This window comes from Mizuhopecten yessoensis, unplaced genomic scaffold, assembly GCF_002113885.1.
Source record: "Mizuhopecten yessoensis strain PY_sf001 unplaced genomic scaffold, ASM211388v2 scaffold7669, whole genome shotgun sequence".
NCBI classification, from domain to species: Eukaryota; Metazoa; Mollusca; class Bivalvia; order Pectinida; family Pectinidae; genus Mizuhopecten; species Mizuhopecten yessoensis.
Window position 1 is genome coordinate 890,166 of NW_018407163.1, and position 143,270 is coordinate 1,033,435.

General features: G+C 35.9%; 1 protein-coding gene across 1 annotated transcript; it reads right to left on the bottom strand.

Annotated features, from left to right (window-relative positions):
- Positions 1-79,325: 79,325 nt before the first annotated feature.
- On the bottom strand, positions 79,326-99,439 carry LOC110454120 (T-box protein VegT-like). Its single transcript, XM_021503493.1, has 8 exons — positions 99,431-99,439; positions 96,350-96,771; positions 93,848-94,109; positions 85,385-85,578; positions 83,471-83,536; positions 80,853-80,902; positions 80,128-80,223; positions 79,326-79,812 (listed from the first exon to the last, which is right to left on the bottom strand). Exons 1-8 carry the CDS (start codon positions 99,437-99,439, stop codon positions 79,637-79,639), a joined length of 1,275 nt encoding a protein of 424 aa, XP_021359168.1. The 3' UTR covers positions 79,326-79,636.
- Positions 99,440-143,270: the final 43,831 nt, after the last annotated feature.

Genomic DNA, 143,270 nt, shown 5'->3' on the forward strand with positions numbered 1-143,270 from the left:
GACTCTGAGAGATACCATGTCACGAATATGGACAGGAAGCCATCGTGCATAATATGTGTGATCTAATGCAAAAAAACCCGGAATAATCTTCATAAGGACGTCTTTAAACAGCTTAAAGTTTCCTGTTCGTAATGATTCTACAAATGTAAGAATGTTCAACTCAAACTCCAGTGTTTTTACCCAGTATTGGAATGTTGGACTTTCAGCACTTCGTTTTGCTCTCCAATTCTCAAAGGTTAACTGTTCTTCGCCACACCTTTCTGTGTACTCAGTAAATGCCTTTTGCATCAGGAAGTGGAGACTGCTTGCTGTTACCTGGTGGGCATGGCGCGTTCTGGATATGTGTGTTGCCTTTAAGAAAGAGTCTGCAGTACCAGGGGATGCTATTCCAGCTTCTGTCAATGCCTCGGTCCATCCACTCTCCTCCAGCCAATCTCCAATAGTCTTCAAAGCTGCAAGCTCAATATGAAGCCCTCCAAACATGACCACACATTTGTCCTCTCCGTGTGTAAGAGGATAAATCCATTGCATTTTCTTTGCCAGTGTAAACAGAGGCAGATCAAAAGCAATGACAGGAGTTTGTCCGGGGTAAAGAAAGTCTACATTTTTCTGTACAATACTCATGGCATGCTTAATCATAGCAGGTGATTTGGATGACTCATCGAATAGGGGCAATAATGCAGATATATCGCTGTTTGACGGCTATATGGCGACTGTTGGCATGCATCTGCACGGAATGCAGCCCATGATATGTACATGTCCTGTTCACTATCACTGTCATCCGCATCCAAAATAACATCCTTCACATGGTTCAGCCAACTAAAAATATATAACGAAAGAAACGCCTGTAAACCACATATGAAAATTCATATTCATGACTCAGTTTTTCTCCTTAACAGCAAACAATGTTTAATAATACAATTCAAGATGTTTCATCATTAAAATTTCAAGAGAGTCATTGGTTTTGTAAATGAATACTTTTTATATTCGTATTTCTAATAATTTAAATTATGAATGACAAACTTTTTAAAAACATGTCAATATGAAATTGTAGATGTGAAAATACAAAAAGGTAAACTGTACATTTGTATAAACCTACCTGTACTGTCCTTGCATGGCACCAGGCATTGTGTCTCCAGTAGGGGTAACCAAACCCTGAGTTCCCGGTATCTTAGGCTCTGTCTCCCGAAGTACTATTGGTGGAACACTGGTGTAGACGTCTGGAAGGGGTCGTATAGTTTTTCTGACCTGTGTCTCTGAAATCACTACCACTTCTCGTTTTTGCCAAACAAAATGTGGCGAAGGGTGTTAAAACAGAGAGATGCCGGTTCCGTGTAAAGAACCACGAGCTGTAGTTGAACTCGGATTGTGGTCGATGTTGTCAACCGCTCCAGTAGTAAAAAGCTCTTTCCGAAGCTTGGGTGGACACACAAGTTCTTCTGCTTCAAATCTGGCACACACAGCATTTCCGATATCTGTTGATAATTCAAGAACTCTTTCATAGGATACTGACATGCCCATCCTGAATAGCCTGTCAATTAATCCCCTCTTAAGCGTTTCAGCGTGTAGCTTAAGACCGATGTACACTGGTAATGGGGGTTCTCTTTCTTTGGAGTGGAAGACGGCGACGAACTGAAAGTTTATAGAACAAAAGCTGGGCAATGGTCAGGGAAGCTTAAGTAACCATGTTACTCGTCTGGTATTTAATATTGGGGCCTCCAAGTATCATTGAAACTAATGTCAAGAGGGACTGAGGTACTGCTTTTTCCTGACATTGCTCTTCAAACTCCCCTTTAAAAGTATATTTCTCATGTTCCATTATATCTCTTCGAACGATGTTCGCAGCTTTTGATAGATGTATGGCCTCTTCATCATAATCATTCCCACATGCTATCTTAAGTGCATCTCCAATATCTTCTTTGAATACCAACAACACCTCGCGACCGTGCTTGTGGGCTTGCAAACAAGGAAATTGTTCCAGGATCCTCTTCTTCAGATCAGTAGTATGAAGACGGCTGGTTATATTACACCCAAGTTGGTCGAAACGTGAAGCATACATAGAAGCAAGGTCGGATAACTTGAAAACCGGGGCACTGTCAGGGCTGTTGCCTCTGACTTCCTCTATGAAAGAAACAAGTTCTGCCAGGGCGATGCCTTGGAGTCTTTTTTCTCTTCTGTCGGTGCTTGTACTGGTGTTCGCTTTATCAACTTTCCTGTAGAAAGCAGTCCGGCAGTGTAAATGATACATGGCATATTGCGCTATCATATCTCCTGAACTGAGTTTTCCAAGTGTCCATGTATCTTGTATTAAAAGTGTTGCGTGTCGCATTCTATGTAGCTTGGTACTATTGAATTGGTCTCTGCACTTCTTACGATATTTTGCATTATGTATATTAAAATTTCTTTCTATTCCATGTCCCTCTGCCAGTTTCAGAAAATTCACATTTTCTGGCAAACCATCTAGTTTGTTAAATTCCTGTAACTGTTCAGCTAATGACTTATATCCAGAACCTGTTTTGATGTCCTTTCGCTTGGTTTCAGTTGAACATTGAAGCGGATCAACTTTTGTTTGCTGACACAAACAACATTTATCCCAGTCGATATAATTCTCTCTCGACAGTAAAACTGATTTGGGTGCCTTTCCTGGCTTGTTAGAATTGATGACCACAAATTACTTACTCATCATTTTGTAATTTTCGCTCCATAAATGGCCCAAAAGAACAAACCAAAAAGCTATGTTCATTCCTAAAAGTAAGAAAAAACAAAATTGCAAAAATATCTAATGCCGGAACAATTTCTTTGGTTAAGAATTTACTATAACACCGGTCAAAAGAAAAAAAGTTGCAAACCAGGGAAATTCAAACAGTTAATATTTTTATAATGTTGAATGTAAGTGTATGCCAATACAACTTATTATGTATGCATATCACAATTGATAACACAAGAATTGTACTAATGTTGATTAAAATTCACAGGTTTGACTATCAACGACCTTGATCATATAGTTTCAAACAGACTTTTTTCTGTTTTGCTCATTATGTGAATATATTTGAATGATATATCTTTATATTTGAATATTTGATTGCAGGATTGATATAATGAGACATTTTATCACCATTCCTCACTTTAGTTGACTTCCAATGATGAAGATTAGTAGGTGCAACCATCCATTGTTTTCATTATTGTGTCGCATGAAAGAAAACACCCGTAATTTTATTCCTACACAAAAAATTGTGTTTTTCATACAAAAATCATTGTTACCTGAATTTTTTGTTCTTCTTTTGGTTTATCTTCTGCTTCTTGCTGAAAAACATTTTTAATTCATGGTTTTGGAAAGAATACATAAATATATGAAATATATAAATATATATTATATAAATATGGTGGTGATAATAAAGAAAAAAAGCTGTCATTTAAATAAAATGGCATCAATAATGTACAAAATCGTGGGAAGATATTTAAATTAATGCCTGATGTTGTAGATTTCACTTTTGAACCTATATCATTTACAATAACGATGTAATACCACATGTATTACTAAAATATCAAAAATGGCGGCCATCTTGGATTTGGCGGCCATCTTGGAAAAAATCTGCTTGGCCCCATATCCAAAATTGATCAGTACACCACTTCCTTCATTCATGCTAAGTTTCATGCTTCTACTAAAGATCCCCCATTATTCACCAATCTGTCGGACTAAAAGCAGTTACCTTTACTTTTTAGACTGATTGGAAAAGCAAAATGGCTGACTGGTGGCTATTTTTTTTATATTAACAGTTAATACTTGTCATCGCTATTTCAGAGAAATTACTGGAGGAACCTTAGAGTGGCCATTCCAAATTTGATATGTAGTCTACGTTTCCCCTGGCATCTTTTCGTGCTTTTTATAACCTAATGTGCACGGTACCTTCTTTTTTTCAATAATGATAAACACAATCATTTAATAGAACTGTAGAGGAGGCCTTCAACCCAAAGTAGATGAAATTCTTCGATCTTTCAGCATTCTGTCTTTAGGAAACGATCATTAAAACCGAAACTAATGTAAACTTCAAGAAATACTCATTTTTTAATGTTTTTGGCCCCGATGGCAAAAAGGCAACTGGTGGGCTGCTATATTGGTCGATAGATAATTATTCTCCTCACAGAGCTATACAGCTAAACGCTAATAACAGGCCGGTGCTGTAAGTGTAACTCTCCACAGAACACAAACCATATGTTCTATATATCTCCCACCAAGTTGAAACTTTTCGAATACCGATCTTGACGGTCTTCTTTTACAGCTCCCTTCTCCTTTCATTCTATTTTGTGACTTCAATGATCACAACACCCTTTTGGGTTCACCGGATCCTAATGAAAGAGGGAGAAAAAACAAAACTTTGATCATTCAAAAAGATCTCTGCTTTTTTAATGATAAATCTCCAAAATTTTTACACCCAGCTTCTGGAGCGTTTAAATATGTAGACTTGACATTATGTCACCCAGCATTGTTACTTGATTATAATTAGACAGAACCTTCAAGCCAAAAGTGAGGTGTTGCCAAACAAAGCGCTATGCAATAAAAGGTAGTTATGTCAGCTCAAGCCCCAATACATTGGTGTTTTATTGACTTTGTGTTACCGCTGCAGTCTTGCCATGATATCACCAATTAAAAAATTATATACAAAATACATATTCCAGCCATTTACCGATAATAATAATTAATACATTTTACAGCTGCCGTTTTAAACAGTGTTAATCGACTGAAAGAAGTTCGATTAATACCTACGCGGCACGTTCGAAACTAAAAAATTCGAAATGCCTTCATCGTTAATCAATAAAATACGGTGATATTTTAATTGATCAATAAATTGGCAATTTGAAATGATAGATATCAGATTTGCTAATGACCTATCATACTTAAAGACTAGTCATACATAGCCTCGCATACTGATCAGATTCCAATTCTCAACTAAGCAAAACCAAATATTGGTAACTTCAAGGCACCTGTGCTTTAATAGCTATATATTTTTTATAAACGAATATACCAGGTAGTCTTTTTTAAAACTTTATTATTGAAGTTTCAGATATATCCCGGAATCACCGGTAGGTTGCACATTTCTATTGTACCAATCCCAAAGGGGAAGTAAACTAGATGACTGTACACAGGAAATCAAGAGACAGCATTGTAAGTAAATTTTGATATGTAGAAAGTGCACACTCGCATTTCTCCTTCAAATTGAACTACCAGGGCTATTCTTCTATCTGCCTTTTCCATATCATGAAGGTTTGTAACTGTGAACGTTTTACATTATTGTTTTCTGTCACGCAATAGTCCATAATATAATATGCTTTTTATTTGTAAATTTTATTTTTGAAAAAAATAAAAAAATATTCTGACCTTCTTTAAAAAGAAAATGTTCCAGACCCTTAGTACAGAGCCCATATTTTATTCCTGAAAGAGAACCAGCCACAGGGAATCGTTTAATACAGAATAGTTAAATGGTTTCCTGCTTTAATGTAAACGTTATTTCATTTATTTTTGGATTTACAGTATAATATAAAGCAAGAAATAATATTTGAAATAGGATTTCGATATAAGAATTACAACTTATAAAAAATATTGGAGAAAATCTTTGGACAAGAAATCAAATACTGAAATGAACAAAAGGCAATAAATTTTGCAAAAATCGTCCAATCAAAATTCTTTAAAGGGAGACACAACTTAATATCATGATTATAATGTATACCAAGTTTCAAAGATATCGGTCGAAAAATGTAGGAAGAGAATTCCGGACAAAATTGAAATACTGAAATGAACAAAGGGCAATTACTTTTGGAAAATTGTCGAATCAAAATCTTTTAAGGGAGACACAACTTAAGCAATACCGACAAGAGAAGTATGGCAGTTTATATGATATAATTTATTTGTCAAACGGATGACATCTGTTTGCTGCTGTAGAATGTCTGAATCATACTGTGTTTCTCTCCTTTAATTGTTGAGTAATTTGCCTATATTAAAATCGCTGCCTGTGATATTCATTTTGTATTTGATTATAATTTTATATCCCGAGACCAATAATTTGTTACATTTATTTCAAATGGTCATGCATTCTCGATGATTTAGGTGAAACAGAATGTTGAATACAGAATCAAGCGATTAGAAACTTGACATGACACACAGCCATTTAGGATCGTGCATCGTTTCCTCATTAGTGTAGTGGATGGAAAGATACATTCACCTGGTTAAGCCATCTTTTCTGAACAAATATGAAAAATTATTGAAAGAAACCAACAACAAACAAACAATCCTTAAGCAAGGAACACATTAACACGAAACATATAAGGAATGGAACTTGTAACACGATAATTTCTCTTCTGAGCATCCCTCCCGGGCCATAAACTGTCCGTTTCAAAGCAAATCTCTATGCCCTTTTTAATTATGTTGGAAGCACTAAATCTTATTCGTGAAATTTTACCAAATTCCTTGAAGATGCTAGTCATTCAAAATGTAGAAAGAATTTTAGTAACAAGTTCAATTCATATTTGCAATTTGAATGTATTGACTTGTACATTAGCTATTAAACCGATCCATAGTGAAGTTAACGTACTAATTTATAAGCCATAAAGGCTGACGTCGTCATAAAAATAGTTCACTGGACTTAAAACATGTTAATCTTTTTTGCAGCTCAATCGAATTCTACAAAATGACATTATCTTAAGTTTATTTATATACCAAGGTCATGAGACGGGGCTTAATTTCTCTTTTACTAGCAGGGCCGCGGTCAATGCGTCTGACATTCTGATACCACTAGCTCCCAATCACTGAGTTGCGGGTTGAGACCTGCAAGGGGAAGTCGCCAGGTACTTGCCGTAGGTCGGTGGTTTTTCTCCGGGAATTGATGTTTTCCCCAACCTCAAGCCTGGGACGTTCAACACAAAGAAACCACAGAAACCAATATTTTACTAGCTATGGAGAGGCATACCGGCCTCAAAACAAGATGATTGCCGCTACAGGAATGCACAAAAATACAAAAAATATCTGTGGAACATATTTTCTCGGTGTATAAATGTACAAAAAATCCATAAAAGTGGATGTGTCGCCTGCGCATGCAACACTTGTGAGATTATGAAGATAGAATCTAAGGAAGCACAGTATGAAGTCTGAAATCTAAAGAAACTTGACTTATCGCACGGAAACAGTTTTTATATTAATAGTAACTGCGACATTGACCTTTGACCTTTGGATATGAAAAGCAAACCTTAATAAACACTATTTGTAAGAAAGCAATGTATGAAGTTTGAGCTCGATCGACTTAAAGAAACTCATGTTATCACACGGAAAGAGATTTTTTGATAGTAACGGCGACCTTTACCTTAGAACCTGAAAATCAATCCCAGGCAAGCACTATTGGTAAGAATGCACTGTATGAAATCTGAGCTCCATCGACTTTAATTATAAGAAACCCAAGTTATCGCACGGAAACTTTTTTTCTATTTATAGTAACGCTCTTGACCTTTGACATGAAAAGCAATCCCAAGCAAGCACTTCTAGTAAGATAGCACTGTATGAATTTTGTTTTCAATCAACCAAATGGAACTGAAGTTATCGCACGGAATCCTTGTTCAGGACGACACAACCGACGACGACGCCAACATATTAATACCTATATCACAAAAACCGAATGCCTTGTGATCGTATATGAACTATATAAAAAGTGTCGATTTATCACACTTTATGTCGCTATAAAGAAGCTACACGTAACAAACATTATTACACGTTAGTTTTCAATGTTTACAACACGTTAAGCACATTTATAACGGCAAATGACGTTATAAAACGACGCACCTTCTAAAGTTCATGTATCGATCTAGGTTACCTAACCTTTCATTATATAAGTTATGGATGCCAAAATCAATTTTGATTTGAGGTTGGTATCCTTCTCAACAGCAAGTAAAGGGAAATTAAGCTCCGCATGAATTAGATACTTAAATGAACTTCAAATAATGTCATTTCATTCCATTCATTTTGGTTATTGAAGAGATTGACATGTTTCAGTCAAGTCCAGTGAACTATTAGTATAAGATAAAAGACCTAATGCCTTATTATATTGATTACATTTACCTCGCTATGTACCATTTTAAAAACTGATGTACAAGATCATTAAATTCAAATATCATTAGTAAGTTCCGAATTTTAATAAGAGTGTTTGAATATAACTTATTAATAGTTAAAAGTTTCTATATCGTGACTGAACCATCTTTTAGAAAGCTTTTTGTCAGTGCCTTAAGTCTACGGAATAATTAGAATGACGAATGCTTTAAGTACTTTAGGAAACATTTTGTTTTTGCCTTTTTGGTGTCAAAATTAATTAAACTGGATGCTGCCATCTTGAAGGTTTACCAGCAGGCAAGGTAGTCTAGTGTTAGGACGCCGGGCTTGTGACCGAAGGGAGGCACGATAGTCTAGTGGTAGGACGCCGGGCTTGTGACCGAAGGGAAGCACGATAGTCTAGTGGTAGGACGCCGGGCTTGTGACCGAAGGGTTGCGGGTTCGAGTCACGGCACGGCACTGTGTTGCATCTTTGATCAGCATATGTTACTCCGCTTGTTCCAGTCTACTCAGCTGTAAACGAGTTCGTGGATGGACAGTGCTAGAGTTGTTGAATGCTAGCTGCTAGCGCCGAAATGGCAGCTCCGGCTGTATGCTCCCAAGCGAGTTGGGAAAGATATTGGCTGGTTGCAAAGGCTCTATAACCACGAATATTAATTTATGAACCGCTTTGAGACGACCTTCGAACTAGTTTGTGATAAAGCGGTATATACGAACCCCGAATTATTATTATTATTATTATAAAAATATAAAAAATAAGAATATATATCAGATCAACACAGTGTGTCCCATCTCCTTCCCTTTTTACCATCTCACTTTACCATTCTACTTTACCATTCCACTTTACCATTCTACTCTCCTCTTTCCTACCCTCTAACATTTCTTCTATTCTATAATCTCAATTTTGTTTTCTCTCCTCGTATCTTCTCTATAACATATTTTTCCTCTCTCTTCTCATCCTCTTACATCCTTTCTCTGTCATTTGTTACCGCCCTATTTCTACTCCCCTTTATTCCAATTTCACGTCTTCACCGCACCGTTTACATTTATTCAAATTAATTTTATGTTTAGCTGTATCAATGTCAACAGCTCCATACCACTAGAAATGTTTGGTATATTTATCTAATTGTTATGCGAAAGTCATTCTTTAAATCCTTTCTCACAAAGTAGGAGGTTGCCGACAAACGAAGCGTGGTTATTAGCAATAGGAAATAAATAAGACATGCCATTTAACATTTTTTTTAAAACTCTAAATCAAGAAAACAAGCCCTTATTATGTCTAGACTTTTTTAACGTTGTACGATGTTACAGTGCGGTATTTTCTTAACCGACTTTGTCAAGCCATTTAAAAAATAGATTTTGAATTGTTTTAATTGGCGCTTTGGTGAGACTATTGCTATTGGCGCTTTAGTGAGACTATTGTGTTGTGATTATCCTGTTTTCCTATCGCCATTTTTCTATTTATGTCAATATTATGTAGAAATATAAGTGTGATAAAAAGTACTGATTTTTGTTTGATTGTTTAACATCCTCGCAACCGCCAGGGTCGTTTGAGGATGGGTGCCTAGGGAGACACCGCCACAAACAGAAACTAAATAGAAAAGAATGAAAGAATACATTTAAGTTAGCAAACGAAAAAGATGCCAAGTGTGGCAATTGGGGCAGCAGATCAATTTTAGTCTCTGTCATACACCCTCCCAAACACACGGGAGATAACCAATGTTCTGCAGGGGCCTCACATAAGTCGCCTTTTACGATACACATGCAGTATGTCTATTCTTGATTTCTTCCCTTAAATAGAAGACAAGAAAGAAACCATCCTCGACTCTGCAGGGTGGCCTCACATACGTCGCCTCTTACGATGATGCAGTGGGACACAGAAGGCCCATTCTTTCTCTGAACCTGGTCGGGTTGAAAAGGACTGAAGGTCTTTAATTGTTCCACTGAAACTCTCAACCGTGTATAGAGAGCAGTACTGGGCATTACGAATTTTGCAGCAACGTATCCGGCATAACTATAACGTGGATATTTTGGTATATTAATGCGCGAGACTTACAACAACGTCTGAAGATTGCCCTTTAAGTTTCTAACCCAATTTGACTGATCGAAAACTGCTTTATAATCTCTAGTTTTGACTAGCCATTACCAAAACGGATGATTTAAACAGGTCTTCGATCTAATTATTTTAACCACTGCAGTATGCACATAGTTTTTCACAGTGATGAATACACATATATCTTAAACAGCACACATATACTCAAAAACGCGACAGATTCCGTAATATGAAAACTTTTAGAAATAAACATGTAGGAGTGCCGATTGTGAAATCTTTTGTTTTCTACCATAACTAAAGTAATCGATTTGGGTCACAAATGTAATGCTTTTGCATCAATTTATAACACTGTGCAAACTATCTGTGTTCTATTTCATTTGCTAAAATAGCGAGATGGCCGACGTGACCGCCCTACCCTCAAAACATCCCGACTTAACTTGATATACCGTACAAAGATAAAGGAATGTACTTATGCTTACATAACATATCAGCAGAACAATACACGTATAACATATGTCAGGGATGAAAACTAGCATAATGGAAAGAAAGCAGCAGAAACTGAGGAGACAGAATGACAAACTGAAAATATCACGCATCGCACCCCCCCACCCCCCTAAAAAAAGACTAAAAAAACTAATTAAAAAAGAAAAATATCAAAACAAAGGAAAATGAAAATAAAAATGTTGTTGATATGAAGAGCATGTTTTGAATTAGAATGTTTAACTTCCGGTTTTTAATACTTTGTTGCAGTGATAACATGTAAGACCTAGATAAGATATTTTTGTCATAATGTTAGCACCGAAAATATCTCTATGAATTTATTTCAAATGGCTTAAGCCGTGAGTTTTTCGTATCAGTCTTAAATTATTTCACATAATCGCTGGAGCATCAGCTATTATACGACAGTGTTACGGAATGGTACGGCGGTAATCGACCATTACCAGAATATGTTGACAGTTTTAATGACACCAAAGAAGACGATGTTATAAATTGTTGTTTATGATCTGGTATCATGTTTACAATAATAAACTAATGATGTCCTTATCTCAAATGACGTATAATCAAAAACCACTTGCTAGGTTGTCCTTCACTTGACATTTGACATTTTCTGGTACAATATTTGTGTTTATAACGTGTACGTCAACGCGCCCACGGCACCAGTACCTTCGTGATTTTCAAGTTCAACATCAATTGTTGTTACCACGTACACAGCACTTCCCTGGTCTAATGGTAATGCACTTTAGTCCATTCCCAGTGTACTAGGTATCTTTGTACAATCTGGTTCATTGTGAACACATTATGCTAGTTAAGTCGGGTTCTTTGCTAGAATAGTAAAACTTGCAATAGTGGACTCTGGCTAAATGCTAGTGTATTCTTGTTCATATTTAATGAACTTTGGTTCTTATATCTAGTGCGTTCTGTCAGGTAATAGTGAAGGTGGGTTCATTGCTAAAGTATATATATGTAATCGAACTGGCACACTGTTGTAAAGATTGATAAAATAATTGTTACACCATGACGTGGGTACAACATGGCGTGTATGGCTTCTTAAAGTAAATTCTATGCATCAGGCGGCTAGGCAAAAAAATCCAAAAAGGACAAAAACTCGAATTTGGTATGAAAAAACAGATGCCAACATGTATAAACTCGAGCAGATATGAGTTTGTCGCAGCCTTCTCAAATATGAAGCGGAATATCGTATTAATATGTGGACTTATGACTTACGTTATGAGAGATCGAAAGCAAAAAAAAAAAAAGATATCGGGACATTTCATGCATACAGAGAGGAGAAAATATGAGATGTAGGTACCAAATTAACCGGTCACAGTATTTAAAACAAAGTTTTAATTTTGTAAAAACAAATGTTTTGTTAAACAATCATGTATGAGTCAAAGAAACAATGAATCCAAAAACGATTTCAGCGACTCTACCGCATTGTGAACAGCAGTGTTCAGATCTTATCATTATCATGTAAGCTTGATTCGTTTTGGGAAATCGCATTTCGACAATAATCACCAATTATAGAATAGAATATAGAGGTTAAAGGATACCTGACCTACAGACACGCCCAGAAAGAAATGTCGACTGATCGAAATCATCCAAAACATTATGTTGAATTAGTCTGGCACTATCTTTGTTGGACATTATCATATCTTTCATGTGTTACATTGACATTGTACAAAAACTGGTGCTAGTGTTGTGGGAAACGGCTATAACGTCATTCCACGCATTCCCCCTTGTTAACCAGTTGTCCTCCTAATTTTGAAATTCATCAAAATAATATAAGACTCTTTCATGCCCAGGGGTGTAGGATAGGGACTTTGCCGAGGGTTTTGCCAAATTTGAAAATCCCGAGGGTGGAATATCCCTATACTACACCCTTGGGCATAAAAGAGTATTTTCTCTCTCATTTCAACCACCAGAATAACCACAGAAACCATGAAAATGCGTTTGGACTTGCCACCATTTTGAAAATATCAATTTTTCCCCTGAGCTTTTCAGACGAAAACGAATCAGCCAGCCAGATTTAGCATATCCCATATTTGCGAACGATGTTTGCACAGAAAAATGTTTTCAATTCATCACGTCGCCTTTTCCACCTTGCAACATCGGAGGGGTCCAAATTAGTGACGTCTTTGGTGAGCCATTGTGACGTCACGTCATGTGAAATGGGGTGTAAGATTAATGGAATCTTCCCCTACTCTGAGGGGTGATGTATTTCGGTTGTATAACCAGAGGCTTTGCCGAGGGCTAGACAACCAAAATAATCACCCCTACATCTCAAGGTAGGGGATCATTATTTTTCTCCCATTCTATTATTTCAGTCACAATTCCACCGATAGTAGTGTAAACAAAAACACATGTTGGGTATAAATATCGTCGTTCACTTTTGATAACGTCACAATTACCGGTGACGCGTTTTAATGACGTCACAATTGAACACGTGCTAATCGGCACGAGGCTGTCTCCCCCTAGGGGGTGACAAACTGATATTACCCGGTTAAAACGGGGGACACTCCTGTGAAGTAAGAAATTTCCTACACCCATCTCTTACCCTGGGCAACTCTATCTTACACACAATAGTTTCGTTTCAAACATTTTGACACGTATCATCACCGATGAGAAACATCTGTATGATAAAGTGTTATTCATTTTTAAAATACTGTGTTTATTACATAATGTTAATGGTGCAAGCACATGTCTGTGTGTTACGTTCATATGGTATATACAATCCTCGCGTGATCTTTCCATTGTTATTATCCTTCTGTTTTTGTGTCACAACTTTCCCGATTTCATTTCCGAAAACAGCATGTTCAGAAACAAAGTTATTGTCGAGCTTACCTCTCATTGTTACATTTCCTCGTCCATATTTGCTGCTGTAGATGACTTTATCTTAAATTTCCGTTTTTTGTTCAGTTATCGGTCTTTACAGAGCAGTGTGACAAGTTGTTCAGTTTTTCACCAATGATGTACCTGTATCAGTTGAACCCAGTGAAAATATAAATAGCCTTACTTCTCCAACCGTAATTCCGTCAACAATTTGAAATCAAGTGTTCCGCTAAAGCCAGCGTTTTAACTGCACATGTCATTATACATGTATACCCTATCCAATCCTAGAAATTTGAAAGTCATCGACGATCTCACAAGTGTTGAAACACATTAGTCTCTAACGTCCCGTAGTTTGTATTCAGGAAGATAACCCATTTGTTCCCTTCAAGGCGGGATACATTGTTGACACATACTCACCCTCAATATTTGATGTATTTCAATAAAAAGTCAACAACCTGTTTATCATTTGCATGTTTTATTATGAAGTTCACAAGTAGTACAATTCACATCATACTGTTGTCATGACACATACAATCATATTTACAATTGTTGTTGATGTCGCAATTTTCTCCCACCTCTACGTATACGTGTCCAATGCCTCAAGGGTGCAATCTTGTATGACATCATTATCAGTGAATGACATTATATTATGAGGTAATAATCGAAAGCGCACCAAAAGTAGTTAAAATCAGGTCGGCAAATGACACCCCCGAAAAATAAAAAAATATCACAAAAAGACAATATGGCAAAAACAGTAGAACTATTACCTCCATTAATCGGCTGTTTTTTGAAAGATAATGGCATTTCTCATTGATATTAAAAAATGTAAATATCAAATATTTGAATATTAAAAAAATATTTTGCATAACTTTTGAAATATTTCGTTAAATCTTCTAAAAATGATGGGAACTTGAATATTTGTTTTCAATAAAAAATGAAACATAGACTGATTTACTGAGATAAAAGTGTAAAATGAAGCAGTGACACTTTCATAATTTAAACAATAGTTTTTAGCTCAATTATTTTTGTACATTTTCTGTTATGACATTAACCCCTTTCAACAAAATTACGTATGAGAAAACCCTCAAATATAATACAGAATTTGTTTAACTTCTCAAAGACGTACATTCGTGAATAGGAGTTATACCGTTACATATGGTACTTTTTTCTGCTATTTCAAAATCAGACCTAAGTTTGTGAATATGTTTATTTTTTAATTTTACGATATTGTTGCATTTCCATTTTCTATGTAGTGCTTTACCAAATGTCAAATGGCTTAGAAATGGGAGAAAAATTTCCATCGTTAAGTTGGCATTAGTAATACAATTTTGAGACTCTCGGGTAGAATATCCATACCCCGTAAATACACTTAACAGACTCTGTAAGGAGTGCATAACTGATCGAACAACAATTGAATTCTTCTCAGGGACACTGTTCTATTGTAATGAATACCGGAATGTACATACGAAAGCATTCAAATACATCAATACGAGAAAAGGACGGAATTCGTTTGTTTTTGGATAGCTGTGCATTACAACACATGAAACTTTTAAGAAGAAAATTGAAGAAAAATGTACAACGCTTTGCTTGCATTTTCTGTCAAATTTACCTATCACTGGGAAAATGGTACATTTTGAATGCAATTTAAATAACTTTTATTCAATTGATTATATCAGATGAATGATATATAAGTGAATTTAAGCCGAAAATCGTTCACTAGTTAATAACCGAGAAAAAGAAAAATGTCTTGACTAAAACGCAATATTTTTCAATTAAAAATAAAATAAACGCATATACAATATGTAGAATAAAATAAAGCTGAGAATTTACATTCTATATATTTTAACAATTTTTACTATTCTTTTGATTGTTCTACATTGATAAACTTAAATCAATTTACAAATTTTACAGACATTTGATTAGGTCCGGGCAAAATAGCTCTACTATAGTAAAGATGGTCCCAAATATTTTCAATGATTAAAATAATATTAAACGCAGGAAAGCTCTTTTTATTGTGCAGCATTTGCTGCAGTTACCGATTTGATTTCAAGCCCGACGACTATAACATAAAAGAGACACAACAGACAGTTTTAAAACGAACTCAACCAGAATATAAAGAACAATTAGACTTGTCCAAATACTTATGAATGAAACACACAACTATCTTTGGTCAATATATCAGAAGACGCATTCCCGTTTAAACCATATATTGGTTTGCGTGCGTTGACTGGATTGCAGGCCCCGTGAGACGTCTATAGTACGGCAGCGACTGATAGTATAGTCCGGACGAGGTTACCAGACACAGCATAGGCAAGCATCCATTACCTCCTGTTGTTCCCTCCATAAACTTTCTACGCATTATGTCTGTAAATCATACAACACAATTAGCAGATTAAAAAATGTTACCAGATGTATGGAATCCATATCATCTTTAAAGTTTTATAAACACTTTTTCTTTCAGATATACAAAAATCTTGAAATTGTTCTTAAGAATTCTATATTCTATTTAAAGCAAGGAACAGTATTTACATTTTCATGAAAAACCATTTTGATGACAGTGTGCAAATACGTCTCATATTTGTGTTAATGAACAAATGTATGAAATGGTTTACATAAATTAACCAATCTTCTTATTCATCAGTAAAAGCAGGCCAAAACTATATAACATTAATATATTACCTCCCGCAGAAGAAAGTGAATGATTCATCGAGCCATCCATGATACTGTTGCCAGAAGAAGAGGTGGAATCATAAGACACGTGGGGCGTCTCCCTGGCTACAAAAGTTAGTAAACATATTTAATGACAATATGTATGACTTATGATGAAAATGCATGCGACAAGTAAGAAATATACGTGTAAATACAGATGTTAACTTAAAGATACAGCAGTTATAGATAATATATATTGATACAATTAAAGTATGTGCATTGAGCGATTTAACTTCCTACAAAACAAATGACGCCAATAAAAAAATCATCTGCAATTATTGAAGGCAAAAATGAGAACAGATTTTCTATGTTATCGTGTTGCGTTCTGCTGATTGCGTGTCAAACATAGCAATGTTGAAACATGCGTTGATTTACGTTCTTGTTATTTACAAAGAATATTTGCGCTTTCTTTATTATCGTAAGCTATATATTTTAATAGGTTTCTTACACATGACATCCGTTAATTTTGTTTGAGATAGGAATATTGAGGGTATAATGTGTAAGGTAGCTTATATTCCTAACTTTAACAAAAGTAGCGGTTACATTGTGAAACGTTGAATAAAGCCTTCGAATCATGGAATTAATCTGCCATATTGCATATATTTATTAGAGACATATTGAGATGTAAAAAATTCAATTCTGATTTACACGATTGTAAAAATTACAGATTGATGACAATTACAAAAGACTGGATATATACATTTCCGGAGGAGTTTCTTCTTCTTTACTTGTATGTCGACATCTTCGTCTCTGTAAAGGAAAAATAACTGTTAGGGGCATTTGATGAAAGTTTTAGTGATTTTGTATCATTTGTGTATCCGTAAACTATATCGTATGAAAAAGACCTTTGGGTTGATAACGAACTACATCGAAACGAGACGTCTTCAGTATGGTGACAAACATGACCCTAAGTTATATTGAATTACACTGAGGTGTTTTTACACGCTGAATATCAAAGGTGATATAGAGAAGGTGTTGAGCTTCCACTATTCTTGTATTTTTTCGTACTACCTGGCTGATCATGTGTAGGGCCTGCTAAGTTAAGTTAAAATGTTTGACATCGCATCAAAATATTTGATTATGATGAAAACTATTTTGTTCAATTGGATACAACGAGCATGTTTATTGGATTTTTTTTCATGTAAAATAGAAAAAATACAACAAAATGAAAATATATATCTATGAACTGAATACTTTGATGGTGTATTTTGAACAGGACAGTTATCAACGTTTACCATGTTGGAAATATAATGCCACTGTTAATCGGTAGACAGGCATTTCTTGGACATTAAAGCATGCACATGCATGAATAATTTCAATAAGTCATACATGTACAATGCTCATCTAAATGTCACTCCGTGTCGCAAATGTTAACAGGCTAGCCATGTGTGTGTATATTCAATCGTTTCCACACACATCCTTGTTAATTTAACATGACAGTAATTTAGCTGCAGGCCATATAAAGTACAAAATTTTAGGATGTGCATGGCTTGTTGTTAAATTGAAATCAAAGCGTCATCTAAAAAATGTTTGCATGTCAAAACAAAGCTATTATCAATTAAAATGTATTTTAGTCATCACAAACATGTCTTCTTTCATCAGCCAATACGCATGTCACACCTATTTGACCTTTGATAAAGAGGGAAGCGTCCCAAAGACCTGCGAACCCTTAATAGGTGATGCAGTTATTATCAATTTTCCAAAACAAATCTAACGACCAAATAAGATCACTTAACATTTTATACTTATTTGTCTGGAGGTGAAGATCAAAGTGACCTAATTTCAACGATATTCTTTGGCTGATGCTGGATGTTTCATAATCTTTTGAGAACAGTTAAAACAAATATGACACGTGAACGAACTCAGAAGAAATTCAATTATTTGACCGTATCTGGTACGGTTGAAAAGTTATGACTCCCGGATTAAAATATATTATGATATTATTAATACAAACATGATTTATTCGTTATTGACTGAGGGTCAATTCAGTCTAATAACAAGGGTTGTACTGTAAATGGTTCGTGGCATGTCATGCATTGAGCTAAGTTTTCGGGCTTTATAAATAAGATTGAATACTGATCCGGAGCCGGGCATGGACAACAACGTCTCAACGGCATTATCTATCATAGTTGGTTGCTTACCAGGGTTTAACGTCATATTAACAGCTGAGGTCATTTAAGGACGTGCCTCCATGTCTTATTATGAATGAGTGCATGTGTGTATGTGTTCTGGAGACAGGGTTTGTTAGTGTAATTGCCTCCTTGCGAATATGATGCCGACTTTATAGTGCTATATCATTGAAATACCATGTCGTAGGTACCCATCACTGCATTCCGCTCGGTCACATCAAACTGACAATGGGTGAACCAGTTGTTGCCATTTCCCTAAACGCTGAACACTAAGCAGGGAATAGCAACTACAAATTTAAAGGACTTTGGTTTGTCCTGGCCTCGGGACAGAATCCATTACCTTCCCAACCTGGGCGAACGTTCAACATTAAAGCCAAAATGAGTTATTGCCAAGCAGGGCGTTAGGAAACAACAGTTAGTTAGAAGTAGAACTTAATATGAAATATAAATATTGCAATCAATGGGTGCTTCATATTAGCGGTACACATTTCCTTTCATTCGAAAGGGATAAATATTATTAGATATTAAGGTCACGCTGTCTCATGGGTGATGAAGAAACAAAACTTTAGTAATATTTTCAGGTTGCAGATAGGGATAGAACGGCATTATTTAAATTTTCATGCCAGTATTAACGCAAATCGGTTACATCCATGGCAGGCTTCATGTTAAATATGGATGTAACCGACTTGCGTTCATAACGGCATGAACATTTAAAAAAACGCTGTTCAACATATATGTATTAATTCATTACTGCGTTTTGTATATGCACCTTTAAACGATATTGGCGGGACAGCCCTATTCAAATGAAATTGGCTCCAATAATTAACCGTATTCATTTAAGCGTTTGACACAGGGGCGTTCTCCATGTTAACCTGAGCGAAGCGACAAGACTCATTAAACAAGTTTAATCTATGACGTCATAAGTAAACCACGTGCTACATCACGAGATTTTTGCTTTTATACTCAAATGAAATGCATTTCTGCTCGAAATCTTCATAAAGTGGGTTGCAGCGCAAATGTAAATATATATGTATATTATGATGGAATATATGTCTCGAAATTCGAAAATAATAAAATATTTAACCATATCTTCTACCATCATATACTCTGAGGTGTAGATTATGCCTTTACTAACACCTTATTGGAAGCATGCCGCTTTCCTATAGTGAGAGTCGGGCCCGAACGACAAAACCTGGCTTGCCTGTATAAAAAACATTGAAGACCTTTAATTATGCATTAAAAGACAAGTATATGTACTGTAAGTCTGTGTTTTACCAATGATTGACACAACTGTGATGTTGGTTGCCAATTTGTGTTTGTTACAATATTAAAAAGACTTGGAGAATACGTGGTTTCTTCCATTCTGATGCCAAAGACGAATTCAATATTGCTTTGACTATGATTTGGAGTGTAAATATATAAATCATTCTTCCGATTCATATATTAAATAGAGACTAATTAAGTTTTAAATCATACACAATGGCACCCATTATACATACAGTTGAGTCTTTATGTAAAACAGAAGCAATATGTAAGTACAGTTGTGATTGCACAATGCACCAAAAACAGCGTGCGCACATCGTACATACATCGTGTGCACACCGTCCGCACTCAACTGTGAAATTTAACAATCGTTCTTCCCGTTATGTGCTTCTCTCCTCACAACTGCGATTTGATATAATTGGTTGATAAAAAACCGGCTCATAGGCAATAATGTACACTGTATATATTAATTTCTCATCACAAAAATTAAGATTATGATCATCTTTACAATGCGTTTCACGCAGTATTACAATGACCGTAAGACTGTCAAGAATGGTTTGGCCCTAAGGTAACACCACAGGTTAAAAAACATTTAGATGAATGAGTTTTTTCCATGGCCTGTGCCCAACAGAGATCTGATATGTGATACCGTATGACCATTATGAAAACACCGCTAGACGTTTAGCATTTTTTCAGTTGCATTCGGCTGTGTCTAAAGTTCCCCTTCACCTGGATTTTCTCACCTCGAAGAGTTACGTAAGTGACCCGGTTAAGGGACACTGCGATCAAGATACTTGTACAAAGTAGCTGTGTTTACCTGTATATGGGATTGTGTCAAAATTTCTGAAAATCAAAACGACACGGAAAACACTATTTCTAAATTCATGAAAATTCAAATAGAAAGAAAAGCTAATAGATGTGGCTAGAATATAGCCACATACTTAAAGATACAGTTTGAACACGACACCGTTTATATTGTTGAGCCATTCCTCAATTTTACACCAAATACGATTGTTACCGCACAACGTTCGTCCATCGTGCACACAATCAATAATCGTTCAGATTTTAATTGTTCGCACATGATGCACATATCGTGCGCACACCGCGTAACATTGTGCGATCTTACAGCTGTATTGAAAACTAATACAAAATTGAACAAAATTCAATGTAATACAGAATGAATCAATGTAATACAAACGTAAAACATCAATACTTTAGGTAATATAGAACATAACATACCCAATACAACACTTGTACAGAGGTAAGATGAAACAGAGGTATAACTGATATTACACAAAATACAGACGTTACATAAATATATATTGATAATGATAATAATAACGGAAAATCGAATACGAAAGTAAAACTGAACAGCAGTACTACAGTAGTACAACAAAAGTCGTACGTAAGTACTGAATACAAAAATAATATTAAATTAAGATAGAAGTCATGTAGACGTCATACTGAATACAAAAGATATACAGACGTATATAAAATGGTTTGTTACAAACGAAACAATAATTCAAAAGAGAAACTACAATAAAATAATACTGATGTAGCAATAACACAGGGGAGTACAAAAGTTATAACAAATACGAAAGTAATACTGGAGTATTACAAAACTGTAAATTGTAAAATATTATACTGAAAACTATAATCAAGTAAAACAGGTCATGCTACGTAAGAAATAGTTAGTATTGCACAAGTAATGCAACAGCAAAACATAAGTAATAAAGGAGAATTGACGAACGATGCAGCAGTAATAGACAGTTTTTGTTTAAGTATTACGAAAGTAACGACCTTGTTTGTAGATCATTGATATAGGCATTACCTGTGTGAAAGCACAGTTGTAATATCTGTACAAGATGATACATTGAAAAAAACACCTTATTGAATACTTATTATACAGATCTGTGTATAAAACAGTTATACTGCCGCTGGTGAATGATACTTACTCTTTACCTTTTACAATTTAACTAGTTTTGTACATACGATATTTTCTTGTTCTTGAACGCTCTCGCAAAAGGGTTATGGGAGATTTTCAGCCTGGTGATGTTTTCGTTGAGGTATGCGGTAAGTGCAATAAAATCGGTGCCAGGGAGGGTAAAGCTGTACAAGTGGTCCTCCCTGCTATGATGTACTACGTCGATCTGTATCATATACTTATGCATAGACTCCAGACAAATCTATAAGAAGAAATAAAATAAAACCCAGTTAAGCATATGACAAAAACACTTACACAACAAGTCTATAAAAAGTAGAGATTTGGCACATTAGTCGTATCCTGTTACCAACATAAACATATTGTAACGGTAAAGCAGTCATTTTTAATAACCTTTACTAACCTACGTATAGCTGTATTAACCCTTACCTCTACTTATTATAGTGAATAGTTATTTACACTTATAATATTATGATCATAAGATTATAGCATAGCATTGCTTTTCTATTTCATAGTAAACGATTACGTTTAAATACACTTATATTAAGATAGAAATACAATTTTACTGTAACATATAGTAATTATCACGTATGCTTTAAAATGTATCGTAATATCACAGTAAAACTTAATTAAGTCCACACTTGACCTTATTAAATCTAAGCATTACATATACTTACCTCTTTATCGTTAAATTACATAACTTTTTACGTGTATTTATCAGGACTGGTAACACGGACTTTGATAGATCGTTTTAATTCGTTTTCAGATATTCCTACGATATGTTGTCTTTAAATTTCAAGAAATTTGTTGATAACGTCAGTAGCATTTATCCTCCTGAATTTTAAATAAAGGTTCAAGAAACGTTTTAATAGGCTGCTTACCTCAATCTTTATTTATAACATACCATCAGGGACGGCTTACAACTAAGCTGTAAGATAAGCGTGGCAAATTCGATATTCCGACCGTGCTTCCCCAATCTACTGTGTTCCCATGTCGCAGTTGATTTAGTATTCAACGACATTGTTCCGAATATCACAATTTTTAAAGTCCTCGCAATAACCATGGTCATATGAGGAGGGTTGCCGAGGGAGATACCACTTGAAACAGACAGTAGAAAGAATAGAAGGAAAACAATACAGATAGCAAACGGAAAAGGTAAGTGTTGCAGTGGGTCAGCAGATCGAGGTTGGTATCTCCCATGGTCCTCTTCGGAGAAGACAAAGAAGAAAACCCTCGATTCTGCAGGGGCCCCATTTAGACTCCTCTTACGCTCTCAATCCCGATTCTGCTCGGATTGACAGTGAGTGGAAGGGAATCAACGTATATGGCACTGCGGGGCATGAAACGTGTATGATGGCGCATACGCGACAATAATGTTTACGAAGCATCCGAATCCAACAATTTAGATCTTCTCTTTTCCTTGCTAGTATTTTCTTGTATCTTGATGTAAATTTTGATTGTGTCATTATGTTACTAATTTTTCGTATTTTCTAGAAATATCAATATAAAATATCTATCCGAATATTCAGTATTTAATTTCACTATATGTTTTGCTGCGATATTCTCCAATTTTTTCAAGATGTTGCAAAATTAAAAGGATATACTAATGTCCTTAACATGGTAGTTTTCATTCCCTGTGAATAGCTGGTTAAGGAGCAAGTCTCCTTCAACATTTTGTCGCTAGCTCCTTGACCATAATAACTTGATCATGTAAGTGTTGACGATATCTCTTTTAACATCCTGTTAAGTAAACAATATTCAAAACACAACACAATACTGCTTAAACGTTTTGTTTTACATTAACATGTGAGAAAAATTACGTAGGAACTGTCAATAAATCGTCTCTGAAGACACCAGCTCGAAAACCTTATATGTTGTTTTTCTGGATACAGTGGGTGAAACAATCGCTTCATCGCCGTATTAGAATCGCTTATATGTAGATGTTTAATGACGTTCGTTTCTGCTCAGAAGTGACAAATTCCGACATTGATCTGCAACTTCGAACACTTGCGCGAAAAGTCGACAATACAATCCGGTAGCCCCGATCAGAAATAGCGATAGAGATATTTCCGTGGAAGATGATATTTTGACAAATAAAGTACTAGAAAGAAAAAGATCATCGTGCAATGAATAATGGCAGAGTGCAATACAAAAACATTCCAACAAAACTAAAAAACGTAATAAAGATTCATTGATTACAAAGCAGGGAACAATCAAATGATTTTGGAATCCTGTATTGACATATCCGAACCACAAGAATCATACACATCCTGGTAAGTAGGAATATACAATGAAAGGCAATGTACAACACACGCTACAAACACTGATATGCACAAACCTGCAATTTACAACATGTTGGTGAGTGTTCCCCGCAAAGATTCGACAAACTGGTTTACTGTTCATTGGTCTGCTGACTCACCCGCGTCCTGCTACATGCAAGTGTGCGAGTCTTACATGTTCAGTAAGTTTTAGTGGATGAATTGTCTGTCTGTGTGTTTTAAACTTCTGCAACTTCCGAACTTCTTTATACTTTTTTCTGATACGCTCACTAAATTATATATATTTTCAGGAATAGATAGTTTTACCGTATACTTACAGTAACAGAGTTATCTCGAGTGATTCTACAGCAATTTCACGTTCCATTTTCAAGCTTATTAGTTCCTTTCCGGTTCCCGGTTCCCGGTGTGCTATAGGTAGGTTTGCACTCTGTACTTCCGTCCGTCCATTACGTTTGTCCGTCACATTGAGTAACCAGATTTGATATGACTAACTCTCTCTCATACTAGTTTGGGTGTCGGCCGTCAAATGCTTTTTCGTCTTCCCATATTACTTCTGCAGTTGATGGATTCAATCCATAACCAAAGTTTGCGTCTAGCAATCGGAGGTTTTCGAACAACACCAATGAAGAGCCTTTACAGTAAGCGAATGAATCATCCCTTATTGACCAAAGAAATAAACTGTCATTAAAGTTTAAAGCCCGACTTAAATCCAATCCAAAAAATCCCGCTTTCAACCCAGTATTGAACCCAGAAAACCATATTTCTTTCGCGCGCGCAGAAAAATAACCGTCTTGTCGACATTTGGCATCTGAATTTTCAAATTTATCGTAGGTTCTAAACATAAATTAGAATAACTTAACTGAATAAAACACACGGGAGTGTTCACCAAAGGAAATAAAAACACCTGCTGTTGATTTTGCATTGCAAGAGCGGGGGAAAATCAAGTGCAATGTCGAAAGAAAACAAATCCTCCTTTTGGAAATGCATTTCCACGCTCAAAAACAGCTTTGCACTGATGGTTCTAATCACGGCAAAACAGTTGCAGCAGTTGCGAACGTTTGTACTGAAATCCCTCTGAAGTCGGCGACTCCATTTTCTCTACAGAAGAATGTGCCACCAGTTTGGCCCTTGACCTTATCGATGAACACTGCATTATAATTCAATCGTTTGTTCACACTCTTTGCATATCCTGTTTCTCAAAGCAATGCACAAAAAACTTCTCCGTAGATTCTGAGACCCGTTGGATTTAAAGATGCAGACAGAACAGTTAAAAAAGGTATATCGCCCGAATCAATCCAGTATAAAGTTGCTATATATATAACTTAAACCCCGATTGACGATTCGAAATGAAAAGCAGAAAACAATGGTTCGTCGAGAACAGAGACAACGTTTAGACGTGTAATCAGAACTGGTATGCCTGATCAGAAAGACAGCAGAGAGGAAGCTGTCCTTTGTCGGGTGCCTACTTCTCCTACTTATCTCACTCATTCGTATTCTGAATCACCATCACGCAACACATCTTACTCTCCATTAACTAAAAACAATTTCAAAAGAATGTTTAGATTTTAGATACAGTCGGGATGAAGTTTTTATGTTTGGAGCCTTAAAGGCAATGTTATTCTTTGTCCAAGACATCGTCTATTCTAAAGATATTCATACATTTGACCCCAATACCTCATTAAGGAGGGAACTATATATCAGAGCATTATAATTTTTACTTTAACTTTGATATTGTATCCCCATGCCATTTAGTCTACACATATCCCGCTTCCGATTTGTAAAACATTTAGAATATCTGTTTTTACTCGGTTTCTTTTTCTTTCTTGCTATTGTTCCGGTTATTAGTTTGAGGCCGACACATACTTCTGACTTACAAATTAAGCCCGACACATATCTACATGTTATCAGTTTTAATAGACCCTTACCTACAAAAACTAATTTATACCTGACGACCAATTACCAGTTTCTCTTAAGGGCCTGTTGCATATCTACCATTACTTATTTGAAGTTAACATATCCATGTCAATTAACATATACAGGTTCGGGTAAATTATATCGTCATGTCTTAAGATGTGGATATTGTTTGGCCAACTACAGAATCGGGAATTTTCTGTTGCATCTACAACTAAGAAGACACCGAAGAGACCAACACTGATCTGCTGCCCCCATTGTAAGGTTTACACTCTATTGATCTTTACAATCAATATGATATATTGTGCAGCCAATTGTTCGTTATTGATGTATTTCTTTAATCCTTTACACATTTTAAGCTATTAAGATTTGGTTTGATATGTGTTTATTTTCATGAATGTCTCTTTTTGCAGTATTGTTGGCCCTAAATGAGTCACATTGTCGATGGGCCGTTAAACAATACGAAACAAACAAAACAAACATCTTTCAGCGTTATCTCCCTTGGTACCCGTCCTCATATGACCTAAGCTGTTGCGTGGACGTAAACACCCCAAACAAACAAACAAAACAAAATATGCCAGTCGCTCATTTAACCCTTTAGCGGTTACTTAATTCAAGGAAGTCCTACCAGTAGTTATTATAAAAGATTTTTCTCTTATTTACATGAAACAAAACTACCAGTTATGAACTTACCTGTTGCCAATTGAAAGTTTACACAAACCTATCAGTTGCTTACAGCTTCTACTTATCCGAGACTTCACTTACTTACCCGTATTAATCTGTATTAGTTACCTATTTGAGTCGGTCACATACTTAGTATTTACTTATGTTAACATCCCTGCATGCGGGGGATCGGGAAAAGAATACACCAACCGTTAACAACTGCACTGTATCGGAGGAATCGAATAATGCTGCAACCCCCTGCATAATTGGGGATTTGTTTTGGTGTCCTCTATTTGGGGACACAAAAGCGACCAAAATAAATATGCTGCGCCTATTGCAATATTTTGGATCCTTGTCTTTCTTTCTACTTCTAACTACCTTTTATTTCCTAGCGCCTTGCTTGGCAACACCTCACTTTTGGCTTGAAATTCGAGCGTTCGCCTAGGTGAGGAAGGCAATGGATTCTGTCCCCAGGCCGGGACATACCAAAGTCCTTATAAATGGTAGTTGCTATTCCCTGCTTAACGTTCAGCATAGAGCTATTACAAGGAGACAAGTAAACAATCATACCTGTTTCCAGCACACATACACACTTGCACGCTTACACAACACACATGGAAGCATGTCATGAGCTGTTAATAGGTCAGTTAACGAAATAATACCAAAATCAAATTTAACTTAAAACATATATAAGGGTTTATAGTTCTAATCTGGTAATACTTACCAGTTACGTACGTCAACTTACTTCAATTGAACACTTTTCCGCAACTTATTTTTACTGAGTAAAGCGATTTTAGTTACCCCTACCTCCAATTTTTCAATGAAAAAATAATAATCATGTTTTCACTGATTTTGCAAATTTAACGCTGAATATAAAAAGTTCTGCTGTTGATCTTTTCTTAATATTTAATGAATCAAAAGAAAATAGGTTTCTCTTTCTAAAACAGTCATAAAAATGAGATTGTCCGTGTTCTTCTTTTTTTACCCTACATATTTTATTTTATTTTCATTTTTTTCATTTTTTGGAGTCAAAAATTGAAAGTGGTTCAGTTACAATAAATATGTGAAAGAATACTAATCTTGTATAATATCCCACTTTGTAACATATTATTTTCATCATATTGAACACAATAAAGTTGTACAGCAAAATTGAACCTGTTACAATTAAAATTTGCGACACACTTGTGTTAAAAATGGTGAAATGTTTGCCTTTCGTGAAGCGCAAAAAATGCACGTTTCAAAATGGCCGCCAAATTGGTCATTTTTGAAAATTCTTTCAAAAAAAAGTTCTACAAACAGCAGACATCTAATTTTGTGACACATTTTTTGCAGCATGTTTGATATTTTAACCTGCCGCATAACCATCGGCTACATATTAAAGCCTGACTTGACTCTACCGCTATCTATTTTTATACGCCCGTCGTCCGACGGGTCGTATATTGGTATGGACTGCGTTGTGTGTCAGTCCGATCGTCCATTATCTATTCCTTATCATCGTTCTGCTGGCTTCATTTATTAACATATCTTGATAAAACCTTGATAGAACGAAGTTGTATGTCAGAAGTTTACGTGCATTTTTAGTGGAGTTATGGCCCTTTTAATTCCAAATAAGGGCATTGTGTAGTAAATGCAAGAACTGGTTTTATTTTAATCAATTTCTTTAAAAAGTTTACGGTGATGCTCGAAGCATTTATGTTTAACATATATCACGTTTTTTTTTCTGTCGAGTTTTAAATTTCCGTGTTTTGCCATATCACACTGAACATAGCAACGCTGTTCATCGTTTTAGCCGTTAACTTCTGCTTGTTTACGCGATAAACAAATGTCCTTCAATCGTGGTATGTAAATGCTATTCGGCAGAGTTATGCCCCCTTTTCATTGCCAAATAAGGGCATTCCGTCGAAAATTCAAGAACGTTTTGAGTATTTATTTAATTCCTTTCAAACTTAGTATGATAATACAAAAACCAAACATGTTTAACATATATAACAGGTTTTGTTGTCGCGTACGAACTACTCATACCAAGACCTCTGTTTACCTCAAAATCAAGGTTCTAGTTTAAGTAATAACAACATTGACCACGAAAGTGTAATTCTGAAACACAAAATAGCTTGCGCCATAAACAGTAAACGAATGGCAAGGTCACAGTCACCGACAAAACAGTGGCAGTAATCACATTTATATCATATGTCGCTACCAGTTTCCAATATATCAATACCCTTCCGAGGGTATGACGGTCGTATCATGATCCGCTCGTGGTGCTCTTATTAATTTACTTCACACCTTCCGGTCACCAATTTTGACACGGCACATACCTGCTAATAACTTCTAACCTTACACTCAATTTATCGTTAGTCATTTCAACCTAACACAAAATTTTGGTAACTTATTTAAACCTGCCTTTAACTTATCGGCTAGACTAATGCACATCTTCAGGTTATTTCAACCTCAAAAATCAACCTGCTGTCAGCCTGTCCGTCTTTTAGTTCCAGAAAAGAAGTCGCTTAAACCAATATAGCCAAATAACCCTTTTTTTAACCCCGCCCCTTAGCCCCTTAGGGAGTCAGCCCCTCCATTTGTAGAATTTTGAATCTCAACCTCCCATGAATGCTTTCAACCAAATCTGATTGATATCCCGTGCATAATTCTAGAGATAAAGTTGTTATAGCAATAAAGCCAATTGCCCCCTTTTGGCTCTGCACCTCAGCCCCACCATTTGTACGATTTTGAATCCCCACCACCTAGGGATGCCTCCAGTCAAATGTAGTTGAATTCCAATCAGAGATAAAGAAGTTTCCGGTTTTACAGATTCTGGTGTTGGTGTAGGCTTGTGCAAATAGGTTACCTACTAATCTATATAATGGTAGGCATTTTACATTGTTATTTTGAGATGTGTCACACCGCAAATATATTTGATCAGCCATTCCATGTAAACACCTGCACTGGAAGAGTTGAAAGTGTCACCTTTCAAACTGAACACGATTCGGGTATCGTCGATGAAGAAAAAGACGTTTCCCTTCTTAAACACCTTGTTCAAACTTTACCCAGTGGCTAGTGAAATTTCAAATAGTTGCCAAAATGAAACAAGGGTTGGTTGGTTGTACGAGGTTCAACGTCAAAACAAATACATAGCAGTGAAATGATACCAGGTGATCTTGATTTTGTTGTATTCTATTTATAGCGACTAGCATGCTAATTATTACCAAGCAGTAACGAACAGTTCACAATATTATTGTTGTAATGTAAGCATTAAAACTGGAAAGTTTACGCTTCAACAGAATGAAAAAAAAAAATCGTTTATTGTTTCATTTTGTCAACAATGTTCTACTTGTTGAATATTATTTTTTCCAAGACTAATGCTACATAAAATGAATCGTACGAAACTATTTGCAGTGTAACAAATTCCTTTCGTAGGTTTCAAGCCGGTTTTAATGGGCTTAAGAACCTATTTATGTTAAAAAAAAAACAGTTTCCTTGCTTTCGGCTCAAGAATAAATTTATCACATAAACGTATATATTAGCTAATACAATCAGCCTGTAGTCTTTATATTACTAATATTCTTCATTGGGGTATAAAGTGATGCCACTCTTTAAATACCATAAAGAACATTTCAACGAGAAGGGGAAAATCCTAAAGCTAAGGTAAGGGATGCAATCGCCAAGAAAAAAATATTTTGCTTTTATATGATTTATTACCTTGTTCGGCCCTAAATGATTGGAGAGCTTCGCATGACCGAAAGAAAGGATGTCCTTCGTCCAGTAAGATCCTGTTGCCGGTGAGATAGGATGCTTATAGGGCGTGATCGGGTGATTAATCTCCGATTTTCCACCTGACGACCAAACGTTGTCCTTGTACTTGTAACGCTTGTCATCTACTGGAATCACGGTCATCCCGATGCTGTACATACTGCTCGCGTTAAGGCCTTCCACGGTCACCTCCACGCGTGGATACATGAGCCTGGAAAATATACATAATAGAATTTCATCAAGGGTCTATCTCAAATTTTAGTAACCTGTGACTCAAAACACCCTCCGACCAAGTAACCGGTCAGATTGTTGTACAAGCAATGAATAACAACACAAATGTTGTTCATTTATACCAAATTTGATATTCCAAACCTACATGTCTTTACATAAGTATGATCTGTACTCAAACAGACAAATAATCCCTCACCGAAAGTTACAAAATTCGGTAAATAAGGTCTACAGACTTGGCTGTACATTTTTGCTAAAACGTCAAGAGAAGAGAGGAGTTCTACCACAAAAACAGGGAGCTTGCATTAAGATAAGTCTTTTCACGCAAGTACAACGCAAGTTCTGACTCCTCTTTGTGTTTTTTTCCGATGAACATTTGATAAGAAAATTCAATGAGCGTTGTGCTTTCAACCTCTTTAGCTTTTGGTTGCTCAAATATAAAAGAATGCTAGCTCATTTTTTATAAACATGCAATTGTTACTGAGAAGCACAGATCTCACAAACAACGAAACGAAACGTCTTCAAGCAGTAAATGTTGTTATTGTTGCTATAGCGTTTAGCTAAACAAAACAATTCCTGACGCAAACTTAAAGAAGAAAACAAAAAAAACAACAAAAAAACACATCCTCGTACATAGTACCGCATAGCAACCAGAGTGCTGACTTCCATAACAAAGCAACAGTCATTGGGTGAGTCTAGTGACGTGTTGAACGCCCAACAACTCGTCAGTATTCATTAACGTAACTGGCGATAAAATTGACGACCTTATCAGCGCTAAAATCTGATCGGGAGGCGCTGCCCATGCGTGAGCCACGCAGAAGGGAGAAGGGGACATGAGGTAAGAGCCTTCATCCGAAGATTCGATAATCCGTACCTGAGAAATAGGATCTTATTCGAATTTAGATCACTAATGACCATATACACAACACACATTATATCACAGAAACCAGTCAATTATTGCATTTCAACTTAACAATACCGCTTAGATAGATTCGTTAAGAAATGAACATACCTCCCAGATCTGTTGATGATCATTTCCGTTCCTTCCTGACTGAAGCTCCGCCACAGCTCCTTGTTGTGAAGCTTCACATTAATGTTTGTTTTTGAGGCGTCGCTGGACATGTTCGGATCGAAGGATATCCTGCTGCTTGCAGAACCCGGGATCTTGGCGGCGTCGCTGGACATATTTGGATCAAAGGAGATCCTGCTGCTTGTAGAACTCTGGTTCGTCTGAAGATAAGGACTGTACTCGGTTGATATCATCCTATCTGCCGGCATGTGCTGTAGCCAACGCTGAACCATTTTCTCGTTATCTTCTATCTAATATCTCGGGGCTGTATTAACACTCAACGATTGTTCGTCCCGTTTAAAGTCATGGAAAGCCTTTTTCGAAACATCCCTCACTTGACTGGTTCGTAAACAAAGGTCGAGTGGCTGAAAAGAGTAGCAATATAATTTATTAAAATCAAATGACGTTATACTCTGTCAATATAATAATGTGTTATTGTAAGGGAAAATGAAACAGAGAGAGAGTATAATGCTTCGATGAGGAAGGAGTAGTTGAAGACTCTTTACTGATGAGCAGTGATTCACCCCCAGCACTTCCAATCCTGAAAGGTTACCAAGCAAGAGGTGGACACAACATCAAGCTACAACAGTATCCAACCAAAAACATTCTAAATGTTTTCCGAGGAAGGAGAAAGGAGGAATAAAGATATAGAAATGCGAAAACAACGGCAACGAACTACCGTTTTGAGGTATATTGGCCTGTCCTTGCATAAGGATCGAATCAACTGTCTTTCTCACATTGGCGAAATATTCAATATTAAAGCCAAAAGTGAGGTATCGCCAAGCAAGGCATTACGAAACAAAAAGGGAAGTTACATTCAAGCAGTAGATCGGACAACTGTTATCGATCCTCTATCTGCAGGGATGCCTGACCTGGGAAAGATACCACTAACCCATCCAAGTATTGTCCCACTGCTTAAATAGCTGCCAGTGCGAAACACTGGAAAAGGTATTTAATTTGTAACTTGAATAATATTTGGATTCTAACAATAAAATAACTCCACTTCATGGTTGCTTTAATAAACCAAGCACATCTGTTAACTTGGTCAGACTAGAAACATTTATAAATAAGGCATTTGCAAAGAACGAACATCATGGTGCAGTCCTTTTCGATCTTGAAAGGTTTATGATACCACATGGAAACATGGTATGCTGAAAGATCTCCACGTATCTGGTCTGCAAGGAAATCTACCAACATTCATATCAAATTTCATCTCCAACAGACAATTGAGAGTTAACATTGGAACAACCTATACATACATAACCTAACAGGACATTAGGTACCTCAAAACAGCCTTTTTTAGTTTAAAATTTGACAACATTGTCAAACATATTGTAACATGCGTTCAGAGGTACATGTCAGGAACAAGAGGTCTAATGGTCCTGTATGTCAAACATGTCAGCAACAAGAGGTCTAATGTTCCTGTTTGTGTGATGAGTTCCCAATATTGAACATGTCAAACATGTCAGCAACAAGAGGTCTAATGGTCCTTTGTAGACGACTTCCTAATCTATATCCAAAAGAGTTTAGATTTTCAAAATCTAAAAACATTCTATATGCACTTTTGTCAAATTTGAAAATATCACGACGAAACGCATTTGACACTCGACGGTATAGAATGACACTCGATGGTATAAAATTACACTTGCTGGTATAGAAACGGTTGAGGAAACAAAATGTTTTTCCTATATTTTGACAATAAACTTACTTGCCTTCCTCACGTTCAATATCAAAATTTATCAAAAAAGCAGGTACAATTCGTACGCCCCACCTGCAGGGACTAATGCGAGTCATATTAAATTGCAAGTTGAAATAATTGGGCCGAGAGACATAAAATTCCAATAAACGTAAAGAGTTAATACACTTACCTCATCCATGTCGCGTTTTAGAGACTAATGGTAGACCTCCTCAAAGATAGCTTCTTACAGATTTATATACGTAGACGTGAAGCTACTTTTCCAATATGCGTTGTTACTGACGAAGACACTCTTAGATATCAATATAGGTGATAGTTTTGACACTACTGGAAACATGACGCACGGGGTTCAGCAAGGTGATAATTAAAAGGATAACACTTTGCTGGTAAAATGTTATTTACACATGCCTCGCCTCTAAGTTTTCTCTCACCTCTACTACTGGTAATTCACCTTTTAAGCCAGCCATCTGATTGGTTTGGCTATTTATTTCTCTCTCATCTGTAGTCTGTCCTTTAACAGCTCTTGCTGTCGCTTTTTCTCAGAAAGTGATGGAAGGATCTTTCTTAATTGTTAGCTCAACTAGACCGAATGACCATGTCGAGCTTATGGCATACCGTAGCGTCTGTCGTACGTCCGTCAACTGTTCCTTTGAAATGTTACTTGTCCTGAACAGCTTGATGGACTAAATTTGGCCTGGAGCATCCTTCGACAGGGGGAACTAAATTTTGTATAAACGGAGGGTGAGGCCCCTCTGGGTGCTGAGGGGCGGGGCCAAATAGGGAAATTTGAAGTTTAAGTCTTCAAAATCCTTCTATCTATGTATTGTCGGAGGGATTTTAACAAACATTTGTCAGGGGCAAACTTGGGTAAAGGGGATTCACCTTTGAATAACAGGAGGGTGTCGCCCCTCTTGGTGCAGAAGGGCGGGGTCCAATAGGAGAAATCGAAGTTGATTCTTAAATATCCTTCTTCTGTATTATTGAAGGCATTTATCAAAATTTGACCTGGATCATCCTTGGGCAAAGGGGACTAAATTTTATATTAGCGGAGGGTGTGGCCCCTATTGGTACAGAGGGGCGGGGCCTGGGGGCAGAAAGAAGGGTCCTAATGAGGGACAAGTTTTGCTCAGTGACAGAGCCTATATTTAAAAACAATGTAATAAGAATAATTGTTTATGGTTGGTTTATGATACAGGCCCTCTGGGCCTCTTGTTATATGTAAGTTTCCCGTTTTCTCTAGGCGTGCATGTTTGCTTTTGAGACTGATCGGAAAAAATGAAATGGCCGACAGGCATACTTGTTGGTTTAGACAAGTAATATCTGGTATCGCTTTATCTTAAAAAGGACTCAAATTTTCCTTTTTTCCTTTATATAAATAAACCCCAAAAGCTATCCAGAATTGTGTTATTTGCGGCATCTTGTCACACATAGGAACGGCTATTGTAACTACGTCGAGTATGTCCTGCAATGACACAGTCTGCTGCATGGAGCATCAGACGAGTGTCAGCTTCCTCTTGTGTGCACGGGCAAAGCGCCGACAAATGTACTCAGATGATGACAGCGCAACTTCGTCGCGCGTTGAGATGACAACTTTGTCGCCGCACTTTATTTTTACCAACTGTTGTGCGAGGTATCGAAATAGCTCAGTTTTGTTGTCATCAATTCGGAGAAATGCGTCTCAGTTTCTTGGCAGTTTTGTTGAAGCTTCAACACGTCGCCTCACCCCTTTGCCTCTTTTGTTCCTTGTGCTTGATTTCAAACTGTCGCATATATACTTGTCCCATACAATGTCAATTCTCGTTACGTTTTCCAGTTGCCCTTTTATGTACTTCACAAAAACTTCTGAATATTCTTGGAACGTTGTCGCTTCACCTGGTTTTAGAATGTTCACAATAGCCGCTCCATCGAACAACTTGGCATCAACATTGGGTGTACTATCCTGTGTGTTACAATGGGTTTCCAGACATGTTAGCAAAGGTAATTTTGTGGCCGACCTCATGGTACCAAAATGTGACAGAGCAGGTGGATAAGCCTGGTTTTCATGGCGAAAGAATTCGTCGAGGTCACACCCACGTACCTGACAGGGCACATAGAGTTGTGAGAATAGGGAGCAGTTTTTCCTCAGAGAATAATGTGTAATTTTTCCTTATTTACTTCCCGTTCCGGTGGGCATCTTAATAATGGCAGCTTGTTTCTCTTCAGAGTTGCAAAGACAGATTCAGTTTTTTGGATCAACCTATTTGCTACAAACTCCTCAAACTGTTCCAGCCCAATCCGGTCAATGTTACGTACTGTTGTTGCTTCTTGTACATCTGCAATGTTTCTGCTATTCAAGATGACAAAGTCCGAACTTTCCTCAATAAATGGGTTTCCCATTCTGCTCATTACATCAACGAGTGCTGTTACTTGGTTCTGAAATGTGGACTGCGTGTGTCTTGTCTGTTCGTGATGCTGGGTATGGGAATCCGGATTTCGCTACTGCTGCATCAATTCCTGTGACGTCTCAAAGTCTTCAATGACTCTGATTATCTCGGGTCCTGATACCATCCAACGCAGCAATTCTGATGTGTTTTCTGTGAGACCTACAGCACCACCATCACTTTTTACGCATTTATTGTTCTGTTCGTGAGCCTGAGCTATCGGTATTGCCGAAAAAGCTCTGGGGAATTTCCGTACAACAAATTTGCCATTCTGGAATTCTGTTTCAACTGCTGGGTGTTTGACTCTGAGAGATACCATGTCACGAATATGGACAGGAAGCCATCGTGCATAATATGTGTGATCTAATGAAAAAAAACCCGGAATAATCTTCATAAGGACGTCTTTAAACAGCTTAAAGTTTCCTGTTCGTAATGATTCTACAAATGTAAGAATGTTCAACTCAAACTCCAGTGTTTTTACCCAGTATTGGAATGTTGGACTTTCAGCACTTCGTTTTGCTCTCCAATTCTCAAAGGTTAACTGTTCTTCGCCACACCTTTCTGTGTACTCAGTAAATGCCTTTTGCATCAGGAAGTGGAGACTGCTTGCTGTTACCTGGTGGGCATGGCGCGTTCTGGATATGTGTGTTGCCTTTAAGAAAGAGTCTGCAGTACCAGGGGATGCTATTCCAGCTTCTGTCAATGCCTCGGTCCATCCACTCTCCTCCAGCCAATCTCCAATAGTCTTCAAAGCTGCAAGCTCAATATGAAGCCCTCCAAACATGACCACACATTTGTCCTCTCCGTGTGTAAGAGGATAAATCCATTGCATTTTCTTTGCCAGTGTAAACAGAGGCTGGTCAAAAGCAATGACTGGAGTTTGTCCGGGGTAAAGAAAGTCTACATTTTTCTGTACAATACTCATGGCATGCTTAATCATAGCAGGTGATTTGGACGACTCATCGAATAGGGGCAATAGTGCAGATATATCGCTGTTATGACGGCTATATGGCGACTGTTGGCATGTATCTGCACGGAATGCAGCCCATGATATGTACATGTCCTGTTCACTATCACTGTCATCCGCATCCAAAATAACATCCTTCACATGGTTCAGCCAACTAAAAATATATAACGAAAGAAACGCCTGTAAACCACCTATGAAAATTCATATTCATGACTCAGTTTTTCTCCTTAACAGCAAACAATGTTTATTAATACAATTCACGATGTTTCATCATTAAGATTTCAAGAGAGTCATTGGTTTTGTAAATGTATACTTTTTATATTCGTATTTCAAATAATTTAAATTATGAATGACAAACTTTTTAAAAACATGTCAATATGAAATTGTAAATGTGAAAATACAAAAAGGTAAACTGTACATTTGTATAAACCTACCTAAACTGTCCTTGCATGGCACCAGGCATTGTGTCTCCAGTAGGGGTAACCAAACCCTGAGTTCCCGGTATATTAGGCTCTGTCTCCCGAAGTACTATTGGTGGAACACTGGTGTAGACGTCTGGAAGGGGTCGTATAGTTTTTCTGACCTGTGTCTCTGAAATCACTACCACTTCTCGTTTTTGCCAATCAAAATGTGGTGAAGGGTGTTGAAACAGAGAGATGCCGGTTCCGTGTAAAGAACCATGGGCTGTAGTTGAACTCGGATTGTGGTCGATGTTGTCAACCGCTCCAGTAGTACAAAGCTCTTTCCGAAGCTTGGGTGGACACACAAGTTCTTCTGCTTCAAATCTGGCACACACAGCATTTCCGATGTCTGTTGATAATTCAAGAACTCTTTCATAGGATACTGACATGCCCATCCTGAATAGCCTGTCAATTAATCCCCTCTTAAGCGTCTCTGCGTGTAGCTTAAGACCAATGTACACTGGAAATGGGGGTTCTCTTTCTTTGGAGTGGAAGACGGCGACGAACTGAAAGGTTATAGAACAAAAGCTGGGCAATGGTCAGGGAAGCTTAAGTAACCATGTTACTCGTCTGGTCTTTAATATTGGGGCCTCCAGGTATCATTGAAACTAATGTCAAGAGGGACTGAGGTACTGCTTTTTCCTGACATTGCTCTTCAAACTCCCCTTTAAAAAGAATATTTCTCATGTTCCATTATATCTCTTCGAACGATGTTCGCAGCTTTTGATAGATGTATGGCCTCTTCATCATAATCATTCCCACATGCTATCTTAAGTGCATCTCCAATATCTTATTTGAATACCAACAACACCTCGCGACCGTGCTTGTGGGCTTGCAAACAAGGAAATTGTTCCAGGATCCTCTTCTTCAGATCAGTAGTATGAAGACGGCTGGTTATATTACACCCAAGTTGGTCGAAACGTGAAGCATACATAGAAGCAAGGTCTGATAACTTGAAAACCGGGGCACTGTCACAGCTGTTGCCTCTGACTTCCTCTATGAAAGAAACAAGTTCTGCCAGGGCAATGCCTTGGAGTCTTTTTTTCTCTTCTGTCGGTGCTTGTACTGGTGTTCGCTTTATCAACTTTCCTGTACAAAGCAGTCAGGCAGTGTAAATGATACATGGCATCTTGCGCTATCATATCTCCTGAACTGAGTTTTCCAAGTGTCCATGTATCTTGTATTAAAAGTGCGTGTCGAATGCGCTGGTCAAGATGAAACGTTTCCACTTTATGTAAAGTTCCAGTTGATTCATCACAGAAGAAACATATCTTACTATTAGTTTATCAGTTGACTTTGGCGATTCAGAGTTACTTAGTCTGGTCACTTTCTGTGGGATATTTTCCAGTTTAATGTCATTACTGTGTCTTCTCTTCTGCATTCTATGTAGCTTGGTACTATTGAATTGGTCTCTGCATTTCCTACGATATTTTGCATTATGTATATTAAAATTTCTTTCTATTCCATGTCCCTCTGCCAGTTTCAGAAAATTCACATTTTCTGGCAAACCATCTAGTTTGTTAAATTCCTGTAACTGTTCAGCTAATGACTTATATCCAGAACCTGTTTTAATGTCCTTTCGCTTGGTTTCAGTTGGACATTGAAGCGGATCAGCTTTTGTTTGCTGACACAAACAACATTTATCCCAGTCGATATAATTCTCTCTCGACAGTAAAACTGATTTGGGTGCCTTTCCTGGCTTGTTAGAATTGATGACCACAAACTTCTTACTCATTATTTTGTAATTTTCGCTCCATAAATGGCCCAAAAGAACAAACCAAAAAGCTATGTTCATTCCTAAAAGAAAAACAAACAAAATTGCAAAAATATCTAATGCCGGAACAATTTCTTTGGTTAAGAATTTACTATAACACCGGTCAAAAGAAAAAAAGTTGCAAACCAGGGAAATTCAAACATTTTGTTGTATTTGATATTTTTATAATGTTGAATGTAAGTGTATGCCAATACAACTTATTATATATGCATATCACAATTGATAACACAAGAATTGTACTAATGTTGATTAAAAATCACAGGTTTGACTCTCAACGACCTTGATCATATACCGAGGAATAGTTTCAAACAGACATTTTTTTTGCTGTTTTGCTCATTATGTGAATATATTTGAATGATATATCTTTATATTTGAATATTTAATTGCAGGATTGATATAATGAGACATTTTATCACCATTACTCACTTTAAGTTGACTTCCAATGATGAAGATTAGTAGGTGCAACCATCCATTGTTTTCATTATTGTGTAGCATGAAAGAAAACACCCGTAATTTTATTCCTACACCAAAAATTGTGTTTTTCATACAAAAATCATTCTTACCTGAATTTTTTGTTCTTCTTTTTGTTTTTCTTCTGCTTCTTGCTAAATAACATTTTTAATTCATGGTTTTGGAAAGAACACATAAATATATGACTATAATTAAATATATATTATATAAATATGGTGGTGATAATAAAGAAAAAAAGCTGTCATTTAAATAAAATGGCATCAATAATGTACAAAATCGTGGGAAGATATTTAAATTAATGCCTGATGTTGTAGATTTCATTTTTGAACCTATATCATTAACAATAACGATGTAATACCACATGTATTACTAAAATATCAAAAATGGCGGCCATCTTGGATTTGGCGGCCATCTTGGAAAAAAATCTGCTTGGCCCCATATCCAAAATTGATCAGTACACCACTTCCTTCATTCATGCTAAGTTTCATGCTTCTCCTAAAGATCCCCCATTATTCACCAATCTGTCGGACTAACTGGAGGAACCTTAGAGTGGCCATTCCAAATTTGATATGTAGTCTACGTTTCCTCTGGCATCTTTTCGTGCTTTTTATAACCTAATGTGCACGGTACCTTCTTTTTTTCAATAATGATGAACACAATCATTCAGTGGAACTGTAGAGGCCTTCAACCCAAAGTAGATGAAGTTCTTCGGCTATCTCAATCTTTCAGTATTCTGTCTTCAGGAAACGATCATTAAAATCGAAACTAATGTAAACTTCAAGAAATACTCATTTTTTAATGTTTTTGGCCCCGATGGCGATACGGCAACTGGCGGGCTGCTATATTGGTCGATAGATAATTATTCTCCTCACAGAGCTTTACAGCTAAACGCTAATTACAGGCCGGTGCTGTAAGTGTAACTCTCCACAGAACACAAACCATATGTTCTATATATCTCCCACCAAGTTGCAACTTTTCGAATACCGATCTTGACGATCTTCTTTTACAGCTCCCTTCTCCTTTCATTCTATTTTGTGACTTCAATGATCACAACAACCTTTTGGGTTTCCCGGATCCTAATGAAAGAGGGAGAAAAATCAAAACTTTGATAATTCAAAAAGATCTCTGCTTTTTTAATGATAAATCTCCAACATATTTACACCCAGCTTCTGGAGCGTTTAAACATTTAGACTTGACATTATGTCACCCAGCATTGTAACTTGATTATAACTAGACAGAACCTTCAAGCCAAAAGTGAGGTGTTACCAAGCAAAGTGCTATGCAATAAAAGGTAGTTATGTCAGCTCTAGCCCTGATACATTGGTGTTTTATTGACCTTGTGTTAGCGCTGCAGTCTTGCCCTAATATCACCAATCAAAAAATTATATGCAAAATACATATTCCAGCCATTTTACTATAATAATAGTTATTACATTTTACAGCTGCCGTTTTAAACAGTGTTAATCGACTGAAAGAAGTTCGATTAATACCTACGCGGCACGTTCGAAACTAAAAAAATCGATATGCCTCCATCGTTTATCAATAAAATACGGTGATATTTTAATTGATCAATAAACTGGCAATTTGAAATGATAGATATCAGATTTGCTAATGACTTATCATAATTAAAAACTAGTCATACATAGCCTCGCATACTGATCAGATTCCAACTCTCAACTAAGCAAAACCAAATATTGGTAACTTCAAGGCATCTGTGCTTTAATAGCTATATATTTGTTATAAACGAATATACCAGGTAGTCTTTTTTTAAACTTTATTATTGAAGTTTCAGATATATCCCGGAATCACCGGTAGGTTACACATTTCTATTGTACCAATCCCAAAGGGGAAGTAAACTAGATGACTGTACACAGGAAATCAAGAGACAGCATTGTAAGTACATTTTGATATGTAGAAAGTGCACACTCGCATTTTAGTCAATTTGATCCTTTTTGGTCCGCCCCTCAGGCCCCTGGTGGCTGAGGACCATATAATTCACAATTCTGGTTGACCTTTGGCCATGGAAGGTTTCTGCAAAATTTCATTGAAATTGTTTCATGGCTTTTGGAGAAGAAGTTGAAAATGTAAAATGTTTACGTACGGACGACGGACAAAAGGCGATTAGAATAGGTCACTTGAGACTTTTTCTCTTTTTCTGGGTTTGATGAAGTGATGCACATGTCTAAAAACGTAAGAGTTAAGGTCCACCGATAGATCTGAACTGCCACACAAAAGAAGCTCTAAAGGTGGGGTCAATATCTGGCCCCCACTTTGATGATACACAAAAATGATCAATAACTGCATAAATGAGTATTCATAACCGTAGTGGACCTCCTTGCATAACACCAGGTTGAGTGACGGGGATTACCTAACAAAATTTATAATCAAATTAATTCTGAAACTAACTGTTCCTGATTTAAGCTTCCTATACCCATACCTTTTTGGATTTATCTTGTTTTTAAATTCCAAGCGGGGGCCGACGCTAATGTTAAATATCCATAGGCGTTGACCTTACCTTTAAATCTATACATAAGGCATTCAAATTTTAAAACAAAATATGCCTTTCATCAACTTCCAAATCGGTGCCCCTTCCTTTTGGATGGTTTGTCACATGTTACAATATCAGACGATCATTAATAAAATCTGATCGCTTTACCTGGATTGAAGGATAAACATTCCCGTTGGCCCTATATGAGGGATGTAAATTTCGTTGTTTTGAATTAGTTGCTATTCACCTATTGGAGGATATATTGACAAACAGTATATACCATTAAAAAGTGTGGTGTATTGCTCTTTCAGATGATATAAAATGTATCTGTATTTAACGTAGTTTTATAAGGAGATGACATCGGTTAATATTTCATGAAACTAAGCTTGTTAACTGAAAAACGGGCAACTTTTTGTTTACAAATAACTAGCAGTAAATTGTAGACAATGTAATTGGTACATATATTGTTCAAGGTCAGGAGGTTGAACTCACGGTCACTAGATACAAATGAAACATGAAACATGGCATAATCTGAATTTGGAAATTTCCATAAAAACGAGACACTTTTTGTATAAACATATATATTAGAACATTATAGGAAGTAATGCAAGGAATATTTCCGCAAAGTGTCAATGTCACAGCGTCAACGGTCAAGGTCGTGGACACTTGGGGAGACTGAAATTGCAGAGTTCCTAAAAAACAGTACACTTTTTATATAAACATACATCGACACTTTGGAAAATTAAAAATGCAATAGTTGCAGGAAGTAATACGAAAAGTGTTTTGGCAAGGTTTCTAGGTAATAGGAGTTAAAGTTAAAAATGTGACTGACACTCAGAAGACCAAAAATACTTCTAATTTGCAAAATTGCAGAAAATAATATTTCGGCAAAGTTGTAAGGTCACGTGGTTAAAGTTCAGAGTCACAGACACATCAGGCGACTGAACATGCTCATTTTCTCAAAAAAAAACAAACTTTTTGTTTACATACATACATTAGATAGTAGTAGGTAATTGTGCCAAGATTATTTTAACGAAATTTCAATTTTCTCAGAAACCTAGGACCCATTTATTTTAGTTGAGGAAACAGGCGAAGACAGCTGGGAATTTAAAAGCTCCAAAAATTAAACTGGTTCTGAAACTTAATGTGATATATAAAATTTGTTGATAGGTAATATTATTCACATCAATGTTATTGTTTAGAAGACTAAATAGCTTGAGAAGAGATTTGGCACTAGGGAGGGCCGAGTTTCTGACCGATGACCAATTTATTTCAGAACATAGTAGAAGCTGTAAAGTCCATGGAGCAGGAACTACTGTCTTCTTGTCGCGATTCAGGTATGGTACACATAATAACTCCGACAGTACTTAGCAGCTGGATTACGTAAGAGGTGGTGGGTACCGGAATTGACCACTCATTTATTCAAAATGGGCAGAGGTAGGTAGTGTTAGCCCTATATGTTTGTAGGCCCACCATACCTTGGGAACACTTTGCGTTTAGCTCCATTTATTATCAAATTTAAGTCACATGGTTATCAAACTTCATTTGTATTCACCTTAACAGTACTACATTCAAGTAGATCACCATGCCCTACATTACGGTGACATTTGTTAGTTCACGGTTTACATCCGCCGCTCAGCAACCATAAGTTGCATATTCGTCAAACTATATATGGCCATACACCTTTACTAGTAGGATACTTTATTATTGTGACCAAAATAGGTTGCTGTTAATTTTAACGTCAATTTAACAATGTCAATTTTAGACGGCCATGAACGAAGGGTTGAGGTGAAAAGAGTTTATACATACACCATCTAAATTCCAATACACTAAGTTGGATGTAAAGCCATGCAATACTGGCCAGTGGTCGTTTTTACAAAATTTCGTAAGTTCAGTTTCAGCCCTAACCGCCTTGGCAATAGACCGCCGATAACGATTGGTCACAATTAAGAGTAAAACTACACTTACTGTGTACGATGTTTAGATAAAGGCCTGGCATGGATGTCTTAGGCTTTATGGTCGCTAGCCATTGCACTACACCCGTGAGTTTTGACAGTTCAAAATTAGTATTTATACAGAAATAAGGTGCTTTAATTATGCCTAAGCTTCATGCATATACACTCCAGTCCACAAGTTTTCAGTGATGCGATTTCATCATATTTAGTCAAAGTACTGATGAATATGACCTACAGTAAGGTTTCATAATAAAATTGCAAATTAATCACTGCTGTAAGTTTTGATAGCACAAATCGTGACATGGGACTTTGTTAAAATTCCGAATTCTTCGTTAATTTCCCAATAGTTCAAAATTAGCACTGGGATTTTATAGAACGAGCAGAGGCATGGAAATGGTATCAATATCACCAGTATGATATTTAATGAAGATATAGTAAAGTTCCATTTTGGTTTCACGATGCTGATATGCAAGGACGCATCTGATTGGTTGTCAATTTTAACGCGTTGGCATTTAAAGCGTTAGCATCTAACGCGATAAAATATTTGTTAATGCAATAAACATGTATTTAACGCGTTAAGGTAGAAAAGGACACTAGAGGCAACACAAATCTAGTCAATGATTTTTTTTAAATTTCGCATATATTGTTCTTTGGGGTGTACCTAAGAAAATATCAAAATTTGAGAAGAAGTTTCCAGGCTATTTTTAAAAATATTCTTTGAAAGAGTTACCCTCCCCCCTTTGAAGTCCGAAAAACGTAATTTTTTTGCCCTTTTTAAGTCATTAAGGTACCCGCCAAAAAATGCATATATTGTAAACTATGAAATCTTTTTTATATTGGTATATAAAATAACTTATATCCATGCTACAAATCATAAAAAAAAATGTTTCCAGGGAAAACAAAAGTTATGGGGGTTAGAACGACACCCTGTCATACACCCTTTTATGCAGATTTCATGAAAAATGTCCTTCCTTAGGTTTAAAGGAGGTTGCATCTGTTTGGAATAATCTTTTCATCGGTTAATAATCCTTGATCAATATAGTCTCATCTTTCACAATAATCAGACAAGACTTGGAAAGGATATAAATCTTATTTCAATCAACAATAATTATTAAAAACAATATTTATTTGACCTTGGTTTTTGACCTCATGTTAAAAGGATTGTCCAATCAATGTATATGTTATTACAGTGTATTGAGTGTTTCGTCATGTGATACCTGTCCGTCTCTTCTTAAATTGTTGTTTAACGCGTTTAACAGGATTTAACGCGTTAAATGATGTTTTAACGCGTTAAATAGAAATGCGTTAGTTTATCTCGTTTTTGACACGAACGGACTTTCGTAATAAACATCTTCTTCTTCTTCCTTCAATGGAGAATACTCTGTCTAGAGTGTTAAGTTCTCCAGCGCGACTTGCGCCCACCGCAGCTAAAACTTCCGTATGTACAGTTTAAAAGAGGTAAAAACAGTGGGGTCTACATAGCGTATCGGTGACCGGCTGCCTCGAACTGTGAGGGCGTGCCTGAGGCTGTCCAGGGTGGGAGACGATCGTATGTCGGGTGGGGTTGCATTCCATGTGATGATGGTACGTGGTACAAACGAGTATCGGTATGTGTCGAGCTCTGTTGGTACTTCCTGATGTTACGGTATAAATGTCCTGATGTATTGGTACCTCAACCAGATTGTTGAATTTTTTTTAGAAAATGAGCGTCCTGTTTCTGGCTCTTCGTTGTTCTAGTGGCTCCCAAGCTAGTCTACGCAGCATGTTTGTGACACATCCTGGTTCCCTGTTGAAGTAGTCCCCTGTGGCGAATCTGGCAGCTTGTCGCTGGACTCCCTCCAGTTGGTCCTTCTGTTGTTGAAGATGGGGATCCCAGACAGTGGAGGCATACTCAAGCACGGGCCTAACGAGAGTAGTATAAGCCTGGGCCTTGACTTCTCTTGTGCATCCCCTAAGGTTTCGCTGAAGGAATCCAACTGATCTTGCAGCCTTGGCAGAGGTTTGGTTTATGTGCTCACGCCAGGATAGATCCGAGCTGATATAGACTCCAAGGTATTTGCTTCTCGGGATAGTCTCTAGGGTTTGGTGAAACTCCAACTGCCAGTCTCGCTCCCACTTTTGCAAGGCATTAATGTCTTCCTGTAGGATGGCAGTATCCTCACTCTTGTTGATGATGCGATATATGGCGCAGTCGTCAGCAAGGAGTCTGACTGGAGACTGTACGACATCTGGTAGGTCATTTATAAAGGCCAAAAACAAGAGCGGGCCTAACACCGATCCTTGGGGGACTCCTGAATCTACTGATGCCTCTGAAGATGTTGACCCTTCAACTAACAATTTCTCTAGAAATCCAAGAGGTTGACGTCGATTTGTGTGCCCTCGGAAAGGCCCTTCGCAAGCTCGTGCACGGTGTAGATAAGCTGGTCCTCGCATGAGCGCCTACTCCAGAATCTGTGTTGGGCTTCTGTCAAGATGGAATGATGGTCTTATAAGTGTAGTAGAGGTGGTTATGTTGTGAATGATAGACAACTCCTCTGGGTTTTGTTCACTGTCAGTTTAATTCACTCATTGTAAAACCAAAAGAACCCTGCAACAAGTACAAAGTATAAGCTACAGTCATATATATAAAATAGACATACATAATCATATTCAATAGTACAAATGCAAGGGAAATAACTCTTACACGATTACATAACTTTTAACCTTACAAATCTAGTATCAACGATAAGACAATACACATTACAATTACAACTTTTACGAAATACAATCAAACTGAAGATTTGACTCAACACAAAGTTACTGGACAATCTACTAAATTTACAGTTAGCAGTTTAGCGACATACACCTTCTCACATTAATACTATATATATACTTTTACATAAAAAACACTATAGCATACCTGAGTGTGGCACAAGGCCTTGGCTACAATCTATTTGTACAATTACGACGCCAACATACTCACGTGTACAAAAACAACACAGGTAAACGGCACAGTGATCGTACACAGCACATGTATATGCGAACAGCACGATACATGTATACGCAGCGCAACAATTAATTTAATTTATAAACATTTTATCACAGCCTTTATTAAAACATCAATATTTTCACATTGTTACATCTGTTAAAGGGAAACTTAATCAAGTTGGCCACATTAATAGGGTAACTATAAGGAACCTTCAATAACGAATCAAATTATGTAAAAATAATTGATTGATAATTGATAGGGCCTATTGACCGCGCGTTCGGTACTACGTGTTCGTCCCTCTCTATTAAATAATGGGATTAGTTTCATCAAATTAACAACATGTTGTCAATCAGGTTGTCAATGTCGGCAGGTACACCTCAAGCAACCCAAGCGTGGCGCTAATTGGCAAAACTAATTATCCCAAACACGCGTATAGGTCGAAGCCACCATATGCGTATCTTGCATTTGTGTACACATAAATCCGTTATCGTGACGTCATTGCTATTGGCTACGACGAAAGCTGTGTTTACAGAGATTTTTACGAAACGGGATAGAGAAATGTAACTTGTAACAGGGACGTATAGTGAATATACTGTCCCTGCTTGTAACATTCATTTATATTTTGATTATATTTTTTTATATGTCCCGAAACGACTTGAGTTAGTCCCGAAACGACTTAATTTTGTCCCGAAACGACTTCGGGACCCCCGAACCGACTTGTTACCGAAACGACTAGCATTCGACATATGCATGCTGTTATAAGGGCATTGATGGAGCCCTTGTACAGCTAAGAAGCAGAACTGAGTCAAATCCGATCGTTATTTTCCATAAGAAGACTCACTTGATATGTTTATATAGTATTTTAAAAAAATAGACAAAAAAATATACACATCGACGTGATGTCCCTTTAATACTCATAGACTAAACTTGTTGTTGTGCAACCTAAAAATTAAAAGTGAAACCAGGATGAGTTGTTTCCCTTGAGCGCTGATAGAAACAAACACTCGTTCTGTTGCCCCAACACACCTGTGATACAACGTGTTTAACCAAAGTGTCACCAACAGAGGGCTGTTATATGTAAGTGCGTGAGCGATCTCAATCACATTTTAGCTCAGCAAGACAATATTTGTTATCCTTTAATGTAACTTTGACGGTTTGTGTCTTCGCGGTTACATACCGGAAATTCATGTTTTCTAAAGTAACCAAACAGACCACAGGTCCTTTCGAGTCGGAGTAAATTACAACAGATAGCACCAGAACAGGAAGCTTTGACAGAGCACATGCGGATGCTTTACTTTCTGTTTCTAAATATAATTTGTTTTAGTCGGCGCGCTTCATGATATTGTCAATTCCACTGAAGTTTCAGTTGTAGGTCCGTCCATCAAGCTTGTTGCTATCTTTATAATTTTACTAGAAAACCTTTGCTCTGCGAGTCGTAACGGTGTCTATATTGGTCAAAAGAATGTCAGAACAGTTGCCGTGGGTGCATTTTTTTTTACGCTGGTTATGTTGCTAATCCCTACCATGGCTACGTCTCTGATGCCGACGACTGCAATGATATCGTGCGTGAATTCTGCTACCAGACGTCCACGACATATCCACTCACCAGATGTACAAAGAACTTTTGACATTCTAGTCTCTGTAAGTCCTTGAATTATTAAAAATCAGCGGGTATTATCAAGGATCCCCCCGGAGTCGTCTTGGTTTAACAAAATGACCATCTGTGGTCAAATAATCGGAATTTTATCTACAAGATATTAGATCTTTTGCTACTGAAATATCAGGAATAGTGATTTCGGCTATTTAAAAGACAAAAAATATATCATTTCAAATACAAAACTGAAGGGTCGATAAGCAGTAATTAAAGATTCTACTCATATACAGGCACTATACCCGCTGATCTTTAATAATTCAAGGACTTACCAAGACTAAAATGTCCAAAGTTCTTCTGGTAGCAGAATTCAGGCACGATATCATTACAGTCGTACAGAGACGCGTAGCCATGGTAGGGATCAGCAACATAACCAGCGTCAAAATATTGCACCCTGTAACGGCAACTGTCCGGTCATTCTTTTGACTAATACAAAACAAAACATGTAGTACAGTTAATTAAGCTTCCCCTTCGAATGAAGGGAGACATATTATATTAGTACTGGTTCTTCTTCTGGTTCTTCTTCTTCTGGTTCTTCTAATCGCATCTTCTCCGGCCCATACATTTTAAACCATTGAAGATATCTTGATGAAACTTTAGGTATGCTTGATTCACCCACAGAAGGTGTGCAGTGCACTGGAATTAGGTCACTGTGACCTTAACCTCAAGGTCAAAGGTCTAATAAGTGCAACATTTTCAGTAAATTCTTGTCTACCCCATACATTTTAAACCGTTAAAGATATCTTGATCCAACTTGAATTATACCTGGATCGCCCACAGAAGGTGTGCAGTGCACTGGAATTAGGTCTCGTGCTTCACTATATACAGAGTTATGGTCCTTTCTTTATTTTTGATACTGAAGTTTGTCCAGAGAATATGTTCCATACATGTATTATTTCACCTACGTTGACCAAACTTTTTATGTATCTTGGAAAGGTGGAATCTCTCACTAAAATCAGGTTTTGTACCCTACTTTATATAGAGTTATGGCCCTTTGTTTATTTTTAATAATGAAGTTTGTCCACGGCATAACTTCCATGTTATTTCACCTACATTGACCACACTTGCTATAGTTATGTATCTTGGGAAGGAGGAGTGTCACATTCTAAATTCCGGTCTCGTGCCCCACTATATAAAGAGATATGGCCCTTTGTTAATTTTTTATACCAAAGTTTGTCTTTTGGTTAATAAGGGGAGACATATGTTTTTGTTTACAAAAACAAGATTCTAGTTAACTATTTATTTATACTCTACTTATTGGCAAATATTGATTTCAAATAATACATTTTCAAATAATGTCACATATTTTTTTCCAAAGAAAGTTGTTAAAGTTCCAAAATATTATGATCAACTCCAAATACTGAAAATAATGCCTGGCAAATCTGTAAACAATAAATATGCTTTGTGTTTTTAATTAACTTTCATTGTAAACAAACATTAGGTTGGTGTAACCAGTGAGTAGTAAAAACCAGCTAGAGACCTCAGAAGCCTGAGGATCCTAAGAAGTGATGGGGTGTTGTTACAGCAAAAAAGAATATGGTATGTATATAATATAAAGGATTTAATTTACTATGTACACATCCTTTTATCTCAAATTGACCACATAGATAAACTGAAACAAGCGATGTAAAATATCAGCAGTAATTAATACTATGTTTAAATGGTATATTTGTGCAACTATAAAAAAAAAATAACACCAATTTATAGAAATGGGCAGTGGGCAAGGGAATTAGGGCAGGGGCAAATGGGCAGTGGGCAAGGGAATTAGGGCAGGGGGGAATGGGCAGTTGGGCGGGGCATATAATTAAACATCCCTTAAAGATGATTTTAACAATCTGTGTATCAAGACCAATCTGCGTCCATTTTACTAAATTACCATACCGCAACGCCCGTCGTCCGTCCGTCAACTTTTCCTTTAAAAGGCTACTAGTCTAGTCCTTGGGCCTAGGAGACTCAATTTTGGGTGTGGCCCCCTACGGGGCATAGGGGGCGGGGCCAAATAGGGGAAATAGAGGTAAAACTTTTAAAATCTTTCTTCTACTGTAGGGATAAAGGGATTATATACTAATTTAGTCTGGAGCATCCTTGGGCCAAGGGGAATCAATTTTGTNCTGCCTTAGGGATTTAGGGATTTTATTCCAATTTAGTCTGGAGCATCCTTGGGCATAAGGGACTCAATTTTGTATATTGTATAAACAGTGAGTGTGGCCCCCCTGGGGGCAGAGGGGTCGGGCCCCATAGGGGAAACAAAGCATATTCTTCAAAATCCTTCTTTTGTAGGAATGACAGGATTTTGTCCAAATTTGGTATGAAGCACCCTTTGGTAAAGCACAGAACCAATTTTGTATAAACGGTGGGTCTGACCCGCTTTGGGTAAGAGTGCCGGGGCCCAATAACGGATATAGAGGAATAGCTTTAATATCCTTCTTCTGCCCATGGGATGAGGGTATTTTGACCAATTTGAACAGTAGCATCCTATTTGGCAGAGGGGCGGGGCCAAATAGGAAAAATAGCTTTAAAATCCTTCTTCTTCTGACAGGATTCTGTCCATATTTGGTCTAAAGCATCCTTGGGTGAAGGGGACTCAATTTTGTATCAACGGTGGGTCTGACCACCTGGGGGCAGAGGGGCGGGAATGACAGGATTTTGTTCAGTTGCATATGAATAAAACCCCTGCAGGCTAACCATGTAATACATGTACACTACCAGCAACATCTAGCTATTTAACTTCAATTTTGCTAACATTTCCAGGTGAGCGATACATGCCCTCTGGGCCTCTTGTTTTGTCTATTTATATTATTTCTCCCCAAAGATATTAATGAATAAATGCCATAAAATTACCAAAGAAAAACATTAGACAATCATTTCAGATAGTACTGTGATGAAACCTGCTGTAAATGCCTATCCAAGGAATCCTCAATACAACAACATGCCACAAACTAATGGTAAGTCACCTCAGCAGGAGAGATCAGGTGTTAACAGCCCTTGTGTCCATTTCTTGTTCCTTAAACTTGTCCTAGGATACATGTATTGTCATACAATTGTAAATTTTGTATGTGAGCACCTCTTGGAATGTTGGATTGTCCTATTTTATAGTCCTGTCTTGTTCCCTTATGTTCCCCTGTTTGGTTGCTGTCCAGTCCTATCTCCTGTACTTTGTCATGTAGCTATAATTGTAAATTCTGTATGATGACAGAGTGTTGTGTACTGATATCAGGTCTTGTGTGCCATTATAATGTAACAGTCTGATTCTAGGGGTCTCTTTGTACAGATCACTCCAATGCTAACTTTGTTTCCATTCTGATTTATTCTGTATATATTAAACCCTAAAACAATAAATAGCATCGATAAGTTAAATATTCCGCATTTAAATACCAACAGTAGCTTATACATTACAATGGAATCGTCCATATAAATAACGCAACAGGTTAACGCACCTGTCACATGCTACTAACTTTACACTTCACTATATAAATACTACCAAAAAGTTATACTGAATAACTCAGGCGTTATCACTACTCCAATTAAATAGCCGAGCTTAATGCTTATCATACAACCAATGCGGTTCAGAGTATTTGACAAGTATCATAGTTAAAATTATACAGTTACATTAATAATAGTTTAACAACAATAGGTTTTGAAGTGATTCCGTTTTGTACAAATAGTTGTATTGTTGTTAAACTATTACGTGAGTACGTGACCAAGTAGCTAGTCTTGTGCATACAATGCTACAAATAATAAAATAATGACAATTACTAAAGATGTACCAGTATCGGACGTTAACAGGAATGTAATAGACATGATGCAAACCACTAATCAAGTTAACCAAAATCATTGGGGGTAAAAATAATGAATAGCAAAAAATGGCGGGAAAGTCAAATTTCAAATAACCATATTAATTGAAATGAACAATTTCAATTAATTTATAAAGTATATAATTTACATCAGAACTATATCAAAATGTTATCACATGTGAAATAAATAATTTAGGATTCACTAAGATCTTAATACAGTACTCACAATTAAGAATTCCTAGCTCACTAATAAGCACTAAGTCTGCACAATTACACAACACGTCCAATACGGCCATAAACTTGTACGGGAGTGACAATGCCCCCAAAAGCGCGAGTGCGCACCGACCCATGGCTAATCTTATACGAAAATAGATTCATCCATGAACCTTGACAAACAGGTTTGCACAGGTGTCATTTGATATAAAGCAAAGTGTACATGTATATAGATACACTGTATAGTAAAAGCACAGCACTTAATTAATACTCTGGTCTTAATAAAGAATCAAGTTTAAAAATAACCAGCTTTACAAGTAAAAGATATTACTGTCATTAAATAATGACACTGCAACAATAACACAAAATGTAATGAGTTATGTCCATCTTTCTTTTTTTGGACACAAAAGTGTATTAAATTATATGGCTGATTCTGTTTGTTCCAATTCCTGTACAAGTTGTAGTTGTCCCCCGTTTGGTTTATTTTCTCTATGCATGCAGGTCTATGAATTTATCGCCCTTTCTTGTATTTTATTGTACAGATCGTATGCCAATCTGATTTATCTTCTGTTAAGATTTATAAAATTATATCTCTTGGTTTTAACCTATTGTAAAGCTTATAAGGTTATGTTCATTTATAGCTCATGAGGTTATATTCATTTATAGCTTATCAGGTTATGTCTCTTTGTTTCAACTTATTGTATAGCTTATGAGGTTATGCTCATTTATAGCTTATGAGGTTATGTGTTCATCTATAACTTATGAGATTATGTTCATTAATAGCTTATGAGGTTATGCTCATGTATGGCTTATAAGGTTATGTTCATTTATGGCTTTTGATGCTATGCTCATTTATGGCTTATGAGGTTACCTGGTATGTTCATTTATAGCTTATGAGGTTATGTTCATTTATGGCTTATGAGGTTATGTTCATCTATAGCTTATGAGGCTATGTTCATCTATAGCTTATGAGGCTATGTTCATCTATAGCTGATGAGATTATGTTCATTTATAGCTTATGAGATTATGTTCATTTATGGCTTATGAGGTTATGTTCATCTATATGAGGTTATCACCAGCTATAGTGTATGAAGCTATGTCCCTTTTTTCAGGTCCAGCACCCCTTGTAAATGTGCCTGGAAGTGGCCCACCGCTGAATTCGGGGGAGATGTTTGTTGCAGGTATACTATGATTTATTACACTTTTGCCAGTAAAATATCGGATTCTATCAACTTGATAAAACTTATATCTTTCACACTGACAAAAACTGATATCTTTCATACTGACAAAAACTGATATCTTTCACACTGACAAATAACAAAAGTGATATTTTCTCACTGTGAAAATATCACTTTTTGGTATTGACCGATCATAACAGTATCTTCTCATCGCTGCATTCAAAGGCAACAATTTTTAGCTCGCCAAGTGGCTTATGCTATGGCGCAGCGTCCGGAAACTTTTTCCTTTTAAATGCTACTTGTCCTTAATGGCTCTGAGGATTTCGACCAAATTTGGTCTGGTACATCATTGGCAAAAGGGTTCTCAGTTTTGTATAAACGGAGGGTATGGTCCCCCTGGGGGCAGAGGGACGGGACCAAATAGGGTGAAAATAGGTAAATCTTCAAAAATCTTCTTAATCTTCTCAACCAATAGAAGGATTTTGATTAAATTTGCTCTAGAGCATCTCTGGACAAAGGAGCCTCAAGTTTGTATAAACGGAGGGTGTGGCCCCTCTGGGGGCGGGGGCCAATAGGGGAAATAGAGGTTTTTTTTCCCCTACAATACAAGTGAAGGGATTTAAACCAAATGTAGTCTATAGCATGCTTAGGGACAAAAGAATCAATTTTGTATAAACTGAGGTGTGTGGGACCCCTTCTTCGGGGCAGATTGGTGGGGCCTAATAGGGGAAATAGAGAAAAAAATAGAGATCCTTCTCCTTCTGTAATGTTGAAGGGATTTTAACCAAACTTGTTCTAAAGAATCTTCGGCCCCCCCCCCCAGGAGCAAAGGACTATAGGGGAAATAGAGAAAAAAAAATCCCTTCTGTACAAATGAAGGGATTTAAACCAAATGTGGTCTGAAGCATGCTTAGGGGAAAATAACTCAATTTATTTAATTGGTATAAAAAGGTGCATGTGAGGCCCAATAGGGGAATTACAGGAAAATTGGGACATAACATGGAAACTCTTTTTTCTCGGTGTCTTTCCCACCAAAACAGATTTATATGTAGTTCTTCTTGCAACTTTGTTTATTGTACTCCTTTGATAAACCGATATGGTACTCAGCAGGTTTTAAGTTGAAAAATAAATTACCAGGTGAGCTATTAAGGCCCCTGGGCCTCTTGTTTGTGTTTAGATTCAAATGAAGCGACAGTAGAATAAATGGTTGTTATGGTACAGGTTTGGTACACACGTAAGTATTAACATAAATATACAATTAATAATATTTTTATAAGCAATCATACCAGAAAATAGCAGAAAATGTCAGAATTGCATTGAGTATCCCATTCAAAATGGCACGCAGCATTGTTGTCAAGCGTGACGTAATTAGAATATGGCGCTAATTATTATGCTTCTGATTCCCACCCTTTTTAACGCATTACATTTTTCATGTTTGATGTTTTAAAAATAGAAAATTTAATGGAGTCTTCAGTAATAACAAATATATTTCACTCGTGTGGCTGATATTTTGATAGGACACATTTGTTATTACTGAAGACACCATTGAATATCCTCTATAAATCTTTACTATCTACTGGCATATGTATATGCCAAATACAATTTTGATATCCTCTTTAGAGCTTCAGTCTTTTCTCATTCAACATGCAATGATCTAGAACTAGATTTATTCCACTGTGGCCACCATACACCTATCCAACCCCATACAATATCTTTCTCCCACCTATACATATGTCGAATTAAGATACATGAGTTCAATAATCAATACACAGCACTCACAAATGCATGTGGGATACATGTATGCATGAATTAATTCTCCTCCTCTGGGGGGGGGGGGGGCTGTATTTTGATATACATGTACATTTATCATGCTGAATCATATTGAACTTACCAGGTAATATAGGTAATGAGCAGGTGAGCTTTTCAGGCCTCCTATTTAACATTGTAGGTGTCGTGGTTGGTGGAGGAGGAATGGGCATGTTACCTGGACCAGAGATGTACAACCCTATGAGTGGTGACTTCCAGGCACTGTAGTAATAGGACGCTTAATTAAGGTGTCCCTGTTCTACAAGTCAGTGAAACTTGACCATTGTACAGGCTCCCAAGTATGTGTGAAACTTGACCAGTGTACAGGGACCTAAGTATGTGTGAAACTTGACCAGTATACAGGGACCCAAGTATGTGTGAAACTTGACCAGTGTACAGGGACCCAAGTATGTGTGAAACTTGACCAGTGTACAGGGACCGAAGTATGTGTGAAATTTGACCAGTGTACAGTGGTCCCAAGTATTTGTGAAACTTGACCAGTGTACAGGGTCCCAAGTATGTGTGAAACTAGACCAGTGAACAGGGACCCAAATATGTGTGAAACTTGACCAGTGTACAGTGTCCCAAGTATGTGTGAAACTTGACCAGTGTACAGGAACCCAAATATGTGTGATACTTGACCAGTGTACAGGGACCCAAGTATGTGTGAAACTTAACCAGCGTACAGGGACCTTAGTATGTGTGAAACTTAACCAGTGTACAGCAACCCAAGTATGTGTGAAACTTGACCTGTGTACAGTGTCCCAAGTATGTGTGAAACTTTACCAGTTTACAGGGACCCAAGTATGTGTGAAACTAGACCAGTGAACAGGGACCCAAGTATGTGTGAAACTTGACCAGTGTACAGGGACCCAAGTAAATGTGGAACTTTACCAGTGAACAGGGACCCAAGTATGTCTGGAACTTGACCAGTGTACAGTGTCCTAAGTATTTGTGAAACTTGACCAGTGTACAGTGTCCAAAGTTTGTGTGAAACTTGACCAGTGAACAGGGACCTTAATATGTGTGGAACTTGACCAGTGTACAGGGACCCAAGTATGTTTTAAACTTGACCAGTGTACAGGGACCCAAGTATGTTTGAAACTTGACCAGTGTACAGGGACCCAATAATGTGTGAAACTTGACCAGTGTACAGGGACCCAAGTATGAGCATCAAAAGGCTGGCATGTTGCCAGCTAACACTTCTGTGTTTCACAGAAGATATTTTGACATTTTTCAACAGTGTTTTTTTAGCCTAAGAAAATCTATGCAGAGGTTGTCACATGTTATTGTTCTGGCCTTTTTATTTAGCTGTACAGAAGTATATACTGTTTTAATTGACTTTTTATCTGCACATGCCAGTATTTATAACTGATATATTTATATACATAAGGCTTTATTATGTCTATGAAGATATAAATATTGATAGTTCAATATCATGTTTACTGTTCTTCCATATGTCACTGCTGGATCAGATCCATAGCTTATTTTGTTACGGTTGTTAACACATTCACTTGATATTACTAGGATGTTGACCTTTGTCTCGGTTCCAAAATTATGTCAAGTTGTCAACTATTTTGAATTTGTGTCCACCTGTGTCTGCTCTAACAAAATCATTTCCCAACAGATTTTGATCAAAGTTATATAAAAAGTCACAATAACAGGAAGGATGGGTGTGATTCTACCGGTAGGTTATTAGTCTCCTGAGTCGACTGCATAAACAACTGTATTTTAAACTTCTCAGAGACCATTTGTCAGATTATAAAGACACTTTAAAGGTAATCATTGGCCTGTGATGGGGATCAGAAAAACCTTACTAAAAAAGGGGCTAACCCGCATGAGGCTAAGGAGTGGAAGCTATAATAAGTAGTGCTTCAACTTCAAATAACATCTCCTCTGAATTCTGCCTAAGGTTTTTGATTCATAGTTTATCAAATTATCCTTAGATGATGGAGATCAGAATCTGTTCTCAAGAGGGAGCTTTACAATGTGACATCTCTGAAGGAAACGCTGAGCCCCAGAGTGGAATCAATTCTGCTACTTGTCACTTAGTACGCTCTTGTTATGATAACGTATTTGATTTTGATACAAAATATATGTCATTTAAAGTATGCATTCAGTATGTTAACAGTTTAAACATAATATTCAAGGGCTTAAACCAAAGCTCTCAATCAATTTTAACAATGAATTTTAGTTAAATTTGAATGTTTGATCAATTCTATCGGTGAACAAATGATACAAAACTAAGAATTGTTATTTGCACACAAAAATATGTTCCTGCTGAGAAGTATTGGTATTTTGAACTAGTGAACAGTGCAATCAGTTGATCACACTGATAGTATAATCTGATCTCCGGCTTTTGACAGTTTCCATTTGTAGTTATTTTGTTTGCAGTATGTATAGCTCCCACAATGAAGTGGGTGGCTATACTGGAATCAGGTTGTCCTGAACAACACCCTATAGAGTTGTTTTTTGCAAAATTAATTAATTTTAATGATGTAGTCAACACACTCAGAAGTTGTGCACCTGTGATGACTATTTTCATCATGCCATTTTCATGGGAGTTATGCCCCTTGGTCAAAAGGGGGCAATTTGGCTATATTGAATTGCTATAAACGACTTCTTCTGTAGATCTATGCCATGGATATCGATCATATTTGGTCAGAAACATTCATTGGAGGCAGGGAATCAAAATTGTACAAATGGTGGGCTAAAGGCCAAAAAAAGTTTATTACTTGGAAAAGGTTGAGATCTCCACCGTATAACCATATATACAATTGCTGAGTATAAAGAGAAGAATCCGGATGGCTCTAGGATCTGGTCCCACCCTTGGAGACATAGTCCTGGGTCATAACTTAAAAACGATTGAGATCCCCTACCCAGAACTATATATACAAATGCTGGGCATAAAGAGACGAATGCAGTCATGATATTAGAATAGACCCTGGGATCTGACGGAACCCTTAGGGACCTAGTTTCTTAGTCACAGCTTGGAAACAGTTGAGATCCCCACCCTAAAACCATATATACTATTGCTGAGTATAAAGAGATGAATGCACATATGCTTCCAGGATGGCCTTTGGGTCTGCCCCACCATTGGAGACTTAACCCCTGGGTAATAATTTTGAAATGGTTAAGATCCCCAACCCAAAACTATATATACAATTGTTGGGCATAAAGAGACGAATGCAGTCATGATATTAGAATTGACCCCAGGATCTACCCACCCTTGCAGACTTAGCCCCTGGGTCATAACTTTGAAACGGTTGAGATCCCTACCACAAAACTATAAATACAAATGCTGGGCAAAAAGAAACAAATGCAGTCATGAGATGAGAATTGATCCTGGGGTCTGGCCACAACCCTAGACACCTATTTTCTGAGTCACAGCTTGGAAACAGTTTAGATCCCCAACCCATAACCATACATAAAATTGCTTGGCATGAAAAATCTAATACAGATATGCTACAAGGATTGGCCTTGGGGTCTGGCATATTACCTTGAATCTCATTTGGAGAATATTTTGCCATGATTGCTTAGATATTCAGGTGAGCGATACAGGACCTCTGAGCCTCTTGTTAATTTAAGTATACAAACGGAGGCATTGTTACATGTTCCTATCTAGAGCAGTGTGGTTCCATATTTCATAGAAATCAAAAGGTTAGGATCAATGTAAAGGATCATTTTTTCGTCAGTGACCGAAATCATATTTTAATATAGTATCGGTGAATCTCTTCTGTTTTTACTTTATTTATATTTTGTAGGTAGAGGTATTAAATTAACAAGTGCATTTACCTGGAAGGTGACCATGTACCATCTTCAAATTAATGAGTTGTAATACAGAGTAGATAAGTTTGTATCGGACAAATAATTGTGATATTTTTGTTGAGTTTAACAAACTTTTATATCGGCAATGATATTTAATAATTGTTGCTAAATATGTTTTGTTTAATTTAATTGTAGCCTTCCCATAACAACACTTGATGTTTATGGTTTTTGTTTTTGTTTACGTAACCAGATAAGTGCCTGATTTATAAGTCTCAGTAGATGATGTCTCACTTTATGTTTTCGGTATACTAGATCATATAGGTGCAATTAACTGTTTGTGTCTAACGTTCGTCCTTATATTTGTATTACTCTAGGTAATTACTGTCATTTAGAATAAACAAAAGCATGCCGTATACCAGCTAATGAGGTTAACACCGTAATAATAAATAATCTGATAACATACAATGACAAATTGCCATCAACATCTACAGCTGTGGTGCAGGCATGTTTTAAAAATGCATTTTAGTTCCCCGACATGAAAAGGTATGGGGTCACATGTCCGCCACGCGAGGTTTCTCCGGGTACCCCGGTTTCCTCCAACATTATTATGACCCCCCAAGCGCTAACGCTTGTTCTATTATTGTTGTAAAATAAATAAAGATTCTTTATATATTGTAGTTATCATTTAATTACCCTTTAGTTTAGAGCCAGTCGGACACTTTTTATCTTGCCGTTGATTTAGGTCGATTTGAATTCAAATAAATACTATTTTGATAAAAGATGATTTTACTCGTTCGTTTTGCACATGTTATACGATTTTAGGTCAAGACATATTGAAAAAAAATCGAACTGATCATACGTTCAGGCATGAAGTAAGTACCATTAAGGCATGAAGCCAGTTTTATCTGCCGTACACTTTGACCTGACCTGATTTACATAATCGTCTGGTTTTACCCTTTTTCGTTTGTTATTACAAACATATAGTTTTTAGAAATGATCTGTATCGACATGGTTTATCATGTAATCTTATCCATGGATTTATATATCCATTGTTTTATATATTTATATATCCATTGTATATATATCCATTGTTTTATATATCCATTGCTTTATAATATTATGTTTAACGTTTTATATGTATGTACGTTTTATCAAATTTATGATATATATATATATATAAACATTAATTGAATTTAAAAATGTCAATTCCGCACATTTGAAGATACCCTTACGAAATTAATATTTCTCAATTTAGTGATACGACTACTGAAAAAAACCGATATAATTGGCAAAAACAAATAAAAGTTGTTAATATTTATACAAGATGCGGAATATCTTAACTGACACTCGGTTTTTATTTAACCCTGCACTTTAACGATAAAGATCATCATTTAAATTTGAGTATTCTGAAGTGAAAAAAAATCAGGTTTATCTAAGGGATAACCTTTGTCAGATAAACAAGGTAATTGTTGAATTGTATTTATTAAATATTTGTTAATTATAATGTATTTATCCAAATTAAAGAGCTTTAATTATATCGAAACTAATGTTGACTTTGGATGTTTCATCTGTTTTATATATCAACCCTGGTCTTTTTATTTCTCTCTTTTTCAAAAATAAGATAACATCCATGTTCTGCTACATTTCCAAATAGGAAATAGTGACACTGTTCTATTTGTTTTTTATTCCAAAAGTAAGTAGGACCCATGTTTATTGTTTCGTGTTTCAACAATACATAACGACCCTTTTGTAACTTTCTATTTTCCAATAAAGGATAGCGACCCTTTGTATTCAATCATCAGATGGCGAGGTGTTCATATCGCCCTTTAATTTTTGTCCGTCGGCTGGCGTATCTCATTCATGCATGCGTATCTCATTCATGCAGTCAGTTTGTCTGTAAACAGTTTTACCACGATTTCTCAAAACCTTATTAAGCGAAACTTGGTGTGCATAATTCCCTTTGTCCATAGTTGTCAATTTGAGATGGATCGGTACGTTAAGCACACTGGCCGCCAGGCAGCCACTTTGGATATTGCATTTGAAGTTTGTTACCGCTATTTTTCGGTAACTTCTGAAGAGATCATGACAACACTTGATATGCCACGGTGGTATGATCAACTTTGTACATGATTGCGAATTTCATTCAAAAACGAAAGCCTGGATGATGAAACTTGGTAGGCAAATTACCCTTGATTCTTAATATTGTGTATGTTGAAATGAAATGGCTCGAGGGCAGGAGAAAATGGTCGTCAGGCAACCATCTGGGATTTTACATGTGACGTTATTGCTATTTCTCGGGTACTACTAAAGGTATACTAGCACGATTGCACAAACGTCTTCGAGTACAGTGTATTTGATCTACGGATCCTTTTCACAGTTTACACGATTTCTTTTCTAGGTAACTCCCATTCCCTACCCCTACCCCNCCCAAAAATATATATTGTATTTACCATATGTATTTAGGAGAGGACTTTTATTAAGTTGTGATAACTTGTTGTCCAATCCATTTGTATATTTGTACAATAAAATATGTTTAAACTTATAACAGGATAAAAAGCAACATATAACAGAATTGATTTAATTTGTTAAAGGTTTAAAATCTTCTCAATGCCCACATAATATCTTAACGGCGCACGACTCAATGTATAAGCTCGGTATACAAACGTTTCCTACATTTATCGGGATTCGAATGTTTATTTCACAAAAGCACTTGATTCATTAGACAACATTTGGTCCACATCTGTGCTTATTTTGTCCTCTTTTATGTCATCAATATGTCATGATTCTTCCTCTTTTGTGGAAAATAGTGTCTACTTTCGCTTTTAAACTCTCTTTCTTTAACACATTGCGGAAGAAACGAGCTCGGACTGAAGCGAAACCTATACATTACATTAGGTAAAAACTTCTGTATTCTTTTGATTGTCAAGCAGCAGAAGTCGTTCGCCGAATTTTACAACTGTAAATCTATCGGAAGCTTGGATGACATCACTGTCATCGCTCGATATCGGACCAACACAATCTTTTTGCATCCGCTTTTCACTTGGGTCGGCATGGCACAGTGGTTAGAACGTTAAGCCCTAGTACACAGGATGTGCGAACGCGGGTTAGTTGCGCGTCGATTTTTTCCCCTGATAGAATAATTCATAATATCATCGCAATATTAGATATATAGACAAATGAATCAATATGAAAGGTTGTATTTTGAGACTAAATAAACTTATTCAAAACATAAAAAAATAAAATACGAAATAATCTTTTTATACGAAATAATCTTTATTGATTTAAAAATATGCAGATACTGCTGATTCTGTATTGTATTTTGTCCTTAATTTCTCCACCTTTTTCCACTATTTTTCCACATTTGTCCGCTATTTGTCTACATTTTCCCACTATTTGTCCACTATTTGTCCGATATTTGTCCACATTTGTCAATTATTTGTCAACATTTGACCTTTTTGTCCACTATTTGACAATATGTGTCCACCTTTGTCCACTATTTGTCCACTTTTGTCCACTATTTGTGCACATTTGTCTACTATCTGAAATCAGAAGCAAAAGGCTGAAACAGGGGAGATAATTACGTAGGTAACGCGAAATTGATGACGTCACACAAAAAATCACAAACTACGACCCCTTCCACATCATTTCATAAATGTTTGTGTATTGTGTGTGACGTCAGTAATTTCGCGTTACCTACGAAACAATCTCCCCTGTTTCAGCCTTTTGCTTCTGATTTCAGGTATTCTCTCCAGGGCTTAATTCCCACCAATGCTTCGTCGACCTTACAAAAACGCCATTAATAGTAACATGGAAGCCGAATAAGAAAGGCTGTGGAAAGACCGATCAGAGTTTGACCAATCAGATTTGAGCAGCTAAATGCAACGACCAAACAGATTTCGATCAATCAGATTTGAGCAGCTATATGCATCGACCAATCAGATTTGAGTAACGATATACAACACGCGATGTGTACATCAACAAATTTCATAAGTTATTCCCTTAGTTTGATTTGACTGATTGTTAGCATTGATTTAAAAAAAAACAAAGACAAAATCGTTTTAGTTGGAAAATAATAAACCCTTTTTGTTACTAGTAATCTATAAACGCGTTACATGCACTACACTGAGCAACGACACATCCTATATCAGCTAAAGATGTAGAGCTCGCTCAGTGTTACGTGGAAATCTGCGAAAATTATAACGGAAATCGGTTTTCCAATTTAGACAAACAAAATAACAATACAAAAGCATATACTGTTAATATAATCTGTTTTTATTTCTTCCTATTTGGACAAATATGGACAAATATGGACAAATAGTGTACAAATAGCGGACAAATATGGGCAAATAGTGTACAAATAGATGAGAAATAGTGAACAAATATGGATAAATAGTGGACAAATATGGACAAAGGTAGACAAATAGTGGACAAATATGGACAAAATAAGAACAAAATACAATACAGAATCAGCAGTATCTGCATATTTGTACATCAAAAAAGATTATTTCGTATTTGTTTTTATATTTTGAATAAGTTTAGTCTCAAAATACAACCTTTCATATTGATTAATTTTTCTATCTATCTATCTATTAATAAAACCTCCTCATCCTCATCTTACATGTATCATCAACTGAGGATAAAATTGTGAGAATGGTTGAGTTCTCCTACAATGTACTTTTATTTTAATTATGGTTAAACACAATGCTTTATTATTCATTATTCAGTTCCACAGTTTTGACCACAAGTTGCCGGAATGTATTTTTTTTATATAAATTGTGATTTAATTACCATTGTCAAAAAATGTAACTATGCATTCGATACCTACTTTTATAAAACATATTAATGAGGAAAAGTATATATAACTTGCATGACTTTTATGAAACCTAATGGAGATAAGATAACAAGACCATGGCTACACAATGGATTTGAACCCTGGCCCTCAAATTGTTATACTTTTGCTCTGACAGACTGAGCTACCTGGTTAACGAAGGTGTCACAGACAAACTGTGTTACAGGTACATCACAAGTAAAAATAAGGAGAGGTTACTGTATATATTTGTCACGGACAAACTGTGCTACAGGTACATCACAAGTAAAAAAAAAGGGAGGGTACTGTTTATATTTTTTACAGACAAACTGTGTTACAGGTACATCACAAGTAAAAATAAGGGGAGGTTACTGTTTATATTTGTCACAGACAAACTGTGTTACAGGTACATCACAAGTAAAAATAAGGGGAGGCTACTGTATATATTTGTCACGGACAAACTGTGTTACAGGTACATCACAAGTAAAAATAAGGGGAGGTTACTGTATATATTTGTCACGGTCAAACTGTGTTACAGGTACATTACACGTAAAAATAAGGGGAGGTTACTGTATATATGGTAAAACCACAGTGCAATGGGACATGGATCCTTTATTCAAAAGCAATAAGTTTCCTCAGAGACATTTTTTAATCTATACGTATTGTTATGTATTATAGTAGTATCTTTGATATCTATATTTAACTGTAATATGCTATGTACTAAAACTTATAAAGTAAATCATTTTATCAAACTGTATAATTGTAATGTATTGTAATTAAATGTTATGGCAATGTATTTCATTGTAATTTGCGGTACTGTTATACTATAATGATGGATTTCATTGTATTGGATGTTCAATAATAATGTATATCATTGTAATATCTAGCATTGCTGTACTATTATAATGAAGAATAATTAATTTGCATAAAGATTACATTATAACTTAAATAAAGTTTACACCATAGCGTAAATGTAAATTACATCATAACGTGTATATAGATTACATAATAACGTGCATGTAGATTACATTATAACGTGTATATAGATTTCATTATAAAGTGTATATATATTACATAATAACGTGTATATAGATTACATTATAACGTAAATTTAGATAACATTATAACATGTATATATATAACATTATAACGTGAATGTAGATTACATTATAACGTGTATGTATATTACATTATAACGTTAATGTAGATTACATAATATTGTGAATGCAGATTGCATGATAACATGTAAATATATTACATTATAAGGTGAATGTAGATATCATTATAACTTGAATGTAGATTGCATTATAACGTGTATATAGATTACCTAATAACGTGAATGTAGATTATATTATAACGTGTATATAGATTACATACTGACGTGAATGTAGATTACATAATAACGTGTATATATATAACATAATAACGTGAATGTAAATTACATTATAGCGTGTATATAGATGACATACTAACGTGAATGTATATTACATTTTAACGTACATATAGATTACATGCTAACTTGAATGTAGATTACATTATAACGTGTATATAGATTACATTATAACGTGTATATGGATTACATACTAATGTGAATGTAGATAACATTATAACATGTATATATATAACATTATAACGTGTATAACGTGTATATAGCTTACATACTAACGTGAATGTGAATGTAGATTACATTATGCGTGCATGTAGATTACATTATGCGTGCATGTAGATTACATTATACCGTGTATGTATATTACATTATAAGGTGAATGTAGACAACATTATAACGTCAATGTTTATTACATTATAACGTTAATGTAGATTACATTTACATACTAACGTGAATGTGAATGTAGATGACATTATAACGTGAATATAGATAATATATTACATTATAACGTTAATGTAGATTACATAATAACGAGTATATATATAACATAATAACGTGAATGCAGTTTACATTATCTATATACACGTTATACTGAAATCTATATACACGTTATACACGTTATAATGTAATCTACATGCTAACTTGAATGTAGATTACATTATAACGTGTATATAGATTACATACTAATGTGAATGTAGATAACATTATAACGTGTATATAGATTACATACTAACGTGAATGTAGATAACATTATAACGTGTATATAGATTACATAATAACNTACATTATAACGTGTATATAGATAACATAATAACGTGAATGTAGATAACATTATAACGTGAATGTAGATTACATTATAACGTGTATTAATATTACATTATAACGTGTATATAGATTTCAGTATAACGTGTATATAAATTAAATAATAACGTAAATGTAGATAACATTATAACGTGTATTTAGATTACATTATAACGTGTATATAGATTACATAATAACGTGTATGTAGATGACATTATAACGTGAATGTAGACAACATTATAACGTCAATGTTTATTACATTATAACGTGTATAAATATTACATTTTAACGTGTATATGGATTACATTAGAACATGTATATGGATTACATTATAACGTGAATATAGATTACATTATAAGGAGTTTATAGATTACTTAATGACGTGCATGTAGATTACATTATAACGTTTATATAGATTAAATAATAACGTGAATGTAGATTACATTATAACGTGTATATAGATTACCTTATAACGTGAATGTAGATTAAATTATAACGTGTAGAAATATAACATTTTAACGTGAATATAGATTACATTATAACGTGTATATAGATTACATACTGACGTGAATGTAGATTACTTAACGACGTGAATGTAGATTACATTATAACGTGTATATAGATTAAATAATAACGTGAATGTAGATTACATTATAACGTGTATATATATTACATGATAACGTAAATGTAGATTACATTATATCGTGTATATAGATAACATACTAGCATGAATATAGATTATATAATAACAAGTATATAGATTACTTAATAACGTGAAGGAAGATTACATCATAACGTGTATATAGAGAACATACTAACGTGTATGTAGATTACATTATAACGTGTATATAGATTACATAATAACGTGAATGTAGATGACATTATAACGTTATATTGGTTACATACTAACCTGTATATATATTACACTAAAACGTGAATATAGATTGCATTGTAACGTGTAAGTAGATTACATACTAACGTGTATATAGATGACATACTAACGTGAATGTAGATTACATAATAACGTGAATGTGGATTTCATTGTAATGTGTAGATAGATTACATAATAACGTGAATGTAGATAACAATATTACGTGTATAAAGATTACATTATAACGTGCATATAGATTACATTATAACGTGTATATAGATTACATACTAACGTGCATGTAGATTACATTATGACGTATATATAGATTACATACTAACGTGAATGTAGAATTCTTCATAACGTGTATATAGATTACATAATAATGTGAATGTAGATGACATTATGCGTGCATGTAGATTACATTATAACGTATATATAGATTACATACTAACGTGCATGTAGATAACATTATAACGTATATATAAATTACATACTAACGTGAATGTAGAATTCTTTATAACGTGTATATAGATTACATACTAACGTGAATGTAGAATTCTTTATAACGTGTTAATAGATTACATAATAATGTGAATGTAGATTACATTATAACGTGTATATAGATTACATATAAACGTGAACATTACATTATAACGTGAATATAGATAACATTATAACGTGTATATAGATTACATTATAACGTGCATGTAGATTACATTATGACGTATATATAGATTACATACTAACGTGAATGAAGATTTCTTTATTACGTGTATATAGATTACATAATCACGTGAATGTAGATTACATTATGCGTGCATGTAGATTACATGATAACGTGAATATAGATAACATAATAACGTGAATGAAGATTACATTATAACATGATTGTTGATTACATTATAACGTGTATAAAGCTAACATAATAACGTGAATGTTAAATTATAACGTGTATATAGATTACATAATAACGTGAATGTAGATTACATTATAACGTGAATGTCAAATACATTATAACATGTATATAGATAACATAATAACGTGAATATATATTACATAATAACGTGAATATAGATTACATTATAACGTGTATATAGATTACATTATAACGTCTATATATTACATTATAGCGTGAATGTAGATTACATTATAACGTGTATGTAGATTACATTATAACGTGAATATATGTTACATAATAACGTGAATACAGATTACATTATAACGTGTATATAGTTTACATTATAACGTATATATAGATTACATTATAACGTGTATATAGATAACATTATAACGTGAATGTAGATTACATAATAACGTGAATGTGGATTTCATTATAATGTGTAGATAGATTACATAATAACGTGAATGTAGATAACAATATTACGTGTATAAAGGTTACATTATAACGTGCATATAGATTACATTATAACGTGTATATAGATTACATACTAACGAGCATGTAGATAACATTATAACGTATATATAGATTACATACTAACGTGAATGTAGAATTCTTAAAAACGTGTATATAGATTACATAATAATGTGAATGTAGATTACATTATAACGTGTATATAGATTACATAATAACGTGAATATTACATTATAACGTGAATATAGATTACATTACAACGTGAATATAGATTACATACTAACGTGCATGTAGATTACATTATAACGTATATATAGATTACATACTAACGTGCATGTAGATTACATTATGACGTATATATGGATTACATACTAACGTGAATGTAGATTTCTTTATTACGTGTATATAGATTACATAATCACGTGAATGTAGATTACATTATGCGTGCATGTAGATTACATGATAACGTGAATGTAGATAACATAATAACGTGAATGAAGATAACATTATAACGTGAATGTCGATTACATTATAACGTGTATAAAGCTAACATAATAACGTGAATGTTAAATTATAACGTGTATATAGATTACATAATAACGTGAATGTAGATTACATTATAACGTGAATGTCAAATACATTATAACATGTATATAGATAACATAATAACGTGAATATATATTACAAAATAACGTGAATATAGATTACATTATAACGTGTATATAGATTACATTATAACGTATATATAGATTACATTTTAACGTCTATATATTACATTATAACGTGAATGTAGATTACATTATAACGTGTATGTAGATTACATTATAACGTGAATATATATTACATAATAACGTGAATACAGATTACATTATAACGTGTATATAGATTACATTATAACGTATATATAGATTACATTATAACGTGTATATAGATAACATTATAACGTGTATTTATATTACATTATAACGTGTATATAGATTACATAATAACGTATATATATATAACATTATAACGTGTATATATATTACATAATAACGTGTATATAGATTACATTATAACGTATATATAGATTACATTATAACGTGAATGTAGATTACATTATAACGTGTATGTAGATTACATCATAACGTGAATGTAGATTACATGATAACATGTATGCATTATAACTTGAATGTAGATTGCATTATAACGGTATATAGATAACCTAATAACGTGAATGTGGATTACATTATAACGTGTATATAGATTACATACTGACTTGAATGTCGATTGTATAATAACGTGTATATATATAACATAATAACGTGAATGTAGATTACATTATAACGTGTATATAGATAACTTTGTAACGTGAATGTAGATTACATTATAACGTGTATATAGATTACAAACTGACGTGTATATAGATAACATTATAACGTGTATATAAATTACATAATAACGTAAATGTATATTACATTATAACGTGTATTTAGATTTCATTATAACGTGTATATAGATTACATAATAACGTGAATGTAGATAACATTATAACGTGTATTTAGATTACATAATAACGTTAATGTAGATGACATTATAACGTGAATGTAGATAACATTATAACGTGAATGCAGATTACATTATAACGTGTATACATATAACATTTTAACGTGTATATAGATTACATTATAACGTTTATATTGATTATATTTTAACGTAAATATAGATTACATTATAACGTGTATATGGATTACATACTGACGTGAATGTAGATTACATAATAACGTGAATGTAGATTACATTATAATGTGTATATATATTACATGATAACGTAAATGTAGATTGCATTATAACGTGTTTATAGATTACATACTAAGGTGTATGTAGATTACATTATAACGTGTATATAGATTACATTATAACGTGTATAGAGATTACATACTAACGTGTATGTAGATTACATTATAACGTGTATGTAGATTACATTATAACGTGTATGTATATTACATTATAAGGTGAATGTAGATAACATTATAACTTGAATGTAGATTGCATTATAACGTGTAGATAGATTACCTAATAACGTGAATGTAGATTATATTATAACGTGTATATAAATTACATACTGACGTGAATGTAGATTACATAATAACGTGTATATATATTACATTATAACGTGAATGTTGATTACATTATAGCGTGTATATAGATTACATAATAACGTGAATGCAGTTTACATTATAACGTGTATATAGATAATTTCAAACATTTGTTTATTAACACAAATATGAGACGTATTTGAACACTGTCATCAAGATTGTTTTTCGTTAAAATGTAAATACTGTTTCTTGCTTTAAATAGAATATAGAATTCTTAAGAACAATTTCAAGATTTTTGTTTATCTGAAAGAAAAAGTGTTTATAAAACTTCAAAGATTATATGGATTCCATACATCTGGTAACATTTTTTAATCTGCTAATTGTGGTGTATGATTTACAGACATAATGCGTAGAAAGTTTATGGGGAACAACAGGAGGTAATGGATGCTTGCCTAGGCTGTGTCTGGTAACCTTGTCCGGACTATACTATCAGTCGCTGCCGTACTATAGACAAGATGACCGTCTCACGGGGCCTGCAATCCAGTCAACGCACGTAAACAAATATGTGGTTTAAACGGGAATGCGTCCTCTGATATATTGACCAAAGATAGTTGTGTGTTTCATTCATAAGTATTTGGACAAGTCTAATAGTTCTTATATATTGTGGTTGAGTTCATTTTAAAACTGTCTGTTGTGTCTGTTTTATATCATAGTCGTCGGTCTTGAAATCAAATCGGTTACTGCAGCAAATGCTGTACCATAAAAAGAGCTTTCTTGCGTTTAATATTTTAATCATTGAAAATATTTGGGACCATCTTTACTGTAGTAGAGCTATTTTGCCACGTCCTAGTCTGTAAAATTTGTAAATTGATTTAAGTTTACCAATGTAGAAAAATCAAAAGAATAGTAATAATTGTTAAAATATATAGAATGTAAATTCTCAGCTTTATTTTATTTTACATATTGTATATGCGTTAATTTTATTTTTAATTGAAAAAAATTGCGATTTAGTCCAGACATTTTTCTTTTTCTCGGTTATTAACTTTTGAACGATTTTCGGCTTAAATTCACGTATATCTTATTCATCTGATATAATCAATTAAATAAAAGTTATTTAAATTGCATTCATATTGTATCATTTTCCCAGTGATAGGTAAATTTGACAGAAACTATGTTTTGGTTTATTCTTTTACCGCAAAAATAATTGAGCTAAAAACTATTGTTTAAATTCTGAAAGTGAAACTGCTTCATTTTACACTTTTATCTCAGTAAATCAGTCTGTTTCTTTTTTATTGAAAACAAATATTCAAGTTCCCATCATTTTTAGAAGATTTAACGAAATATTTCAAAAGTTATGCAAAATATTTTTTTAATATTCAAATATTTGATATTGACATTTTTTTTTATATCAATGAGAAATGTCATTATCTTCCAAAAACGGCCAATAAATGGAGGTAATAGTTCTACTGTTTTTGCCATATGGTCTTTTTGTGATATTTTTCATTTTCGGGGGTGTCATTTGCTGACCTGATTTTAACTACTTTTGGTGCGCTTTCGATTATTACCTCATAATATAATGCCATTCACTGATAATGATGTCATACAGGATTGCACCCTTGAGGCATTGGACACGCATACGTAGAGGTGGGAGAAAATTGCCACATCAACAACAATTGTAAATATGATTGTATGTGTCATGACAACAGTATGATGTGAATTGTACTACTTGTGAACTTCATAGTAAAACATGCAAATGATAAACAGGTTGTTGACTTTTTATTGAAATACATCAAATGTTGAGGGTGAGTATGTGCCAACAATGTATCCCGCCTTGAAGGGAACAAAAGGGTTATCTTCCTGAATACAAACTACGGGATGTTAGAGACTAATGTGTTTCAACACTTGTGAGATCGTCGATGACTTTTAAATTTCCAGGATTGGACAGGGTATACAAGTATAGTGACATGTGCAGTTCAAACGCTGGCTTTAGCGGAACACTTGACTTCAAATTGTTGACGGAATTACGGTTGGAGAAGTAAGGCTATTTATATTTTCACTGGGTTCAACTGACACAGGTACATCATTGGTGACACACTGAACAGCTTGTCACACTGCTCTGTAAAGACAGATAACTAAACAAAAAACGGAACGGAAATGTAAGATAAAGTCATACAGCAGCAAATATGGACGAAGAAAGTAACAATGAGAGGTAAGCTCGACAATAACTTTATTTCTGAACATGCTGTTTTCGGAAATGAAATCGGGAAAGTTATGACACAAAAACAGAAGGATAATAACAATGGATAGATCACGCGAGGATTGTATATACCATATGAACGTGACACACAGTGTTTCAAAAATGAATAACACTTTATCATACAGATGTTTCTCATCGGTGATGATACGGGCCAACATGTTGGAAACGAAACTACTGTTGAAACAGAAGGGGGTTGCGTAAATCCTTTTCTCTCATTTCCCTGTGTGTAAGACAGAGCTGTCCAGGGTAAGAAAGGGGTGTAGGAAATTTCTTACCCCAACCTTCACAGGAGTGTCCTCCGTTTTAACCGGGAAATATCAGTTTCTCACCCCCTAGGGGGAATCAGCCTCGTGCCGATTAGCACGTATTCAATTGTGACGTCACACGTCATAAAAGTAAACGACGATATGTATACCCAACATGTGTTTTTGTTTACACTACTATCGGTGGAATTGTGACTGAAATAATAGGATGGGTGTAGTATAGTGATATTCTACCCTCGGGATTTTCAAATTTGGCAAAACCCTCGGCAAAGTCCCTATCCTACACCCCTGGGCATAAAAGAGTCTTATATTATTTTGATGAACTTCAAAATTAGGAGGAGTACTGGTTAACAAGGGGGAATGCGTGGAATGACGTTGTGGCCGTTTCCCCATGAACAACACAAGCACGTTGTACAATGTCAATGTAACACATGAAAGCTATGATAATGTCCAATAACGATAGTGCCAGACTGAGTGGTGTGTCTGTAGGTCAGGTATCCTTTAACCTCTTTATTCTATTCTATAATTGGTGATTATTGTCGAAATGCGATTTCCCAAAACGAATCAAGCTTACATGATAAGATCTGAACACTGCGGTTCGCAATGCGGTAGAGTCGCTGAAATCGTTTTTGGGTTCATTGTTTCTTTGACTCATACATGATTGTTTATTAAAAAATTGTTTTAAATACTGTGACCTGTTAATTTGGTACCTACATCTCATGTTTTCTCCTCTCTATATGCATGAGATGTCACGATATTTTTTATTTTTTTTGCTTTCTATCTCTCATAACGGTTTTATGATTTCTAGCTGACATCAAGTCTACATAAATACGATATTCCGCTTCATATTTGAGTAGGCTGCGACAAACTCATATATGCTCGAGTTTATACATGTTGGCATCTGTTTTTCCATACCAAATTCGAGTTTTTGTCCTTTTTGGATTTTTTTGCCTAGCCGCCTGATGCATAGAATTTACTTTAAGAAGCCATACACGCCATGTTGTACGCAAGTCATGGTGTAACAGTTATTTTATCAATCTTTACAACAGTGTGCCAGTTCGATTACATATACTTTAGCAATGAACCCACATTCACTATTACCTGACAGAACAACCTAGCAAGTGGTTTTTGATTATACGTCATTTGAGATAAGGACATCATTGGTTTATTATTGTAAACATGATACCAGAACATAAACAACAATTTATAACATCATCTTCTTTGGTGTCATTAAAACTGTCAACATATTCTGGTAATGGCCGATTACCGCCGTACCATTCCGTAACACTGTCGTATAATAGCTGATGCGTCAGCGATTATGTGAAATAATTTAAGACTGATAAGAAAAACTCACGGCGTAGCCATTTGAAATAATCGGTACTAACATTATGACAAAAATATCTTATCTAGATCTGACATGTTATCACTACAACAAAGTATTAAAAACCGGAAGTTTAACATTCTAATTCAAAACATTCTCTTCATATGTACAACATTTTAATTTTCCTTGTTTTGACATTTTTGTCTTTTTTAATTTCGTTGTTTTGTAACTTTTACGGGGGAGGGGTGCGATGCGTGATATCTTCTGTTTGTCATTGTGTCTCCTCAGTTTCTGCTGTTTTCTATCCATTATGCTAGTTTTCATCCCTGAACTATGTTATACGTGTATTGTTCTCCTGACATGTTATGTAAGCATAAGTACATTCCTTTATCTTTGTACGGTATATCAAGTTAAGTCGGGGTGTTTTGAGGGTAGGGCGGTCACGTCGGTAATCTCGCTATTTTAGCGTTTTTGTTTGAAATCCGCGCATTCAGTCATAAAATGTTTGACTGTAAATGACTGATGCCATGTATAACAATGAAGTTGCTCTTTTTTTATGTTAAATGTAACTATGTGTTATGTAGGGTTGGCCTTTGCGCAGTCGCTAGAGAACAATCTCCTCTCTACGGCACGCTCCACCTGTCGCAGGTGAACCTACGTTAGGTTGAACTGCGAATCATTTGTTGTTCACCATTTCAGACCATTTATTTTGCCAATTCGTTCTAATACAATTCGCGATTAAAGGTTTGAAATGTTATTTTAATGTAGTAGTGTTAATTTTGTACGTAACGCATTGCGGCAAAACTTTTAGCGCGCGCTCGGAAATAGCACGTGTAAATGAGAGTAAGGTACGGGGCGGATGTGATGTAATGAGTTGTAAACCTGTTTGTCCAGTACGTATTGTCTATGTATAGTATTCTTAGTGTTGAATGTTGGGTAGTTTACCTGGCGCACTGGTCACTTTGAACAGAGCGGCCAGAGCGAACACAGCTTTATACTTGCACCTATACGTACAGTACTATACCTAGCCAGCATAGGAATTGAAAGATGTACCGGGCACTAGAGTCAAAAGCACTAAACGTAAGTACCCGTGTATGAAATATTATAGTATCTATTGAATAATATATTTGATTTACGTAATGTTTTTGTTTAAAAGTAAAGTTAATAATTTAAAAGTCTCTGTAAATAGAGAAATCGGGCGGTGTCAATTTACATGTAGTAGACAATTGATTTCGAGGAAGCAAGTTTTTAATATATATCGTTTCCTTTTTACAGTGTTTACTGAATGAGTCAAACTGAGGACTCGGCGGACTTTGTCCGAGAAAACCCTCTTCACATTGAAGAGGTGGGTATTTTATATATTTGTAATTATGCTGTATAATTAGATAAAGTGTAAACTGTAACTTCTATATAACATATAGATTGAGTGTCAGTTTGTAAATACATATTCAGCTATTGTAACTTATGTAACTGGCTACGGCCAGGTAGTTGTTTGACATATTTTAGCTTATGTGATTGTATGAATGTTACAATATGTATAGTAACAAAACAAAAAAAATCCAAAAAGGACAAAAACTCGAATTTGGTATGGAAAAACAGATGCCAACATGTATAAACTCGAGCATATATGAGTTTGTCGCAGCCTACTCAAATATGAAGCGGAATATCGTATTTATGTGGACTTGATGTCAGCTAGAAATCATAAAACCGTTATGAGAGATAGAAAGCAAAAAAAAAAAGGTATCGTGACATTTCATGCATATAGAGAGGAGAAAACATGAGATGTAGGTACCAAACTATGTATGAGTCAAAGAAACAATGAATCCAAAAACGATTTCAGTGTTCAGATCTTATCATGTAAGCTTGATTCGTTTTGGGAAATTGCGTTTCGGCAATAATCACCAATTGTAGAATAGAATATAGAGGTTAAAGGATACCTAACCTACAGACACACCAGAAAGGGAATGTCGACTGATCGAAATCATTCAAATCATTATGTTGAATTAGTCTGGCACTATCTTTATTGGACAATATCATAGCTTTCATGTGTTACATTGACATTGTACAATGTGCTAGTGTTGTTCATGGGGAAAAGGCCATAACGTCATTCCACGCAATCCCCCTTGTTAACCAGTACTCCTCCTAATTTTGAAATTCATCAAAATAATAAAAGACTTGTTCATGCTCAGGGGTGTAGGATAGGGACTTTGCCGAGGGTTTTGCCAAATTTGAAAATCCCGAGGGTGGAATATCCCTATACTACACCCTTGGGCATGAAAAAGTATTTTTCTCTCATTTCAACCACCAGAATAAGCACAGAAACCATGAAAATACGTTTGGACTGGCCACCATTTTGAAAATATAATTTTTTCCTCTGAGCTTTTCAGACGAAAACAAATCAGCCAGCCAGATTTAGCATATCCCATATTTACGAACAATGTTTGCACAGAAAAAATAATCACATGTTTCTAACGTGTCGGGTACATATATAGTAAATGATTTAATTTCATCACGTCGCCTTTTCCACTTTGCGACATCGGAGAGGTCCAAATAAGTGACGTCACGTCATTGGTGAGCCATTGTGACGTCACGTCATGTGAAATGGGGTGTAAGATTAACAAAAATGTTCTTCTACTCTGAGGGGTGATGTATTTCGGTTGTCTAACCCGAGGCTTTGCCGAGGGCTAGACAACCAAAAATATCACCCCCAGGGTTGGAGATTTCTATGTCACACCCTTAAGGTAGGGGATGATTATTTTTCTCCCATCCTATTATTTCAGTCACAATTCCACCGATAGTAGTGTAAACAAAAACACATGTCGGGTAGGAATATCGTCGTTCACTTTTGATGACGTCACAATTACCGGTGACGCGTTTTAATGACGTCACAATTGACACGTGCTAATCGGCACGAGGCTGTCTCCCCCGGGGACACTCCTGTGAAGGTAAGAAATTTCCTACACACCTTTCTTACCATGGACAGCTCTATCTTAATGAGAGAAAAGGGTTTACGCAACCCTCTTCTGTGTCAACAGTAGTTTCGTTTCCAACATTTTGGCCCGTATCATCACCGATGAGAAACATCTGTATGCTAAAGTGTTATTCATTTTTGAAATACTGTGTTTATTACATAATGTTAATGGTGCAAGCACATGTCTGTGTGTCACGTTCATATGGTATGTACAATCCTCGCGTGATCTATCCATTGTTATTATCCTTCTGTTTTTGTGTCACAACCTTCCCGATTTCATTTCCGAAAACAGCATGTTCAGAAATAAAGTTATTGTCGAGCTTACCTCTCATTGTTACTTTCTTCGTCCATATTTGCTGCTGTATGACTTTATCTTACATTTCCGTTCCGTTTTTTGTTTAGTTATCTGTCTTTACAGAGCAGTGTGACAAGCTGTTCAGTTTGTCACCAATGATGTACCTGTATCAGTTGAACCCAGTGAAAATATAAATAGCCTCATTTCTCCAACCGTAATTCCGTCAACAATTTGAAATCAAGTGTTCCGCTAAAGCCAGCGTTTTAACTGCACATGTCACTATACTTGTATAACCTGTCTAATCCTGGAAATTTAAAAGTCATCGACGATCTCACAAGTGTTGAAACACATTAGTCTCTAACGTCCCGTAGTTTGTATTCAGGAAGATAACCATTTTGTTCCCTTCAAGGCGGTATACATTGTTGGCACATACTCACCCTCAACATTTGATGTATTTCAATAAAAAGTCAACAACCTGTCTATCATTTGCATGTTTTACTATGAAGTTCACAAGTAGTACAATTCACATCATACTGTTGTCATGACACATACAATCATATTTACAATTGTTGTTGATATGGCAATTTTCTCCCACCTCTACGTATACGTGTCCAATGCCTCAAGGGTGTAATCTTGTATGACATCATTATCAGTGATGGCATTATATTATGAGGTAATAATCGAAAGCGCACCAAAAGTAGTTAAAATCAGGTCGGCAAATGACACCCCCGAAAATGAAAAATATCACAAAAAGACAATATGGCAAAAACAGTAGAACTATTACCTCCATTTATTGACCGTTTTTAGAAGATAATGACATTTCTCATTGATATTAAAAAATGTAAATATCAAATATTTGAATATCAAAAAAATATTTTGCATAACTTTTGAAATATTTCGTTAAATCTTCTAAAAATGATGGGAACTTGAATATTTGTTTTCAATAAAAAAGAAACATAGACTGATTTACTGAGATAAAAGTGTAAAATGAAGCAGTTTCACTTTCATAATTTAAACAATAGTTTTTAGCTCAATTATTTTTGCGGTAAAAGAATAAACCAAAACACAGTTTTTGTGTAAAATGGAATGTTTGACCTGACACGGACATATGACTTTTATACATTTTCTGTTATGACATTTCTCATAAAAAATTACGTATGAGAAAACCCCCAAAATATAATTCAGAATTTGTTTAACTTCTCAAAGACGTACATTCGTAAATAGGAGTTATACCGTTACATATGGTACTTTTTTCTGCTATTTCAAAATCACACCTAAGTTTGTGAATATGTTTTTCTTTAAATTTTACGATATTGTTGCATTTCCATTTTCTATGTAGTGTTTTACCAAATGTCAAATGGCTTAGAAATGGGAGAAAATATTTCAACGCTAAGTTGGCATTAGGAATACAATTATGTGACTCTCGGGTAGAATATCCATACCCCTTAAATACACGTAACAGACTCTGTAAGGAGTGCATAACTGATCGAACAACAATTGAATTCTTCTCAGGGACACTGTTCTATTGTAATGAATACCGGAATGTACATACGAAAGCATTCAAATACATCAATACGAGAAGAGGACGGATTTCGTTTGTTTTTGGATAGCTTTGCATTATAACACATGAAACTTTTAAGAAGAAAATTGAAGAAAAATGTACAACGCTTTGCTTGCATTTTTAGTCAAATTTACCTATCACTGGGAAAATGATACATTATGAATGCAATTTAAATAACTTTTATTCAATTGATTATATCAGATGAATAAGATATACGTGAATTTAAGCCGAAAATCGTTCATAAGTTAAAAACCGAGAAAAAGGAAAACGTCTTGACTAAATCGCAATATTTTTCAATTAAAAATAAAATTAACGCATATACAATATGTACAATAAAATCAAGCTGAGAATTTACATTCTATATATTTTAACAGTTATTACTATTCTTTTGATTCTTCTACATTGATAAACTTAAATCAATTTACAAATTTTACAGACATTTAATTAGGACGTGGCAAAATAGCTCTACTACAGTAAAGATGGTCCCAAATATTTTCAATGATTAAAATATTAAACGCAAGAAAGCTCTTTTTATGGTGCAGCATTTGCTGCAGTTACCGATTCGATTTCAAGCCCGACGACTATAACATAAAACAGACACAACAGACATATCAGAGGACACATTCCCGTTTAAACCATATATTTGTTTGCGTACGTTGACTGGATTGCAGGCCCCGTGAGACGGTCATCTTGTCTATAGTACGGCAGCGACTGATAGTATAGTCCGGACGAGGTTAACAGACACATCATAGGCAAGCATCCATTACCTCCTGTTGTTCCCTCCATAAACTTTCTACGCATTATGTCTGTAAAACATACACCACAATTAGCAAATTAGAAAATTTTACCAGATGTATGGAATCCATATCATCTTTGAAGTTTTATAAACACTTTTTCTTTCAGATAAACAAAAATCTTGAAATTGTTCTTAAGAATTCTATATTCTATTTAAAGCAAGAAACAGTATTTACATTTTAACGAAAAACAATCTTGATGACAGTGTTCAAATACGTCTCATATTTGTGTTAATGAACAAATGTATGAAATGGTTTACATAAATTAACCAATCTTCTTATTCATCAGTACAAGCAGGCCAAAACTATATAATGATAATATATTACCTCCCGCAGAAGAAAGTGAATGATTCATTGAGCCATCCATGACACTGTTGCCAGAAGAAGAGGTGGATTCATAAGACACGTGGGGCGTCTCCCTGGCTACAAAAGTTAATAAACATATTTAATGACAATATGTATGACTTATGATGAAAATGCATGCAACAAGTAAGAAATGTAGGTGTAAATACAGTTGTTAACTTAAAGATACAGCAGTTATAGATAATATATATTTATACAATTGAAGTATGTGCATTGAGCGACTTTACTTCCTATAAAACAAATGACGCCAATAAATAAATCATCTGCAATTATTGAAGGCAAAAATGAGAACAGATTTTTTTTGTTATCGTATTGCATCCTGCTGATTGCGTGTCAAACATAGCAATGTTAAAACATGCGTTGATTTACGTTCTTGTGATTTACAAAGAATATTTGCGCTTTCTTTATCGTAATCTGTATGTTTTAATAGGTTTCTAACACATGACATCCGTTAATTTTGTTTGAGACAGGAATATTGAGGGTATAATGTGTAAGGTAGCTTATAACTTAACTTTAACAAAACTAGCGGTTACATTGTGAAACGTTGAATAAAGCCTTCGAATCATGGAATTAATCTGCCGTATTGCATATATTTATTAGAGACATATTGAGATGTAAAAAAATCAATTCTGATTTACACGATTGTAAAATTACAGATTGATGACAATTACAAAACACTGGATATTTACATTTCCGGCGGAGTTTCTTCTTCTTTACTTGTATGTCAACATCTACGTCTCTGTAAAGGAAAAATAACTGTTAGGGGCATTTGATGAAAGTTTTAGTGATTTTGTATCCTTTGTGTATCCGTGAACTATGAAAAAGACATTTGTCTTGATTACGAAATATATCGTAACGAGACGTCTTCAGTATGGTGACAAACATGACCCGAAGTTATATTGAATTACACTGCGTCGTTTTTACACGCTGAATATCAAAGGTGATATAGAGAAGGTGTTGAGCTTCCACTATTCTTGTATTTCTTCACCTGGCTGATCATGTGTAGGGCCTGCTTCCGATAATTAAAAACACAATCATGCAAGTTAAAATGTTTGACATCGCACAAAAATATTTGATTATGATGAAAAATAGTTTGTTCAATTGGATACAACGAGTATGTATATTGGGGTTTTTTTCATGTAAAATAGAAAAAAATACAACAAAATGACAAATATATATCTATGAACTGAATACTTTGATGGTGTATTTTGAACAGGGCAGTTATCAACGTTTACCATGTAGGAAATATAATGCCACTGTTAATCGGTAGACAGGCATTTCTTGGACAGTAAAGCATGCATGAATAATTTCAACAAGTCATACATGTACAATGCTCATCTAAATGTCACTCCGTGTCGCAAATTTTAACAGGCTAGACATGTGTGTATATTCAATCGTTTCCACACACATCCTTGTTAATTTGGCTTGACAGTAATTTAGCTACAGGCCACAGAAAGTATGAAATTCTAGGATGTGCATGGCTTGGTGTTAAATTGAGGCGTCATCTGAAAAACATGTTTGCATGCAAAAAACCCAGCTGTTATGAATTAGAATATGTATTTGAGTCATCACAAACATGTCTTCCTTAATCAGCCAATACGCATGTAACACATATTTGACCTGTGATAAAGAGGGAGGCGTCCCAAAGACCTGCGAACCCTTTTTTAGGTGATGCAGTTATTATCAATTTTCCAAAACAAATGTAACGACCAAATACGATCACTTAACATTTTATACTTATTTGCCTGGAAGTGAAATTCAAAGTGACCTAATTTCAACGTACTGTGATATTCTTTGGCTGATGCTGGAGGTTTCATAATTTTTTAAGAACAGTTAAAATAAATATGACCCGTGAAAGGTTTCAGAAGAAATTCAATTTTTTGACCGTATCCGGTACGGTTGAAAAGTTATGACTCCAGCATTAAAATATTTGATGATATTATTAATACATACAGAATATTATTCGTTATTTACTGAAGGTCCATTCAGTCGAATAACAAGTGTTGTACTGTAAATGGTTCGTGGCATTTCATGCATTGAGCCTAGTCTTCGCGCTTTATAAATAAGATTGAATTCTGAACCGGAGACGGCATGGACAACAACGTCTCAGAGGCATTATCTATCTTAGTTGGTTGCTTACCAGGGTTTAACGTCCTATTTACAGCTCAATGTGTGTATGTGTTCTGCAGACAGGGTTTGTTGGTAATTGCCTCCTTGTGATAGTGCGGATATGATGTCGACTTTATAGTGCTATTTCATTTAAATACCATGTCGTAGGTACCCATCACTACATTCCGCTCTGTCACATTATACTGACAATGGGTGAAACAGTTGTTGCCATTTCCCTAAACGCTGAACATTAAGCAGTGAATAGCAACTGCCAATTTAAAGGACTTTGGTTTGGCCTCGGAACATAACCCATTGCTTTCCCCACCTGGACGAACGTTCAGCATTAAAGCCAAAGTGAGGTACTACCAAGCAGGGCGCTAGGAAACAACAGTTAGTTAGAAGTAGAACTAAATACGAAGATTCTGAATATTGCAATCAATGGGTGCTTCATATTAGCGGTATAAATTTCCTTTCATTCGAAAGGGATAACATATCATTAGATGATTAAGGTCACACTGTCTCATGGGTGCTGAAGAAGAAACAAAACTTTAGTAATATTTTCAGGTTGCAGAATAGATTTCATCAACATAAGTATATATAGGGATTGAACGGCATTATTTAGATTTTCATGCCGGTAAGGACGCAAATCGGTTACATCCATGGCAGGCTTCATGTTTAATACGGATGTAACCGATTTGCGTTCATAACGGTATGAACATTTAAAAAACGCTGTTCAACAAATATATATACATTTTTAATAAAGAACAATTGTTTAATTTTAATTTGTTCTTAAATTATTAATTTATTACTGGGTTTTGTATAAGCGCCGTCCTTTAAACGATATTGGCGGAACTGCCCTATTTAAATAAAATAGGCGTCAATAATTAATCGTATTCATTTAAGCGTTTGACACAGGGGCGTTCTCCATGTTATCCAAAGCGAAGCAACAAGACTCATTAAACAAGTTTAATCTATGACGTCATAAGTAAACCACGTGTTACGTCACGATATTTATGCTTTCATACTCAAATAAAATGCATTTCTGCTCGAAATGTTCATAAAGTGGGTCACAGCGCAAATGTAAATATATATGTATATTATTATTGAATATATGACTTGAAATTCGAAAAATAATAAAATATTTAACTAAAAATTCTACCATAATATACTCTGAGGTGTAGGTTATGCCATTACTAACATTTTATTGGAAGCATGCCGCTTTCCGTGAGTGAGAGTCGAGCCCGAAAGACAAGACCTGGTTTGCCTGTATGAAAAAACATCAAAGACCTTTAATTATGCATTAAAACACAAGTATATGTACAGTAATTCAGTGTTTTACCAATGATTGACACAACTGTGATGTTGGTTGCCAATTTGTGTTTGTGACAATATTAAAAAGACTTGGAGAATACGCGGTTTCTTCGACTCTGGTGCCGAAGACGAACTCAATATTGCTTCGACTATGATTTTGAGTGTAACTTTTTAAACAATGTATGCTAATCATTCTTTCGATTCATATCTTAAATAGAAACTAATTCAGTTTTAAATCATACACAATGGCACCCATTCTATATACAGTTGAGTCTTTATGTAAAACAGAAGCAATATGCAAACACAGTTGTGATTGCACAATGCACCAAAAATAGCGTGCGCACATCGTGCATACATCTTGTGCAACAATCGCTCGCCCCATTATGTGCTTCTCTCCACAGCGATTTGATATAATTGGTTGAATAGGCTCATAGGCAATAATTTACACTGTAAATATTAATTTCACATCACAAAAATAAGATTATAATCATCTTTACAAATTTAAGACAGTCAAGCATGGTTTGGCTCTAAGGTAACACAACAGGTTAAAAAAAACTTTAGACGACTGAGTTTTGTCCCTGGCCTGTGTCCGACAGACAGCTGTGACCTGCAATACCTTATGACCGTTATGAAAACACCGCATTCTGTCTAAAGTTCCCCTTCACCTGGATTTTCTCACCTCGAAGAGTTACTAAGTGCCCTGGTTAAGGGAAACTGAGATCAAGATACTTGTACAAAGTAGCAGTGTTTACCTGTATATGAGATTGTGTCAAAATTTCTTGAAATTAAAACGACACGGAAAACACTATTTCTAAATTCCTGAAAATTCAAATAGGAAGAAAAGCTAATAGATGTGGCTAGAATATAGACACATACTTAAAGATACAGTTTATGTTCGAACACGACACCGTTTATATTGTTGAGCCATTCCTTAATTTACACCAAATATGATTGTTACCGCACAACGTTCGTCCATCGTGCGCACAAGTAATTATCGTTCAGATTTTGATTGTTCGCACATGATGCACATATCGTGCGCACACCGCGTAACATTGTGCGATCTTACAGCTGTATTGTAATACAAACGTAAAACATCAATACTTTAGGTAATATAGAACATAACATACCCAATACAACACTTGTACAGAGGTAAGATGAAACAGAGGTATAACTGATATTATACAAAATACAGACGTTACATAAATATAATTGATAATGATAATATTAACGGAATATCGAATACGAAAGCAAAACTGAACAGCTGTACTACAGAAGTACCACAAAAGTCGTACGTCAGTACTGAATACAAAAATAATATTAAATTAAGATAGAAGTCATGCAAACTACAATTAAGTTATACTGATGTAGCAATAACACAGGGGAGTACAAAAGTTATACCAAATACGAAAGTAATACTGGAGAATTACAAAACTGTAAATTGTAAAATATTATACTGAAAACTATAATCAAGTAAAACAGGTCATGCCACGTAAGAAATACTTCATATTGCACAAGTAATGCAACAGCAAAACTTAAGTAATAAAGGAGAATTGACGAACAATGCAGCAGTAATAGACAGTTTTTGTTTAAGTATTACGAAAGTAACGACCTTGTTTGTAGATCATTGATATAGGCATTACCTGTGTGAAAGCACAGTTGTAATTTCTGTACAAGATGATACATTGAAAAAAACCCCTTATTGAATACTTATTATACAGATCTGTGTATAAAACAGTTATACTGCCGCTGGTGAATGATACTTACTCTTTACCTTTTACAATTTAACTAGTTTTGTACATACGATATTTTCTTGTTCTTGAACGCTCTCGCAAATGGGTTATGGGAGATTTTCAGCCTGGTGATGTTTTCGTTGAGGTATGCGGTAAGTGCAATAAAATCGGTGCCAGGGAGGATAAAGCTGTACAAGTGGTCATCCCTGCTATGATGTACTACGTTGATCTGTATCAAATACTTATGCATAGACTCCAGACAAATCTATAAGAAGAAATAAAATAAAACCCAGTTAAGCATATGACAAAAACACTTACACAACAAGTCTATAAAAAGTAGAGATTTGGCACATTAGTCGTATCCTGTTACCAACATAAACATATTGTAACGGTAAAGCAGCCATTTTTAATAACCTTTACTAACCTTATTATAGTGAATAGTTATTTACACTTATAATATTTTGATCATAAGATTAAAGCATAGCATTTCTTTTCCATTTCATAGTAAACGATTACGTTTAAATACACTTATATCAATATTGAAATACAATTTTACTGTAACATATAGGAATTATCACGTATGCTTTAAAATGTATCGTCATATCACAGTATAACTTAGTTTAGTCGGCATTTGACCTTATTAAATCTAAGCATATTTACATATACTTACCTCTTTATGGTTAAATTACAGAATTCTTTACGTGTATTTATCAGGACTGGTAACACGGACCTTGATAAACCGTTTTAATTCGTTTTCAGATATCCCTACGATATGTTGTCTTTAAATTACAAGAAATTTGTTGATAACGTCAGTAGCATTTATCCTCCTGAATTTTAAATAAAGGTTCAAGAAACGTTTAAATAGGCTGCTTACCTCAATCTTTATTTATAGCATACCATCAGGGACGGCTTACAACTAAGCTGTACGATAAGCGTGGCAATTTCGATATTCCGACCGTGCTTCCCCAATCTACTGTGTTCCCATGTCGCAGTTGATTTAGTATTCAACGACTTTGTTCCGAATATCACGATGTTTAAAGTCCTCGCAATAGTCATGTTCATATGTGGAGGGTTGCCTAGGGAGACACCTCTTGAAATAGACAGTAGAAGGAATAGAAGGAAAACAATAGAGATAGCAAACGGAAAAGGTAAGTGTTGCAGTGGGTCAGCAGATCGAGGTTGGTCTCTCCCATGGTCCTCTTCGGAGAAGACAAAGAAGAAAACCCTCGATTCTGCAGGTGCCCCGTTTAGACTCCTTTTACGCTCTCAATACCGATTCTGCTCGGGTTGACAGTGAGTGGAAGGGAATCAAATGAATTACACTGAACCCATCTCTTTTATACCAGGAGTTGTCGTATATGGCACTGCGGACCATGAAACGTGTATGATGGCGCATACGCGACAATAATGTTTACGAAGCATCCGAATCCAACAATTTAGATCTTCTCTTTTCCTTGCTAGTATTTCTTGTATCTTGATGTAAATTGTGATTGAGTCATTATGTTACTAATTTTTCGTATTTTCTAAAAATATCAATATGAAATATCTATCCGAATATTCAATATTTATTTTCAGTATATGTTTTGCTGCGATATTCTCTAATTTTTTCAAGATGTTGCAAAATTAAAAGAATATACTAATGTCCTTAACATGGTAGTTTTCATTCCCTGTAAATAGTTGGTTAAGGAGCAAGTCTCCTTCAACATTTTGTCACTAGCTCCTTGACCATAATAACTTGATCATGTAAGTGTTGACGATATCTCTTTTAATATCCTGTTAAGTAAACAATATTCAAAACACTACACAACACTGCTTAAAACGTTTTTTTTTTTACATAAACATGTGAGAAAAGTTACGTAGGGACTGTCAATAAAATATCTCTGAAGACACCAGCTCGAAAACCTCATATGTTGTTTTTCTAGATACAGTGGGTGAAACAATCGCTTCATCGCCGTATTAGAATCGTTTACATGTAGATGTTTAATGACGTTCGTTTCTGCTCAGAAGTGACAAATTCCGACATTGATCTGCAACTTCGAACACTTGGGCGAGAAGTCGACAATACAATCCGGTAGCCCCGATCAGAAATAGTGATAGAGATATTTCCGTGGAAGATGATATTTTGACAAATAAAGTACTAGAAAAAAAAAAAAGATCATCGGGCAATGAATAATGGCAGAGTGCAATACCAAAACATTCCAACAGACCTTAATGGAAATACTAAAAAACGTAATAAAGATTCATTGATTACAAAGCAGGGAATTCGAACAATCAAATGATTTTGGAATCCTGTATTGACATATCCGAACCACAAGAATCATACACGTAAGTAGGAATATAAAATGAAAGGCAATGTACAACACACGCTACAAACACTGATATACACAAACCTGCAATTTACAACATGTTGGTGAGCATTCCCCGCAAAGATTCGACAAACTGGTTTACTGTTCATTGGTCTGCTGACTCACCCGCGTCCTGCTACATGCAAGTGTACGAGTCTTACATGTTCTTTATACTTATTTCTGATACGCTCACTAAATTATATATATTTTAAGGAATAGATAGTTTTACCGTATACTTACAGTAACAGAGTTATCTCGAGTGATTCTACAGCAATTTCACGTTCCATTTTTAAGCTTTTTAGTTCCTTTCCGGTTCCCGGTGAGACGATGTGCTATAGGTAGGTTTGCACTCTGTACTTCCGTCCGTCCATTACGTTTGTCCGTCACATTGAGTAACCAGATTTGATATGATTAACTCTCTCTCATACTAATTTGGGTGTCGACCGTCAAATGCTTTTTCGTGTTCTCATATTACTTCTGCAGTTGCTGGATTCAATCCATAACCAAGTTTGCGTCTAGCAATCGGAGGTTTTTTAACAGTACCAATGAAAAGCCTTTACAGTAAGCGAATTAATCATCCCTTATTGACCCAAGAAAGAAACTGTCATAACAGTTTAAAGCCCGACTTGAATTCAATCCAAAACATCCCGCTTTCATCCCAGTATTGAGCCCAGAAAACCATATGTTTTCGTGCGCGTAGAAAAATGACCCTCTTGTCATCGACAATTGGCATCTGAATTAACAAATTTATCGTAGGATTTAAACATAAATTGGAATAACTTAACTGAATAAAACATACAGGAGTGTTCACCAAAGGAAATAAAAACACCTGCTGTTAATTTTGCTTTGCAAGAGTGGGGGGAAATCCAGTGCAATGCCGAAATAAAACAAATCCTCCTTTTGGAAACGCATTTCGGAGTTCCACGCTAAAAAAACCACAGCTTTACACTGATGGTTCTAATCAAGGCAAAACAGTTGCAGCAGTTGCGAACGTTTGTACTGAAATCCCACTGAAGTCGGCGACTCCATTTTCTCTGCAGAAGAATATGCCACCGGTTTGGCCCTTGACCTTATCGATGAACTCCGCATTTTAATTCAATCGTTTGTTCACACTCTTTGCATATTCTGTTTCTCAAAGAAATGCACAAAAAACTTCTCCGTGGATTCTGCGACCCGTTCGATTTAAAGATGCAGACAGAACGGTTAAAAAAGGTAAATCGCCCGAATCAATCCAGTATAAAGTTGCTATATATATAATCTTAACCCCGATTGACGATTCGAAATGAATAGCAGAAAATGGTTCGTCGAGAACAGCGACAACGTTTAGACGTGTAAGCAGAACTAGTAAGCCTTGTCGGAAAGACAGCAGAGAGGAAGCTGTCCTTTGTCGGGTGCTTACTTCTCCTACTTATCTCACTCATTCGTATTCTGAACCACCACCACGCAACGCATCTTACTCTCCATTAACTAAAAAGAATTTCAAAAGAATGTTTAGATTTTAGATACAGTCGGGATGAAGTTGTCCTAGTTTTTATGTTTGGAGCCTTTAAGGCAATGTAATTCTTTGTCGAAGACATCGTCTATTCTAAAGATATTCATACATTTGACCCCTATACCTCATTAAGGAGGGAACAATATATCAGAGCACTATAATTTTACTTTAACTTTGATATTGTATCCCCATGCCATTTAATCTACACATATCCCGCTTCCGATTTGTAAAACATTAAGAATATATGTTTTTACTCGGTTTCTTTTTCTTTCTTGCTGTTGTTCCGGTTATTAGTTTGAGCCCGACATATACTTCTGACTTACCAATTAATTCCGACATATATCTACATGTTATCAGTTTTAAAATACCCTTACCTACAGAGACTAATTTATACCTGACGACCAATTACCAGTTTCTCTTAAGGGCGTGTTGCATATCTACCATTACTTATTTGAAGTTAACATATCCATGTCAATTAACATATGCAGTTCCGGGTAAATTATATCGTCATGTCGTAAGATGTGGATATTGTTTGGCCAACTACTTGCGTCTACAACTAAGAAGAAACCGAAGAGACAAACACCGATCTGCTGCCCCCATTGTAAGGTTTACACTCTATTGATCTTACAATAAATATGATATATAGTGCAGTCAATTTGTTCGTTATTGATGTATTTCTTTAATCCTTTACACATTTTAAACTATTAAGTTTTGGTTTGATATGTGTTAATTTTCATGAATGTCTCTTTTTAAAGTATTGTTGGCCCTAAATGAGTCACATTGTCGATGGGCCGTTAAACAATACAAAACAAACAAAACAAACATCTTTCAGCGTTATCTCCCTTGGTACCCGTCTTCATATGGCCTAAGCTGTTCCGTGGAAGAAAACATCCCAAACAAACAAACAAAACGAAATATGCCAGTCACTCATTTAACCCTTTAGCGGTTACTTAATTCAAGGAAGTCCTACCAGTAGTTATTAAAAAAGATTTTACTCTTATTTACATAAAACAAAACTACCAGTTATGAACTTACCTGTTGCCAACTGAAAGTTTACACAAACCTATCAGTTGCTTACAACTTCTACTTATCCGATACTTTACTTACTTACTCGTATTAATCTGTATTGGTTACCTATTTGAGTCGGTCACATACTTAGTATTTACTTATGTTAACATCCCTGCAGGCGGGGGATCGGGAAAAGAATACACCAACTGTTAACAACTGCATTGTATCGTAGGAATCGAATAATGCTGCAACCCCCTGCATAATTGGGGATTTGCTTTGGTGTCCTCTATTTGGGGACACAAAAGCGACAAAAATAAATATGCTGCGCCGATTGCAATATTTTGGATCCTTGTCTTTCTTTCTACTTCTAACTACCTTTTATTTCCTAGCACCTTGCTTGGCAACACCTCACTTTTGGCTTGAAATTCGAGCGTTTGCCTAGGTGGGGAAGGCAATGGATTCTGTCCCCAGGCCGGGACATACCAAATTCCTTAAAAATGTTAGTTGTTATTCCCTGCTTAACGTTCAGCATAGAGCTATTACAAGGAGGCAAGTAAACAATCATACCCTGTTTCCAGCAAACATACACACTTGCACGCTTACACAACACACATGGAGGCATGTCATGAGCTGTTAAAAGGTCAGTTAACGAAATAATACCAAAATCAAATTTAACTTTAAACATATATAAGGGTTTATAGTTCTAATCTGGTAATACTTACCAGTTACGTACGTCAACTTACTTCAATTGAACACTTTTCCGCAACTTATTTTTACTGAGTAAAGCGATTTTAGTTACCCCTACTTCCTATTTTTCAATGAAAAAATACTCATGTTTTCACCGATTTTGCAAATTTAACGCTTAATATAAAAAGTTCTGCTATTGATCTTTTCTTAATATTTAATGAATCAAAAGAAAATAGGGTTCTCTTTCTAAAACAGCCACAAAAATGAGATTGTCCGTGAGCTTCTTTTTTTACCCTACATATTTTTATTTCATTTTTTTTTTTTTAATATTTTGGGGTCAAAAATTTGAAAGTGGTTCAGTTATAAAAAATATGTGAAAGAATACTAATCTTGTATAATTTCCGTCTTTGTAGCCTATTATTTTCATCATATTGAACACAATAAAGTTGTACAGCAAAATTGAACTTGTTACAATTATAATTTGCGACACACTTGTGTTAAAAATAGTGAAATGTTTGCCTTTCGTGAAGCGCAAAAAATGCACGTTTCAAAATGGCCGCCAAATTGGTCATTTTTGAAAATTCTTGTAAAAAAATATTCTACAAACAGCAGGCTTTAGTTTTGTGACACATTTTTTGCAGCATGTTTGATATTTTAACCTGTGGATAACCACCGGCTACATATTTAAGCCTGACTTGACTCTACCGCTATCTATTTTTATACGCTCGTCGTCCGACTGGTCGTATATTGGTATGGACTGCGCTGTGTGTCAGTCCGAGCGTCCGTCAACTTTTCCTTGTCATCGTTCTGCTGGCTTCATTCATTAACATATCTTGATAAAACCTTGTACGCAAATTGTATACCATTAAAGCTAGAACGAAGTTGTATGTCAGAAGTTTACGTGCATTTTTAGTGGAGTTATGCCCCTTTTAATTCCAAATAAGGGCATTGTGAAGTAAATGCAAGAACTGGTTTTATTTTTAATCAATTCCTTTAAAAAAAATTACGGTTATGCTAGAAGCATTTATGTTCAACATATATTACGGTTTTTTTTCTGTCGAGTTTTAACTTTCCGCGTTTTGCCATATCACACTTAACATAGCAACGCTGTTTATCGTTTTAGCCGTTAACTTCTGCTTGTTAACGCGATAAACAACTGTTCTTCAGTCGTGGTATTTAAATGCTATTCGGCAGAGTTATGCCCCCTTTTCATTGCCAAATAAGGGCATTCCGTCGAAAATTCAAGAACGTTTTGAGTATTTATTTAATTCCTTTCAAACTTAATATGATAATACAAAAACCAAACATGTTTAACATATATAACAGGTTTTGTTGTCGCGTACAAACTTCTCATACCAAGACCTCTGTTTACCTCAAAATCAAGGTTCTAGTTTAAGTAATAACAACATTGACCACGAAAGTGTAATTCTGAAACACAAAATAGCTTGCGCCATAAACAGTAAACGAATGGCAAGGTCACAGTCACCGACAAGACAGTGGCAGTAATCACATTTATATCATATGTCACTACCTGCTTCCAATATGTCAATACCTATCCGAGGGTCTGACGGTCGTATGATGATCTGCTCGCGGTGCCCTTATTGATTTACTTCACACCTACCGGTCACCAATTTTGACACTGCAAATACCTGCTAATAACTTCTAACCTTACACTCAATTTATCGTTAGTCATTTCAACCTAACACACAATTTTGGTAACTTATTTAAACCTTCCTTTAACTTACCGGCTAGTCTAATGCACATCTTCAGATTATTTCAACCTCAAAAATCAACCCGCTATCAGCCTGTCCGTCTTTTAGTCCCAGAGTAGAAGTCGCTTAAACCAATATAGCCAAATAACCCTTTTTTGACCCCGCCCTTTAGGCCCTTGGGGAGTCAGCCCCTCCATTTGTACAATTTTGAATCTCAACCTCCCATGAATGCTTTCAACCAAATATGATTGATATCCCGTGCATAATTCTAGAGATAAAGTTGTTATAGCAATAAAGCCAATTGCCCTCTTTTGACTCTGCACCTCAGCCCCACAATTTGTACGATTTTGAATCCCCACCAACTAGGGATGCCTCCAGTCAAATGTAGTTGAATTCCAGAGATAAAGAAGTTTCCGGTTTTACGGATTCTGGTGTTGGTGTTAGCTTGTGCAAATAGGTTACCTACTTATCTATATAATGGTAGGCATTTTACATTGTTATTTTGAGATGTGTCACACCACAAATATATTTGATCAGCCATTCCATGTAAACACCTGCACTGGAAGAGTTGAAAGTGTCACCTTTCAAACTGAACAGGATTCGGGTATCGTTCCCTTCTTAAACACATTGTTCAAACTTTACCCAGTGGCTAGCGAAATTTCAAGTAGTTGCCAAAATGAGACAAGGGTTGGTTGGTTGTACGAGGTTCAACGTCAAAACAAATACATAGCAGTGAAATGATACAAGGTGATCTTGATTTTTTTGTATTCTATTTATAGCGACTAGCATGCTAATTATTACCAAGCAGTAACGAACAGTTCACAATATTATTGTTGTAATGTAAGCATTAAAACTGGAAAGTTTACGCTTCAACAGAATGAAAAAAAATCGTTTATTGTTTCATTTTGTCAACAACGTTCTACTTGTTGAATACTATTTTTTCCAAGACTAATGCTACATAAAATGAATTGTACGAAACTATTTGCTGTGTGACAAATTCCTTTCGTAGGTTTCAAGCCGGTTGTAATGGGCTTAAGAATCTATTTATATTAAAAAAAACCAGTTTCCTTGCCTTCGGCTCAAGAATAAATTTATCACATAAACGTATATATCAGCTAATCCAATCAGTCTGTAGTCTTTATATTACTAATATTCTCCATTGGGGTATAAAGTGATGCCACTCTTTAAATACCATAAAGAACATATCAACGAGAAGGGGAAAATCCTAAAGCTAAGATAAGGGATGCAATCGCCAAGAAAAAAATATTTTGCTTTTATATGATTTATTACCTTGTTCGGCCCTAAATGATTGGAGAGCTTCACATGACCGAAAGAAAGGATGTCCTTCGTCCAGTAAGATCCTGTTGCCGGTGAGATAGGATGCTTATAGGGCGTGATCGGGTGATTAATCCCCGATTTTCCAACTGCCGACCAAACGTTGTCCTTGTACTTGTAACGCTTGTCATCTACTGGAATCACGGTCATCCCGATGCTGTACATACTGCTCGCGTTAAGGCCTTCCACGGTCACCTCCACGCGTGGATACATGAGCCTGGAAAATATACATAATAGAATTTCATCAAGGGTCTATCTCAAATTTTAGTAACCTGTGACTCAAAACACCCTCCGACCAAGTAACCGGTCAGATTGTTGTACAAGCAATGAATAACAACACAAATGTTGTTCATTTATACCAAATTTGATATTCCAAACCTACATGTCTTTACATAAGTATGATCTGTACTCAAACGGACAAATAATCCCTCACCGAAAGTTACAAAATTCGGTAAATAAGGTCTACAGACTTGGCTGTACATTTTTGCTAAAACGTCAAGAGAAGAGAGGAGTTCTACCACAAAAACAGGGAGCTTGCATTAAGATAAGTCTTTTCACGCAAGTACAACGCAAGTTCTGACTCCTCTTTGTGTTTTTTTCCGATGAACATTTGATAAGAAAATTCAATGAGCGTTGTGCTTTCAACCTCTTTAGCTTTTGGTTGCTCAAATATAAAAGAATGCTAGCTCATTTTCTATAAACATGCAATTATTACTGAGAAGCACAGATCTCACAAACAACGAAACGAAACGTCTTCAAGCAGTAAATGTTGTTATTGTTGCTATAGCGTTTAGCTAAACAAAACAATTCCTGACGCAAACTTAAAGAAGAAAACAAAACAAAAAAACAAAAAACACATCCTCGTACATAGTACCGCATAGCAACCAGAGTGCTGACTTCCAAAATAAAGCAACAGTCATTGGGTGAGTCTAGTGACGTGTTGAACGCCCAACAACTCGTCAGTATTCATTAACGTAACAGGCGATAAAATTGACGACCTTATCAGCGCTAAAATCTGACCGGCGCTGTCTTCTGCCCATGCGTGAGCCACGCAGCATGGAGAAGGGGACATGAGGTAAGAGCCTTCATTCGTAGATTCGATAATCCGTACCTGAGAAATAGGAACTCACGCGTGTACCAGGTGAATAGGAGTCCCAGGAAAAGAAAATCAGTTATAAAATCCGAAATTAAATGTTCTGTTTTGCATGCTGTAAGCATTTTAACGGTTTAATTTACGTTAGATGAATTCCTTTTTATGAAAGAAGATATTTAGTGTTGTTTGACTTGACCAATCACCAATCTAAATTTGTTTATGTGAAAAAAACATGCCGCCTCTCATCAGACAGAACTCTTTCCACTATTCTTTCAAAGTAAACCTACATGAATCAATTCAAGTTTCGATGCAGCTACTATTGTCTTCAATATATTAAGTTTAGTGGAGGAATTTCTTACTAGTTACAGTATTTATAAAATTTATTTATGAATTAATACAGTTTAAAGGTCATGATGCTGAGGGTCATAGTGCCGTTACATAGTGCTCGGTAACGGAAATATTTACGTTTTAGCATAGGTCGTTTATCTGGATTTTTCACAATATTTACACATGTGCTGAGTACAAAAATAGAGTACATTAAAAAAGCGAGCTTTTGTTGTGTAGAAACATATGTAAATGGCCAACAATTTAGTCTCAAACCGAATTCGACTTTTTTTTAAATGTGAAGCCCACATAGTCCACTTCATCATGTATATGCCAAATTTAGTGCTTTTTATCTTTTTATACTACAGGGGTTATTCATTGTACAAAAATACTGTACACTGCTACCTAAGAAAACGTTAAGTCGCCAATGCTTTACTCTTGTTGCCACGGCAACTAAAAGTAGCCACTTGGGACTCTGAATTATGTTTAGTTTATTTGTTTACCTTATTGTAGATGAAATTATATTGGTTGCATTAGATTGCTGATATTGTTCTTTCCTCTTTTAAAAAAATAAAATAAAATTATGGTGATTTAATGAAAATAATTCCCTTCATCACTAGTGGAATATTGTTTTATCACAATGAAAATATCTGTTTAAAGCTGATGTCAATGACTGTATCAAAAGGTTCAGCTTTTCAGTATTTTGAATGACACTGTTTCAACTCTTTGTATTGGTAAAACATGCCAAAATGTAACAAACAAAATTAATAACAATTATTTTCTTAAACTAAAAGCTCAATTACACTCTTATAATGCCCCATACCATACCAGACCGGTTTAATTTTTTCTCTAATTAGAGGGAGGGACAGCCAGAATCAATTAGAGGAGATTCGCACCTTTGACCATCGCACATGGGTCTTATTCGAATTTACATCACTAATGACCATATACACAACACACATTATATCACAGAAACCAGTCAATTATTGCATTTCAACTTACCAATACCGCTTAGATAGATCGTTAAGAAATGAACATACCTCCCAGATCTGTTGATGATCATTTCCGTTCCTTCCTGGCTGAAGCTCCGCCACAGCTCCTTGTTGTGAAGCTTCACATTAATGTTTGTTTTGGAGGCGTCGCTGGACATGTTCGGATCGAAGGAGATCCTGCTGCTTGCAGAACCCGGGATCTTGGAGGCGTCGCTGGACATATTTGGATCAAAGGAGATCCTGCTGCTTGTAGAACCCTGGTTCGTCTGAAGATAAGGACTGTACTCGGTTGATATCATCCTATCTGCCGGCATGTGCTGTAGCCAACGCTGAACCATTTTCTCGTTATCTTCTATCTCATATCTCGGGGCTGTATTAACACTCAACGATTGTTCGTCCCGTTTAAAGTCATGGAAAGCCTTTATCGGATCTTCCCTTACTTGACTGGTTCGTAAACAAAGGTCGAGTGGCTGAAAAGAGTAGCAATACAATTTATTAAAATCAAATGACGTTATACTCTGACAATATAATAATGTAAAGGTTTTGTTATACCATATATTCGATGATTGTCTGCTTTTAAGCAAATGTATTTAGCAATGGGTTGAAAGTAAATTATTTTAAAACACATTAATAGAAGGGAAAAGGAGAGAGAGAGAGAGAGAGAGAGAGAGAGAGAGAGAGAGAGAGAGAGAGAGAGTATAATGCTTCGATGAGGAAGGAGTAGGTGAAGACTTTACTGATGAGCAGTGATTCACCCCCAGCACTTCAAATCCCGAAGGTTTACCAAGCAAGAGGTGGACACAACATTAAGCTACAACAGTATCCAAACAACAACTTTCTAAATGTTTTCCGAGGAAGGAGATATGAGGAATAAAGATATAGAAATGCGAATACGACGGCAACGAACTACAATTTTGAGGTATATTGGCCTGTCCTTGCATAAACATCGAATCAACTGCCTTTCTCATATTGGCAAAATATTCAATATTAAAGCCAAAAGTGAGGTATCGCCAAGCAAGGCATTACGAAGCAAAAAGGATAGTTACATTCAATCAGTAGAACGGACAACTGTTCTCGATCCTCTATCTGCAGGGATGCCTGAACTGGTAAAGATACCACTAACCCATCCAAGTATTGTCACACTGCTTTAACTAGCTGCCGGTGCGAAACACTGGAAAAGGTATTTAATTTGCAACTTGAATAATATTTGGATTCTAACGTTTTAATAAACCAAGCACATCTGTTAACTTGTTCAGACTAGAAACATTTATAAGTAAGGCATTTGCAAAGAACGAACATCATGGTGCAGTCCTATTCGATCCTAAAAGGTTTACGATACCACATGGAAACATGGTATGCTGAAAGATCTCCACGTATCTGGTATGCAAGGACATCTACCAACATTCTTATCCCATAATGATTGTGGAGATATCCATAAATCCTATTACGACTCTACTGACCCCTCGGGTTTAAACTTGATTTTACGGGTCTGTTTATATGATAATAAGTAACACCAAACTAAACCTTCGATTCAGAACTTCTTAGCACGGAATTGTGTTTCTTACAAATACTCGGTTGTATCTGCCACCCGGGCTTGCGATTGGCGCTAACTGCGAGCCTTTGTGTGGAAGCAGACCCCTGTTGGGCCAAACCATCCACATGTATTGTCAAAATATGATATTATTGGTAACATTAGCGTAAAATTACAAACACGTCTATACTTGTAGCTTATATCATGTTCTTTAAAATAGAACGTGGAATACTACCGCAATCACATAGACCCTTTAACGGATGTTACTGTACCCTGAAAGGAATGCCTCGGTAATTTGGTTAATATTGTGGGATAAACGATCAATATCAGCAGAAAAGTATACATAGTTCAGAAATTGAAGAGTCAGAGGAGGTTAAGGCTTTTATCCTCCAAACAAGTATAGACTTCTGAAACTGATATCCAAATACATAGCGTCGTATACGTACGGTAGGTAAATTAAGAAAGCCTTTCAAACCTTTAAACTGTCCATGTTACTACAATCAGCAGTTACAAAAAACAATAAACAGGTAAATTGACATATAGAATCATGAAGTGAAATTTGCGTACATTAAAAACTTTGTATGCATTGCATGAAAGTTTTGTGAACCGTTTCCTCACAAAATGTTCTCTTTGGCGTAGTGACAATTATTTTTAGATTTTCCAGAGGCTGAAGGTTAAACCCTGTTTTCTTCTTCATAAAATGAAAATAAAGCAAAGAATAGAAACAACCAACAACAGCAGTCTCAAAACGAATATCCATAAGAGCATTTAAACAATGGAGACAGTTAATTGGGATCCGTCCCTATAAAACCTGAAATAGGTAAATGGTACATGCATCCCGACTATAGAGAAAGCCGCCGAGACCAGATTGTCCTTGCCCGTTTCCGGCTATAGAGAAAGCCGCCGAGACCAGATTGTCCTTGCCCGTTTCCTGCTATAGAGAAAGCCACAGAGACCCGATTGTTCTTGCCCGTTTCCGGCTTTAGAGAAAGCCACAGAGACAAGGTTGTCCTTGCCCGTTTCCAGCTATAGAGAAAGCCGCCGAGACCAGGACGACCTCCCTGTGTGCAAGATGCATGCGTGTAGTGTATGCGTGTGTGTTTTGGGAGGCTGCGATATGTTCGTGTTTGTCTCCTTGTGATAACGCGAAACGGATGCCGAATTGATAGTACATACTGCCAAAGACACCCAGCAGGACACTCCATCCGGTCATATTATACTGACAACGGGCGAACCAGTAGTCCCTCTCCTAAATTGTGAGCGTTTAGCAGGAGTAAAAACTACCACTTTTACAGACTCTGGTATTTCTCGGCCAGGGGACGGAACCCAAAGCCTTCCTCACAGGGGCGAAAGCTCAACTAAAGGCAAAAATGAGACATTGTCAAAGGAGACATTAGGAAGAAGAATGTTGTTTAGAAAGAAGATAAAAGATAAGATCCCAAATTAAGTCGCCTCTTACGATAATGAACTGGGGGCAGTAGGTACAATTCGTACGTCCTACCGGCAGGGACTAATGCGAATCATATTGAATTGCAAGCAAAAGTAATTGGGCCGAAAGACATAAAATTCCAATAAACGAAAAGAGTTAATACACTTACCTCATCCATGTCGCGTTTTAGGGACTAATGGTAGACCTCCTCAAAGATAGCTTCTTACAGATTTATATACGTAGATGTGAAGCTACTTTTCCAATATGCGTTGTTACTGACGAAGACACTCTTAGATATCAATACATGTGATAGTTTTGACACTACTGGAAACATGACGCACGGGCTTCAGCAAGGTGATAATTGAAAGGATAACATTTTGCTGGTAAAATGTTATTTACACATGCCTCGTCTCTAAGTTTTCTCGCCTCCCTACTACTGGTAATTCACCTTTTAAGCCAACCATCTTATTTGTTTGGCTATTTATTTCTCTCTCTTTTTCTGTAGTCTGCCTTTAAACAGCTCTTGCTGTCGCTTTTTCTCAGAAAGTGATGGAAGAATTTTTCTTAATTATTAGCTCACCTAGATCGAATGACTGTTGAGCTTATGCCATACCGCAGTGTCCGTCGTCCGTCCGTCAACTGTTCCTTTAAAATGCTACTTGTCCTGAACAGCTTTTTTGACTAGATTTGGCCTGGAGCATCCTTTGGCAGAGGGGACTAAATTTTGTATAAACGGAGGGTGTTGCCTCTCTGGGTGCTGAGGGGCAGGGACAAATAGGGTAATTTGAGGTTTAAGTCTTCAAAATCCTTCTTTCTATGTAGTGTTGGAGGGATTTTAACAAATACTTTTCTGGGGCAAACTTGGGTAAAGGGGATTCAATTTTGAATAAAAAGGGGGGAGGGGAGGGGGGGGGGGTGTCCCTCTTTGTGCAGAGGGGCCGCGTCAATAGGTGAAATCGAAGTTTATTCTTAAAAATCCTTCTTCTGTATTATTGAAGGCATTGATCAAAATTTGACCAGGAGCATCCTTGGGCAGAGGGAACTGGGTTCATTGAAAAGTTACTTTTCAAACAAAATCAAAAATATATTCGACAATTAATTTCTGCAAAGGTCAATATTGACATTGTTCTTGACATGGGTATACCAACCAACTTCCATATTTTTTGCATTTTGAGGAAAAGTTATGAGTCCATCACATACTATATGCACTGACAAAGGCATGTATGAAATAACTTAATATATACGATTGAGCATAGATGAGTGAGCGACGTAGTGTGTTTACGCATGTTGCAGAATGTTGTATAGGTAATATGTTTAAAGCGTATATTATAGATATGTAACATGATAGTGTAGAATTATGTAGTTACTAGTGCTATTTATATTTTGTAGCTTATTTCCTAGTGAGTGACTTGTCAGTTTTGTCTGAGGACAAAAGTATGGAAACTCGTATTTGCCGACGGTGTTATTGTCCATTCTTTTCCACCTACGATGCACTGAGACAGCAGTTTTATTAACTAACTTATACATATGGATATGATTATCCAGAGAGGGAACGTGTTGATATTTTCCCTAGTTATGGAGACATAGTACTCTATTATGGAGGCCGGGAGCAGGATGTGACATACTGTGGTATGGAGGCCCGGTAAAAGTTGAGTGGAGTTGAACTCCGACACAGCAACTGTGACTTCAGCAGCTGAGATACAGTTCGGCCATAGATGTCATCTACCAGTTGACCAGGAGGACATTCCTAGAATGTTTGGCTACTGATTGTGTTTGCCAGAAGACGGGATGGAAATTAACATTAACGGAACTTTGTGATCTGATTGTGTGGGAAGCTACAAAGACTATTCATTATATTATAGATTTAGGGATTTAGGTGTAATATAATATATATATCTATTTATAGATGTAAGTAAATCATAATATATATGTCCAATGTAGAATTGTATGAGAGTTATTAGTGAGTGTGAAAGAGTATGCTTATATAGATATGGTATATTGTAAATAAATGTATATTTGTAGATACTCTTTTGTTGTCAATTACAAATGAATCAATAGTTCGGCATACGTTAACAACTGGAAAGTCCCCCATCCTTCATAACTGTCCTCATTTAGATGTATTTCTTCAAATAGGTGGCAATTTCAACTTTAAACTATTTTGATTTTAATATTGGTTGTAACCTAAAATATCGTTCTGATTCCAGGACATACCAATACTAGGCTCGATATCCATAGAAGGGGCCCATGTTCTGTTGCAAATGCAACAGCCAATGAGGAGAATGACTAGGTCGGGAAGATATGTGAGGGAGCTATGGTCTCAACTACAAGGGAGGTCTATATGTGATAAAATGGCTTTATTGGACACTTTTGAATCCATATTAGGCCAAAACTGCACAGCATGTATACGTTGTTTGGCAATCATGAAGTCCATTTAATGATCATGTATTAAATCTTTATTGCAGATAATAATATCTTCAGTTTCAATCCAGTTTTATTGATAATTGCAGCCTCTTTGGATTTATTAACATCTTTCAAATCTTCCTGTACTACCTGAAATTCAAAAAAGAATGCATCATTTAATTTTTTGGTCATTTTTATCAGTCATGCTTTTTCCATTGTCAAAATTATTTTATTAAATTTCTTTAGACCTGACCAGGGCGGATCCAGATATTTTTCAGACAGGTGTCACCATATAGTGTTGCACAAAATTAAGTTAGATACCTGTCTTGGCTAGCCATCTTATACTTTCCAAACTTTCTTTATTTCTCAAATGTTTTAAACGTTAAATGCCAGAGTGGAATGAATCCTGAATATATCACTATACTTTTTTTGTATTCATTTATTTATGACATTTGGAAAAGGTACTTCAAACTACCCTTCAATATAACAGATGACACAACACTACAAACTTTTCAATTGAAATTGCTACATAGAATACTCTATACAAACTCTAGACTAATGAACATTACAGATACAGAGTTATCTCCACCTTTGTTTTTGGGCAAAATGGTGTATAAATGTATTTGGCTGATCCTGTTTGTTCCAATTCCTGTATTTATACTTATAGCTTATAAGGTTATGTTCATTTATAGCTGATGAGGTTATGTTCATTTATAGCTTTTGAGGTTATGTTCATCTATATGAGGTTATGTTCATCTACATGAGGTTATCACAATATATAGTTTATGAAGCTATGTCCCTTTTTTCAGGTCCAGCACCCCTTGTGAATGTGCCTGGAAGTGGCCCACCACTGAATTCGGGGGAGATGTTTGTTGCAGGTATACTATGATTTATTACACTTAGCAAGTAAAATATCGGATTCTATCAACTTGATAAAACTGATATATTTCACACGGACAAAACTGATATCTGTCACACTGACAAATAACAAAAGTGATATTTTTACACTGTGAAATATCACTATTTTGTATTGACCAATCATAACGGTATCTTCTATTCGCTGCATTCAAAGGCAAAGGTGTATTTTTTGTTCAGATTCAAATGAAGCAACAGTAGAATAAGTGGTTGTTATGGTACAGGTTTGGTACACACACGTAATTATTAACATAGATATACAATTAATAATATTTGTATACGCAATCATGCCAGAAAATAGCAGAAAATGTCAGAATTGCGTTGAGTATCCCATTCAAAATGACGCGCAGCCTTGTTGTCAAGCATGACGTAATTAGAATATGACGCTTATTATAACGCTTCTGATTCCCAACCTTTTTAATGCATTACATTTTTCATGTTTTTTTGCTTTAAAAATGTAGTAAATAGAAAATTTAATGGTGTCTTCAGTAATAACAAATATATTTTATTCGTGTCGCTAATATTTTGATAGAATATATTCGTTATTACTGAAAACACCATTAAATATCCTCTATAAATCTTTACTATCTTCTAGTATATGCCAAATAAAATGTTGATCCCTTCTTTAGAGCTTCAGTCTTTTCTCATTCAACATGCGATGAAAACTAGATTTATTCCACTGTGGCCACCATACACCTATCCAACCCCATAAAATATCTTTCTCCCACCTATATATATGTCGGATTAAGATACATGAGTTCCATAATCAATACACAGCACTCACAAATGCATGTCGGATACATGTATGCATGAATTAATTCTCCTCCTCTGGGGGGGGGGGGGGGGGGGGGNTTGATATGCATGTAGCATTGTAGGTGTTGTGGTTGGTGGAGGAGGAATGGGCATGTTACCTGGACCGGAGATGTACAACCCTATGAGTGGTGACTTCCAGGCACTGTAGTAATAGCACGCTTAATTAAGGTGTCCCTGTTCTACAAGTCAGTGAAACTTGACCAGTGTACAGGGTCCCAAGTATGTGTGAAACTTGACCAGTGTACAAGGTCCCAAGTATGTGTGAAACTTGACCAGTGTACAGGGTCCCAAGTATGTGTGAAACTTGACCAGTGTACAGGGACCCAAGTATGAGGTTCAAAAGGCTGGCATGTTGCCAGCTAACACTTCTGTGTTTCACAGAAGATATTTTGACATTTTCAACATTGTTGTTTTGAGCCCGAGAGATATCTTGACATTTTCAACAGTGTTGTTTTGAGCCTAAGAAAATCGATGCAGAGTTTGTCACATGTTTTTGTTCTTGCCCTTTTATTTAGCTGTACAGAAGTATATACTGTTTTAATTAAATTTTTATCTGCACATGCCATTATTCATAACTGATACATTTATGTACATCAGGCTTTATTATGTCTATGAAGATATAAATAGTGATAGTTTGATATCATTTTTACTGTTCTGCCATATGTCACTGCTGGATCAAATCTATTTTGTTACGGTTGTTAACACATTCATTTGATAATACTAGGATGTTGACCTTTGTCTCGGTTCCAAAATTATGTCAAATTGTCAACTATTTTTGAATTTGTGTCCACCTGTGTCTGTTCTAATATCTTCATTTCCCAACAGATTTTGATCAAAGTTATATAAAAAGTCACAATAACAGGAAGGATGGGTGTGATTCTACCGGTAGGTTATTAGTCTCCTGAGTCGACTGCATAAACAACTGTATTTTAAACTTCTCAGAGACCATTTGTCAGATTATAAAGACACTTTAGAGGTAATCATTGGCCTGTGATGGGGATCAGAAAAACCTTACTCAAAAAGGGGCTAACCCCGATGAGGCTAAGGAGTGGAATCTATAATAAGTAGTGCTTCAACTTCAAATAACATCTCCTCTGAAATCTGCCCAAGTGTTTTGATTCATATTTTATGAATTCATCCTTAGATGATGGAGATCAGAATCTGTTCTCAAGAGGGAGCTTTATAATGTGACATCTCTGAAGAAACGCTGAGCCCCAGAGTGGAATCAAGTCTGCTACTTGTCACTTAGTACGCTCTTGTTATGATAACGTATTTGATTTTAATACAAAATATATGTCATTTAAAGTATACATTCAGTATGTGAACAGTTTAAACATAATATTCAAGGACTTAAACCAAAGCTCTCAATCAATTTTAACTATGAATTTTATTTTAAATCTGAATGTTTAATCAATTCTATCGGTGAACAAATGATACAAAACTAAGAATTGTTATTTGCACACAAAAATGTGTTCCTGCTGAGAAGTATTGGTATGTTGAACTAATGAACAGTTCAACAGTTGATCACACTGATAGTATAATAGTGTTTTTGTTTACAGTATTTATAGCTCCCACAATGAATTTGGCGGCTATACTGGAATCAGGTTGTCCTGAACAACACGCCATAGAGTTGTTTTTTGCAAAATTTATTTAAGATACTCAGAAGTTGTGCACCTGTGATGACTATTTTCATCATGCCATTTTCATGGGAGTTATGCCCCTTTTTAAGAAAAGTTTGTCCGGGCCATATGCAACTACATCTTAGGAAGGTCATTATGACCCATGGTTTGACTTTTGACCTAAAACTTTGATAAAAAAAACCTACATGTATGCTTTTGCTTTTGACATAAGCTTTTGAAAATAAAATCTTGGAAACATTTTCTATTCTGTTTCACCTGTAGTAAACGGATTTGGTATGCAAATACATCTTAGGTTTGTGGAGTTTCAAGTAAACAAGTAGGTCACTGTGACCTTTTCTTCACCTTATCATATAGAAAAAAGTTTTCTGAATATATATTCTAAGCAATTTCACTCTTTAGCTGTTGTGTGGAGTAAACACAAGTGTATGTTACAAGTGTCTCACTTGGAACTTCGTCTCTGATAACTTTATCAGACATAGGTGCGGTCGATAAACCCAAAATTCCAATAAAATCAACTGTAAATAATGAGAAAGTGTATAACGTCATTTGGCTCCATATCACCGGGAAAGCCTCATTTTTGACCTTTATTCTTTAACTTTGGGTAAAAATTCCTTCGCATGATGATTCCATAATTTTCTGCTACTTCGGAAATTACTTTTATTAATTTATGTATACATTTATTAATTTATCTAGAGCAGTATGGTTCCACATTTCATAGAAATCAAAAGGTTAGCATCATTGTAAAGGATAATTTTTTCGTCAGTGACCGAAATCATGTTTTAATATAGTATCGGTGAATCTCTTCTGTTTTTACTTTATTTATACTTTGTAGGTAGAGGTATTGAATTAACAAGTGCATTTACCTGGAAGGTGACCAAATGTACCATCTTCAAACTAATGAGTAGATAAGTTTGTATCGGACAAATAATTATGATATTTGTGTTGATTTTACAAACTTTCCTTACCTTCGGCTCAAGAATAAATTCATCACATAGACGTATATATTAGCTAATACAATCAGCCTGTAGTCTTTATATTACTAATATTCTCCATTGGGGTATAAAGTGATGCCACTCTTTAAATACCATAAAGAACATTTCAACGAGAAGGGGAAAATCCTAAAGCTAAGGTAAGGGATGCAATCGCCAAGAAAAAATATTTTGCTTTTATATGATTTATTACCTTGTTCGGCCCTAAATGATTGGAGAGCTTCGCATAACCGAAAGAAAGGATATCCTTCGTCAAGTAAGATCCTGTTGCCGGTGAGATAGGATGCTTATAGGGCGTGATCGGGTGATTAATCTCCGATTTTCCAACTGCCGACCAAACGTTGTCCTTGTACTTGTAACGCTTGTCATCTACTGGAATCACGGTCATCCCGATGCTGTACATCGAATCAACTGCCTTTCTCACATTGGCGAAATATTCAATATTAAAGCCAAAAGTAAGGTATCGCCAAGCAAGGCATTACGAAGCAAAAAGGGTAGTTACATTCAATCAGTAGAACGGACAACTGTTCTCGATCCTCTATCTGCAGGGATGCCTGACCTGGGATAGATACCACTAACCCATCTAATTATTGTCCCACTGCTTTAACTAGCTGCCAGTGCGAAACACTGGAAAGGGTATTTAATTTGCAACTTGAAAAATATTTGGATTCTAACAATAAAATAACTCCACTTCATGGTTGTTTTAATAAACCAAGCACATCTGTTAACTTGGTCAGACTAGAAACATTTATACGTAAGGCATTTGCAAAGAACAAACATCATGGTGCAGTCCTTTTCGACCTTGAAAGGTTTATGATACCACATGGAAACATGGTATGCTGAAAGATCTCCACGTATCTGGTCTGCAAGGACATCTACCAACATTCATATTAAATTTCCTCTCCAACAGACAATTTAGAGTTAACATTGGAACAACCTATACATACATAACCTAACAGGACATTAGGTACCTCAAAACAGCCTTTTTTGGTTTAAAATTTGACAACATTATCAAACGTATTGAACCATGCGTTCAGGGGTGTTTATTTGTAGACGACTTTCTAATCTGTATCCAAAAGGGTTTAGATTTTCAAAATCTAAAAACATTCTATATGCACTGTTGTCAATTTAGAAAATGTCACGACGAAACGCATTTGACATTCGACGGTATAGAATGACACTCGATGGTATATAATGACACTTGCTGGTATATAAATGTTTGAGGAAACAAAATGTTTTTCCTATATTTTGACAATAAACTTACTTGCCTTCCTCACGTTCAAAATAAAAAGCCAATTGTTTAAAGGCCCTAAACATTCTCATCCCATAATGATTGTGGAGATGATCAATAGGTCCTATTATGACTCTGCTGACTCGTCGGGTCTAAACTTGATTTTACGGGTCTGTTTATAGGATAATAAGTAACACCAAACTAAACCATTGGTACAGAACTTCTTAGCACGGAATTGTGTTTCTTACAAATACTCGGTTTTATCTGCCACCCGGGATTGCGACTGGCACTTGGTGTTTTCAACGCTAACTGCAAGCCTTTGTGTGGAAGCAGACCCCTGTCAGGCCAAATCATCCACATGTACTGTCAAAATATGATATTATTGGTAACATTAGCGTAAAATTACAAACAAGTCTATACTTGTAGCATGTATCATGTTCTTTAAAATAGAACGTGGAATAATACCGCGGTCATAAAGACCCTTTAACGGATGTAACTGTACCCTGAAAGGAATGCTTTGGCATTTTGGTTAATATTGCGGGATAAACGACCAATATCAGCAGAAAATTATGCATAGTTCAGAAATTGAAGAGTCAGTGGAAGTTCAGGCTTTTATCCTCCAAAAAAGTATATTCTTCTGAAACTGATATCCAAATACATAGCGTCGTACGGCAGGTAACTTAAGAAAGCTTTGTTTTCGTATATATTCTTACCTTTAAACTGTCAATGTTACTACAATCAGCAGTTTAGAAAAAAACAATGAACAGGTAAGTTGTCATATAGAATCATGAAGTGAAAATTGCGTATGTTAAAAACTTTGTATGCATTGCGTGACAGTTTTGTGAACCGTTTCCACACAAAATGTTCTCTTTTGCGTAGTGACAATTTTCTATTATAAAATATTAGAACAAAATCATCCGTCATAAAACCTTATAATTAATTAGAATTTTTATCTTTTGATTTGCCAGCGGCTGAATGTTAAACCCTGTTTTCTTTTTCATAAAAAGAAAATGAAGCAAAGAATAGTAACAACCAACAAAATCATACTCAAAACGAATATCAATAAGAGAATTTAAACAATGGAGACAGTAAATTGTGATCAATATGTCGCGTTTTAGGGACTAATGGTAGACCTCCTCAAAGATAGCTCCTTACAGATTTTTATACGTACGCGCGAAGCTATCAATATAGGTGATAGTTTTGACACTACTGGAAACATGACGCACGGGATTCAGCAAGGTGATAATTAAAAGGATAACACTTTGCTGGTAAAATGTTATTTACACATGTCTCGCCTCTAAGTTTTCTCTCCCCTCTACTACTGGTAATTCACCTTTTAAGCCAACCATCTGATTGGTTTGGCTATTTAATTCTCTCTCATCTGTAGTCTGCCCTTTAACAGCTTTTGCTGTCGCTTTTTTCTCAGAAAGTGCTAGAAGGATCTTTCTTAGTTGTTGGCTCAACTAGACCGAATGACCATGGTGAGCTTATGGCATACCGCAGCGTCTGTCGTCCGTCCGTCAACTGTTCTTTGAGAAATGCTACTTGTCCTGAACAGCTTTATGGACTAAAGGGCCGGTTTCCAAACCGGCCCCTTCTCTGATTCAAATTTCCTGTCGGTGGTGCATTGCCCATGCCATTGTGGTCACAAATCTATAAAGTATAAAGATTTAGGTCACTTGGTTTGTTTTTTATGGCTCCTCAAAGTTGTACCTTTCAGAAGCTGTCTAAGTGTTGATAAAATGTGCATGTTATGTAAAATATTAATGAAAATCTAATCAAATGATGGTCACCATAAAGAATACATTCATGGCATGATTGTGACAAAAAATCATGTTTCCATCGCGCCATTTGGCTGTTTTATGGAAGAAACAATCTCAAAAATGCCATTTTCGATGATAACATTTTAGACACAAAAACTGTGTTTTTTAGAGAATACACCCTTTTATGGGCGTTGGATGCAAACCAATTTTTATCCTATTAAACAGTACGTAATATGCTATTGATGAGAGGAAAAATCATCAAAATGTAAGTGGTGGAACATTTTCAAATGTTGGGTTGAATTAGCCTATGGTTGAATTGCCGATTTTCGACTTTCTTTAGATAATTAACAAAAAAACGAGAGTATTTGCTCGGTATGTTGAGAATATGTACACAGATATGAAAAAAAGTGAGAGAAACACTTTTTCATAAAAAAAATCCAAGATGGCTACTTCACAAGTCCCCGTGGTTGAAGACATTGGCTGACAAATAGACAGAACAACAAACAAAACGTGTTCCTTATGATTTTGGTTGGTTTTCGCATTTACGGGAGTGTTCATAGCTACGGGCGATTGTATAATACCTATATTTATAAGTTTGGTTAGTCACATGGTAACGGGGATCTTTCATATCGAGCCCCAAACATACTTTCGACATATGCACTCCGTTGCCGCATGGAAAACTATTTCAAGTTTTGTCGGAATTTCTTTACCTGTGGTTGTAATGGTCGAGGGTTTTCCAGCGTCCTGTAATACCCAAGGTAGTACAAGATACTGGAGATGTGCGCACACATTCCCATCGTTCTCTCTCCAACTGGGCACTGGCAGTAGTAGTCCTTTATTGGGGCCTCAACATCGGGTGAAACGGTGAACCGTATCCAAACGTTATATTTCGTTTGGCTTTTGTGTCGAGAATGTATTTGACATCGGAGAAGGTCTGGGGAGTGCTGGTAAAGCCACACCTCATAGTCTCCGTCATCACTTAAATGTTCGGCGATGTAACCAGGAGCCAGAGATATCTGATACGTTCCACACGTAATGGTTCTCAAGTAATCAAGATCGAGACGGGGAAACAGTACGGAAGATGCATCCATCTTGACAAACTCGGACCTTGCCCGTCTAGATAGATCCGGATCTGTCTTGACTCTCTGAGCTAAACCATTCGGTGTTGTCAAACGGTCCTTCATACGTTCAGCCATTAGCCTATCTTTGGCATCTCTCTCTGGAGATCTCTGGTAGATCGGTCCTCTAATACCATTCAGACAGGCTGTGACGGTTCGAAGCAAAGCCTCGATGACATTGATAAAGCTGTTAGACACCAATTGCGTTCGGAAGAACGTCCAGTGTTTCAGACGACCATGATAGGATTCCACAATCCACCTCGATTTGGTGATAGTTCTGTCAAGATTTGCTTGGACGTCAGAATGTTGACTTTGACCGGGTTTCAGGTATGACGGCATGCTAGCATTGAGGCCAGAGGCTTCGAGAACTGGTAGGACATCTCTAAAACCTCGGTCAACGACAACGTTGTCGTCTGGTTGTAGCCAAGTAACTAGCTTGTCCATGACTTTTTTTGTAATTGTAGCATCATTTTCGCTGCCAGTGAATGGTCCTACTGTGTCCAGAATGTAGCCATCTGGTAAGGCGATGCTCATGAATTTGAGATAGTTTCTCTTCTTCTGGCCACAGTAGGACATTCTCTGGAGCTTGTGGTCGGAGCTTTTCTGGATATAAATATAGGTGCCATCTAATATGGCAGTGGCTTTATCTCCAAAAAATGCTTCTGAAAAGACAGTATTGTGCCCGAGCAACTGTTCTCTTGTCAAGTGATCCGGACCTAGAAATTGTGGGACTATCGATGTGTCTAATGCCTGTACTATGGAGTGGAAAGTTTTGGACACACTTGACTTGGAAATTCCAAAAAGAGAAGAACACTGACTCCAGGAAATGTCGGTTTTCAGTTTTACCCAGAACAGTAATAGAGCATCGTGTGTAGTCTTGGTATATATACCAGATGAAAGATATGGGGAACAGTGCGAGTGGATTTCGAGGAACTGATCTTTGGACCAACCTGTCCAGGCCATGCATGCCGAGTCATCAAGAGAAGAAAAGCTTATTGTAAACGCAGACTGGTTCTGTGAAAGGACGTGCGACACCTCTAGGAGGTCATTAATGATTTCGGACGATTTTGATGGTAACTGAGATTCCAAGGAACCTCTACCATCAAGGACAACCTCTGTAGACGGATCTAAGTCGTTACCAATAAGGTGAATGGAGCAGACGCGGGATGAGGTGGGACACCACAGTTTGTGTGAATAGATCAGGTGATGTCTTGCACGTTTTGGTAAGACTGATGATTTTGTTCCATTTCTTGCAAAGGTAACAAGACAGAGACAGCATTTTTTGTGTGAAGATGATCCATTCAAAAGATCATGAAGGGTCAGCAACGGCAGGATATGGGACGGGGAGTCGTCTTCTTCCTCTATTTCCTGGTTCTGCTCGGGTTCAGGTTCAGGCTGATTTTTGTTCCGAAGATACTTCATGTAGCACTTCTGGCAAATAAGTGCTTGTTCCTTTGCTGACATCAATCCTTGTTGCACCAGCGTATCTAGGAGCCATTTATATTGTGGACTATTTACATTGCGTGCACTTCTGTTCTTATTGCCACTACGTTTCTTGAAGTATACTTGACACCCTTCTCCAACACATTTACCCTCCATCTTGAAACAATAACGATTGGTTTATGAAGCGTCGATAAAGTAACAAAATAGCAAGCCACCGATGATTGCTGTAAACAGCTAATACTTAGTAGTTTGGTACAATTATGCGAAAATGTGTGATAAATAACGAACAACTAATTACACAAAATAACAAGACAATATAATAAATCACATTCAATACCTCCAAGAAGCGCAGAATTGATTGATTACTTAGAACAAAATAAAGTATTTCATATGGATAATCTATCTATTCGATGTGGCGTGGTCGGCAGGCACAAAGAAAGTGAGACAAGTCAGGGTCCCAACCCTGACAGAGCCACAACGCTTTGGAGATGGGACAATAAAACAAGGAAAGTGAGACAAGAATAGCTAGCGTCGAGTCAATGATTCCGTAAACGTATAGACAAAGACAAGAAGATACGGATAAATGTACAAGGCCACACGATCAGAAAATTCAGAAGAGGACAACTTGAGATAGAACAGTATTCATGTATCAGGGTGTCCTCAGTGTAAATCTTTATATCGATACTGTTTATTTAGTCGTTACACATCATAAAACTGTCATGAAAATATCCGCTCTGATATTCAATATAAAAGTTTGTATATAATAAGCTATATAATAGGGTTTCAGACAAGGTTGTTACTCATTTCCCCTTTTCTTTCAATTTACAACCACATTCAGGCGGCGATATGAGAACGTTCCACCACATGGAATTAGCTGATTTTTGGTACACATATGAAACAAGTAAAGCTCTATCCGATTTTCTGATGGAAATTTGCATCCAAAACTATATAACGGGAGAAAATTGCAATTTTATGGCATTTTTCTTCATAATTGTGTCTCTGCAAGTGCATTTTCATCCGAGAATATTTTTTTTTATGTTTTATGAATAAACACGATGTTTTGGAAATATTTATCAAAAGAAATTTATACTATGTTGCGAATTACAATTTCGAGATAACCTTCTTTTATTTACGAACTTATGTCTTTGATGCTGAAATTGACAACTTTATAAAAATACATTTTCGCTGAAATTATGAAATCTGGGTGTCGGAAAGGTGTAAAATTATTCTTCGGAAAAGAAAAAAACAGTAGTTGAGCTAGATAAGAAATTATACGGGGGCAGGCTCCTATGGAGAATTAACATTACTGGAAACAGACCCTTTAGCCTGGAGTATCCTTCGACAGGGGGAACTAAATTTTGTATAAACGGAGGGTGTTGCCCCTCTGTGTGCTGATGGGCGGGGCCAAATAGAGAAATTTGAAGTTTAAGTCTTCAAAATCCTTCTATCTGTGTATTGTCGGAGGGATTTTAACAAACATTTGTCTGGAGCAAACTTGGGTAAAGGGGTTTCACCTTTGAATAACAGGAGGGTGTCGTCCCTCTTGGTTCAGAAGGGCGGGGTCCAATAGGGGAAATCGAAGTTTATTTTTAAATATTCTTCTTCTTCTGTATTATTGAAGGCATTTATCAAAATTTGACCTGGATCATCCTTGGGCAAAGGGGACTAAATTTTATATCAACGGAGGGTGTGACCCTTATTGGTACAGAGGGGCAGGGCCTGGGGGCAGAAAGAAGGGTCCTAATGAGCCAATATTTAAAAATAGTTTTCATATGTAATAAGAATAATTGTTCATGGTTAGTTTATAATACAGGCCCTCTGGGCCTCTTGTTATATGTAAGTTTCCCGTTCAAGAAACGTTTTAATAGGCTGCTCACCTCAAGCTTTATTTATAACATACCATCAGGGACGGCTTACAACTAAGCTGTACGATAAGCGTGGCAAATTCGATATTCCGACCGTGCTTCCCCAACCTACTGTGTTCCCATGTCGCAGTTGATTTAGTATTCAACGACTTTGTTCCGAATATCACGATGTTTAAAGTCCTCGCAATAGCCATGGTCATATGAGGAGGGTTGCCTAGGGAGACACAGCTTGAAACAGACAGTAGAAATAATAGAAGGAAGACAATAGAGATAGCAAACGGAAAAGGTAAGTGTTGCAGTGGGTCGGCAGATCGAGGTTGGTCTCTCCCATGGTCCTCTTCGGAGAAGACAAAGAAGAAAACCCTCGATTCTGCAGGTGCCCCATTTAGACTGCTCTTACGCTCTCAATCCCGATTCCGCTCGGGTTGACAGTGAGTGGAAGGGAATCAAATGAATTACACTGAGCCCATCTCTTTTATACCAGGAGTTGTCGTATATGGCACTGCGGGGCATGAAACGTGTATGATGGCGCATACGCGACAATAATGTTTACGAAGCATCCGAATCCAACAATTTAGATCTTCTCTTTTCCTTGCTAGTATTTCTTGTATCTTGATGTAAATTATGATTGTGTCATTATATTACTAATTTTTCGTATTTTCTAGAAATATCAATATAAAATATTTATCCGAATATTCAGTATTTAATTTCACTATATGTTTTGCTGCGATATTCTCTATTTTTTTCAAGATGTTGCAAATTAAAAGGATATACTTATGTCCTTAACATGGTAGTTTCCATTCCCTGTAAATAGCTGGTTAAGGAGCAGGTCTCCTTCAACACTTTGTCGCTAGCTCCTTGACCATAATAACTTGATCATGTAAGTGTTGCCGATATCTCTTTTAATATCCTGTCAAGTAAACAATATTCAAAACACAACACAATACTGCTTAAAACGTTTTGTTTTACATTAACATGTGAGAAAAATTACGTAGGAACTGTCAATAAAACGTCTCTGAAGACACCAGCTCGAAAACCTTATATGTTGTTTTTCTAGATACAGTGGGTGAAACAATCGCTGTATTAGAATCGTTTACATGTAAATGTTTAACGACGTTCGTTTCTGCTCAGAAGTGACAAATTCCGACATTGATCTGCAACTTCGAACACCTGCGCGAGAAGTCGACAATACAATCCGGTAGCCCCGATCAGAAATAGTGATAGAGATATTTTCGTGGAAGATGATATTTTGACAAATAAAGTACTAGAAAAAAAAGATCATCGGGCAATGAAAAATGGCAGAGTGCAATACCAAAACATTCCAACAGACCTTAATGGAAATACTAAAAAACGTAATAAAGTTTCATTGATAACAAAGCAGGGAACAATCAAATGATTTTGAAATCCTATATTGACATATCCGAACCACAAGAATCATACACATCCTTGTAAGTAGGAATATAAAATGAAAGGCAATGTATAACACACGCTACAAACACTGATATGCACAAACCTGCAATTTACAACATGTTGGTGAGTGTTCCCCGCAAAGATTCGACAAACTGGTTTACTGTTCATTGGTCTGCTGACTCACCCGCGTCCTGCTACATGCAAGCGTACTAGTCTTACATGTTCTTTATACTTATTTCTGATTCGCTCACTAAATTATATATATTTTAAGGAATAGATAGTTTTACCGTAAACTTACAGTAACAGAGTTATCTCGAGTGATTCTACAGCAATTTCACGTTCCATTTTTAAGCTTTTTAGTTCCTTTCCGGTTCCCGGTGAGACGATGTGCTATAGGTAGGTTTGCACTCTGTACTTCCGTCCGTCCATTACGTTTGTCCGTCACATTGAGTAACCAGATTTGATATGATTAACTCTCTCTCATACTAATTTGGGTGTCGACCGTCAAATGCTTTTTCGTGTTCTCATATTACTTCTGCAGTTGCTGGATTCAATCCATAACCAAGTTTGCGTCTAGCAATCGGAGGTTTTTTAACAGTACCAATGAAAAGCCTTTACAGTAAGCGAATTAATCATCCCTTATTGACCCAAGAAAGAAACTGTCATAACAGTTTAAAGCCCGACTTGAATTCAATCCAAAACATCCCGCTTTCATCCCAGTATTGAGCCCAGAAAACCATATGTTTTCGTGCGCGTAGAAAAATGACCCTCTTGTCATCGACAATTGGCATCTGAATTAACAAATTTATCGTAGGATTTAAACATAAATTGGAATAACTTAACTGAATAAAACATACGGGGGTGTTCACCAGAGGAAATAAAAACACCTGCTGTTATTTTGCTTTGCAAGTGCGGGGGAAAATACAGTGCAATGTCGAAATAAAACAAATCATCATATTGAACACAATAAAGTTGTTCAGCAAAATTGAACTTGTTACAATTAAAATTTGCGACACACTTGTATCAAAAATGGTGAAACGTTTGCCTTTAGTGAAGCGCAAAAAATGCACTTTTCAAAATGGCCGCCAAATTGGTCATTTTTTTGAAAATTGTTGTAACAAATTTCTACAAACAGCAGGCATCTAGTTTTGTGACACATTTTTTGCAGCATGTTTGATATTTTAACCTGCCGCATAACCACCGGCTACATATTTAAGCCTGACTTGACTCTACCGCTATCTATTTGTATACGCCCGTCGTCCGACGGGTCGTATATTGGTATGGACTGCGTTGTGTGTCAGTCCGATCGTCCGTTAACTTTTCCTTGTCATCGGTCTGCTGGCTTCATTCATTAACATATCTTGATAAAACCTTGTACGCATATTGTATACCATTACAGCTAGAACGAAGTTGTATGTCAGAAGTTTACGTGCATTTTTAGTGGAGTTATGCCCCTTTTAATTCCAAATAAGGGCATTGTGTAGTAAATGACTCCAGTCAAATGTAGTTGAATTCCAATCAGAGATAAAGAAGTTTCCGGTTTTACAGATTCTGGTGTGAGTGTAGACTTGTGCAAATAGGTTACCTACTAATCTATGTAATGGTAGGCATTTTACATTGTTATTTTGAGATGTGTCACACCGCAAATATATTTGATCAGCCATTCCATGTAAACACCTGCCATGGAAGAGTTAAAAGTGTCACCTTTCAAACTGAACACGATTCGGGTATCGTCGATGAAGCAAAAGACTTTTCCCTTCTTAAACGCCTTGTTCAAACTTTACTCAGTGGCTAGTGAAAATTTCAAATAGTTGCCAAAAAGAGACAAGGGTTGGTTGGTTGTACGAGGTTCAACGTAAAAACAAATACATAGCAGTGAAATGATACTAGGTGATCTTGATTTTGTTGTATTCATATTTAATCCACCCCTAACTATTGGTTAACTTTAACAAACAACCTGGACTTACTTAATTCAAGCTGTCAAGTGTCCCTTTGTATATTGTTTATATTCTGCCTTAGTTTCGTCTACAATTTTTTTGATGTTCTCGATTTCTCAATCTGGTTGTAGGTTGTCGTTCACCAATTACGGAGGATACTGATGAGTCTGCTATTGCATCCCCACCTCCTGGGATACCCTCTAGTTTCATGATAACATGACTCAATTATGCTTTATTGTTGAGTTTGGTGTATCAATAACAAATACTGCTGAATGGCTTACTACCCAAATAGCCTGGAATCAGGCGAACGAAAATGAAATGGAAAGCTTCATTGATCCAAACGGTTTAGATCACTCCCAAATCGACATGAACAGCAAGCCACATGTCATTGAAGAAAAACAAGTTGTCTAAAAACTAATTACTAGTGACTATGACTCTTTAAAGTACTTTTTTCATAGCAACTAGCATGCTAATTATTACCAAGCAGTAACGAACAGTTCACAATATTATTGTCGTAATGTAAGCATTAAAACTGGAAAGTTTACGTTTCAACAAAATGAAAAACATAATCGTTTATTGTTTCATTTTGTCAACAATGTTCTACTTGTTGAATATTATCTTTTCCAAGTCTAATGCTACATAAAATGAATTGTACGAAACTATTTGCAGTGTGACAAATTCCTTGCCTAGGTTTCAATCCGGTTTTAATGGGCTTAAGAACCTATTTATGAAAAAAAAACAGTGGCTCAAGAATAAATTCATCACATAGACGTATATATTAGCTAATACAATCAGCCTGTAGTCTTTATATTACTAATATTCTCCATTGGGGTATAAAGTGATGCCACTCTTTAAATACCGTAAAGAACATTTCAACGAGAAGGGGAAAATCCTAAAGCTAAGGTAAGGGATGCAATCGCCAAATAAATAATATTTTGCTTTAATATGAGTTATTACCTTGTTCGGCCCTAAATGATTGGAGAGCTTCGCATGACCGAAAGAAAGGATGTCCTTCGTCCAGTAATATCCTGTTGCCGGTGAGATAGGATGCTTATAGGGCGTGGTCGGGTGATTTATCTCCGATTTTCCAACTGCCGACCAAACGTTGTCCTTGTACTTGTAACGCTTGTCATCTACTGGAATCACGGTCATCCCGATGCTGTACATCGAATCAACTGCCTTTCTCACATTGGCGAAATATTCAATATCAAAGCCAAAAGTGAGGTATCGCCAAGCAAGGCATTACGAAACAAAAAGGATAGTTACATTCAAGCAGTAGAACGGACAACTGTTCTCGATCCTCTATCTGCAGGGATGCCTGACCTGGGATAGATACCACTAACCCATCTAATTATTGTCCCACTGCTTTAACTAGCTGCCGGTGCGAAACACTGGAAAGGGTATTTAATTTGCAACTTGAAAAATATTTGGATTCTAACAATAAAATAACTCCACTTCATGGTTGTTTTATTAAACCAAGCACATCTGTTAACTTGGTCAGACTAGAAACATTTATACGTAAGGCATTTGCAAAGAACAAACATCATGGTGCAGTCCTTTTCGATCTTGAAAGGTTTATGATACCACATGGAAACATGGTATGCTGAAAGATCTCCACGTATCTGGTCTGCAAGGACATCTACCAACAACATTCATATCAAATTGAGAGTTAACATTGGAACAACCTATACATACATAACCTAACAGGACATTAGGTACCTCAAAACAGCCTTTTTTGGTTTAAAATTTGACAACATTATCAAACGTATTGAACCATGCGTTCAGGGGTGTTTATTTGTAGACGACTTTCTAATCTGTATCCAAAAGGGTTTAGATTTTCAAAATCTAAAAACATTCTATATGCACTTCTGTCAATTTAGAAAATGTCACGACGAAACGCATTTGACATTCGACGAGGTAGAATGACACTCGATGGTATAGAATTACACTCGATGGTATAAAATGACACTTGCTGGTATAGAAACGGTTGAGGAAACAAAATGTTTTCCTATATTTTGACAATAAACTTACTTGCCTTCCTCACGTTCAATATCAAAAAGCCAATTGTTTAAAGGCCCTAAACATTCTCATCCCATAATGATTGTGGAGATGATCAATAGGTCCTATTATGACTCTGCTGACTCGTCGGGTCTAAACTTGATTTTACGGGTCTGTTTATAGGATAATAAGTAACACCAAACTAAACCATTGGTACAGAACTTCTTAGCACGGAATTGTGTTTCTTACAAATACTCGGGTTTATCTGCCACCCGGGATTGCGATTGGCACTTGGTGTTTTCAACGCTAACTGCAAGCCTTTGTGTGGAAGCAGACCCCTGTTGGGCCAAACCATCCTCATGTATTGTCAAAATATGATATTATTGGTAACATTAGCGTAAAATTACAAACAAGTCTATACTTGTAGCTAGTATCATGTTCTTTAAAATAGAACGTGGAATAATACCGCGGTCATAAAGACCCTTTAACGGATGTTACTGTACCCTGAAAGGAATGCCTCGATAGTTTGGTTAATATTGCGGGATAAACGATCAATATCAGCAGAAAAGTATACATAGTTCAGAAATTGAAGAGTCAGAGAAGGTTCAGGCTTTTATCCTCCAACCAAGTATAGACTTCTGAAACGGATATCCAAATACATAACGTCGTATACGTACGGCAGGTAAATTAAGAAAGCTTTGTTTTCGTATATATTCTTACCTTTAAACTGTCCATGTTACTACAATCAGCAGTTACAAAAAACAATAAACTGGTAAATTGACATATAGAATCATTAAGTGAAAGTTGCGTACATTAAAAACTGTGTATGCATTGCATGAAAGTTTTGTGAACCGTTTCCTCACAAAATGTTCTCTTTGGCGTTGTGACAATTATTTTTAGATTTGCCAGAGGCTGAAGGTTAAACCCTGTAAATTGGGATCCGTCCCTATAAAACCTGAAATAGGTTAATGGTACATGCATCCCGGCTATAGAGAAAGTCACAGAGACCAGATTGTCCTTGCCCGTTTCCGGCTATAGAGAACGCCGCCGAGACCAGGTTGTCCTTGCCCGTCTCCGGATGGGTTTGGTTTGGTTTGGTTTAGTATTGTTTAACGTCCTATCAACAGCTATGGTCATTTAAGGACGGCCTCCCTGTGTGCAAGATACATGCGTGTAGTGTATGCGTGTGTGTTTTGGGAGGCTGCGTTATGTTCGTGTTTGTCTCCTTGTGATAGCGCGAAACTGATGCCAATTTTATAGTGCTACATCAATGAAACATACTGCCAAAGACACCCAGCAGGACACTCCACCCGGTCATATTATACTGACAACGGGTGAAACAGTAGTCCCACTCCTAAATTGCTGAGCGTTTAGCAGGAGTAAAAACTACCACTTTTACAGACTCTGGTATTTTTCGGCCAGTAGACGGAACCCAAAGCCTTCCTCACAGGGGCGAAAGCTCAACTAAAGGCCAAAAATGAGGCATTGTCAAGGGGGACATTAGGAAGAAGAAAATTGTTTAGAAAGAAGATAAAAGATAAGATCCCAAATTAATCGCATCTTACGATAATGCACTTGGGGCAGTAGGTACAATTCGTACGTCCTACCTGCAGGGACTAATAATAATAATAATAATAATAATAATATACAACATTTATATAGCGCCCTATATAATTTGTAAAATTACTCTAAAGCGCTTTACAACATGTGGATAATAGTAATGGTTATAATTGTGAAAACGAAAAAAATAACAAAGGCTTGCAATCACTTTTATACATTTAAGCAAGCAATGTGCACATAATTGAACAAATAAAAGGGTGGTATTTACATAACGTCTTTGCAAAGATTCTAAAATGCAGACGTTAAGAGGTGAGTTTTGATGTCCCTCTTGAACTTTGCCAGGGCATTGGACTTTCTAATTGCAGATGGTAAGCTATTCCACAACGTAGCCGAAACCCTTCCAAAGCATCTGTTTCCGTAGGTCACAGTACGAGAATTTGGGACACACAACAAAGATTCTGATTCCGACCGCAGTGATCGTTACGGCTGATACAGGGTAACAAGCTCCTGTATGTACTGAGGAGCTGTTCCATTCAGTGCCTTGTATGTTTGTACTGCGACCTGTATCGTACAGGTAACCAGTGCAACGAATAGAGCACAGGTGTGATGTGCTCTCTCTTTCGAGTACGAGTAACTAACCGCGCTGCAGTGTTCTGGACCCTCTGCAGGCGACTAGTTAGTTTGTCAGATATACCACAGAGCAGGGCGTTACCATAATCCAACCGAGAGGTAACAAGTGAATGCACCAAAATCTTGCATGCATCTGCAGTTAAAAACTGCCGAATACAGCCGATGTTCCTGATCTGGTAGTAACAGGATAATGCGAATCATATTGAATTGAAAGCAAAAGTAATTGGGCCGAGAGACTTACAATTCCAATAAACGTAAAGAGTTAATACACTTACCTCATCCATGTCGCGTTTTAGGGACTAATGGTAGATCTCTCAAAGATAGCTTCTTACAGATGTATATACGCAGACGTGAAGCTACTTTTCCAATATGCGTTGTAACTGACGAAGACACTCTGCTGGTAAAATGTTATTTAAACATACCTCGCCTCTAAGTTTTCTCGCCTCCCTACTACTGGTAATTCACCTTTTAAGCCAACCATCTGATTTGTTTGGCTATTTATTTCTCTCTTTGTCTGTAGTCTGCCCTTAAACAGCTCTTGCTGTCGCTCTTTCTTATTTGTTAGCTCACCTAGATCGAATGACTATGTTGAGCTTATGCCATACCGCAGTGTCCGTCGTCCGCCCGTCAACTGTTCGTTTAAAATGCTACTTGTCCTGAACAGCTTTATGGACTAGATTTGCTGAGAAATTTGAAAGCCCGCAGTTAAGACAGTCCCAAGATACCCCGCTATGATTATAGTATTTAAGGGACGATTTACTCATTCCCTGGCAGTCAACATGGAACCAGGTGTCACACGTATCACAACATATGGCGCTGGATTTCCATGTGACTGCCTTGCCACAGGTGCCACTTGGGTATTTAGGAGCTCTCGGACCACCAGGGTTTAGTTCTGTATCTGACGATATTGAAAGAAGGGGGATGAAAAGGTATGTGCAGTTGGGTTTGATTGTCTTGTGTTTGAGTCTTGTCAGGAGAGATGGGTATAGTGCCATGTAGTGTGGTTGTATGCACGTGTGTCTCTTTGGGAGGGCCAGAGTGTGAGATAGTGAATGGTCGATGTCTGTTTTGTTGATGGTCAAGAAAGATAGGAGGGTTAGGAGTATAATAAATGATGTGCCCGTCATTGTGTGTTATGTGTGTGTCTTATCTGTGCTAAATGAATCTTGAAAAGGAGATGGAACTGTAGCTTCGATTTATTTTACATAAAACCGGAAGTTGAAACGAATGGATATGAAAGATGTCGGGAATTCAATTTGGATTTGGGGCCTCGAGAAAAGATTGGGAATATGATATCTAGATAATAAGGAAAGCGAATCTTAACTAAAAAATGGAAGAATACTATTTAGTAAGTATAGGGTGAAAGTGTGAATAGTTATGTGGGGGTAGAAATGGAAGAGAATTTGTGAAATTTCCCGTGCTTGAAGTAAGGATGTTACTTGGTCACGCATGCGCAGGAATCAACTAAGGTTGTGTATATTTGGGCTTTAACTTTTTAATATGACAGGTTGCATCTCAGAAATCCTAGAGTCTGGTTGGCTTTGTTAGTGATGGACTGTATGTGTTTATCCCAATTAAGATATGTAGTGAAAGTGTTTGATTATGTAGATAGTAACTAAACTAAATAGTTTTGTTCTTTTTAGAGATGTTGATAGAGCACTTTAAAGCGTTACAATTCATCTGCCATTTACCAAATGAGATCGTTATCAAGCTTGTGACTGTCATGTAAAATATGTATTCCTGTATAGAGTAAGCAGTCATCAGCAAAGAGCTTGATGTTGCGGGAAACTGATCCGACAATGTCATTGATGGAGACTAGGAACAGAAGTGGGCCAACGATAGTCCCCTGGTTTACCATGGAAAGGACAGGGGCGCTGCCAGAGCCTATCTAGCTAGAGTAAGCTATACTCTTCAATTTACACAATCAATACAATTAACGTATACATGAACATTAAATAATGCATTAATCAATACATTTTTGAGGATAAGGATCTGCATCATCACGCGCTAACCGTTATCCTTTGCAACCTTGCTAATACCTCCCTATGTGTGTATGCCCACGTATAGGCCGTTTTTGTAGCACGTACATATACCGCAACATCCACCACAGACCATTTCATATCTAATCTGGGTTGTTGGTGTGGTGTGTGCAGGAGAAAAATACTTTCTCTGAGTATTCCATGTGTACGACGACTTCGGGGATCGAACCCGAATCGTCGTGTCTTTAAAGATGTACGCAACTACTGCACAGAATTATGAGCAGTCAATTGCTTCACAATCACATCCATTTCCTCAGGTCATTTAGTCAAGCAAATATAATAGGGTTATTTCGCCTTTATTCTTAAATAATGGCCCATAATTAAATAAGTGTTTCCGTTTTCAGAGTTCTGTTGGAACAGAAAATCGTATGAAATTCAAGTTTTTTTGAAGAATTTAAGGAGAAGGACTGTAGTATTAATGGATTAGTCAAGGCAATTCCAAATGTTCATGAGAGTAGAGGCAATGATTAAGCTACACACACTGTATTCATTGATACTTCAAAAGCGTTTGACTTGGGACTTATTTATAAACTTACATCATATAGAAACAAAGGTAAACAATTGCAATGGCGTATAAGTTATCTTAAAAATATAAATCGGGTTATTGTCGTTAATGGTAAACTGTTCCTTTAAAATGCTACTTGTCCTTAACAGCTTTATGGACTAGATTTGGCCTGGAGCATCCTTCGGCAGAGGGGACTAAATTTTGTATAAACGGAGGATGTTGCCCCTCTGGGTGCTGAGGGGCGGGGCCCAATAGGGAAATTTGAGGTTTAAGTCTTCAAATCCTTTTTTTATGTTTTGTCGGAGGGATTTTAACAGATATTTGTCTGGGGCAAACTTGGGTAAAGGGGATTCAATTTTAATTAAAAGAGGGGGTGGGGGGGTGNGCAAATGTCATTATTGACATTGTTCTTGACATGGGTATACCAACCAACTTCCATATTTTTTTCATTTTGAAAAGTTATGAGTCCATCACATACTATATACACTGACAAAAGGCATGTATGAAATACCTTAATATATACGATTGAGCATAGATGAGTGAGCGACGTGGTGTGTTTACGCATGTTGCAGAATGTTGTATAAGTAATATGTTTAAAGCGTATATTTTGATATGTAACATGATAGTCTAGAAGTGGGTAGTTACTAGTGTTATTTATATTTTGTAGCTTATTTCCGAGTGAGAGACTTGTCAGTTTTGTCTGAGGACTCTAGCATTTTTCATAGTGAATTTATCATTTCATATAATTGTTTTACTAATTCTACCGTACTACTAAGATTACTATTTTCTCCTTACTAGATACAAATGACATATCTTAAAATAATGCCAGTATGATAATACATGTTGTTGTAGGTATATTAGTGTATATATAACACGGACATGAACAATGAAATAGTCGACATACTACTGATACGTATTATCATTTTCCCAGATGAATGAGAGTTTAAATGTCACTGAAAATGAAGAGTGCAACATCATTTTCGATCAGATTATCATCCAATGACGCAAACAGGGAGGTCTATATGACTGGGGGATGTTTCGGCGCCGTAATGCAGGTGCTACACTTGCAACGTCAAGAAGCAATAACCGAAAGTGCCTTGTTCATGTATGCTTATTAGTTTTCGCTAAGCAGGTGCAAATCACAGGTGACTTTACTTAGATATTAACACCTATAGTTGAATTTACGTGTATGTATATACATACATAACACGAAGAGTAATCATGAAAGTTTGTCTTCATTAAATCATTATGTGATGTTCAACTTCGTATAAAACTCCAAATCTATACCACTATAAATAAGATAACTAAACAGTTTACATGTAAGTGAAAACACTGACGATGAAATTGTGAGAATGATTGAGTTCTCCTAGCTGAGAATATCTTTGTTGAGTTCTGTGGCAGAATTTTTCAGCAGACTTTTGGCATTCCTAACGACACAAGCTTCTGGCTGATCTATGTTTGTCTCCATATGAAGCTAGCTTTATTGGTGAGCTTACTTCAGTAACAGAAAAAAGTCCTTTAATTTTACATTGAGATATATCTGCAGGTTAATTGCGACTTTGGACAAGGTTTACGATCTCGGAGAGAAACATGCTTTGGTGATATGGATGTCGACAGTGTGCCTTGTAGTTTTGTTGTCACTATCCGAATTCTCGATATAAGGACTGTATTGACATGGCAGATGTCGTCGATGAAGAGATGATTCTAACACTACATAGCACTAGGTCTTTTTCCAGGGCTCTCCGTGTTGATCTTTCCTTTGTAAATATTTTACCCTAGTTTTATCGATAATAACTTCGAATTATTGTTTTATTGACCGAATCTGTATTCTCGTGCGTTTTGTGTATTTTTAGATAACATTACTCTTAAGTTTAGAATTCTAACAAAATCATGAGTTGTGGTTTCCGGTGAGCTATTACTGTCTTTGTCTCTCCGAGAAAACATTATTGGAACAGCACCTTTACCGGCAATTATCACCACCATCTGCATACCCCCTACACAGCCCAACCCTTACAAACAACTCCTGGCCGAGTAACAGTTGAACATTTATGGTGACAATGTGCTAATTTGCTAAGTACTTATCTCTTAATCGGAGTTCACATCCGTATACATACCCTACCTGTTACCTACTATGGTGTAACGCGTGATAAACATACCTGGTCTCGATCAACTATCGTAGTATATCTGGTCAGTGCTACTACCGATACGTATTGGTCTTTGGACGCTTTGGAGTTGCAGCTGTGGAACATTGAAAAGGCCATTTTCAGTAAATATATATACAATACCTGATATAGCGCCCTATCTAGCTAGAGTAAGCTAGTCTAAAGCACTTTACAGTACACAGATACACAATGTATACAATCAAAGTAAACGTCTGTTTTGTTGATGGTCCAGAAAGATAGGAGGGCTATGGGTATAATAAATGATGTGCCCGTCATTGTGTGTTATGTGTGTCTTTCCTGTGCTAAAGGAATCTTGAGAAGGAGATGGAACGGTAGCTTCGGTTTATTTTACATAAAACCGGAAGTTGAAACGAATGGATATGAAAGATGTCGGGAATTCAATTTGGGTTTGGGGCCTCGAGAAAAGATTGGGAATATGATATCTAGATAATAAGGAAAGCGAATCTTAACTAAAAAATGGAAGAATACTATTTAGTAAGTACAGGGTGAAAGTGTGAATAGTTATGTGGGGGTAAAATGGAAGAGAATTTGTGAAATTTCCCGTGCTTGAAGTAATGATGTTATTTGGTCACGCATGCGCAGAAATCAACTAAGGTTGTATATATTTGGGCTTTAACTTTTTAATATGACAGGTTGCATCTCAGAAATCCTAGAGTCTGGTTGGCTTTGTTAGTGATGGACTGTATGTGTTTATCCCAATTAAGATCTGTAGTGAAAGTGTTTGATTATGTAGATAGTAACTAAACTAAATAGTTTTGTTCTTTTGATGTTAATAGAGCACTTTATAGCGTTACAATTCATCTGCCATTTAGCAAATGAGATCGTTATCAAGCTTGTGACAGTCATATAAAATATGTATTTCTGTATAGAGTAAGCAGTCATCAGCAAAGAGCTTGATGTTGCGGGAAACTGATCCGACAATGTCATTGATGGAGACTAGGAACAGAAGTGGGCCAACGATAGACCCTGGTTTACCATGAAAAGGACAGGGGCGCTGCCAGAGCCTATCTAGCTAGAGTAAGCTATACTCTTCAATTTACACAATCAATACAATTAACGTATACATGAACATTAAATAATGCATTAATCAATACATTTTTGAGGATAAGGATCTGTATTATCACGCGCTAACTGTTATCCTTTGCAGCCTTGCTAATACCTCCCTATGTGTGTATGCCCACGTATAGGCCGTTTTTGTAGCACGTACATATACCGCAACATCCACCACAGACCATTTCATATATAATCTGGGTAGTTGGTGCTGTGTGTGCAGGAGAAAAATACTTTCTCTGAGTATTCCATGTGTACGACGACTTCGGGGATCGAACCCGAATCGTCGTGCCTTTAAAGATGTACGCAACTCCTGCACAGAGTTATGAGCCGTCAATTGCTTCACAATCACATCCATTTCCTCAGGTCATTTAGTCAAGCAAATATAATAGGGTTATTTCGCCTTTATTCTTAAATAATGGCCCATAATTAAATAAGTGTTTCCGTTTTCTGAGTTCTGTTGGAACAGAAAATCGTATGAAATTCAAGTTTTTAAGAAGAATTTAAGGAGAAGGACTGTAGTATTAATGGATTAGTCGAGGCAATTCCAAATGTTCATGAGAGTAGAGACAATGGTTAAGCTGCACACACTGTATTCATTGATACTTCAAAAGCGTTTGACATGGGACTTATTTATAAACTTACATCATATAGAAACAAAGGTAAACAACTGCAATGGCGTGTAAGTTATCTTAAAAATATAAATCGGGTTATTGTCGTTAATGGTAAACGTTCCCTGAGACAATCTATTAATTCTGGGGCCTTTCAGGGTTCTATGTATGCCCCTCTCTCACAACTTATCTATGTAAATGATATACACTAAAGCACAGAACGAACCACTGATAATTTTGCTGACGACCTCTCTTTGGATATTACGTAAATTGACTTAAATGATTAAGCCCTAACCCTGATAAACCGTAGCAATAGGTTTAAACCTGGTTAGTGGCCTTTATTAACATGTCCACATAGTTCCATATTTATTTCTCTTTATGTATAAGTTAAACGAGTGAATACACAAACAATTGGTTTCGCATATTTGAGAACATGTTAGATGGAATAGTCATATATCAAATATAGTCGCAAACGCTGTCGGCTTTTATGTAAGCACATATTGTCATTACAGAAATCATTCTTTTAAGTCGTTAAGTTTGAATATTTTTCAAATAATCCCAAAGTGTACTTGAAAGTCTAAAACTGTGTACCGAGCAATACGACTATTGCGTGCACATTACGTTGGTGATGTTGGCAAGTTCTGAAGCTTTCAGACGTAATTCAAACTTTATTCAAAACTGTTAAACATTGAAAGCAGATAAGTACGTAGCTATTAACCATGACAAGGTGGTATATCATAACACATATTTTGTTCCTTATAAGGAAAGCCGCAATTTAGCGACTGTGCGTCAAAATTTGCCTTACGTCAATGAAAGCGATAAAATAAGATTAAATTCTCAAATCAATTAAAAATGACATATGAAACAAGAAAAAGCAGCAAAGATGCTGGACACCTAATCTTTTGATGAAAATTACTCTCTGGCAGTTAAAAAAACCACGAAGAATATATCCTGCACACTTGAATAATTCTTTGCATGTTAATAGAATTACTTTATTCTGTTAACGCTCAATATCCACACATGTTGCACTATTGTCACAAGACACGAAAATGTACATTTTACGGCATGTTGGAACGTTTTATTCACTGGTTTGAAATAAATAAAATGAAAGGTTATCACGATAATTCCAACTACTCACCATAGGAAGAAAAACCTGACAACAAAGCATCTCCTTCAAAACGTCTCCATTCCATGTGAGGAAAGTGCTAACCTACGAGCTGTTTATATCAAATTTCGGCTCTCGTTTGACCTCCAAATCAAAAACATCAACAGAAAAGCCCCAAGGTAATCAAATGTATCCTGTAGAATAAGAAAACATATAAACAGAGTGTCTTACTTATAACAATAATACCTTTTATAATTTCGTATTTATATTTCTATATTTTCAAATAATGCTGTATATTTCTACACCTTTATATGCATGCACTGTGTATATTTGTCTATTGCCTGTTATCAAAATTCTCTTGTATGTAAGACCTATGCAATAATTTATTAAAATAGGATTACGTTCGCCTTCTGGCTTCGCGCTACACTCAATCGATAGAGTGACGGACTGGGAAACTGAGTGTCGGTAGTTCGATCAGCTGATTGTACCACTGTTTTAAGACATTAAAACTACAAAGATATATGAACAATTATTGAATATTATTAAATTTTTGACAGGGTACATTTTATATGTATTTAAAATGATAGGACAGCATTTATCCCGATGCAAAAAAAGTATTATTTCTATTGACAAAAGATATGTCTGAGGTTGTTTTTGTCAGAAACAATAAAAGGATGTATAACTATTACAGATATTATATATAACATAGAGAAGCCAAACATTTAACGGATGGTGTTTTGAATATTTTCCCCTTTAGAATGTATAAGGACGCAGATTTGATTAATAATCAAGAACAGAAGACTTCACAATATTTTTAAAGTGTGTCTAAGATACCCAATTTGTGAAGGTCCCATGAATAACAATTGTTTTTGAGGTTTTATATTGTGCAAAGTAAAAAAGAAAAGATGGTGTACTACGTTGATATTCTTCATCGTATCTATAAATATTTGGTTTCACGTCAACGGCTATCCTGTAGAACACCATACATGTATTTATATAATTCAAAATTGTACTTTTATTTTATCATAATTGAGCAATGGATAGATAATATTTAACATTAGATAACCTTTAACATTGGATAACCTTTAACATTAGATAACCTTTAACCTTAGATAACCTTTAACATTAGATAACCTTTAACATTAGATAACCTTTAACCTTAGTTAACCTTTAACATTAGATAACCTTTAACATTGGATAACCTTTAACATCGGATAACCTTTAACATTAGATAACCTTTAACCTTAGATAACCTTTTACATTAGATACCCTTTAACCTTAGATAACCTTTTACATTAGATAACCTTTAACATTAGATGACCTTTAACAGTAGATAACCTTTAACATTAGATAACCTTTAACATTGGATAACCTTTAACATCGGATAACCTTTAACATTAGATAACCTTTAACCTTAGATAACCTTTAACATTAGATGACCTTTAACAGTAGATAACCTTTAACATTAGATAACCTTTAACCTTAGATAACCTTTTACATTAGATAACCTTTAACATTAGATAACCTTTAACAGTAGATAACCTTTAACATTAGATAACCTTTAACATTAGATAACCTTAAACATTGAAAATTGTTTGATATTGGAAAAAATGAATACTGAATATCCTTTAACAATGGCTTTACGTCAACATTTGATATCCTTTAATATTAGATATCATTTAACATTGGTTATCATTTAACATTGGATTTCCATATCCTTTAACATCAGATATCCTGTAACATTGGATATCTTTTAATATTGTTTATGCTTATCCTTTTACACTGGATATCCTTTAACATTGAATAACCTTTTTACATAGATATGACTTAACATTGGACATTCTTTAAAATCGGATATCTCATTTCAGTAAATTTAATTGAAAAACCGAAAGGATTGGACAACAGGCTATGCCTTTATTAGTCCTCTCCTAGCCAGAATTACGAACACACATAAACTATATAGAAGGAAAGAGAGAGCATTGTTATATTGTACATATAGTAGAAGTAGTTACAGAAATAGTGATGCAAGGGGAGAAACTCTCACAGACGATTCAGCATACAAAGTCTTCAGCCATACACTGGCGTAGGTCATTCACCCAAGCAGACCTTGCAGCCTTGCTATGCAAAACTAGAAGATTTTTGGTAATATATAATTATGTTGTTTCAACAGAAGTAATCATTTCTATCATCATCATCATCATCATCCAACCGCCTACATTCAACAATTTATTTCCATTTATCAATGCATAAAGTAGGAATGGACCAGCCTCCTGAATCCTTTGACATTTTCAACTTTATGAAAGTCATACGGAAGAATGTTCACACCCGAGCAGCCTCAAAAACAAACGACTTTTGTCCATACTTCAGTGTTGACACTGGGCACCTTTGCAGCATTTTCTTTCCTGAAAGGTTATGAATATTTTACAAACCTCACAACCAATGTCCTTCAGACGACTTACATGAAGCCTATCGCTGTTGGTAATACTCAGTAAGTGCCTGAAGGATGAGTTGTGATCATTATGATTTTTTTTACTTTCTGACATTCTTCATGGGTAAGCGTGCTAGACTCAAGGACAGTAGTTAAAATTTGCAACCATTAAAACTTACTGATTACCTTGTTTGGTAAAACAACCCTACCAATTCATCTTAAAACTGACAATTACCTTGAGGCTTTCCTATAAATTCCAGATATGAGCTTCAAAGTTTCAAAATGAGTCAAAGATCACACCTAAAAGTTTGACAACACTAAAGGACTGTATAGCTTCAACCGAACGTTTCCCTAAACAAATGGCGTGGAATTTATCAGGGTTTGCTTTCATCTGGTCTAATGTAAACAAGCCTATATTTTTTTACAGTAATTTTAAATAGTCACTGATAGTGTTGTTGTTTGCATGATTAATAGTTTAGACGACGAGTATGCTTCTACGCAGATACGTGTTCTTCACTACGGCCCCAGGAGGACGATTTGATACCAATGCATCGGTAGCTGGGAACAAGCATGTTTTGTAAACAATGACGTAAACAATTACAAACCTATGTGATTGATTTCAAAGGATTGTAATACAAGCGTTTCCTTAGTTTTCATTAATTGTTGTTTACAATAAGTACCATTGATAAGACCTAATTGAACAAAATGGTCATTTGGTGCAGTAAAATATTAAATGTGTTGGCTTTCTGCATCAACACCCTTACAGAAATGAGAGGCTTCTTGAAAATATTTGCGGCAATGTTGCAGCAACTATTTGCGGCAATGTTGCAGCAACTATTTGCGGCAAATTTGCCGCAAATATTCAGAATTCGTATGCAAATTAGTTTTCTTGCAAATAGTTGCAGCAACATTGCCGCAAACAGTTGCTGCAACATTGCCGCAAACAGTTGCTGCAACATTGCCGCAAACAAATGCTGCAACATTGCCGCAAACAGTTACTATAAATAAAACAAGACATTTTTTTTTATTAACTGTGTTTTAATGAATAACTCAACAACTTGATTAAAACTAAGATAAAACGATAACATGCCAACTATTTACCAATATAACTAAGTTTTGCCTAATATTTGGTTCACACATTATTTGTAGACATCTACATTAAACCTACAATATATATATACTCATGCAATTGATATATGTCCGGCATGCATAAAACAACAATAAAAAATAGAGATCTATATATACATCTAGCAAATCAATGTCCATGTAATTCTACAACCGGGTCCTGATAAAAACCATCAATCTAAAGACTACATGTTAAATGTAAACAGTATATAATATAACATGATAAAACAATGGAAAGTATTTTCAATTAAGATACAAAAATTCCCTCAACACACAACATTTCTTTTGAAAAGGATTTAAAAAGATATTTCAAAATGCCCACAATATTATTACTAGTGCACGTGGTACAAAGAAAACGACAGGCACAGTTCTGAACTGAGGCTGACCTCAGGAAAATTTGGTACGTGTAGATTGAGGCCGAAGCTAAACTGCTGAGTATTGCTAGTTTCATTATTTCTTTCTAAAACAATGTCAAGCAACATGTAGTTTTAAAGATACGTTATGTTATTCAGTAGACGGATGAAAAAATGGCATACTATTCTTGATACATTGTTTTTTATTCTCCAAAACTGTATTTTAAGCTCTGCTTACAGAAAAGTCCAAGTGTGTTCATTTATTGTGGAATATTTCTGCGTCACACGTACCGTTTCAATCGGGATACACGAATGCAGCCTAGGAGTTATGCTTTAAAACAATGGATGGAAATATAAGAAAATGTCAAAAATTATGATATTTGTTTGAGATTTATACATAAATACATGTCTATCAATAACTAAATATAGCACAACACACAATTGTTTCACTCTAGCAAAATGTAGTAATATTGGAACAAATTCTCAATATAGAAAGGAATATAAAATAAAACATGATGGAACTCTGGTAAACCACCCAAGGATGAGAATGCATACAAAGTTTCAACAAGAGCTGTTTGAGAACAGCCTAGCGCGCCTATTGGTGATATAGCAAATATCAATAAAAACCTTGATATATAAAATGCCCGTCATTTCATTCCCTACCTCGCTTATCGCCAACATATTTCCAGGTCCCCTAAATATGTTTTTCTTAAGAATTCCTTTCTACGTTTCCCTCAATTTATTGCCAAACCCCTTTAAAAAATGCTTATATTTCTTTGAGCAATTGGTGGCAATATAACAAGGTTTTGCTGTACCTTAACATGTACATTTCAAGATGACCAGCCAACGTGAAATAGTCAACAATGTATTGATGGTGGTGAATGATTCAACATTGCACAACACTTGCCCAAAAACTTTAAACAGTTTTAGCCCCTAAAATTTGAAAATATGGTCAGCACATCGCTTACACTTCATATAAATACTTCAACCATATACATTGTAATAGACAACTGTCTATTTATGGTGGTGATCCAACACTTCACAAAAAAAATGTCAACCTCAAGCTTGCCCAAAAACTTAACCAAGTCTAATTAAGCACTTTTGGCTCCTAAAATATGACAATATGGTTCAGCACATTACTTGCACTCCATATAAATATACTTCAACCATATAAGATTCAACACTGTCTGGAAAAAACTTTCCCAAAAACTTTAAACCTCAGTGAAGTGGGACTCTAGACGCCGGGGTGACTAAATTAAATTGAACAAAGTTGACAAAATAAATTGCCAACAAAACAGCCTAAATAATTGTGGTGTAGATGTTTTATCTGTTTTCTTTCCCTTTCTGGTTTTCAACGGCTCTTTTGCATGTGTGAATTTTAGAATTCACACATGTGTTGAAAAAGCTATCCTTGATCTGAAATTTCTCTATGGCGTAAACTGAAAAATACAGAAATAAATGATATTGGTTGTGTGTTTCCTTTATGAGGCAGTATTTTATCAGTGCATGCATGGTTTTATATGAAAATTAGTTATATACAACTGCAGTAATAGCCATAATTAGGTTTTCACTAGTGAACTTCAGCTTAATGTTATAGTAGGTTTCGCAATCTTGTGACAAATGTGGGAATAAACCCATTCACCCCTAAAGACGCGTTTGAACTCTTCCAATTCAATGGTTGGAATAGTTCATTATGAAATTTCAGGTGTGAATGAGTTAATTTTAATGGATAGCAAAATATTGCTATATCAAATTTAAATTGTGAGTGATGTTTCAACATTCAGTTTTGATATGACAACAAACTTACTTCATATAGCTTGAACTATTTTGTTGGAGTGCAACTCTGATGCTTTCTTGTTTATGAGATCTTCCGGCTCAAAAAAGCCATCCAACATTTTTTTGATGGTAAAGGAAGGTCCTTTCCCTTTGCACTTGGCCAAGAATCCAACCAGCCAACGTCGTGGCACAACAATCTGAGATCCCTGGCCTAATCTCTCGTATTCATTTGGCACTGGTTGTTCAACAGGGATCTGTCGCTGAAAAAAAACAGGTTTTGTTTTTGTAATCGTTTAAAAACTAGAGTTTTGGTTGCATTTTTAACAATGCATTGCAGTTATTTATGTGCATAAAATTAAAGCATTCAAAGTCGGTATGCATTTGACAATTTATGCATATATAAATACATCATTTATACAGCTGTTAAAGAACTCCAGTCCATATTGATTTATGATGACAAAATTTAATTTTCTAAATATCTTTCATAATATACTTTAAAAGCCTGTGTATCACAATACACAGGCATACTGCATTGAATCACAATACAGAAATGTCACTAGCTAGCATCTAAAGCGCTTTCCAAGGTGTCGGACCACATCCTTATAAACTGTGTTGTTCTCCCTGTGGTGTAATCTACGATTCCCACGTCATCCTAAATCACATGTATTTGACGCAATGACTATCCGTTTGTTGTGAGCGTTAAGAGGTTGAACTGATAGGTCATTTTTCCTTCCCCCTTTCCAAATGATGGTTTACGTTGTTTAGCGTTTCTAGGACGCGATATACAAATAATCTGTATTTAGTGTCTAATATGGATAGACAAGAACACAAGCTCTTAGGAGCTTGTATTTCGAAAAAGTAAACAAGAGGCCCAATGGGCCTGCAACGCTCACCTGGTATACATCTCACATTTGTAACCTCAAAGGTGATCTTAAATAAAGCTAAAAGCAAAATATCAGTAGTTATGATTAAAAGTAATTCAAAAGAACCTGTTGAAAGATTTAAAATTATTTCACTCCTGTGACCTTGAAAGTCGCACAAGGTCATTATGTTGATTTTTTTTTCTTTCTCATGATGCAACTTGCAAAACCTAACCTACTTACTATCCTTTTGTTTATTGAAATTAGGTCATTTAAATGCTTAAACATATTTGAGTAAATGTGACCTCGAAAGTGGGTCAAGGTCATTCAAATGAAAAGCTTGATAGCCCTTCATCGAAGCATGCTACTGGCTAAATATCAACATTCTGGGCCTCCTGGTTATTTAGAAGAAGTCATTTTAAGATTTTTAACAAATTTGACCCCTGTGACCTTGAATATAATCAAGATCATTCACTAGAATAAACTTGATAGTCTTTAAACCCAGCATGCTATTGACAGATATTAACATTCTAAGCCTTATATGGTTATTCAGAATTTGTTTAAAGATTGTAACATATTTGACCCCTGTGACTATGAATATAATTCAAGATCATTCATTTGAAAAACTTGGTAGCCCTTCATCCAATCATGCTACAAGCCAATTATTGTCATTCTGCGACTTTTGGTTATCCAGAAGAAGTGTTTTTTCTTAAAATTTTGAACATATTTGATCCTTGTGACCTTAAAAATAATTCACGTTCGTTCATTTGAACAAACTTGGTAGCCCTTTATTCTAGCATGCTACTGGCTAAATATCTTCATCATGGGCCTTTTGGTTATTCAGAAGAAGTTGTTTAAAGTTTTTTTTCTTTTTTTTTTTTTAAACAATTGACCCTTATGACATTGAATATAAGTGAAGGTCGTCCATCCGAACAAACATGGTAGCCCTTCACCCCAACAGGATACTGGTCAAATATCATCACCCTGGGCATTTTGAAAAAGGCTATTCAGAAGAAATTGTATACAGCTTTTAACATATTTGACCCCTGTGACCTTGAATATAGGTAAAGGTCATTGATTTGAACAAACGTGGTAGCCCTTCATTTCAGCATGCTACTGGCCAAATTTCATCAACATGGGCATCCGGGTTATTCAAAAGAAGTTGTTTATAGTTTTTAACATAATTGACCCCTGTGACCATGAATATGAGTCAAGGTAATTTATTTGAACATACTTGGTAGCCCTTCATCCCAGCATGCTACTGACCAAATATCATTATCCTAGGCCTCTTAATTATTCAGAAGATTCAGAAAAAGTTGTTTAAAGATTTTTAAGACAATTGAATCCCGTGACCTTAAAAATGGATGAAGGTCAATCATTTGAACAAACTTGGCAGTCCTTCATCCCAGCATGCTACGGGCCAAATATCATAACCCAAGGCCTCTAAGTTATTCAGAAGAAGTTTTTTAAAGGGTTTAAACATATTTGACCCCTGTGAATATTGGTAAAGGCCATTGATTTGAACAAACTTGGTAGCCCTTCATCCTAGCATGTTACTGGCCAAATAGCATTATCCTAGGTCTCTCAGTTATTGATTAGAAGTTGTATAAATATTGTTCAAGGCAGTCGACCCCTGTGACCTTGAAAATGGATGAAGGTCATTCATTTGAATAAACTTGGTAGCCCTTAATTCCAACATGCTACTGGCCAAATATCATAACTTTAGGCCTCTTAGTTATTCAGAAAAAGTTGTTTCAAGGTTTTAAACATATTTGACCCCTGAGACCTTCAATACGATTCAAGGTCATTCAATTTAATAAACTTGGTAGCCCTTAATTCCAACATGCTACTGGCCAAATATCATAACTCTAGGCCTTTTAGTTATTCAGAAAAAGTTGTTTCAAGGTTTTAAACATATTTGACCCCTGTGACCTTCAATACGATTCAAGGTCATTCAATTTAATAAACTTGGTAGCCCTTTATTTTAGCATGCTAATACTTAAATACTATCATCCTAGGACTTTCGGTTATTGAGAAGAAGTTGTTTAAAGATTTAAAACATATTTCACCATTGTGATTTTGAATATTTGTCAAGGTTCTTGGTTATTCAGAAGAAATTGTTTAAAGATTTTAAACATATTTGACCCCTGCGACCTTGAATATAAGTCAAGGTTATTCATTTGAACAAACTTGGTAGCCCTTCATCCTAGCATGTAACTGGCAATATACCAGTATCCTAGGTCTCTTAGTTATTCAGAAGAAGTTGTTTAAAGATTTTTAAGACAATTGACCCCTGTAACCTTAAAAATGAATGAAGGTCATTTATTTGAACAAACTTGGTAGCCCTTCATCCCAGTTTGCTTCTGGCCAAATATCATCATCCTAGGCCTTTTGGTTATTGAGAAGAAGTTGTTTAAAGTAAAATATTGACGTCGGACAACAATATAAATCTTCAGACAACTTGGTAACACTACCTAACTCCAGTACTCACACGTCCCATGTCCTTCATTTTCACTTAAGTGTTCCATTTTCCCAATAAGATGTTGGGTTGGTGTCAGTCTTCTCTGCTGAGGAAAATGCCTTGACTCAAAATATTTGAGGATATAACTATTTGTAGTTACACAATATTCATATTACATATTGTTTACATAAAATTGTCAGTAATATCCAAGTCTTTATCGATTTGGTATTTTAGCCGTCTGTTAGTTTGTGTGTGTGTGATATTTTTCGTGTCTTTTCATATGAACTTCGAGTTCTATCTTTGTTTCGACCAACTATTAGTCTTGCACGTTCATTTCACTATAAATAGACTTGTCATCCACGCTTCTGCTAATGCAGGCAACCACTTATAATTTCTCCAGGTTATAATGAATGAGACGCAGTTGATGTCGTCCTTGTGTTATTTAAACTTAAAATAAACACTGTTTTGCTCAGAAAATGATTGTAATATTAACTATCCAAACATATCGGAGGCACGATAGTCTAGTGGTAGGACGCTGGGCTCGGGATCGAAGGGTTGCAGGTTCGAGTCACGGCACGGTGTTGTATCTTTGAGCAAGATACTTTACTCCGCTTGTTCTAGTCTACTCAGCTGAAAATGAGTACGTGGTTGGGCAGTGGTAGAACTGTTGAATGCTAGTTATTATAGCGCCGAAATAGCAGTTCCCGCTGTATGCTCCCCAGGAAGTTGAGAAATGTAATGGCTGGTTGCAAAGGCTCTATAACCACAGATAATGATTTGTGAACCGCTTTGAGACTATGAACTAGATTGTGATAAAAGCGGTATATAAGAACCTCGAATTATCATTATTTATTACAACATTTGGCTTGTTCTTTGTATTTTTTTTTTTATAATTGATTACATATACCTGTAGTATTATCAATTGTTAGTAATCTATAAGGCCGCTAGTTGAAAAATGAGACCGATTTATACAAGTACACAGTACTTGTTTCCTAATCATGAATTTTAATGCGATTTGTATTATTCATGCCATGTATTTCATAACTTGAATAAATAGTTTAAACCAAATGATATTTAAATGAGTTTCCTGTTATGTTACCACCTGAGTTAGTTTAACTTAATGAATTTCATCATCTTGATCGATCAGTAAAACGTCTCAATCGTTTTATGAAATATACGACTTTACTATTACATCAATCTCAAAGAACCTCCAGAATTTGTTAAAAATATTCCAAACTTAAGTGTTATCCAATATAGATATCTGCTGGAACCGCTTCAATCTATGCTGTAAAGTTGTACAGTTGTCTGGTTTGAAATTTAATGAGATAATTTCAGTGTCTGTGATTAATTAGTTATACATCGAAAACGAACAAAGTCAACAAGAAAATTAACATCTTCAGAAAACACATTTACGAAAAAAAACAAAAAACTACAATGACAAGACAAGATATAAATTGAAGAATTAAACAGGAGGACCGACACTCGAAATGAGCGTGACAGTAATTAGAGAAGGTGGACATCATTTAACCATGTTATTAGGATGTATAATAACAGAATCTGGGCAAAACCACGGACATGGCAAGCTGAAGAAAAATAAAAAAAAACGGTAGGGACAGTAACAACGGTAATAAATAACACCAAAAGGAAAAGTTGGGGTGAGGCGAGGAGAATGACAATAGACATGATGAAATGGAAAAATTGCATCATTCAGTATCCAATGGCATGAAGGCGATAGCTGTGAGACACGGTGAAAGGTGTCTGATAGGTGTAGCAGGAAAACACATTACCCTTCTTAAACTCTTAGTATACACCCTTTTATTGGTGGCGATTTCTGTTTACGTATCTCCCTGTTTCTGTCGTATGGATTCAGAATTCCGATCTGTTTTTGTATAACATTGTTGTTTCCTTTACGTTGTTCCACTTATCTACTCCTGTATGATACGAAACAAATGTCTTCAGCAAAATATCAAAACTGAAGTCAAAAAATTTGTCATTGTTTGTTCTTTCATGATTGGATTAGATCAAAAATGGATATCTTAATGCAAGAACGGAAGAGGTATTCAGTCATCGTTATCCCAATTTGTTATCCTGTCCAATAATTTAATTCTAAAATTAGAAAAGAAAACTTGTATTTCCACAAATACGTGTAATTTTCAGTTACAATGATTTGTATGTTTTATGTTTATACGTCAAGCAATGCCGTGTTTTAAATCCCAATGCTCGTGCTATGATGAGCCAATAAAGTTAAGCCACCGGCTCAACAGACTCACTAACGTGTACATGTACTCTCTCAAATAATGACCTTATAAGGCAATTTCCATATCTTTGCTGTTCGTCCAGAATCTGTCCATGTCATCTATTCTAAAACGAAGTATATTACCTGGATTTCCAATGTCAAAAGACATGGTTGCAAACAATTATACTTTTTCTCTTTTGGAAAAAAGTTGTATTTTGTGTATAACGTCATCAAAATCTGTTCTCATTGTTAACACAAACCATTAAAAAAGCGTGTTACAAACCATTTTCAAATATTATTTAATACCAATGTTTAAGACATAATATAAATGTTTTGGTACAAGACATAACAGTAAGTGAACAACAAAAAAGTCCAAATTGTATCTTTATACAAAGTCCAACTCGTGTTTTTAACGACATAAAGGCCTTTCTTCTCAAATTTTTACTTAACCTACAGGAATTTCATTTGTAGTTGAGAAAAAATCCAGAAACGCCATTCTGAATGAATATTATAATGTAAATATCACCAAATACTTGCTGTGTCTCTCAGCAAAATTGAATCACCTTTGCCAAAGGATACACTAGCTTAGTCACAACTTAGTCAAAATACACTAAAGTGTTGTTGTTGGATGCCATGCCATTGCAGAAGCTCACTGGTTTTCAGACCAAATGAGCTTAGAACTTGCAAATACATTAAATAAATATAGTATGGTATGATGCAGGCCATCTCACAACAAGAGATCTCAGAGGGATCTTGGCGCCCACCATTGTACTGTCTTCATTAGTTCCATGTCAGTTTGATCTTTTCTCTTCTTTTCTCTTATCTGTTTGATCAGTTTGCTTGTCCGCCATCTTAATCAATCTTTTATCAACCTCAAGGACTCAGGACCAAGGGGAAACTACATATCAAATTTGAGAAAAATTACTCCAATAAATTCTAAGAAATAGAGAAAACAAACTTAAACTGTAACAAGATGGCCAGCTGATATGATTTGATATGCATAACTAAGAACAAAAGGAACCCTTATGTGAAATTTGAGAAAGATTCCTCCATAGCGTTTTGAGCAATAGGGCTAAAAAACTTTTACTCACATATTCAATTTGACCACCAGCCAGCCATCTTGTTTTTCCTATTATCCCCAAAATTCAAAATGCGGAACTAGGAACCATTGGGAACTATAATGTGAAATTTGAGGAAGACCCCTCCTGAACATTCTGAGAAATAACGCTAACAAAATTTCATTCTCAAATTCAAGATTAAATGTATGAAAGTGATTGCAAGCCTTTGTTGTTTGTTTTCACAATTATAACCATTACTATTATCCATATGTTGTAAAGCGCCTTAGAGTAATTTTACAAATTATATAGGGCGCTATATAAATGTTGTATATTATTTGTATATTATTATTATTATTATTAAGATCGATGCCTGTCGGCCATTTTGGTTTTGTGATCAATCCCAAAAAACAATATGCATAACTAGGGATCATGGGGAACATATATGTGAAATTTGAGAAATATCCAACCAATACTTTATGAGAAATAGCGCAAACAAACTTTCATTCTAAAATTCAAGATGGCTGGCTGGACTACGAATGCATGGTGATTTGAATAGCTAAAAATGTCAGAATGATAAGACATTTTCCTTACTAAAACAACAGTGTTAATGAAATTGGACAGATTGCTCTTTTCAGTTTTGGTCTAAAACATAATAATTTTGGCAAGGCATCGCAAACAATATAAATAATAGCTCAATGAGGGAAGTGATAAAAAAGTGCAAAAGGAGACTTAGGGTTCAGAATGTCAATGTTCTATACACAGTAACAGTGATAAAGTGCAAAAGGAGACTTAGGGTTCAGAATGTCGATGTTCTATACACAGTAACAGTAATAAAGTGCAAAAGGAGCCTTAGGGTTCAGAATGTCAATGTTCTATACACAGTAACAGTAATACAGTGGAAACGTCGCCTCATTTCAAGATTCATGAAAATCGCGAAAGTCTACAAAATGATGGCAACAAACATTCTTTTTAAAGTAATAATGACCTTATTTTTGACCCTAATGTCAAAATGCAAACTTGTACAACAGGTGATGTATGTGAGCATGTGTGTGTAGTTTCATGAAAATCATTTAAGATTATCTTCAGAGCAATGATACCAAAATAATTACTATTCACAGTAATTGTGGTCTCGTCTATAAATCCCTTTAGATGATATAGGAATCTGTGACTTTGGCCTTTGTTACATTAACGAAAAGAACAATCCTGACATACCCATCGCTATGCGAAGTTTGATAATGCACATGAAAGCATGAGGAAATCACTTGTGAGGAAAGGTTAAAAGCTGTTGCTAGTTAATGAGACTTGGACCTTTCATTTTGTGATCCAAACACAACTACATGTAACTACACATAATGAGGTTTGAGAACTGTAGGAAAAACTGAAAATCTGTTTGTAGTAACAGTGAACTTAATTTACCTTAAACAGGTGTATTCTCATACAACATCATGAACATGTCCTATAACCTACTCAATCGTATTATTATATAGGACCATTCTACATTAAAGGAAACTTTAGTTATTTTACAGGAAGTGAAATACATTTATGATTTAGTAACAGTGAAAGTGGTGAGGTGAACTCAAATGCAATCCAACTAATTTGTATTAATTTGGGGTATCAGTGCGAGGTATAAACACTGTATACCAGGAAACCTTCACCAAACCAAATATTCGACCTTCACTGGTGAATTCCATATTCAGCCAGTGTTAACTTCACCCTTCACTGGTAAAATTCATATTCACCCAGCCAAATATTCACCCTTCACTGGTAAAATTCATATTTACCCAGCCAAATATTCACCCTTCACTGGAAAAAATCATATTCACCCAGCCAAATATTCACCCTTCACTGGTAAAATTCTTATTCAACCAGCCAAATATTCACCCTTCACTGATAAAATGCATATTCACCCAGCCAAATATTCACCCTTCACTAGTAAAATTCATATTCACCCAGCCAAATATTCACCCTTCACTGGCAGATTCCATAGTCACCCAGTGTTAACTCTACCCTTCACTGGCAGATTCCATTGTCACCCAGTGTTAACTCTACCCTTGACTGGCAGATTCCATGGTCCCCCAGTGTTAACTCTACCCTTGACTGGCAGATTCCATGGTCCCCCAGTGTTAACTCTACCCTTGACTGGCAGATTCCATGGTCCCCCAGTGTTAACTCTACCCTTGACTGGCAGATTCCATGGACATCCAGTGTTAACTCTACCCTTGACTGGCAGATTCCATGGTCCCCCAGTGTTAACTCTACCCTTGACTGGCAGATTCCATGGTCACCCAGTGTTAACTCTACCCTTTACTGGCAGATTACATGGTCACCCAGTGTTAACTATACCCTTCACTGGCAGGTTCCATGGTCACCCAGTGTTAACTCGACCCTTCACTGGCAGATTACATGGTCACCCAGTGTTAACTCTACCCTTCACTGGCAGATTACATGGTCACCCAGTGTTAACTCTACCCTTCACTGGCAGATTACATGGTCACCCAGTGTTAACT

Coding starts and splice junctions, on each gene's coding strand:
- LOC110454120 (XM_021503493.1), bottom strand. Junction 83,537..85,384: donor TTCAAGAACAAGAAAATATC/GTATGTACAAAA, acceptor TTTTTCATACAG/GCAAACCAGGTCTTGTCTTT. Junction 79,813..80,127: donor TTCACTTTCTTCTGCGGGAG/GTAATATATTAT, acceptor TATGTTTTACAG/ACATAATGCGTAGAAAGTTT.